We start from the raw sequence: 130603 nt of genomic DNA on the forward strand, positions 1-130603 counted from the left end.
GCCCTACAGCACCTAGGGATTTGACCATGCATTACTCATGGTATATTCATTGGGAATGCCCAACTTTATGGATACTTACAGATACACTTGTACAGTAATTCTGGGGATCACCCCACCAAAAACACTATAAATACCCCCTCAAAGCTTATTAAATGGGGTCGAGAATCTTGGGTTGCATAAGAGCAAGAAGAGTAAATACTCACTAAGAACATTCTCTGTATTTATAAGAGTGAGACACTCATCAAATACATTCTCTACATTAAATACATCCATAAATAAGATAGACTCGTGGACTAAGGCTCATTAACGCCCCAACCACGTAAAAATCCTTCTCTGATTTTCTTACAGCTCTTTAATCTTATAATATTTTATTGGTTGCCGAAAACCTCGGTCAACAGATAATAATCCAACTTTTATATGAAAATTAATTAGACACCAAAAATTATGTCAAAGCATTGAAAAAAAAAATACATAAAATAATAAAATAAAATAAGTTGTACATTACCTTAAAGATATTTATAAGAATTTATATGAGTAAAAATAAAAATAAAAATTAATTCGATCTAATATTATTTTATAAAATTAATACGATTTTTTTGTATTAGACAATATTTTAATATTGGGTTTAATTTGTAAATATTATTGAAAAAAAAAATAAACAAAAAAGTAAAAGCAAAGTATTTTTTTAAAAAAAAAATATAAGTGAGTATATTTACAAGTTATCTCTCTCATTTTTCTTTTAAATAAATAATATAATTTTTCTATAAAAATAAAATAATTTAATTAATATTATTTTATATTACTTTTACTTTTTCAACTTTTAATAAATAAAAGATAAACAAACAAAAAATTTAACAATACATTATATATATATATTTATATAAAAAAAAACTTTTGAAAATGTCAAATGGCACATCCTCCTCTCACCAGTACAAAGTGAGCTCCCCCATCCGTCAAGTCTCCATTTTCCAAAAAAAGTGATCACCTCGTAAAATTGTAAATAAGAAAAAAAAAAGAATAGAAATGAAAAAAAAAAGGCCCATCCCAATAAAAAAGTAAAAAAAGTAACTTTTTAATTAAATTTTGTAAATTTCCCTTTAAATTAATGCCTTTAATTTTTACTCTTTTTTTTTGATATAAAATGCTATTATATTAAATGAATTATAATACATTAGTCATTAGAGGAGGTGAAAATTCCTCCATCCATACACATTCTATGTCCACCGACCCTTTCTTTTAAAATTTATTATGTTTACTTTTTTTTTTTCAATCATTTTACCAATTATATCTTTATCATTTCACGATAGTTTTTATTTTCTTTAATTAAAATTTTGCTCCAACTTTTTCACAAACTTATACATCCATTTTTAAAAAACATATATCTATTATGTTTAAAATTATGTGTTAGTTATGGGAGGGTGTGAGAATACCAATTAAATTTTATTTGAAGGTATATTTGGCTAATGTATATATATATATATATATATATATATATAAAAAAGATATTCTTCAATTTTTCCCAAAAAAATTAGTGTGATTTTATAAAAAAGAAAATAAAAAAAATGAATCATCTATTGAGTATGTGTTTAACAATTAAGTAAAAGTGTAAGAACACTCCAACAACTTTTCTATTCTATCTTTTAAAATATATCACAAAAACTCTACTTTCTGTATTTTACAATATACTTTTATATTATTATTTTTTTTTTTGAAAAGAAAAGTGCAATATATAGATTAATAGCGTTAGACCTAGTGGTCATTACAAAATAAGTTCGAAAGTAAGTCTGCAACATTACAACAGCCATACAAATTATGGATAAACGCCCACTTAGGGCCACAAACTTACAAGACCGACTGATATTAGAGAAATTACAACCAAAAAAAGTAAAGGGGTGCATTTCATTAAAACTTTATTTTTTTTAAAAAATAAAAATATTATATTCTATTCATTTCAAATTTAATTTTATTCATTTTCATTCATATAAATGTAGAGTATGAATAATGTATTTTAAAGAAACTTAAAAATGAAGGAAAGTAATTTGCGGCATAAATACGTAAGTTTAACTTCTAGTTGTAAATAAATACCTAAGTTTAATTTTTGGCAGTTATAATACCTAAATTATAATTCTGGAACCTTTGTAGGTACCGTTAAGTGTTAAGATATGATGAAGCAATCGAGAGCCAAGGACTGAACAGTGGGAATGGGATACCATTCAAGTTCTCCACTGTGACCGGAGAAGAGAGATGGCATCCTCTGGGTTGATGACCCAAGTAACCACAGTTGTAACAGAAAATGCCGAGCTTTTTGAACTTGAACTGGAGCCATTTTTTCCACCTGAGAGTAAGTCGAAGTAACATCCTGAGAACAGAGGTTTGGTGATGTCAATCTCTACCCAAATCTTAAGAAAATTGCTCCAAGAGACTGGTTTATCTTCCTTATGTCTACCTTCAGCACTTTACCAGCCAATCCTCCCAAAAAATTACCGTTAGCCGTGGAGTAGTATTCATGGGGGAGGTTGTGTATTTGTACCCAAGTTTTCAAACTAGCAAAGTGAAGCTTCCTATTCTCCCTCGAGGACCAAGCTTGGAGAATCAGAGAATACCCTCTTATGCACCAAGGGTCGTTATCCAAAGCCCAATTTCTATCCTCAACAAGTTCAAAACCAAACTCAAAATAGTTAGAGTTAATGCCCTCCTCATAAATAGCAGCAACAACCACTGCTTTATGCCAAGATTTACTCACAAAGTCAATGACTGTGGCTTCATCAACAAACATTGGGGCCACCACTTTACCATAAAAACAAAAGGTAGATAAAGCCTTGAGAGAAGAGGCACAAGGAGTAAGAGTGACAGATGCCTCATTGCAAGAAAAACATTTACCCATATTTTTGGTCAGATATCTATTATATCTATATTTTTTTCAGCTTCCATCCACATCAATATATTTTGTCTTTAGTCTTAAAAATTGAAGTTTAGTTAGGTCCGAAACCAATCCATGGGGAGAGCATTCGAAGTTCACTTATTCATAAATAAACATTGTCAGTTCCTTCTACCAACCACTTTCCCCATTCTATTTGTAATTTACATACTAGGGTTCATTTAGAGTAAATACTATTTTGAATTTTGTGTTTTGTAAAAGTTATAATTGGACCATCCGTTTTGTTTAATAACAAAATAGACCTTGTAATTTCTAATATGATACAAATAGGACCATGAATTAATTTTTTGTCAAAATCAAACTTAATAATAATTCGATCTAAAGGTGTTATGACCAAACTAATTTTTTGCATCTGTTCGTGTTAAGAATTATTTTAAAGTTGATTATATTAAAAAAAATAGTCAAAAATTGAGCTCAAGATCATATTTGTACCATTTAAAAAAAAAAAACACAGGGTCTATTTTATCATTTAACAAAATAAAGAGTCAAATCTATAACTTTATCCTATTAATATTTATCCTATTAAATATAAATATTAACTAACATTATATTTAGACAGAACATTATATTGTATTAATTAGAATTTACCACTATAAAATTTTTTTTTGAAGGATACCACTATAAAATTTAATACAATGTGAATCGTATTATTTAATACATAATAAATACTAAATATAGTATTATTTTAAATAGGGATATGAGCGGCAAAACCACATATACTTATTGTTTAACAATTAACCACTTAAATTAATTTTTTGGTGGCGAAAATACCCAAACCTCTTTTTCTGTTAGTTATTTACCCTTTTCGTCCAAAAGTCGAATTAAATTGTCACGGTGAACTACCTACGTGTACATAAGAGTACATGTGGCAAAATTTTGATGGTCCACGTAATTTTAACTTTAAATATAATAAAAATTATAAAAAATAAAAATAAAAATAAAAAAAAAAAATCTTTTTCTTTTTCTTTTCTTTCTCTTTCTCTTTTTTCTCGAACGAGAACCCCCCCAACCCAACTTCTTCTTCTTCTTCTTCCATTACCACCACCACACCACGACCATCCCACCACAACAATTGTCATACCTCAACCACCATTATCACCATCAGTGTCCCACCATTACCACCACCCTTATCACCACCATCATTATTCCCACCATACCACCATATCCACCACCACATTTTCACTAAATCTAAAATATTTTCAACCACCATTATCACCATCACAAGCATTTTCTTTAAATAAAAGAAAATATACAGATCTGAAATACTTTGCTTCAATGCGTATCTCACCTCCTCTCCATCTGCTTTAAAATACTTTTCAAGCAATATTTGAAAACCAAAATACTAAACTAAACTACTACACATTTCTACATTCTCTCTCTTCCTAATCAGCACACAATTTCCCAATATGGCTTTCAACACCAAACCAAAAAAGCCCAATATCTCATCCCCTTCCAATTTTTACTTTTTTAACTTTCAAAAAGTATTATAATTACAAAAATACTACATTCGGTTTCTTTTTTTTAATAATGTGTCTTCCCTCTCTTCAAGTCTCCATAACTATTTTTTCTTTATTTTCTTCCCACGATTTTTCTGTTGAAGCTGAACTCTCAAGCTCTAAGCCTTACCTTTCCACCATTGTCGTTCAATTGATATTTGTAAGATCATGTTCATCATCTTCTTCTTCCTCCTCTTCTTATTTTCTTCTTCTTTTTCTCTTTTTGTTAAAATTACAAGAATAAAAGTTTGAATTTGATAGTTTTTATTAGAGTTTGTTGTTTATTTGCTTATTAATCAATGATTTTTCTATTTTACTCATAGATTTTATTAATTTTATTGTTATTCTGAATGTTGTGTTTTTGTATATATACATATAATAGTACACCTACTAGGTGTTTGGTGAAATGCTCAAGAGAATTAAGTCTTCTTGATTAGCTTAAAGAAATAAGGCATATTCAAATGTGATTTTATTTAAACTTTATGTTAAGTATTTTTGTGATATTATTTTGATATTACTTTTGTTGATCTAAGTTTTATCTTTTTATAAATTAGAGATTTTATGTAAATATTTTAAATGACTATGTTGATTTAACGTTCTTTATAACTTATTTTATAGTTGTTTCATCTTTTAATTTATTTTGTTGTTGTTGTTTCACCAGGTCATCCATTGAAAAGTTTTTAAAGACAAAAGACGAGATAATGATGTCGATGTTGTAACTTAAAAGATTAATGTATAGTTTTTGTTGTCTGTGTTTGGTTTCAAAGACTTGTTTTGTTATGTTTACATATTTTTTTTTATGTATTTAGTAAGAAGAGTTGTTCAACCGTAAATAGTTTAGGTCTCTCACTTTTTCTGTCTATAATTAGTTGTTTTTAGTTTTAATTTAGTTATTATACGATTCTTATTATAGGGCTCTTAAAAAAACTATATCATTGGGTTAGGTCTTACATTTATTAGTTATATTTGAGTTTTATAATTGAAGTTGTTTTAGTTTCATGATTATTAAGTTTTAAAATTACGTTATTTTTAAGTTGTTATATTGTTGTTTTTATGTTGTTCAATACATGATATACTTACAGTTTTGTTTAACTATTAATTGTATTTTTATCGGTTCATTATTTTATTAATTTTGTTATCTTAATATTTTTAGGTGCGCCATAAGACCTCTAATGGTGTTGATGTTGGAATTATTTTACCAGGATCTTAGATTTACTAACAAGTATGTTATTTAACATCCTAAATATGAACTTCTAAAATGATATGAAATAAACACATATAAAGTATAAGAAACCTTACAGTGGTTGCAGCGAAATATAATGTCTCCTTCCACTCAGATCTCTAACCCTTGTATCCTTTCCGTAGCAGAGTATCACCAAGATCTGAGTCCGAATCTTCTTCTCTTGAAACTGGATTCTTCACAACCTTACACACTATGATTGAGTACTACTTGATGTGTGTGGGCACTCACTCTTTCACTATAGGCTTGGTTTGGAAGAGAGGAAGAGAGAGGGGGGGTGGTTTCGGCTAGGGTAGGAAAGAGGCTCAAATTTTATCTGAAGGAATGAGATGCATCATCTATTCCCTAAAGCCATCACTACATATTTATAGGGAACCACCTAGGGTTAGGTTAGATTTAATTAGCATTAAAATATTAAAAAAATAAATGGTAAAATCCATACATAGTGGCCGGCCAAGGAATGGATAATGGGCCCCACTTTGTAATTTTGCTATTTTGTCATTTTTTCATCTTATTTTCTCAAAAATACCAATTTTCTAATTTAACCACTTAAATGCCAATTCTAATTATTTAATAACTAATTATTAAGTAATATTGTCGTTTAATATATTTATTAATTAGACTAATCAAAGTCTCTTAATTAACAAATAAACCCTAGAAACTCTTTCTTCACAATTAAGCCCTTGCTTAGTGAAAATTCATAAACTAGACATAGTCTAATTTTAGAATTATAATTGATTAATCAAAATCAATTAACTGAGTCTTACAAGTAATATTGTCTCAACTAGTATGGGGACCATGGGCCTATATATCTGAGCTTCCAATAAGCAGCTCTAGAATTTACTAAGTAAATTCACTGCCTTATTAATTCCTTGTTGCATCCACCATAGAACTTGGAATTGCACTTTTAGTTATATAGAACACTCTATATGTTCCACGATATAGATACGCTATCAGTTATCCATTGTTATAATCTCAATAATCAATGACCCTCTATAGATGATTTACATTGTATAGGGATTAAATTATCGTTACACCCTTCAATGCATTTTATCCTTAAAACACTTAGCCACCTATAAATGATATTTCAGTGAACTAAACATAATCACTGAAATGAGTACTCAACTGTTATAGTGAGATTTCTCTCACCTAGAAACTCGAGATCAGACTCCTCTTTAAAGGACACGTGTATTCAGATTTCCAATGAAGGCTGAATGTCCGTGAGAGATTTCTCGAAGTTTAGACCTCGTGCAGGATAAAAATAGCGAGATACTGTAGGTACGGCTTAAGTCACACCGCCTAACCATAATTCTCATCATGCAGAGTAGACCCAATTCGCATATGTCAGAACATGTGCGAGTGTCCCCCTCTATACCTCCGCGACAAGTATAGAGACCAATGCCCTATGATGCGGTTTTGGTCCCAGCGACCCAATAGCCCTAACAGACCAATATAAGTTCGCATGTCCAGATGTTACTAGCTTCAACGTGCGACGTCTACAAAGGGCGATTACCTAATGACGCAAACGTTCCAAACATATTGGCGACCTTACGAGCTCAACAGACGGAACATGAACGGTCAACTCGCAGATGCGAAAGACGCATACGTTGATGAATTTAGTAACTGTCATACATTTATTAATGTTAACGTTGTCTGAGTTTAGTCATTGCAATTCAATGTGTAAATAATGGATTAACAATAAATGTGATCCTCATGTAACCGATTGGACACCTACTTTGTATATAAAGGGGTGATCCACCATGAAAATGGACCGACGAATCCTTTGCTACAGTGGACTAAGCAGAACAAAATCTGACTGAACCACTATAATTCATCGTCTTATTTATTTTTTCCAGCCTTGTTGTTTATTCTGGCATTCCCGTCCGAGTACTCGCCATTTTAGGTTGAATACTCGCACTTGTCATCTCTCAAATAATTCCCTGTCTTATCGATTAAATCATACTTTTTGGTGTTGCGAAATTTGCTCGACAACATTTGGCGCCGTCTGTGGGAATCGACTGTAAGATTCTATTCACTTCAAAGAACACCACTCATCATGGCTGGAAATCACGCTAATGGAGCTAACAACGAATCCATCAATATTGGAATGATGAGCGTACCATTGCCTGGAACCGGAGTGCCACCTGTAGACGTCATCAACGGCGGGGTAGGGAGGAGCAACATCAGACCACTCAACCTATTTCCAGAAACAACTGGTCCTCAAGTCGGAGGCACGTCCACACCACCAGCAACCATGCACTTTCCCCCTGTCACCCCGGCGGTCGTGTCCGAAGGAGTGGTCCAGCTCACGACTGATCAATACGCTGCAATCCAGGATCAGCTGCGAGCACTACAAGCCGAGGTAGATGGACAGAGCCGAGCTCGATGCCCTCCTCGGGTCCCTGCCATTCGTAACGAAAACCCCCAGGTAACAGTTTCCCGACGTCAAACTAACCGTGCACGCAGGGAACGAAGAACTGATCCTGAAATCTTGGACTTGAATCACCCGACGTCAAGAGACCAATCCGCAAGGTTGCCTAACTAGAGCGCGCAAATCGACGAGGATCCTGAGCGCCGCAACCCTCGCAGTCGTCCACCTCGAGATAACGACGCAGAATCAGCCTCCTCATCCTCGCATGGCCGCACTCCGAGCAGGTATACGAGGTCTGGCTCTGTGCAGACACAGCAAGGAGGACACTATCGTGTACACCGAGGTGATCTGCGTGATCATCTCAACGCAGTCTTTAGGGCGCGCTCCCGCGGCCCGCATAACACGGAGACGCTCCATGATCCCCATACGGGCGATCAGGGTGTCAATACAGTTAACAACCCGCCTATCGCGCCGATCGCGACCACTGGGATTAATATCCCCTCGAACCTTGCCGCAGTGGCTGCGAGCCCCGCTGTTGTAGCAACTCCAACCCCTGCGACAGGAGGAATCGATCAAAGTATGCTTCTGCAAGCCTTGAAGATGCTCGAGCAGCAGCGTAAGCCCATATACAAGCTGCACGGCACCTCGCCTTTTACCGCAGAAGTGCGACAGGCTCAACTTCCAAAGGGGTTTCGTTTATCCGAATCCCTCAAATATAAAGGTACTTCTAACCCGTTAGATTACCTAGAAAAGTTTAACACTATAATGGAAGTGGACCAGGTACCGCAACTTGCGAAATGTCGCATTCTCGCGGCCACACTCGAGGAGAATGCCCATGATTGGTTCACCCAATTACCAGAGGCATCGATATCGACGTGGGAGAACTTCGTCGACTTATTCCTCACACATTTCCAGGCCACGATGACATATAGGCCACCCTATACGACTTTGGCCAATATCAAACAAGAGCCTGGTGAGTCTTTGCAAAATTATTTCAAGCGTTTTAACGCCGAAGTAACGAAGGTTGAGAAGGCCCCCGAGTCTTCGCTTGTTTGCATGCTAATAACAGGTATCTTGCCAAGAACCGACTTCTGGAAAGAGCTACAGGCCCGAAGGCCAGAATCCTTGGTAGAGTTCTTCGCCATGGCCGAACCTCATAAGAGAATCGAGAATTCCTTGGCGGAGTTGGAGAAGGGCAAGAACAAACGGCGATCGCCCATACCGCGGTCGCGGTCCCGCAGTCCGCGAGGAAAGAATTCCAGGGGCCGAAGCCCCAGAAGACGCAGTCCACGCAAACCGCGGAGCCCGAAGTTGGCTAAGTCACCCCCAAAAAAGGAGTCCTCGCCCAAAAGAAAAGGGGGACCTCGCTTCGTCAATTATACCGAACTTTCCGTACCTCGAGACCATATCTATGCGATTGAGGAAAGAAACGGCGTCTTCAAGAAGCCGCCCCCCATCAGGGGAAATCGCGACCGAAGAGATCCCAAAAAGTTCTGTAAGTACCACAAAGACATCGGTCACACTACCCTTGAGTGTTGGGTCTTGCAGGATGAGATTGAGGAATTGATCAGAAGGGGAAAGTTCGACAAATATAAGAGAAATGAGGAAAGACATCCCCAAGCGGATGGCAAAGAAGATGGTCAGAACGCGAGTGGCTCGAGAACGCCTCGCAACATTTTAACCATAATCGGAGGACCGCATATCGCAGGCGACTCTCGCAAGTCACAAGAAAGGTATGCTAGAGAAGCTAAGGAGAGGCCGTTAACCAATGTAAACAATCTTGGTGAACGGCCGGAGAAGCTCTTCAAGAAAGAATGCGAAGACATTGTCTTTATGGAGAGCGATGCGAGATGGGTCCACCACCCGCATTCTGACGCACTCGTGATAGTCGCCAATATAGGTGGAGACAACGTCCATCGCATATTGGTCGACAATGGAAGTTCGGTGAATTTACTGAACTTCCAAGCCTTCAAGCAAATGGGGTTACAAGAAAAGGATTTGCGGCCAATGACATCGAGCATCTATGGCTTCTCGGGAGATGTCATAACAATCAAAGGAATGATCAAACTCCCAATCACTTTAGGAACTGCCCCAATAACTGCCAAGTCGATGGCCGACTTCGCAGTAATCGACCAATACTCAGCGTATAACGCCGTGATTGGACGGCCAATTCTGAAGGAGATGAAGATCATAACTTCGATCTATCATCTAACAATGAAGTTCCCCACTCCCTCAGGAGTAGGATCAGTGAGGGGAGTCCAATCTGACTCTCGAGAATGTTACAATGCAGCTGTCAAGCTCGCAGAAAAAAGGACAGTTAATGTTATTCACCTTTTGAATGCCCCACCACCTCGCCAGGAGATCCTCAGGATCGAGGAGGTACCGCACGTGGACAACCCAGACTTGGACCCAAGAATCCTTGATCACACCGCCGCAGCCCAAGCCGCGGAAGACACAATCGAGGTACCTATAGATCCTATGGACAATAATAAGGTTTTAAAGATTGGTTCTAGATTAAATATACAGTTGCGAGAACGCTTGACGACTTTTCTAAAACAAAATCTTGACATTTTTGCCTGGAAACATTCAGATATGGTCGGGATATCTCCACAGGTCATGTGTCATCGCTTGAACATTGACCCAGAAGTGCGAGGTGTCCGACAAAAGCGCCGCAAAATGGACCCCGCGAGGTACCAAGCGCTGAAAGAGGAAGTTGACCGCCTCCTTGCCTGCGGCTTTATACGGGAGTCATTTTACCCCGACTGGTTAGCTAACCCAGTACTCGTGCCAAAGCCCAATGGCTCATGGCGTACATGCGTTGACTTTACAGATTTGAACAAAGCCTGTCCCAAAGACAGCTTTCCTCTTCCTAGCATTGACCAGCTTGTCGATGCCACTGCAGGTCACGCACTTTTAAGCTTCATGGATGCATACTCGGGATACAATCAAATCCCGATGTACGAACCAGACCAAGAACATACCTCGTTCATTACTGATCGAGGATTATAGTGTTACAAGGTAATGCCTTTTGGTTTAATAAACGCAGGTGCGACTTATCAAAGGCTAGTGAATATGATGTTCGCAGATCTTATTGGAAAGACAATGGAGGTATATGTTGACGATATGCTCGTAAAATCGCAACATGTGGAGGATCATATTACGCACTTACAAGCCATGTTCGACATATTGCGACGATATAAGATGCGTCTAAACCCCTTAAAATGCGTCTTTGGAGTGGGTTCCGGAAAATTCCTTGGTTTTATGGTAAATCAGCGAGGAATAGAAGCCAATCCTGCGAAGATTAGAGCGTTGGTAGAAATGCCGTCACCGACTAAGCCAAAGGAGGTTCAGAGCCTCACAGGCAAAGTCGCGGCTTTAAACCGCTTCATATCCAGATCCTCTGACAAGTGTAAAGAGTTTTTTCAGATTTTGAAAGGTAACAAGAGGTTTCAATGGGATGAGAAATGCGAGCAGGCTTTTCAAGCGTTAAAAACGCATCTGGGGCAACCTCCAATTCTATCAAAACCATTGCCCGGAGAGGTTTTGTCTATTTATTTAGCCGTCTCCGAGTACGCGATCAGTTCAGTACTAGTCCGCGAGGACCAAGGACGTGAACACCCGGTGTACTACGTCAGTAAGCGATTATTGGACGCCGAGACGCGTTATCCTCAAATGGAGAAACTGGCTTTCGCCTTGATAATATCCTCAAGAAAATTGCGACCTTATTTCCAGGCTCACAGCATTGAAGTTTTGACAAACTTCCCCTTAAGACAGGTTTTGGCAAAGCCAGAGGCATCGGGGAGATTGTTAAAGTGGGCGATGGAGTTGAGTCAGTTCGACATCAGGTATAAACCAAGAACTGCGATCAAGGGGCAAGCCCTGGCAGATTTTATACTTGAGTTCCCAAGCACAGAGGTGGCGGTTGTAGAGGGTGGAAATGACATCGCCATGATGGGCAAAGAGGTATGGACATTGTCTGTCGACGGAGCCTCAAATAATGAAGGTTCTGGCAGCGGGATCTTGTTAATCAGTCCCAATAATTTCAAGGTACACGCTGCTCTACGTTTTGAATTCTCTGCATCTAACAATGAAGCCGAGTATGAGGCTTTAATCGCGAGTACTGAAATTGGCTCTTGAGATGAAAGTCGAATATCTACAAGCATTTAGCGACTCTCAAATCGTGGTATGTCAAGTGAGTGGAGAATACCTAGCGAGAGGCGGAAGATTGGTTAAATACTTAGCCATCGTTCGTGAAATAATGCAAAAGTTCAAACATGTAGTTGTGTCTCGAGTACCGCGTACTCAAAATGCCCACGCAGACGCATTGGCCCGACTGGCCTCCACCAGAGAAGCCGAATTACTCGATGTAATTCCGGTAGATGTATTGTCTCATCCAACCATAGATCGAGAAACAATCATGGAGATCGATGACGTTCAGGAGATTACCTGGATGACTCCTATCCTCACATACCTTGACAAGGGGCTCCTACCTGACGATAAAATAGAAGCAAGGAAATTGCGACAACGAGCAGCCCGTTATGTGATATATGACCAGAGTTTGTATCGCCGAAGTTTTAGTCAACCACTTCTCAGATGTATCGGTGGAGAAGGTTGCGGTTACATACTGCGTGAAGTGCATGAGGGAATTTGTGGAAATCATACTGGAGGTAATTCCCTTGCCTTAAAAATTATGCGACAAGGATATTACTGGCCAACATTGCGACAAGATGCCCTCGCATTTGCAAAAAAGTGTGATAGATGCCAGCGAATAGCCACTTACACACACCAACCCCCGAGTAACCTCCATTCTATCACGAGTCCCTGGCCCTTTGCAATATGGGGAATTGATTTAATCGGTGAGTTACCCAAGGGAAAAGGCGGAGTCAAATATGCTGTAGTCGCGGTTGACTATTTCACGAAGTGGGCTGAAGCGAAAGCACTCACAACCATCACTGCGACAAAGTTACGCGAGTTCGTCTATACTTCCATCATTTGTCGTTTTGGCATTCCACACAAACTCATTTCAGATAATGGAAAACAGTTTGACTGTAAAGAGATGCGACAGCTATGCGATGATTTAGGGATTAAAAAAGCCTTTTCCGCAGTCGCTTACCCGCAGAGTAATGGACAGACTGAAGCAGTCAATAAAATAATTAAGCACACCATAAAGGGAAAGTTAGAAGATCACAAAGGGGCATGGCCAGATGAATTATCGCAAGTCCTATGGTCTTATAACACAACCCCTCGATCTACAACCGGCGAAACACCCTTCTCTCTTTCTTACGGGTGCGAGGCCATGTTGCCAGTAGAAGTGGGGGCAGGTTCCTTACGCAGAGATGCTTTCGATATCTCGCAGAACAACGAGAATCAGTTGTTTTGCCTTGATCTTTTGGAAGAAAAGCGTGATAAAGCGCAACTACAAAACGCGGCTTATCAACAACGAACAGCAAGGTACTTTAACTCGAAAGTAAAGATAAAAACTCTGCGAGTAGGAGACTTGGTCCTTAGAAGGGTAATGCCAAACACCAAAGTCCCATCTCATGGAGTCTTTGGGGACAATTGGGAAGGACCATACATAATCGCAGATCAAATTGGTGATGCCACTTATCGACTCGCAACACTCGATGGAACCGCGATTCCACGAGCATGGAATAGCGAGAGCTTGAAATTTTATTATTAGTAATATTCGCGTTATTCGGTTATGTTAATTCGAACACTTATACTTAGATATTTTTTGTTCAAAAATCCTAAGTATAGGGGCATGTGTACCCGCATGTATTACTGATTGCATGAATAAAATTACTTACTAAGCTTTTCGAGTGATTTAAATTTAAATTACCAACTTAGTAAATATTTCTACTTTATTACACCAAGCTGTAATTTAAGTCGCATATATATATAAAATTGCGATTACACCGAACTGTAATCAAAGTTAAAAGTATATATGATCGCAAATACCCGTGTACTGCGTAAATATTAAAGTATAAAGCTATCCCCGCGAGGATAGAAATTTGTCCAAAAGGTAAGATAAATTTCTTTAAGTACAGAAGTGCGAGTACCCGTGTACCGCATATATAAAAAAAGTGAGAGTGAAATTAAACAACAACATAAGATAGAAAATAATCAAGCGTCTGGAGCAACGGGAGTAGTCTCATCAGGAGCAGCCTCGTCCGCGATCTTGCTGACGACCTCATTCTCGACCTCTTCAGCCTGTACGCCCTCGATTTCGTCCGGAAGGTTGCCTCCCCCACCTTGAGTCTGGGTAGGAGACATGGCGCGAAAGGCTTCAGCCATCTCAGCAGCTTCAGCTCCAAGCAGCGAGAAGTCGAAGTCAGGGGCTTTGGAAAGAGTGGTATAAATGTAATCAGACACAGCCTGATCGTACTGTTTCTTCCCATTCTCTTTCTTAGCCTCCAAGTCGCGAGCCATCTCAACAATCGTTGTCTGCGACTTCTTGAGCTCGAGCTCCGCCTGTTCTTTTGCCCTGCTGAGTTCCTCGAGCTCCTTCTCCTTGGCCTTGTTAAGCTCCTCCATCCTCGCCACATCCTGCTTCAGCTTCTTTATATTTTCTTGAAAATGGGCGTTCTGCCTCTTCAGCGAATCAGCTTCCTTCGAAGGAGTAGCCGCGGCTTTCATGAACAAAGCCATGGATTGCACGGCCAGTTCAGTAGATCGAGTAACAAGATCCTCGTAAGGGATCTCAGTCAGGAATTTTTCCTGCATGGCCAGGAAGTCGCGAGCACGAACTGGAGTCGATGACGACTTTCTTCCCCTTATCCTGAGTAGTCCTGGCCAACTTCTTGGAAGAGTCTGCAACAAGCGAAGTCATCACATCGCTCTTCCTCTTCTGGGCAACGACCGGCGAAGTCGCCGGTGTTCCGCCCTTTTGCTTGATTTTCAGGACGGGGGCAGACTTCAAAAAAGTCATGTCTACAAGCAAAAAGGACAGATAAGTAAAAAATCACAATCCTACCCGTCAGTTTATAGCAAAAAGACGAGTTACCTGAAATTTGCCGAGGAGTTTGCTTAGAAAGACGTTTGTCAATCCGCTCTTGCTGCTTCTCAGATGGTTCTTTATATACTGGCTCCCGTTGAAGACTCGCGTTCTCAGGGATCAGCTGGTGTTCTCGCAATTTCGCAGTTGTGCACAGTAATCGCCAGTCGCGATCTTGTACCGGAAGACTCCCGAGAATTTCAGCTGTCTCCTTTCTAGTCGCGTCAAGAGTTGGTCGAGCTGGTCTATCTGCGATAACAACAAAAAGCGAGTTAGCAAAAGATCTCAGAGAACAAAGTAAAAATTATATCTAAGTCAACAAATACGCGACATGCGGGTACGCGATTAAAGTCAGTTCTAATCCCAGGAACCTTAAAAACGTAAAACCACTTCGACTTCCAGTCACCCATGTTCGATACCATCCCCTCGACACCGTTTATTTCAGAAGTCGCCCATTTACTAAAGCAATAGAAGCCGTTATGAAGACCCACGCTCTTTATGTCATAGAAGTAACTAAACTCCTCTACTGACGGTGCCCTATGGGCATACTCCATGTACATCGCATAGAAAGCTAGTACAGTGCGATAACTGTTGGGTGTTAGCTGAAAGGGCGATACGTCATAACGCCTGAGAATGGCTGCGACGAAAGGATGAAATGGGACCGATACACCACATCGAAGAATGGGTATTGAGATGACCACGTCCTCTGTAGGGATGATCGCAGGGTTGGTGAACGGAAGATGCGCTCTCTGAGATGGTTTGGGACGTTGAAACGCAAGTCGCAACAAATTCAACCTCACGAAGGTGGTGAAGTCAGATTTGGCGACCCTCGAGACTAAGTCTTCGCATGAGAAGGGTTCGTTCAATTGGGAGTCGTCGACCGAATCCGTCCCGCTCCCTTCCGCTTCCTCTTCTTCCCCACCTGACTCACGGACCGGAGTGGTCCATTCCTCCTCCACCTCCTCGACCTCGATGTCGGGAGCATGTCTCGTATGTATGAGGTAGTCGCGTGCTGACACTGTGGATTCGCTATCTCGGATATCGATTGTCCCAGGTTCAGCGAGCTCCTGTACCATCCTCTCGATGTCTACAGAAGACATCGGACCTAACTCTATCTCCGCAGCCTCCATTTCAGAGATGTCCGTAGGGAGAAAACTGTCTCTCTCATGGTCCGACTCCCCGTCAAAGGCGCGACCTCCTGAGCCGAGCTGCTGGCTATCCGATAGATCGCTCATCTGAAAGATAGAAGATCTTTTCAGCGTGATGGATGTGTGAAAAAATAAAGGTAAGTGATCTCACCCGCAGTAGATTATAAAAGTCGCATTCGACAGGAAGGTCAAGCTCTATGCGAAAACTGACCCTCCTATCAACATGCGAGAAAAAATATAACTATCTTTGGGCAAGTAATTCACGCATCCTCAGTTGTGCGGTATACCTCCAGAAACGGCTGGGCGTATCCCAGTGACTCAAGAGGTATGCATTTTCGAGCATAACCCTGAAGTTACTGGGAGACTCCCACCGTTTCGAGACTACCTATCAACCAAAGAGTACGGTCATTCGAGCATTAACGCACGTCAACAAATGGCTGGGTGTATCTCAGTATCTCAAGGGGCATATAATCGCATATATAGCCATTAGAATACTGTGACACACCCACCATTTGGAATGGCAATTAATACTCTCACCACTCAGCCCGCGACATGTAAAGATCCTAAAAGATCTAGCTAATAGTTAAGCGGAAATAAGTCTTGGAAACATGCGATTATTCAAATTGTTCATCCAAACACCCGCGAACATTCAAATTGTTCATCCGAATGTCCGCGAGCATTCGAGACGTGAATCAGTGCCTATGAATTGTATGCGGTTATGTCAATTTACAGGCCCTATACTATGAATATTGCCCAGTTTTATTGACCCAAAACACATAAATACCCACTAGCATACACTCCTAAAAAGTCTTCAAAAAAAAAAAAAATCCAAACCCAGAAAGTAAAGCGCAATTTCTCTAAAAACAAAAACGAAAAATACAGAAAACTAACCTTTAGTTTTGATTCCTGCAAACTGCTCTCGATCACGTCTGGAATTGGAAATGTTGTGAAAGCTGGCAGAAATCTGGGGATGAACTTTTCTGAAGTGTATGAACTAGAGGGGAGTTAAGAGAAAAGAGGGAAAATGGGGAAATTTGATTCGTATCAAAGCGTTTGAATACCCATATCCCTTATTAATTGGGATCATGACACGTGGCAGTCAGAATGCCTAAGGTCGCCCAATCTAACGGCCAATTATGGCCACGCCTACACGAAAACCGAAGGGTTTTGTGACGTGGCATCCTAGAGATAATAAAAATTAATTATTACAGCCGTCATTTTTCGAAACCCTCGATGGGACAACCAAAAGGTCACCTCCTCGTGACAACCTTTCACCTGTCTCTCGAGTAATAGTTTCCCTCAGTGACCGCTCTAGTCACGTCGCGAAACTAGGGGCATGTGTTATAGTGAGATTTCTCTCACCTAGAAACTCGAGATCAGACTCCTCTTTAAAGGACACGTGTATTCAGATTTCCAATGAAGGCTGAATGTCCGTGAGAGATTTCTCGAAGTTTAGACCTCGCGCAGGATAAAAATAGCGAGATATTGTAGGTACGGCTTAAGTCACACCGCCTAACCATAATTCTCATCATGCAGAGTAGACCCAATTCGCATATGTCAGAACATGTGCGAGTGTCCCCCTCTATACCTCCGCGACAAGTATAGAGACCAATGCCCTATGATGCGGTTTTGGTCCCATCGACCCAATAGCCCTAACAGACCAATATAAGTTCGCATGTCCAGATGTTACTAGCTTCAACGTGCGACGTCTACAAAGGGCGATTACCTAATGACGCAAACGTTCCAAACGTATTGGCGACCTTACGAGCTCAACAGACGGAACATGAACGGTCAACTCGCAGATGCGAAAGACGCATACGTTGATGAATTTAGTAACTGTCATACATTTATTAATGTTAACGTTGTCTGAGTTTAGTCATTGCAATTCAATGTGTAAATAATGGATTAACGAAAAATGTGATCCTCATGTAACCGATTGGACACCTACTTTGTATATAAAGGGGTGATCCACCATGAAAATGGACCGACGAATCCTTTGCTACAGTGGACTAAGCAGAACAAAATCTGACTGAACCACTATAATTCATCGTCTTATTTATTTTTTCCAGCCTTGTTGTTTATTCTGGCATTCCCGTCCGAGTACTCGCCATTTTAGGTTGAATACTCGCACTTGTCATCTCTCAAATAATTCCCTGTCTTATCGATTAAATCATACTTTTTGGTGTTGCGAAATTTGCTCGACAACATCAACCATTTATCTCTGTTTAGCCAAGCTCGAAGGAAATCATCATTTCACTTCTATATGCTGATAGAAGCTATAGATTACATATTTATGTTTAGCGCTCCCACTCAATTGCACTACCATGTTCCCAAAATGTACATATCACCCTAACAAAAAAGTAGGCTTAACTAACAAATCAAAGAACATGTATAATACTCTTGAGATCGAATCTAATCATATCAGGATTAAGATCATTTGATCTAGGATCAACTAGGTGATATTGAATTGAATAGATATTACGGTAAGATTATCATATCTGATTCAAGGTTCAATATCGGTCCCTTCCGATGCATACTCCATGCATCCAACCCAAACTTTACTTTAACCAATGCCCTGGAAAGGACATAGCACTTATCCAAGGTGTAAGTAAACTATGTTGTAGATTATCATATCAGTTAAACCCTGTGTACTGATAAATCTAGGAATATATATTTAATCACATAATCTTGATTACTTTCCACTGTGCTGACGACACAATAAACAAGAATATAAATGTGATAAGGATTTGGATGAATTTATAAATCAAATAAACAAATAAATGATAACATGAACCAAATGACACAATAAGTGATGAAAATACTTCTGTTTCTTTATTGATATTTAAATAATAGAGATTACATTGAAATGGAATTTTATTTAGGCCATAAAATCCAATAGTTGACAAGTTGAACCTTTCAAAGAAAAATATTACCAAGGTTTATAACTTGTTTTTTTATTTGTCTTGTTTGAAACGTTCTCCGCTTGTAGTTCATTCATTTGAAGAAAAAAATCATAGTAGAAAGTTATTTTGTAGTTTGTTTAATGTTGTTTTAACTGCTGCAAGACTTGATTTATAGTGATGATGAACTTCAAAGCTGATGAGAATAGGCTTGTTCATTTCTATTCCTTTGGTAGAATGAAGTGAGTTGCATACATTGAAAGTGTAAAAGAAAATATTCAAAAGTCTTCCAAGAAGGTTGAAGCTACTATGCATGGATTAATGATTTAGAAATATGTTTGGTTTTGGCCGTATGCGCTAAAGAGCAACATATTTTTAAGAAACGTTACTTTTATCTTTTTGTAATTGTTTTTCTAATTAATTTCACATGTATCTTGCATGAGATATTGAACATTATAATTTCTTTTTAATTTGTTTATATCTTCTTGTACAGTGAAAAGCAACTCTTATTATATTTTTAATTTCTACATCAAGTATTGATATATTTATATTTTTTTAGAAAAATGACAATAGTTGTTAATATGTTTTTTTAATTGTTAACAACTATTTAACAAAGATATAAAAATATAAAAACAATTGATGAACAAATAATTATAGATTCTTTAATATTCAGCTTCTTATTGTGTTTGCTTTTAGTTTTTTTCTTATTGTTTTGCGGTTGATTCTATTTTCAAAGTGTCAGTATCAACCAAAATAACATTTTTTGAAACTGATCCCTTCCTTGGAGCAGATAAAAGTTGTTTAGTTGCTGGTGTCAAGTTGCTACACAGTTGAGTGTCATGAGTTATGTTCACTTCAAGCCACTGTCATATTGTTGCACACCATTGCTTGGGTAACTATTATAAGGATGGTTATTTTGTTGTTACTATGTAGTTGAATGTGTTCACACACAATGGATATCGTTTGAAATCGGTTTTCTTTGTTAATAACTTTATATAAAATAACAAACTTTTGTCATCCTTGTTTTAGAGAACCTCATTTAGTTGGTATTTCAGTTGTATTTGAGTTGTTTCAGGGTTGTAGTCTAGTTCCTGCAACATTATCTACACTAATTTAGCATAAGTGCAATCTCTTGATATTTATTATCCACTTGATTCATAATCAATATTGTGTTTGTTGTCATCCCAATGACCATTGCTCTGTACTAATACTTGCAGAGGTTCCATATATATCTTGAAATTTTTATAGTTGTTATGAGTATTAGTATTTCTAAACAACTATTTTAATCCATAAAAACAACGTATAAATAACTTTTCCTGACATCAAATAACAAATGACCTTAAATGCAACAGTAGTTGTTCAAATGTAAATTGATTGCATCTATTTCTTCAAATCAACTAATTTACCCTATGAATTATGCTTGATCTGATTGACAAACACTAAATAACAACCTAATTATGAAGAAAAATACTAAAAATATTTGTACCTTGTATTTTTTTGTCTGATTCTTTCAAGTTATTTCTGGGTAAGTTTCAATTTCCCTCTGTTTGTGTTGTTATCAAATTATCTGCACAATATAATTTGAATTATTGCTTTTGGATTGTTTTTGTGTATTTTCGGATTAATGGAGGTAGAAATCTTTGTTTTCTTGTTCTTTTTTTTTTTTTTTTTTTTTAGTTTACCTTTTGATTTTGGAGTTTTCAGGATTAGATCGTTTTGTTGTTGAGATCTACAGTGCGGTCTTGGTATTACACAACTTGGACAATTTTTTTTGGAGCTAAAATTGTGCCTTAGTTTAGAAGGAAAATAGAGGAGATAAGATAAGCAGCCGGGAATGAAGAAAGAGGAAGAAGGTTCAGCCGGTATTTTTGATTTTTGATTTTTTTAGATTTTCTTTTTTGTTTAATTTTTCTTACCAAGTTAAAAATGTAAAATTTGGGCCTAAGGTACCTATTATAGAAAAAAGAGAAATGTAAGTAAATGATCCTATTTCTAACTCTATAGATAGTTAATGTCATTTTTTTTAAAATAATAAAGCAAATGTCATGTTTTACTTTTTAATACCTAAAATACCCTTCATTATATAAAAGGTATTATATGTTTTATTCTTTTAATAGAAATTATGAAAAACAATAAATCAAAACCTCTCTACTTTTGTCAACTATTTTTTCATTATATAAAAGGTATTATATATTTTATTCTTTTAGATTTTGCTGCTGTTGTTGTTGTCTAATATGTTATTTAACCATATAATTAATTTTTTATTAATATATCGTATGATATACAAACAATATACCTTAAACCAATATACATATATCACATGTTAGATAAATTAACAATTAACCCAAGATCTATTTGTATATAACATAGAACACAATAATAAGATATAATAATTAGGTATGTGTACCTGATTGATCCATAGCAATTATCTCTGATTGATCCACAGCAGTTACTCCAATTTGATAGTGCAATACTATCAACTAAGTCTTCCTCCCTAGATCTCTAAATCAGAAGCAGTTTATTTTTATCTGATTATCAAAAGGTATACAATTGTGATGAGACAATATGTATTTATAGAGTTAGGGAGGGGACTTAGCTACAAAACCCTAGTTGGGCTGGGCCTGCTCATCAAAGGCTTCAGTCAACTAGAAAAGCCCACACTTCTGCTTCACCTAGACTTTACTCACATATGCTAAGCCCATTAACAATTGATCACCAACAACATGGGCTAATACAGCAAAGAACTATCCAATCAACCCAAGTTTTAATAAAACCAATAAAATTTAATGTAAGCCCAAATAAAAGTCTAACATTCTCCCACTTGGGCTACATTGATTTTAATACATATATATTATATATCAAAATAATTTTGTTTGAAAACGACTCATGGGTTGAACAACAGGAAAACATTTGTGGCCACTTTAAAAAATGATAGTTCTCTGATAGAATCTCAACATACCGGTCCAATTTAACCTTTGATAATGAACTATGACAGTCATATTGTTTTTAGCTCAACAAAAGACATTCATAATCACAAATACCAAAGTATTAAATCGACATGGTCAATAAGTCTAGTAGTGTGGTAAGGAATTATGTTCAACATGTGATCAATTTAAAATAACATAATATCCTTATCAGTCCTCAATTTCACTGATACCGTGATGCTTAATAAATAAGCCAGTGAAATTAAACATACACCACTTAAAATAAGTAAGTGTCACTAAACTTGCTTAAAGAATTAAGCCAACAACATATCATTGTCAATAAGCAAATAAATTTAAAAGACAAGGATCACAACAATATGAACCACATGCTTTCAATTCAATCATTCTCGAGAATATAACAAAAACATAATTGAAAACATATCCATTCAATAATAAAAAATATTGAAACATAAAATGTAGTTCATAACTTTATTCAGAAAATTATAAATAATAATTTCTAAAAACAAACAGAAAACTAAACTCCCACTAACCCAAAAGATCAAAAGATTCTAAAATGCCCATATTAACAACATGTTTATTAAACAGCACGGCACTTAACCCTTTGGTTAGAGGATCAGCTAACATCGACTCGGTCTTGCAATTTTCAATAACAATGTCTCCTTTCTTGACCAAGTCTCTGACAGTGAGATACTTTATTTCCATATGTTTAGAAGCACTACTAATCTTGTTATTCTTTGAAAAGAAAACAGCAGCATTATTATCACAATAGATTAGCATAGGTGTGGAAATAGAATCAACCACTCGTATCTCCGAAATAAAATTCTTCAGCCACAAAGCTTGCAAAGATGCCCCATAACATGCAACAAATTTAACATACATAGTAGATGATACGATTAAAGTCTATTTAACACTTTTTCAAGAAATAGCAGCACCAACAAAAGTGAAAATATAGCCAGAAGTTGACTTTAAATCATCTACATAACCACCAAAATCTGAATCTGAATAACCAACAACTTAAAGATTGTTGACATGCTTATACACAAGCATAAAACTCTTCATTCTATGCAAATATCTCAAAACTTTATTAGCTGCAACCCAATGATCATGGCCAGGATCAGATAAATATCTCCTAAGAACATCGACCATGAAAACAATATCAGGTCTAGTGCAAACCTAAGCATACATCAAACTCCCTACTGCACTTGCATATGGGATATTCTTCATTGCTTCTCTTTTTAAGTCGTTCTTAGGACAATGTTGCTTAGTAAATTTGTCCCTTTCAAAATAGGAACGAAACCAGCTTTACACAAATCCATGTTGAACCTTTTGAGCACACGATTATTGTAAGCTTCTTGAGGTAAGCCAAGAAATTTTCAATTCTTATCATGATAAATCTCAATCTCCAAAACTAAAGATGCCTCTCCAAGATCTTTCATATCAAAATTGGTAGATAGAAAACTTTTGGTCTCATTTAGTAATGACAAATCACTGCTGGCAAGTAAAATATCATCTACATAAAGAACAAGAAAAAATATGATGACTCCCACTGATCTTCATATAAATACACTAGTCAAACTTGTTCTCGATGAAACCCAACAGTGACACAACCTTATCAAACTTCAAGTACCACTGGTGAGATGCCTGTTTGAGACCATAAATGGATCATTTCAATTTGCAAAACAAATTGTCATTTCCATTTTCCTCGAACCCTTCAGATTGAGACATAAAAAATTTGCTCACTCAATTCTCCATTCAGAACAATAGTTTTAACATCCATTTGATGCAACTCTAAATCAAAATGCGCAACTAAGGCCATAATAATTCTGAATGAATCTTTAGTAGAAACAAGTGAGAAAGTTTCAGTGTAATCAATACCTTCTCTTTGAGTAAAGCCTTTAGCCACTAAACGCGCTTTAAACCTTTCAATCTGTCCCTTTTTATCCCTTTTAGTTCTTAAAAAATCCATTTGCAACCTATTGGTTTGAAACCATCAGGTAATAAAACTAGCTCCCATACACCATTTTTCTTCATGGAGTCGATCTCATCATCCGTAGCTTCTATCTATTTTGAAGAATGTGGACTATTAAGTGCTTCACTAAAAGTAAGAGGTTCCACAAAATGACCAAGATCACATTCACCTTCTCCAAGGTAAATAAATTTATCATCACACCTTATTGACATCTTTTGTCTTTGAGATCTCCATATAGGAGGTACTTCTGGAATAACCTCTATTTATTGACCATCATTTTGAATGACATATTCCACAATTAGATTTCTCTGATAACAAGACCCTCATCAACAACAAAACCTTCTTCAATAATAGGTTCCTCATCAATAGTAGGACCCTCGTCATCTTGGATAGTAGGAGCAATATATTCATCAGCAATGGGAGTGTTATCAACTAGAGTAAGAATAAGACTGCTATTATTATCATCTCTTGAAAAAGAGATAGGAATAAAATTTCCTTTAGATGACTCCCCCATTTCAAGAGATGGTGAAGTAATATTTTCAGCAACATCAAATTCCAGAAATTTAGCAGTCTGAGATTCAACAATTCGCGTACCACGAGTAGGACAGTAAAAGCGATATCCTTTTGAGCGCATTGGATAACCAATGAAATAACAACGATTTGTTCTCGGATCTAACTTTTTCAAATTAGGATCATAAATCTTTACTTCAGCTGGACAACCCCATACACGAAGATGATTCAGACTAGGTTTCCGCCCAGTCCACAACTCAAAAGGGGTCTGGGAACAGATTTACTGGGAACATGATTTAAAATATAAGTTGCAGTCATAAGTGCGTCACCCCATAAAAATTCTGGAAGATTTGTTCTACTCATCATGTTTCTCACCATATCCATGAGAGTGCGATTTCTCCTTTCAGCAACGCCATTTTTCTCAGGTGAACCAGGCATAGTGTATTGAGCAACTATACCATTTTCTTGTAAGTACTCTGCAAAAAGCCCCATGTGTTGTCCAGATTCTGTATAACGACCATAATATTCTCCTCCACGATCAGAATGAACAACTTTGATGACTCTTCCTAATTGTTTCTCAACCTCATTTCGAAAAATTTTGAGTTTATCAAGGGCGTCAGATTTTTCTTTAATGAAATAGGTGAATCCATAACGAGAAAAATCATCGATAAAAGTGATAAAATACTTGTTTCTGCACAACGTGGTGGAATAAGGACCACTGATGTCTGTGTGGATAATTTCCAATAAAGATTGACTGCGGTTTGCAGTCTTCTTTCTTGTTTTAGTCAATTTTCCACGAGTACAATCAACACAAGTATCCCAATCAGAAGCATCAAGAGGAGGAAGTATTTCAGATTTAATTAAACGATCAACCCTTTCTCTGGAAATATGACCCAATCTTTTGTGCCATAACAATAAGGATGTTTCCTTAATATGAGGTCTTTTACCCACAGTATTCACAACATTAAAAGAGGAATCTAAAGGAGCCAATGACAACTTGTAAAGACCATCAGAATAAAAGCAATTTCCAATAATTCGAGAGTCAAGCATAATGTCAACATTATCATTTGCAAAATGAAAAGAATATCCTTGTTTAACCAAAAGCGGAAGCGAAACTAAATTCCTTTTAAAAGTAGGAACATAAAAAGTATTGTTCAGAATAATCTTATCACGAGACTGTAATTCAAGAATAAATGTTCCAACTTAGATAACGTCAACTCCAACATCATTGCCAACTTTAAGCTTGGACTCCCTCTCACTTGGCTTCCTGAGATCCCTTAGCCCCTGTAAGGAAGCAGAAACATGAACAGTAGCACCACTGTCTAACCACCAAGAATCAATAGGAACATCAACTAGATTAGATTCAAAACAAACACATGCCAATGGATTATCTGATTGTGCTTGCTTCTTTTCTAACCAAGTCTTAAATTTGTGACAGTCCGTTCTCCGATGCCCCAATTTTTCACAAAAGTAACACTTCACATTAGAGTATTTGGACTTTCCATTGTTATTCTTCTGTTTATTCTTATGCTCCTTACCATTACCATTCTGTTTAGTAGCACCATCATTTTTATTCTTGAATTTTGCTTTTCCTTTGTTGGGCTTGAGGTGAGAAACATAGTTAGCAGATTCATTCTTCTCCCTTTTAAGCTTGCTTTCTTCAGCTACACACTGAGAAATTAGGTCGCTGATAGTCCATGTTTGATTGTAAGTGTTGTAGGCTGTCTTGATTAGGCTGAAAGAGGCAGGAAGAGCATGAAGAGCTCGATGAATAATGAAAGAGTCAGGAAGAGGAATATTATGATCTTTCAACTTGGACTGAACATTCACCAATTTCAGAATAAAATCTCGCACTCCTTTTAATTCATCATACTTAATGGTTGTCATTTCATCCATAAGATGTCCAGCTTCAGCGTTTTCACCAGTGTCGTATAATTTTTCTACAACATTGAAAAACTCTTTGGCATTTGTAGTGTCTGGCAAACCACTCAATAGATGTTCAGGAATGGATCTTTCATAGTAAGAAGAGTAAGACGACTTGACTTTTCCCATTGTGCATGATGAGTTCTCTCGGCAGCTGTACTAGAGTCAGTAAGATCAGCAGGTTTTTCTTCTCGTAGGCACAAGTCCATATCCATTATGCCTAAAGTAAATTCCACATCTCGTTTCCATGTCTTGTAGTTGGAAGCATTCAAAATATGGATGGAAGCATTATTGTTGTTCACAGAAAAGGAGACTGAAAAATTCAAAAAAAAAAATTAAAACTTGAATAAGCAATATGAGCAATGTATTAGAAAATATTGTAGAATCAACTGGTCATTATAAACTCCCCTTTGGGGTGAGAATATAACACACACATGATTTACCTTCATGAAGTTAACAACAAAGAAAAAATACATATCATTTAAGAATTTTATTACCTTTGGGCAAATAAATTTCTTAAAAATATGTATTAATTCAAGCAAAAAATAATAATAAATTTATATATTTAAATTATTACCTTTGGGCAAATAATTAAAATATATACATTTAATATTAACTCACTTCATGGAATGTGAACTAATATATGTAAATACTACCTTTGGGCAAGTAATTACACATATAGTCAATCAAAAGTATAATATTTTCTTCAACATGTGAAATTTGGTGATAAAACAATCATTGAAAATTAATAATTTTCAACCAAATTTCCAAAAGAGATATATAATTGCTTTTATTATATTGATAAGCAAAAAATAAAGTGTCCACCATAACACATTATTTTTGTATCAAACAACCAAGTTTTATAATTTTAGAACAACAAATAATCATAAGATGTGAATATAAGAAAATTGGTGGAGACTACATAGTCAAAATAAATTAAATAAGAGAGTGACTATGTCTTATGGAACGAGAAGAAATTCAAAAAAATTTCTATGATTTACGGATTTTGAAAAATCATCAAAAATTATTTTTAATAATTTTTTAACTGCATAATTATCATTAAAATAATAATAATTATTAAATTGCGTCAAAAAATTAATTAAAAATCACCAAAAAATCAGAAATCAAATTCTAATAATGCTGGAAAAAAGAATCGTCGAAAACGGAGTCACGAAACTACCTCACTCTCTCTCACTCTCCGGCAGCCGCGAGTGGGCTTCGTCCCAGCGGGTTGTCTTCAACCTCCAGCAGCTTCCATGGCTGCAACATGGATCTTGTGCGACCCGGTTCAAACCCGGTCGGGTCGGGATGAAATTCCGGCCATAAAAGTGACGAAACGGAGGGGAAAAAGAGGGATTTTGATTGGTTTACAATTTCTAATAGATCTATGTCTCTAATTTCGGCTATTAATTGCTAAAAAAAATAGATCTAAAGAAAAGTTATCCAAAAAATAAAGAACATAAAAAAAAATTATTTGGATATCAATCTTGATCAAAATTCAAAATTAATCATTGAAGAACATTCATAAACAATTAAGAATGAGATATCTATAATCAATTTTAAATTAAAAACAATAAAATCAAAAAACACAAATTATAATTTCATATTATAATTATATAAACCCTAAAAAAAAGTTAAAATTCTCTTAATATACACAATGATTTCATGCATGTAATATATCAATAGAACGAGAATTTGATGATAAACAAAACCCCTAAAGTTTTAAGATTTAAGAACAAAAAATTCAACATAAAATAATAACGAAATTAATATGTAATTGAAGAAAATTAACATATACATATTAATGGTTATACAAATTATAGGTTCTAAATCATATACAATAGGCAATCTGATACCACATGTTAGATAAATTAACAATTAACCCAAGATCTATTTGTATATAACATAGAACACAATAATAAGATATAATAATTAGGTATGTGTACCTGATTGATCCATAGCAATTATCTCTGATTGATCCACAGCAGTTACTCCAATTTGATAGTGCAATACTATCAACTAAGTCTTCCTCCCTAGATCTCTAAATCAGAAGCAGTTTATTTTTATCTGATTATCAAAAGGTATACAATTGTGATGAGACAATATGTATTTATAGAGTTAGGGAGGGGACTTAGCTACAAAACCCTAGTTGGGCTGGGCCTGCTCATCAAAGGCTTCAGTCAACTAGAAAAGCCCACACTTCTGCTTCACCTAGACTTTACTCACAGATGCTAAGCCCATTAACAATTGATCACCAACAACATGGGCTAATACAGCAAAGAACTATCCAATCAACCCAAGTTTTAATAAAACCAATAAAATTTAATGTAAGCCCAAATAAAAGTCTAACATCACAAACTTAAACTAATATACTATTAAATGAATTGTTTTCCACAATATACAGTAGCATACAAAAACTATATATCACAATCATAAGCAGATATACCATAGTCAACCACCAGCATTGTGAAAAAAAAAAATTATACAAAAAACTTAATTTAATATTCCATAAGTTTTTTTTTTCTTATTCTTCCTTCATGAAATACCAATAAACATAAAATCAATATACCTCAGTCAAATATAACTATACCTCATACTTAAATTAATATTTAATAGTTTTTTTTCTTCTTTATATCCTTCACGATATACATATCATATACAAACGATGTACCTTAGACCAATATAAATATACCATAAACTTAAACTAATATACTATTAACTGATTTTCTTTCCACGATATATAATAGCATATAAAAACTACATTCTGCAATCATAAGCAGAAATACTATAGTGAAAAATTAATATATCACCAATATAGTGGAAAATATATATACACTAAAAACTTAATTTAATATTCCACATGTTTTTTTTTTCTTTTTCTTTCCTTCATGATATACTAATGAACATAAAGACAATATTTCCTAGTGAAATATAACTATACCTCAAATTTAAACTAATATTCCATATTTTTTAATTTTCGTCTTTCGTTCATTATATACCATAGCATATTAAAATAATATACTACAATCTTAAACTAATATACTACCTTTTAGTTATTTCAAAATATATATATACTACCTTTCAGTTTTTTTTAATATATTATTCTGCAAAATAACTATACCAAACACTTAATTATTCAAGGTTATAATTGTAATTTTATCATCAAATTTTTAACTAAAAGGACATTTAGTTAATTTTTTTAAAAAATGGACATTTATTAACTTAATTGTTAGATTTAGGGCCATTTTGCATCTTAGCCCTAGAAAAAAGCCTTAAAATTTATATACCAACAACTCACAACAAGCCATAAAAAAATAAAAAACTCGACATAACTTTAAAATAAAAAAGATTTTAATAATACTAATATAAATATACTATAATTTTTAAGTAATTTGCTTCTAATTTTTTAAAAAAATATATAAAAAAAAAAAGAATTATTAATTTTTTAATGTAGAAAAAAATAATATAAAAGAACTATTTCTCAATAAGTTTTATTTCAATAAGGATATTTACTTATATAAGTTGAAAAATGCCTCTTTTATTCATCAATTAATCAAATTTACCTCTAATTTTATATTTATTTGAAACTATATGTAAGAGTGTAATTTCCTCTTATATAAGTTGGGCTGTGATGGGCTAATGTTTAATGAAGGCCGCGCTGATGGACATGTTGTGAGTGGATGCAGAAAACGCCGTCGATATTATTTTCCTTGCCCTAGCAGTAGCCGGCCGAGATAGTTTCAGAGATTGGAGTTTCAAAAGTCTGTTTCAGAATTTAATTTGAGTCTTTTCCAAGCGAGGTTTCCGTCATTAACTATGGCTAAGCCAGAGTTTTCCAGCACTCTCAAAAGCCTGAAGGTAAAGGAGAAACACAGACCTTTTCATTTTTTGAACTTCAATTGGAAGTTCTCTTTTTTTTTTTCTTATTATAAGTTTTGTTAATGTTTCGAGAAGGAGAGACGAAAGGAACAGATTGAATTTTTTAATTGGGTTTTGCTTAAATTTATCTGGCCATTCTTTAATTTCGTTAATTTATTGGTCAATTTTTGCAATTTCTGGTTCTTAGCTTATTATGTTAATTAATGTTTGTGTCTTCTCCCACAGTTCATGCAAAGAGCAGCCCAGAAAGAAGAGGTGATAAAAAAAGAAGAGGTCAAACCTGCCGAGAATTTTACTTCCCCTGGTGGTGTTACTAGGAAGTGGTAGTTCTCTCTCTCTCTCTTTGTGATTTTCAAATAATTTTAAGCGTTCTGCTAATTTTTATTATCTATTTTTACGGCCAATGTGCCGTTGTGATTGCTTGTCGATGTGAATGTAATGGATTTGTGCGAGCTTAAAACAGAATCCGTCTTTGTGTATTGTAATTAATAATTCAATGTAGGATTTGCTTATTTTCTGTGTGTGATTTGGTTTCATCAGAAAATTTGGAAAGCCCTCTTTGTATTATGATACTGGAACTATTAAGTCCTATTAGCTCTCTAATACCTTAATTCATATTGAATCAGAAGTTTTCCATAGTAAGCTGTTGTCCAAGATTAGGGCATTAGCTTTGTGGACTAGAGTGGGGACTCAAGGTCCCGTAAATACTCTTGAATAGAGGCATTAATGTATTTCTTTGAGGTTGCCATTTTTTTTTTTGAACATGAAATATCAACTTCATTGAAATAAAGTATTCAAATTACAAACTGGCATTATAGTCTGCCAGGACATCAACATCATGAATGCTACGATCAGAATAGAAACAAGAATGTCTAGCCACAAAGTAGGCGACCTTATTTGCTGATCGTTTAACAAAACGAAGACTAACATTAGGTAGAGAGGATAAAAAAGATTTACAATCATGGGTAATCAGACCAAAAACAGAAGTCATCTGTTGTTGACTGAAAACTGCTTGGACAGTGAGTAAGCTATCAGTTTCAACCTCTACCACGCTCCAATCCTTGTCTTTGAGCCAGCTGAGTGCTTCCTTAACCCCCAAGGCCTCAACAACCTCTGCAGGAAAGGACCCATGAAAGTTAGACAATTTTAGTTATTGTAAGTTAGACAATTTTGAAATGTGTTTGACTTTGCAATTACTCCTAAACAGATCTGGGAGAAGCACAATATCCTTGGTAAAGTGAAATTTGATGTTTAAAGCTAAGTAGCCTAGTTTACATACATTTACCGCTTTTCCATAATTACTAATTAGTACTATGAATCCTAAGATGTTTGACAAATTCGGGTCTATGGAAATTGGAAACATGATCACTGTTATTCTCAGATTGATCTAGTTGCCTGCCTCCCCTCCCCAAAATTGTAAATGCTTTCTTTTTGCTTGTGTTAAATTACTATTCTCGATGTATTTCTCTTGTGCTGGTTTGTTTTGCTGATAGATGTTTAAATCTTGTGAGAGGTTAAGCTGAATATGAGTGATCTTTGAGGCACAATAGCCATTAGTAGCTATAAGTAATATAAGTTTGCCCTTCATTGCTTTTCTAAACAGCTTCACGAATGGCATAAAGGCAGTACCGCTGCATTCATTTATCATTTATGCTAAACACTTTGTTTGTTTTCATAATATTTTACGTTTTGTTGACTACTGTTCCATAGATTACTGAACTTTTTCTTTCCTGCCCATATCAAAACTGTTCGTTTTATTATTTATGTAGTGTGGTAATAATGGAAGGTGACCCCCATCCAGGAGCAACAAAGGGTCGGATGTCTTTTAGAAGTTTCAACCCGTCTATTGATGTGAGTATATGTCCATGTACTAGTCTGATCAACGAATATTCACCATCTGTGTTCCTTTAAGATTTATTTTTTAATCCGCCAAAACTTGTTTTCATGGTAGAAATTAAACGAGGAAGCAACACAAGTTAGTCAGCCAGTACCCCTTGCCACTTCTAAAGGAACTGAAAATGGAAATGAATCATCTAGGTCTGACATATCAAAATTTGTTCACATTTTCTGTTCGTAATTTGATCTGATGCAACTCTAGTAAATTTGATAGGATATCTCTCCTAGAGTATATTCTTATACCTGAAATGCGTTGTTTAGTCCTTTCTCTTCTGTGGTTATTATTTACTTAATCTTAGAATTAATATTTATTAATATTTCCCAGAGAAAACGAACCACCAATGGAGGAAGGAGAGTGCTCGGATCTTCATAAACCAAATTGCGAGGCTAATGGAAACTATAAAAGAAAACAGTATCCGAACATGTCTCCAAAAAGTGATGAAGTTGAACAACAGTCACCATCAAGTGACAGAAAAGGTGCTTTCAAGAAACCAAAGGGTGGAAGGCTTGATTGGAGCGTCCTTAGACGATCAAATAGTTAACAAGGATAGACAGTGACAATGATTTTGATTCAGTCGTTGCATCCATAGTTGATAATCACTTCCAATCATGTACCTGTAAACTAGTTATCATTATATTTATATATATATATCCTTAATTTTGCCAACCAGTTAGTCAAGTTTGTCTTCTAAATTGTTAAGGATGAGATTCATCACCAGGGAATTGGAAGAATTTATTCACTTGAAACCATAATTTTAGACATCTTTTTCTAGGCGTTTGAGCCGAGTCTTAAAATCTGTTTGTAGTAAAGTTTGCATGATACTTGCATAATTTACTCTAGTTTAACTATTATTACCATTTATTGAAGAAGCTATGTGGTGAGAATAAATCTCTTTTTGTCTTGAAACTCAACTCAATTCTACTAATCATTGACTTGGTGGATTGCACCGACTATAGGAAACTGATGCATGCAAATAAGTTCGATTATATCATGAATTAAGTATGTTACATAGTCACAACGTGTGATGTTCTTTTTTTATTTTTAACCAAAGAAGCATATGGTAAATAGTAGATACAAAAGAATCTACCTCCCATACTGAATCAAACCAGAGTGATTAACAGAGGCAGCTCATGCGGCCAAATGGTGAGCTGACCTGTTTTTCTAGCTCTAGGTTCCCAAACAACTGTAACTGAAATGAAAAGGCACTAAAGAAACAAGGAAGCTAAACGGCCAAGCAGGCTAGAAAGAGCTGAGAAGAGGGCTTTAGTTTCAGCCCCAAGCGGTGAAGATGCACTGGATTTGCATGGAGATTCTAAACGGGGAGATGCAGTGTATTGCTGCATCCACAAAGATTCTAAGGTCTCCTGCATCAAAAAACGGACCAGCTAAATGGGCAAAGTGGTTGTGATCCACAGAAGTGTTGCCAAAATTGTTCTGGGGTTGAGGATCCATTTCAAGATATCAGTGCCAGAGCTAAACATGAGTTGATTGATCACTTGTAATATTCCAGGTATTCTCAAACCAGTTGCCGAGCCAACGTGTAGTGTTGTGGCATGCACTCATTTCCAAAAGCTACGTAGTACGTACTACGTAGTACTGCTATGGAAGCTCGAAAGATTAAGCAGGTTGCCAAAAAGACATGGCCTGGAAAATACGACCTTTCCAACCCTGCAACATCCACATTCCATCCTCATCAACGACAAAGTCCCTATGGTAATGTTTCTTGACCATGTTCCTCACTAACTTAACAAGTTCACCATCCAAACCAACCTGCCTAAACCCAGCTCTCAAATTCCTCACTTGCCATTGTTTATAAGTCTCCGGCCTCTCCACTCTCTTTATACCCTCTCCAGCCACCACATTCATGACGTCTCGACCGAACACCTCCTGCTCAAACATCAGTCTGTGCTGGTCTTCTCTTGGTAAACTCGCTTCAAACATGTCGAACAGAGCGGAGAAATGGAACAGAGCTTCTCTGAAACGAGTCAAGAAGAAAGGCGCATTGTGATTCCCATTCAACACGCCATGGATGAACAAAGTCGGGTTTATTCTCCTTATCAGTCTCAACACTTCGTCTCTAGGACAATCCTCTATTACTGTTTCATCAGGCAAGTTCTTCATGCGGTCCAAGCAGTTAACTACAGTCAACTCATTCCTGTCCAGCTTCAAGTCTTCGATTTTAACAGTTTCCCATTTCTGTGCTATCATGTTACACTCAAAAGGGACTTTGAATCTCTCGCAGTAGTTGGCCAATCTCCGACCCGTCTGGATGACCCTTTCAGAAGGCCGAAAACCCGTCTGAGGAAACTCGATTCCTGTGAAGCGCAGCATAGGAGGGCCGCCTGGTCTTTCAGAGAGGCGTTGGATAAGGCAAGGCCATTGGAAGCCATAAAGAACACCAAAATCGATTATGTGAAGTCTATTTGCTTTCTCCGAGAGCTTTAGAATAGTTCTGTTGGCGTAAATTTGTGACATTCTTTTGAATGGGCATGCGGTGATGTAGACTTGATATGCTTTCAAGAGATCATAAGCTGAAGCTCCATTGCTGCCAAGATGATTATACGACGGAGTCCCTCCAGATAAGCGTACCTCGAGAGCATTAGCAAAGTAATAAGCTAATCTCTGGCTTTCGTCGCCGTGAGGAGAAGAGTGATCTTTTATCTGTTTAAGGAGTTGGGTTGCTGTTCTTTGGTCATAGCTAGCCACAGCTTGTGCACATTGCGTTAGAAGTGAGGTGAAGTCCACCAATCCATGGTTGCTGTTTCGTTTCTTCTGCTTCGTTCTCTTTGTCTGCTGCTGCTTTTTCCTCTGTTGCCTTGGCTTGTTGTCTTCCTTTTCATCCAAACCACAAGACTCTTTGTCATGTAGTGTTGGCTTAGGACAGAGGAGTACCTCATCAAAGATCTCTGTTGGCTCAGAGAAGTCGGGGTATACAGCTGTATGTTTGGTTCTTCTTCCTTCTTCTTCTTCTTCTTCTGGACTATCACTGCCAAACTCTCTATGACGATGATGACCTTTCTTTCCTTCTGATCCATTTACTGTGGTTGAATGGCTTTGGTTCTTTTCTTGGATGGCAAAAGCTGTCCCGTTCAATTTCGTTGGAAGAAAGAAACCAGATTTCCCTTGTGCAACAGCTTTTCCTCCCAGATGCCAAGATGAATCTGGGGTTAAAAGGGTATCTTCAGGTGACTCAATAATGGAGTTTTGGACAGTAAAGGGTCCAACTTCATCTTGATTCCAGGCCCAATTGGATTCGGCGACATCCAGGTTGCTTAGACTAGTAGCTGTGATAGATTCAATGCTGCTGTCGGTACTGAAGCTCTGAACATATTGATCGTTTGGAACATCAAAATTTCTATCCAAACAAGGGAGTGGAGAGGGGTACTCTTCACCGATGACATCATAGAAAGATTTCTCAGCAGTTTGGAGAGCCAAACAATCGTGCAACATGCAGGGCTTCTTTTCCAGGTCTTCTTGTTCATCCATAAGTACCTCGTTGATAAATCTGAGAATAATAGCATTGCTAAACTCACTGCTTTCTACAGAATCACCCTCCGAACTTGAGCCTGAGCCTGAAGATGGAGAAGGCTCACCCTGAAGATCTGAATTGGTGGGCGGTGAAACAGGGTCGATAAATTCACGATTACCTTTATAAAAACCATGATCAAGATTATGGTGGTCATGTTCAAATCTGAAATTATTGTTCATGGAACCATGTAAATCTTCGAAAAGGGTATCCATGAAAAACAACCTCGAGAAAACTAGTAGAACCTAGAAATAGAAAGAGAGAAAAATCAAGACCAACTGTTAAGAGCAAGAGAGATCAGTGAGTAAAGTTTCGAGAAAAAAAAAAGGATAAACCAAAGTTTGAGAAAAGTAGACAAATAAAAATCAACCCTTCTAATGAGAAAGAAGATAAATCAAGTTGAACCCTTTTAAGGAGAGAATTTTATAGTGAAGAACCTTCTCGGAAGGTACCCAACGAGCAAAACAAAGGTAGCAGCCGCCACCACCTAATCTAATATTGATTGAAGCCAAAGGCAGTCACTTTAGATTATATCATATCATAATCTCGGATAAATTATGTCGATCGTTGAGGCAGTCACTTTTTTTGGACCAAAAGCTTGGTGTGTTTTCTTTCCCTATCATATAAATTTTTTATTTTGTCATTTACCCAATGTAAAATTATATTTATGGTAGAGCCAGAAATGTCTTTATTTTGGGTCCAAGAGAATAATATTACAATACAAGGTGTGTGACTGTGTGGTGATAAATTAATCAAGTATCTTGAAGGACAAGGCTTTGACCACGGCTTAATGACAAATCTTTCTATGACACAATTAACAAAAATAATATATAGAAAATTATTAGATAGTCAAGGAGGTCTGAATTCAATGTTCCTTGTATATAATATACATATTTTAGGTGAGTGATCCATACCATAATCACACCAGACATTTTTAAACAAATTATACCTGAGTACCAACCTTTAATCATGTGGATTGGTCAGTCGGTTTATTTTTTCTTCGTAAAATTAGATTATATAATTTATATTTTAGATCAAGTACTTCCATTACCATATCTTTTCCGGATTCCTAAATAGATTTAAATATGAATATTGCTTAAATAAATTTATTGCTAATGGTTTATAATTGTAATGGGAATAATATCTAATAAAGTTCATTAATAATATCTAATTTTTAATGGAATTATGAAGGATATTTAAGGAAATTATTTTGTTTTTATAATAGGTGAAATTTTTAGAATTGAATATGGAATTTTTTTAAGGCTAATTAGGAGTTTTGTCTTTTGACATCTATTAAATTATGTCCCATAAATTTTTAAGGTCGTTAAAAATGTCCTATGACTGCCCTACTAGTCTCAGTGACTATTAGTAGCTCACTTAGCACCAAGGTGCTAGGGGTGGTAGAGAGTTAACACCAAGTTTGCCCCCTTAAGGAGCATTGTAAGCTTTTAGCCTTCTACTAGGAATATATATGAATTTGGCTCCATAGACATATGGTCATCAACATATACCAATTCTCACAGTTCATCAAATACAATTGTACCATTGTATTTTTAGACCCAAATAAATAGCGAATACCAAGTCCCGTCCTGATCTAGAAAATATTAAAGATATTTACAAAAATGCTACTGCCATACACAAAAGGCATCAACATGCCACCAACATGCACACCAACATGCACCACCACTTAGCCATCACTCCACCTCATGGACATCCACCTAGCTTGTATCGTGCCATCTTGGCTGGCACGTTACATTCTCCCCCACTTCAACATGTGGATGCCCTCATCGACGGACAACAGGTGAATTCTCCTAATCTCGACTCCTAAGCTTACTCCAAGATTCTTCTTAATCCTAAGTTTGTACTTGTCCCTATACTTCCGTAGAACCACATTCTCAGTGATGATCTTCCACGCCTACTCTTGGACTAGATCAAAGAACTTATGATACTGTCGTTATTTAAAATCACCCATATAGTAGTGCATGTGCACTCAAATACTTCCTTCAACTTGAACTCCTCCAAGTCCATCACAAAGTCAACCAAACAACCCATGCAACATTGACCCCAAAGCTAAACACATCCTCCAATAGTAGTTCACTCGATAATTGTCCAATGCTTACTCTGATCGATAAGGATTAAGTATGGTGCACCCCTCCGGGTGAGGTTCGCGAACCCATTGTACCCGACACCTACACAACATGCTTATGTCCCTCTAGACAAGTTCCTTCTGAAACTTCATATGTCAAATCCATGGCGCACCATCCTCTTGATGGAAACCGGCCCCAACACTCTTGTTGAAGGTCAAAATTTAAAGTGTCCCTCTTGGACAAGGCTTGCAAGCCAGCTGCACCCAATGTAGCACCATGTGCACTCTTTCACCTAAAACCTTCATGAAGTACTCAACACTGGCCCTCCGGCCCTATTACACACCAACGAATTCATGCAACAGGTCTGTCCGACCGAATGCAAAATTGGTCCTCTAAGCATTTTATAAATGGCGAATGATCTAGAAATCATTCGAAACCACGCATTCGTCCTCTGGATTCTACTCATGTCGACTCTTCGACATTGTGTCACAAGTCCAACCTCCAAATCAACCCTGGATCCTCTGACGATTTACTAAATTGTGACGAACTTGATAATATGGTGCCTTACTCTTAAGGCTTGAAGTCACCCCAATCTGCTTTCTCCCATCGACATATGCTCTCTGAACCATTCGACTTACAATGTCCAATAAAACACCAGTATTCTCATCAACACAAAGCATGCCCATAACATGTCGCAAAATAGCTTAATCTTGATCTCAGTCTACACCCATGCATATGGTCTATTTGCAGCTCGCAGTAATCATGCATGTCTTCGAAGTGAACAACGAATCTGTTTGTAGTGTTTACCTCTTGATTCACAAACCAAAACTAAAAAAGTAGCCTAATTCTTCGAATATATGAATTAGCGGCCTCCCCCACTTTAACTTGGGAATAACTTCTCTCTCAGAGGTATCGGTTAGAGCTAGAGGAAAAGCCAAACTCAAGTTTCAGACCAGAATTTTGGAATTAGACAATGTCTTATTCATTCCAAATTTTAGTAGAAACTTGATTTCTGTTTCATGCTTACAATTGCAACAATACAAATTAGATTTTTCGAGTTCTGGTTCTACCATTTCTCGAAATGACATTCAAATTTGTGTTGCATCTATGGAATATGGGCTTTATGTTCTAAGACCAGACGAACCATTTGTGCTTCATAATGAACTGTTTAAGGTAGCTAAACCTAGAAACCATAAAAAGTAAAAGATCGATAATGAAGACGAAACATATCTATGACACTTACGTCTTGGTCATATAGGCTATGATAGACTTCACAGATTAACCAAAGGTGGTCCATTGAAAAATGTCACCTTAGGTGAATTACCAGTTTGTGAATCTTGCCTAGAAGGCAAAATTACAAAACTTTGTTTCTCTACAAAGGGAGAGTGTGCCAAAGAACCACTTGGCATAGTACATTCAGATCTTTGTGGATCACTGAATGTCAAAGCTAGAGGTGGTTATGAGTACTTTGACACTTTCATTGACGATTACTCTAGATATGGTCATATTTACCTTATGCATAAGAAATCTGAAACGCTTGAAAAGTTTTAGGAATTTCTAGCGTTGGCTCAAAACCAATTGGGTAAAACCTTAAAGATCTTGCGAACTGATAGGGGTGGAGAATATATGGATATGCAGTTCAAAGATCATTTGATTGAACTTGGAATTGAATCCCAATTGACTGCCCCTAGCACTCCACAGCAAAATAGAGTGTAGAAAGAAGAAATCGCACGCTTTTGGAAATAGTTAGGTCCATGCTTAGCTACTCAACTCTACCTACGTCCTTCTCGGGATATGCAATTCAGATGGCGACCAACATTTTAAATGTTGTTCCATCTAAATCAGTCCCTAAGACACCTTTAGAATTACGGAATGGTCGTACACCTAGTTTACGCCATTATAAAATCTGGGGGTTCCCAGCTCATGTCTTAAGAAAGAAAGATGGCAAACTTGAAAAGCGAATTGAGATTTGCATGTTTGTTGGAAATTCTAAAGAGACTAGGGGTGGACTATTTTATAGTCACAAGGATGATAAAGTATTTGTTTCCACAAACGCCATTTTCCTTGAAGATGACTATATTAAGAATTTCAAACCACAAAGCAAAGTAGTGTTGGAGGAAATGCTTTCAGATATAACTCCTTCTAATGTTCCATCCTCTTCTACTCAAGTTGAGAATAATCCCACTCCCTCAGTTGAAACAACACCAGATGTTACAACTGAGAGAACTACCACTAAAGTTCCTGTTCAGGCGGTCACCGCTCCTCGTCGTAGTGGAAGGGTTTCTACTAAACCATCTCGTTATGGCTTGGGTGGTGAAATCAATATGGTCGTTGGTGACGGTATTGATGATGACCCATTGACCTATAAACAGGCAATGACAAGTCCCGAACAGAAATAATGGTCACCCGGCATGGATTCAGAATTGGATTCCATGAAAAAGAACAAAATCTAAGAATACGTAGACGCACCCGATGACTATAGTCCAATCGGATGTAAGTGGATCTACAAGAAGAAAAGAGGCGCTGGAGGCGAAGTCGAAACTTTTAAAGCTAGACTAGTCGCCAAGGGTTACACCCAAAGAGAAGGCATGGACTATGAGGAAACTTTTAGTCCGGTCGCCATGCTCAAATCCATCCGAATTCTTCTCTCCATAGCAGTAGCTTTCGATTATGAAATCTGGCAAATGGATGTCTAGACAGCCTTCCTTAACGGAATTCTCGAAGAAACCATCTATATGGAGCAACCAGAAGGCTATGTTCTTCCAGGGCAGGAAAAGAAAGTTTGCAAACTCAATAGGTCCATTTATGGACTTAAGCAAGCTTCTCGCTCCAAGAACAAAAGGTTTGATGAAATCATCAAGACCTACGGCTTTCTTTAGGATGAAGATGAGCCTTGTGTTTACCAACTCAAGGAAAACCAAGTGGTAGTCTTCCTGGTCCTTTATGTTGATGACATTTTGATTATTGGCAACAATATCAAGAAAATGACTGACATCAAGGAATGGCTAGACACTCAATTCGAAATGAAAGATTTGGGTGAAGCTGCCTATGTTCTCGGTATTCAGATTATCAGAAACTGGAAGAACAGATCCCTTGCTCTCTCTCAAACAACTTACATAGATAAAGTTTTAGAGAGATTCTGAATGACCAACACCAAAGGGGCAACAATGCCTTCTAGATTTGGTGTCCGTCTATCTAAGGAACAGTGTCCCACTGATCCTCAAGAGATAGAGGACATGAGAAGGGTTCCTTATGCTTCAGCAGTTGGGAGATAGACCTGACATCTGTTATGCAGTGGGAATTGTGAGCAGGTATCAGACGAATCCAGGACAGGAACATTGGAATGTTGTTAAGCATATCTTGAAGTACTTGAAAAGTACAAGGCAATTCGTGTTAGTTTACAAGGGTGGTGCTTTAAATCCTGTAGGCTATACCGATTCAGATTTCCAGGCATGTCTTGATGACAGGAAATCTACATCTGGGATGGTGTTTACTCTTGGGGGTGGAGCAGTGGTTTGGAGAAGTGCTAAACAAACTGCAATTTCTGACTCTACCATGGAGGCAGAATACATAGCTGCTGTAGAGGCTGCGAAAGAACTTGTCTGGCTTAGAAAGTTCTTTTCAGGACTCGACGTCGTTCCTGGAATGGAAAAGCCACTGGTTTTCCTTTGTGATAACACTGAAGCCATAACTTTTGACTCGAGTGTTCGTTTTTGACATTCTATATACTGTTTTGAAGCTTGCAACGAGCTCGACAATATGGTGTATGTTTTAGAGCCAAAATATAAGTTTTATTTTAGTGTATTTATACCGCGGGGTTTGGTAGAAAACCCTAGATTGTCTTATGTGAATATTAAGTAGTGTTTTTGGTTAAACACTTATTGGTTTACCGTTATTGTGACATAGGGCCGAGATCATCGGGGATAGTTCTCCACTTGGGTTGGCCAAAATGTATGAACCTGGATTGAAGGTAAGAAAATTATATTGTACTGCATAGTACGTTGTATGTAATACAATTAGTATTGTTATGAATCGATTAATATTGAGATATAGTTAATACGGTTATATAATGAAAAGACCGATTGGTTGAGTATTAATAATGTGATAATATTATGCATGCGATATATGGGCTCACCTGATTACGTGATGCAATTTTTCTGGCGACGTACTGGGCGTAAGTACGGGTGTCAATGATATATGATGAGTACCGAGTGTAGGTATGAGCTCACCTGATTAGTTGATGCAATTTTCCTGGCGATGTACTGGGCGTAAGTACAGGCGTCAGTGATATATGATGAGTGCCGAGCGTAGGTACGGGCTCACCTGATTATGTGATGTGATTTTCCTGGCGACGTACTGGGCATAAGTATGGGCGTCAGTGACATATGATAAGTACCGGGCGTTGTTGGGTTTTATGCCCTAAGTAAAACTCTATTTCTATGTAATCTCTATCATTTAAATATCAATAAAGAGACAGAAGTATTTTCATCACTTATTTAATGTGTCATTTGGTTCATGTTATCATTTATATGTTTATTTGATTTATAAATTCATCCAAACCCTTATCACATTAATATTCTTGTTTATTGTGTCATCAACACAGTGGAAAGTAATCAAGATTGTGAGATTAAATATATATTCCTAGATTTATCAGTACACAGGGTTTGACTGATATGATAATCTACAACATAGTTTACTTGCACCTTGGATAAGTTCTATGTTCTTTCTAGGGCATTGGTTAAAGTAAAGCTTGGGTTGGATGCATGGAGTATGCATTGGAAGGGACCGATATTGAACTTTGAATAGATATGATAAATTTATCGTAATATCTATTCAATTCAATATCACCTAGTTGATCCTAGATCAAATGATCTTAATCCTGACATGGTTAGGTTCGATCTCAAGAGTATTATACATGTTCTTTGATTTGTTAGTTAAGCCTACTTTTTGGTCAGGGTGATACGTACATTTTGGGAGCATGTAGTGCAATTGAGTGGGAGCGCCAAACATAGATATGGAATCTATAGCTTCTATCAGGGCATAGAAGTGAAATGATGATTTCCTTCGAGCTTGGCTAAACAGAGATAAATGGTTGAGTACTCATTTCAGTGATTATGTTTAATTCACTGAAATATCATTTATAGGAGGCTAAGTGTTTTAAGGATAAAATACATTGAAGGGTGTAACGGTAAATTAATCCCAATACAATGTAAATCATCTATAGATGATCATTGATTATTGGGATTATAAAAAATGATAACTAATAGCGTATCTATATCGTGGAACATATAGAGCGTTCTATATAATTGAGAGTGCAATTCTAAGTTCTATGGTGGATGCAACAAGGAATTAATAAGTCAGTGAATTTACTTGGTAAATTCTAGAGCTGCTTATTAGAAGCTCAGATATATAGGCCCATGGTCCTCATACTAGTTGAGACAATGTTACTTGTAAGACTCAGTTAATTGATTTTGATTAATCAATTATAATTCTAAAAGTAGACTATGTTCAGTTTATGAATTTTCACTAAGCAAGGGCTAAATTGTGAAGAAAGAGTTTTTAGGGTTTATTTGTTAATTAAGAGACTTTGATAAGTCTAATTAATAAATATATTAAATGATAATATTATTTAATAATTAATTTTTAGTTATTAAATAATTAGAATTGGCATTTAAGTGGTTAAATTAGAAAATTGGTATTTTTGAGAAAATAAGATGGGAAAATGACAAAATGGAAAAATTGCAAAGTGGGGCCCAATTCCAATCCATGGCCGACCACTTTGTATGGATTTTACCACTTTATTTTTCCATTATTTTAATGCTAATTAAATCTAACCTAACCCTAAGTGGTTTCCTATAAATAGGTAGTGATGACTTATGGGAAAAGATGATGCATCTCATTCCTTCAGTTAAAATTTGAGCCTCTCTTCCTATATCTAGCCGAAACCACTCTCTCTCTCTCTCTCTCTTCCTCTCTTCTAAACTGAACCCTATGATGAAAGAGTGAGTGCCCACACACATCAAGTGGTACTCAATCATAGTATGTAAGGCTGAGAAGAATTCAGTTTCAAAAGAAGGAGATTCAGACTCAGATCTTGGTGATACTCTGCTACAGATTGGATACAAGGGTTAAAGATCTGTGTGGAAGGAGACATTATATTCCGCTGCAACCACTGTAAGGTTTCTAATACTTTATATGTGTTTATTTCTTATCGTTTTAGAAGTTCATATTTAGGATGTTAATAACATACTTGTTAGTAAATCTAGATCCTGGTACAATAATTCTAACAAGCGTAGGTACGGGCTCGTCTAATTAGACGATGCGATATATTGGTGCCAGATTGTGGCATGGGCTCACCTGATTAGGTGATGCAATTATATGATACATGGGTGCAGGTTTTTGGCACAGGCTCACCTGGTTAGGTGATGCAATTATGCGACATATGGGTGCCAGGCTATGACACGGGCTTGCCTGAATAGGCGATGCAATGCAAGATTATTAGATTAAAACATCGACTTGCATGATTAGGTAACGTGATGTTATGAAGATGGTTGCTTTATGAGGTAATATATATTATTTATATGATTAAATGAATATGAATTTCTTTATTGGTATAATGGTTTTGTATTACCAAATATCTGTATACTAATGTTTATTCGTGGCAGATGCCAATAGTGATTTAGATTTCATCTTATGAACATTGTGTGATGGTTTGACTCTTATTGTGTATAAATGATAACATTCGAATAATAAACTATATGATTGTTATTATTACTTTTCTTGCTGAGTCCTTATGACTCACGAGTGCTATGTGGTACAGGTAAAGGTAAAGAAAAGTTAGATCAACCATGAGGTTATAGTCTTCTCCAGCAATGTACATATTGACCTCACCGGCCTGCGTGCGGAGTTGCCAGGAGTTGTTTTGGACTGGTTGTATCTGTTGTGAATTTTGATTTTGTGTTTAAATGGTTGTCGTATATATTTCTTTAATAAAATTTTTTATAACAGGGATCCCCGAAACACACTTTTTATGCCATTATAATGTCTATTTTTTAATATTTTAATTTAGTCAAGTTTTTAATATTATAACAGTTTTTAATAATTAATTATTCTATTAGTATTGAATTAGTTTATAAAATCACACATGTGGCGTCCCTATAGATTAGGGCGTTACACTTAGGATCTTGGACCCCTTGGGAGGTGGTGAGCCTTCCTTGGGGCCTTGGACCCCTTTGGAGGTGGTGACCATTCCTTGGGGCCTTGGACCCCTTGGGAGGTGGTGACCCTTCATTGGGGTCTTGGACCCCTTGGGAGGTGGTGACCCTTTTTTGGGGTCTTGGATCCCTTGGGAGGTGGTGACCCTTCTTTGGGGTCTTCGATCCCTTGAGAGGTGGTGACCAGGCCCGGCCCTGGGCATAGGCGGGCTAGGCCTGTGCCTAGGGCCCACCCAGCCCAGGGGCCCAAATTTTTTTTTTCTCTTTTAAAATTATACATTTTTTTTTATCAATTTTGAAAAATACCACATTTTTTCTAACATAAGGGCCCAAAATTTTTTTTTTCCCTATGGCCCACTTTGTTTCAGGGCCGGCCCTGGTGGTGACCCTTCCTTGGAGGCATGGACCTCTTGAGAGGTGGTGACCCCTCCTTTGGGCCTTAGACTATTGAATGGCTACTAGAGCCTTAAAGTCATGGCACGAGAGGGGTCCTCTTTGGGGATCGATTGGTGCGAGGAGGAGGGTCCTCCTTAGGAACCTAGAGCACCCCATGAAGGGAGGAACCCCCAATGGTGCGAAAACATGGAGAGGAGGTCACCCAGTGGCGTGGCACCATGGCCAAGGGGGAACCCCAACGACGCGACACGTGGTCCCCTCAGGGTGACCTTGTGATCTTTGGCCTTTGTCCCAAGATGATAGCCTTATTTGGACATCCTTCTTTTTTCGAATCTCTCTATTATCATTTTGACCACGAGACTCTTGTTTAGAGAATTTTGAGGTCAATAATAACATAAAAATATTTTGTTCTAATTGTTAATTACAAAACCATGCAATTTTGTAGTTTTTTTTTTCTTTTATTTAAATATATTAACTAAAAATAATAATTTGTTGTTTTTTTTCTTAATAGAAATAAAAAAAAAAATACATTATTGCACATTGTTGATCTTGCTTCTAACCAATGAGGCTAAATCTTTAAAGTGATGATATTGATTGATTGAATAATATTAATAAAATAAAGCAATAGAACACACACGATTTATAGAGGTTTGACTCTTGATAATAGTACTACCCTTTTAGTAGTATTACTTATAGAGAATTATCAAGATCACAAGATTCGACCAAATAAGTTTTTTGATAATCTCGAAAAAGCTTACAAGTATTTTTGCAGAGTGACTACTCTTTAGAATGCAAAAATGAAGTCCTTAAACAGTAATATGGCCTCACTATTTATAGGACAATTACATATACAATTATTACGAGTTAATATGAGAAAAATTAGGGAAACTGAAATCAAATCCCATAATTTTTTAATCGTATAAAGTCAATCCTATAAAGGTGGAAATTTTAAATGGGCTATAATTGTGGAGATATTTAAGAAAAATATATCTAAAGATCTTTACAGTTGTATGTTTCTTTCTGGAGAGTGACACTTGATTGGCATGATGATCTACTAAGAGTAGTGCTTGACTTGGGGCCTGCCCAGATGGATCATTCTGAAGTTCAGACTTAATTGATTTGGCTATGACTTGATCTGGACGGAACCAAAAGTGAGTATACTCCGTCTAAGTCCAAATTTGTACGACACGTGTCATCCTACTGAGTGCCACGTAAATTATTTCTTCTTTTTTCCAAATAAAATAAAATAAAATAAAATAATAAACAAAAAGACAAATAAAATTTATTCACAAATGAATTCATCTATTTCTATACAGAGTATCAATTTTTTAGATGGATGAAAAGTGATTGAGATTCCGTAGTAAAATGTGAAACCAAAATACGAGAAACCAAATAAATAAATTCTATTCCATTCTAAAGTGATTTTCTTCTATATACTGAAATTGTCTAAGCTATGGAAAAAGTACATAAAAATTTGCATCATGTGATTCTTTCTTATTTAGAAAAATTAAAATAAAAACATTATCAAATGTGACAGAATATATATTTATTTATATGGTTGGACTTATCACGAAGAGAGATAAATTCTGTTCAGTCTAATTTTTTTTTATTAATTTATAATTTGATCTGTTTGGTCAAATTTTTTTTATTAATTTATAATTTGATCAGATAATTATTAATTATTTTTTTAAGAAAAAATTACATAAGATAATTTATCTGAAAGAAAAAATCAAATGCCATAAATGATATATACGAAAACACATGTTTATAAATTGGATATATGTGGACACATCAACATTCAAACCAAGTACATTACTTTTCAATTAAGAAAATCAAGTAATGGAAAACTTATGTGTCACTTTGCTGATGTCTCAGCATAATAAATTAGTGAAACCAGGAATAAACAACCATTTTTTGAAGGCTATGGATTGGCTAATAATAATCCTATCAATTTTGTTTAGGTTAAATAATAAATAAATATATTGCAGTTGTTGGCTTCACTACATATAGTTTAGTCATTTACTTAAACTCCTAAAACTCAATAAAATTATTATTTTATATTCCATTATGAAGACTAAAATTAGTTACTTAATTTGATAAACTGAATATTTTTAATTTTACTTTAAAAATAAAATAAAAATATTAAAAAAATAGCTGCTACTATTAAGGAGGCTAATTGTGTCTGCATTATTATTTATATAAGTATGTCACCTTATTTTTTTCTGATTGACTGTTATTATGTTTTCCAAGTCATTTCTCAATTCAAAATACAGAAAGAAAAAGTCACCAATCAATTGACCAAACCAATCAACAATGAACTTTTTCTATTATATTGAAATGTACTTGGACAAGAAATAGGCTTATATTGCTTATCACTATAAAAAGCCAAAACATAAAACCACCAAGTTTGCCACTAGTTTAAGATTTTAGCTTAAACAAAACAGGTTGAATAGTTCAAACTTCAAAGCACACTAAAATACTAAATAATTATAAGCAGGTTGAACAAAAGAGCTGCCTCTGTTTGGAGCTTATTACTTAACCCCATAATTATTACACTATGCTTTACTAAAACTTTAGATATATGAAAAGAATCACATATTGTAATTGACAATGTAACCCTTCATTTTAGGTTCAATGTATACAGAAGAAAAGTTTAGGGTAGATTGTGGAAAGTCACAAAATGAACTAATTAATAAGAAAATTGATCCAGTATACCATTTTAGATTATTGACCCTACAAATATCTTGGGCTTGGACTTTTGCTGTTGGAGTCATTATAATCTTAGTTGTGGAGTTTCTGTTCATCACTACTGCCACCACTCCCCAGTTCCACATCCTTTTCAAACAGTACATTTTTCAAGGCTTCATATTAGTCTTTATTTGAATGCCTTTTCTTTTCTTCTTTTGGCATTTTGCTATTGATGTTCTACCCCATAACGATGATAAAGTCACAGATTATTACAAAGAAACTAAACTCTGATTTTTTTTAAAGCTTTATGTGTTTCTTTGCTCAAAATATTTGAGTATGTTAACTAATTTGTAATTAAAAGAACTGTAGAAAAAGATGATTGAGTGAGTAATGAGAAAAAGATTATTATTGAGAAGCAGAAACCGTGCTCATATTTTCATTTGTTTCTATGGTAATGCCAATATTGCTGTATTACTTGCTAGAAATGAACTCATTTATAAAAAAAGCAACTACACTCATCATCATTAGGTGGAGTTTAGTAACACTTTTATTTTTAAATTTGTAATCAAAAGAATAAAAGTAAAATTTTTGTTTTTGAAAAACAAAAATATGTTCTATATTTAATTTTAGAAACAAAAATAAAAATGTGTTCTGTAAATTTTATATTTATTTTTTAGTTGTTGATTTTATTTAAGTCGAGACCGGGGGCAAGTCCAAGTTCGAGGCCGGGTTCGGTTTCTATGGTCTAAGTTGGAGTCTGAGTTTAAAATATTAATTTAAAAAAATTGTTTTAAAAAAAATTAGATTCTTAATTAAAAAATTAAAAAATAAAAACAGTTTTATAGAACATAATTTTAAAAATATTTTTAATTTTCTAATTTTAAAAATAAAAAACTAATTAAAAAAAATGTTACCATACGTACCTTAAACTTGCTTAGAACACCTGCCTAACAAAATATGTAAATAACTGGTCAATAGACAAGTCCTATTTTTAGGTTGTTAATTTCTTTCTTATACAAGACTTCATATTAGGAGCATATTTATAAATTTTAATATTCTGTTATGATTTTCAGCTCTATTTAAAGAGAGCCTACTATATTTCTAAGTTTTCATAATATATCTCTTGCTTTCTCATTATTCTTTTCTCTGTTTATAATATTTTGTTGAGTGCAAAACAACAAAGAAACTGAACATGGGTTATAATATTTTTATAATTTAGTAGGGGTAGTTATACTCCACCCGAATAAAAGGCAACTGAAATAGTAAAGGGCCTAGTAAATGGATAACACTGTAGAATTCAGAAAAACTTAATTCATTCCATAGCTTTTATTATTTCGGTTCCACTCATTTTACCTTTATTTAGCTTCTTTTTAAGATAGGGATAGTACAAACCGTAGGTAAGAAACTCAACATATGAGAAGATCATCACCACTCAAGCTGGTTCACCTACCAGCACCGCTTTTTCAATGCCTCTCAAGGCCCAGATCATGGTTCAATAGCTTCCCATGATATCTACTTCTATTGCTAGTTGAATGCCATTTGTAAAGGAGCCAATTATCAGTGTCAACTGTCAAGCCTAGTTCAGAACAAGTGTCCCAAAGTAGTTCTCTCTTTTATTCTCACATTAGTGATTAGTTACTTGCTAGTTCAAAAAACTGGTAGACTCAATATACTTATTAAGTAAAAAGGAAATAAGTGAATGGGGCTTGTCCTCCTTAGTAGTCTCTATATCAGAATCTATTCACTTGTGGAAACATGGAATCTTATGTCAATCTAGCCTTGCAATACAAAGACTAGAAATAAATAAATTGAATAAGCGTACAGGAAAGAACAAATCTGCATTAAGATCATTACTACTTTGATCTAGAGCCTAGGCAGTAAGGAACATGTGTACAGAATCTCAACTGTCTACAAATACACCATAAAACATGAAGACACTTCAAACTCCTATAGCTTAGCTAGACAGGTTTCCAGCAGGAAAGGGCATATATTCGACGTCCTTTCCATCCTTGCATCAACCACTCGCCAAGTTGCTCGACAAGAAAGTCCTTGTGGTAACTCAATTGTACTTTCTTCTTCACTGCTTCAAAGGTTTCCTGGTCAAGTGGAGTCTGCTTGAAGCCAGCCCTGGCATTCCGAACTTGCCACTGCTTGTAGGACTCCGGCCTCTCGACTCTTTCCATGCCCTCACATGCTATGATGTTGTTTATATCTCTTCCATATATTGCTTTCTCAAACTCCATCCTGTACCTTTCTTCACGGGGTACTGTTGAATCAAACATATCAAACAGCGAAGAGTAGTGCAGGAGTGCCTCTCTGAACCGTGTCAAGAAGAAAGGCGCATTATATGTTCCATTATAAACACCATGGATGAAAAGCGCAGGGTTTATCTTCCTTAACAGCTTTAGGACAGTGTCTCTAGGATTGTTTATCACCACAGTTTCATCTAGTATGTGCTTTAACCGGTACATACAGTTGACAACAACAAGCTCATCTTTGTTGATTTTGAGATCCTCATAGTGGATTGTTTCCCATTTCTTAGCAATCATGTTGTACTCCGAAGGGACATTGAATCTCCTGCAGTAATTCTCTAACCGACGCTTTGTCTCTTCAACCCTCTCAGTAGGTCGAAAACCAGGTTGTGGAAGCTCAACTCCAGTCATTCTAAGCTTAGGAGGTCCCCCGGGTGTCTGTGAGAGGCGTTGGATAAGACCAGGCCATTGGAAACCATACTGAATACCAAAATCAATGATGTGAATGGTTTTCGCATTCTTTGCTAGTTTCATAATTGTTCTGTTAGCAAAGCAATATGACATCCTTAAGAAGGGACAAGCAGTAATGTAAAGCTGGTGACCTCTCAAGATATCAACCACAGACATCTCATTGCTTACAAGGGGTGAATACAAGATTTTGCTAGTACCGACCAACCGCGCCTCGAGGCCATTGGCAAAATAATGAGCTAATCTCTGTGTTGCAGCTCCATCAGGAGAAGAATGTTGCCTTATCTGCTTGAACAAGTCAGTTGCAGTTCTTTGGTCATAGCTTGCTACAGCTTGGGCACATTGAGTAAGCAAAGTCCATAAATCCACCATATCAGTCTTGTCTTTGTCTTGTTTCTTGGAACGCCTCATTTTACCTGATCTTTTTCCCTGCTGCTTAACCTCATGCTGCTGCTGCTGTTGTTGCTGCTGCAACTTCTTTGTAAATTCATTTTCACCATGGTTGAGTAACACCTTATCTAACATCTCAGTTGGCTCAAAATCATCACCCTTCACGGCGGCCTGCTTGGCACTCCTAACTTCTTCTTCATTGTTACCATCACCAAATTCACCCTGATGATTCTTCTTCCCCCTCTGTAAACAGACGCCATCTTTATCCAAATCAATCATTTGGGTATTTCCCTTTTGAAAGAATGCACTTGTTGTTGGTTCACCGAAAATTGGACCTTGAACCAAATGGGTATGATCAAAAGAAGTTTTGACAGAAGAGGAAAAGGGCTTAGAAGATACAGCATAATCACCTTTATCAGAAGAAGATGGGGGATAATTCTGGCCAAGCACATCATAAAATGACTTCTCTGCCGCTTGGAGAGCCAAAGGGTCCTCCAACATCAATGACTTTCGCTCCAGGTCTTCTTCCTCCATGAGCATCTCACTTATGAATTTGAGCGTAGCATTGAAGGAATCACTGTAGCCTGGAGAATCTACTACCTCAGAACAAGAGCTCGAATTATTCTGACTTGACTCACAAGCATGGTGTTGGTGATGAAGTTCATTTGAATAATCACAAGGTTGTGAAATTCCACCATGGTCGTTGTTTATAGCATCTCTTACATAACTTTGGTTAGAATAGAATGGAATTGAATTGGGGCTGTTGTAACTAAAACCATTCATTGAAACAACAAATTCATCCAAAAGGGTATCCATAAAAAAAAGACCATCTATATATAAATATATATAAATATATCTTTAGGAAACAAAACAATTTTGGCAGAAAACTCGTGAAGACAGAACCAAAATACAACAGCTGAAAAATCAAAGGACAACAAAAACTACAAAACTAATGTGTACACAGTCAATCAAGGATAAGAGTCCCAAAGCTAGAAGAAACCCCAACAAACTAGTATGGACTAAAAACCTAAAAGGGCTTCTTTTTTATCTATATATATATTATATGTGGAATTTTACACTTGCAGACCAAAAAAAGAAAAGAAAAACATAGCGATCATGATTAAAGTGTAATTTTTTTCCCAAAGCATGGATGGAAAACTAAAGAGAGAGAGAGAGAGAGAGGCAAGAGTACCATCATGGTAAAATGAATGTTCCCGGAAGTGCTAGAAAAGTGAAACCAGAGCAGTTAACCAGGTAAGCCGCCAACCATGTAATTATTTACAAGATATATTATTACAATTTACCATGAACCAATCACTTTCTGAGAGAACTAAACTGTTTGGTGGTTGAGAGGCTTGGCTTTCAAGTCGTTCAACTCAATAAAGGAGCAAAACAAACAAAGACGAAGTCGGTTGTTCTTTTTCTCACAAAGGCGATTTAATTTTTCTTCTTAAAAGAAAAAAAACGCGAGTTATCTTCGACGCTATCTCATTTCTGTTGTTGTGTAAAAAAATAAAATAAATAATCTCACGGATGGAAAATGTTTTGACGCGTGACATGTAGCTTCTTTTGCCTTTTCTATTCTTTTTCCTAATTTTGTTTCTAGAAACCTCGTTTGCGGTAGCGAAGTAAAAATAGAATGTTGTGGTGAGGGCATGAGAATAAGGATGGTTTTTAAACAAAATTAATGGAGTTATTTATTTTTATTTTTTAATTTTTTTTTTATTATTATAAAAATTCACATAATAATTGAAGCAGTAATTTAAATTGTAATTTAAATTTACATAGTAATTTATATATTTTTTTATTTTAGAAAACCTGAAACTTTATTAATTAGAAATAAAGTACTAAAAAAAGTAAAGAACTATTCCATATATACTCATTATCAAAATTTAAACCTGCCCGAGCACAGGCATGAGTAATTTTATTAAACTCATGAGGAACATAATAATCTATATTTAAACTATGAGCAATTACTAAATCAACTCAAATCATAATAATAAAAAAATTAAAAAAATAATATAAAAAATAATTTTCCAAATTAAAAATACTCCTAGTACAAAACAGTAAGTCTTCACTTAGAATAACAAACATTCAGGAAAATTAAAAGAAAGAAAAAAAAACAGTAAAAAGACGAGGATTATAGTAGTTTGGCAAAATTTATTTGCTCATGTTCACTTTTTATCTTTTAAGAAAATTACATTAAGTAAATTTTCAAATTATTTAAAACAATTACCATCGGCATTTTAATATCATCAATACAAAATGGGTGTCATTATATGTTTGGTATGAGTAGAAATTTTCAGATTTTCTTGGTAGGTCAAAATCCTCTATTTTTTCTCTTTAATTTATTTGTTTTTTTTTTCTTTTTTTTTAAGATTTTTTTCCACCTATATCTGGGGGTTTTCATCAAACCGGTCAAACCGGCCGTATCGCAAAAAAAAAATGTGGTTTAAAATTTTTTACGGTGCAGTCGTAGTTTGAATTTTTCTCAAACCGCGAATTGCGGTACAATTTGTGGTTTTAAATTATTAATATGTAGTTCAAACCGCGTCGCACCGTATATTATAAAAATATTAATTTTTATATTTATTTAGGTCCAATATGTGAATGTTCCACTCAAAGCACACTACTTATTATATTGTTGAAACTTCATTTGTTTTTCCATATTTATTTTCAAGTAGTGGTATTTTTGACAAGTATTGTCCAAATTTTATTGTATTTGTAATAGTTTAATTATTTGGTGATGATCCAAACCACAAAAACCGCACCGCACCGCACCACATTATTTTTTGTGGTACGATTTCTGTAGTTTTTTAGTTTCGCGATGCAGGTGCAGTTTGAAAAATTAGAAAAACTGCATGTGCAGGTTGGTTTGAAAAATAGTCAAAAACTGTACCACCCGCACTGCGAACACCCCACTCATATCAATAATCGTGGACTTAAAAATTACACTAACATGACATATTCTATAAGAAGATCATTTTAATATATAAAAAGTATATTTTTTTTCACTGTTGCCAGAGAAAATTATCGAAATCAAAAGTAACATTTTAGTTTCTTTTATATTCATGTTTAAAGATAAAATAATTAAATTTTAACATAAATAAAATTTAATATACTAACTAATTTCATAAGTTATTAAAGTATTTATTAATTTATATTCAAACGTAACTAGCTTATATTCTATATAAGCTTTTTTATAGAGTAATTTTGGTAAAAGTTTAAAAAGAAAACATACTCATTTATCTCTCTTTCTTTTATTTAATTTTATTTTTCTTTTTTTAATAAAAAAATTTACATTGTGTTAGCACCATGATGCTAGTGACCTATCTTATTCAAGATTATTAAAGATTTGAACAAAATCTAAGAGCACAAATTAGAATCTAAAACAAAACAATCACACACAATGATTTATAAGCTTCACTTGTCTTAGAAACACATTCTAGGCGGCTACTATTTGGATTCCACAAACCAAGATAATAACTCTCACTATTTCAAAAGGTGTCTCTCAGAATTACCAATTTAAGATACAAATTATAAACAATACAAGCTTTTACAAAATACAACGAAGATTTACCTTAATCAATCAAATCCCTTAGTTATATACACAAGATCCCTTTGTGTCAATGTTAAACTCCCTTCAACACATTTCTTAATCTGAAATCTCTTCCAATCTTCAAGCCTAAGACTCAAACTAAAATCCCTTCAATGCTTCCATCTCATCTTTGATCTTGTACAAAACCTTGAACCATCACCCATGAAGTTCCTACAAGAAATCGGTATAACGAAGAAAGATAAAGAAGAATAAAAATGATCCAAGACCCTCGAGGTAAAATGATATATCTCTTCAATGAAACTGCTTCAAGAAAGCACTATATCGTTGGGCTTTGTGCCCTAAATAAAACCCTATTTTAATGTAATTTTTTCTATTCAATTATTAATAAAGAAACATAATTAATTTCATTACTTATTTAGTATGTCATTTGGTACATGTGATCATTTATATATTTATTTGATTTATAAATTCATCCAAACCTTATCACATTGATATTCTTGTTTATTGTGTCGTCAACATAGTGGAAAGTAATCAAGATTATGTAATTAAAAGTATTCCTAGATTTATCAGTACACAGGGTTTAACTAATATGATAATCTACAACATAGTTTACTTGCACCTTGGATAAGTGCTATGTCCTTTCCAGGGCATTAGTTAAAGTAAAGCTTGAGTTGGATGCATGGAGTATGCATCGGAAGGGACCAATATTGAACTTGGATTAGATATCATACATTTACCGTAACATATATTCAATTCAATATCACCTAGTTGATCCTAGATCAAGTGATCTTAAACTTGACATGGTTAGGTTCGATCTCAAGAGTGTTATTTATGTTCTTTGATTTGTTAGTTAAGCCTACCTTTTTGGTCTGGGTGATACGTACATTTTGGGAACATGGTAGTACAATTGAGTCGGAGCGCTAATCATAGATATGGAATCTATAGCTTCTATTTGGACATAGAAGTGAAACGATAATTTCCTTTGAGCTTGGCTAAACAAAGATAAATGGTTGAGTACTCATTTCAGTGATTATATTAGTTCACTAGAATATCATTTATAGGTGACTAAGTGTTTTAAGAATAAAATACATTGAAGGGTGTAATGGTAAATTAATCCCTATGCAATGTAGTTCATCTATAGAGGATCATTGATTATTAGGATTATAACAATGGATAATTAATAGCATATTTATATCATGGAACATATAGAGTGTTCTATGTAACTGAGAGTGTAATTCCAAATCCTATGGTGGATTCAGTGAGGGATTAATAAGTTAGCGGATTTACTTGGTAAATTCTAGATCTGCTTATTGGAAGCTCGGTTATATAGGCCCATGGTCCCCATACTAGTTGAGACAAACTGCTTGTAAGATTCAGTTAATTGATTTTAGTTAATCAATTACAATTCTAAAATTAGACTATGTCTAGTTTATGAATTTTTCACTAAGATATGACTTGATTGTGAAGAAATAGTATTTTAGGGTTTATTTGTTAATTAAGAGACTTTATGGAGTCTAATTAATAGATATTATAAATGACAATTTTATTTGATAATTATTTTAATTATTAAATAAATATTCTTGGCATGTATAGGGTTGAAAGTGCAAAAAGTGGTATTTGAGAAAAATAAATAAAATAGTTGAGAAAATAGCAAAAACCAAACTAGTGTAGGGCCCACTATGTGGCCGACCACTAGGTGCCAATTTTACTCTATTTTTATCAATTTTTTATTCTAAATAATTCAACCCTAACCCTAGTAGAAATTAGTATAAAAGGAAGGCTATGGTCTCATTATCCAACTAATGCCTCTTAAGCCAAAAACCTAGTTTTCTCTCTAGGTTCATGAGACCTCTTCCTTCTTCTTCTTCTTCTTCTTCTTCTTCTCATATTTTTGAAATACTATAGCCTCTCTTCACAAACAATTTCAAGCCTTAGTAATTGAGTGCATGCCCACACATATGAAGTAAGTCCTCAATCATAGTGTGTAAGACTGTGAAGAATCCAAACACAAAGAAGGAGTTTCGGGTTCAGATCTTGGTGATACTTTGCAATAGAAATGATACAAAGGTTAGAGATCTGAGCAGAAGGAGTCATTTAATTCCGTTGCAACCAATGTAAGGTTTCTCATACCTTTTATGTATTTATTTTATATCGTTTTAGAAGTTCATGTTTAGGATGCTAAAAACATACTTGTTAGTAAATCTAGATCTTGTAAAATATATTCCAACATATATATTCAACTTGTAAAATCTTTTATTAGTATATCAGATAAAATAGACAAAAATAATACTTGTGGTATTTTCAAAATTGTGTCTAATAGTTTATTCATTAAATTTGAAAATATAGTTTCATTTTCTTGTGTGAAAAGGCTTTTCAAAATCAAATCCTATTCCTATTTGACTTATTGTGAATTAAATATGAGTTTTTCTTTTATAGAATATTTTATTTTATCCTTTGCTTTTTAAGGAATTTCTTATTCATATTTTATTTCTTTTGATCTGATTTCTTGACCAAGAAACCGTGTACAACTATGGGTATTAATGTTGCCAAAGTTGCCTTATTTGTTTATGAAAACTTTGTTGAAAAACTGTCCAGGTTTAATGTACCTGTTTAAACGGATTGACTGTCTATTTAAGCAGATTTTGACTTTTCTTTTCGTGAAGATTTTCATTTACTGACCTGATCGTTTCTTGGTTGCTTGACCACGATATAGAGGGTTTCTAACATGTATAAATACACCATTAAGTCGTTGGTATTGGTTGGCTCTCTTGGCGTATCAATTCTAAATTACTTTTAAAAGTTAGAGAGTGTTTTCTTTTTTGTGTGAAGAATTTGAGTCCAACAAGTTCTTACTATTCTATTATTGTGTTACTCTATATTGTTTCTTGTTAAAATTGTGCACATTGAACACTTTGGATATTGTTAATCAAGCTTCGGGAGAAGTCTTATTCGTGAGTCACCTTTCGGGAGGAAAAGTCCATGTGAGTCACTCTTCGGGAGGAAGATTGCAAGTTAGTCACTCTTCGGGAGGAAGATTGCAAGTAAGTCACTCTTTGGGAGGAAGATTTCAAGTTAGACACTCTTCGGGAAGAAAATTGCATGTGAGACACTCTTCGGGATGAAGTGTGAAAGTACTACGAATTGAAGGGAGTTCAAGGTCTCGACACTTCGGGAAGAAAATTGCATGTGAGACACTCTTCGGGATGAAGTTTGAAAATTAAATATCTAAGTTGATTTTCATCATGATACTTAAATATTTTTTTTTCATGACACTTAATTAAATAGAAAATTATTTTTAGTTGAAATTTAATTTTTCAACTAAATTTAAATAATTTTCAAAATATTTTTTTTATTTTATTAATTAAATTTCGAAATTGCATTTCTTAAATGCTGGAATTTCGAATTTTATTTGAAAAATAGATTAAAGTTATAAATTATTTATTTTAATTTTGGACCAACTTAAATCAATCATTTTTTCATTTAATGATTAATTAAAATAAATGAAGTAAAATATATTTTTCTTTATTTTTATTAATCAAGTTTCGAAATTGCATTTCATAATGCAAGATGATTTTGAATCTATCTTGAAAAATAGATTAAGTTGTAAATTAATTATTTATTTTAATTAATTCTTGGATCAACTTAAATCAATGATTTTTTCATTTATTGATTAATTTAAAATAAATTGAATTAAAGTATATTATTAGAAATTGAATTAATTAGTCAAAGGAAAATCTAGATAGATGATATTTTTGTTTGAAGTAATTTTTTAGTGTATTTAATTAAATAGAAAATTAATATTTTAAGTTGATTTTCATCATCATACTTAAATATTTGAAATTTTTCTTACATGTTTAATTAAATAGGAAAATTATATTTTTTGTTGTAAATTAATTTTATTTATTAATTTTGGGCCAACAGTAAATTAGAATAACTTTTCCAGGATTAATTTTTTATTTTAATATGCAATTTCGAAAATCGTATTCTTAAATACTTTAATTTTTTGAAATGCAATATATATTTATAGAAAATTAAATTTGAGTTGTAAATTAATTTAAATTAATTTTGTAACAACTTAAATTGAATATTTTTCTAAATATTTATTGGAAATTATTACTAAGATGGAAATAATTCATATTATTTTCATATCCATCTAAGTAAAATTTATAAATATTAAATTAAAATTTATATTTAGAATTTTTCATTCTAAATTGGAAATTTTAATTAAATAAATATATATTTAAAATAAATAGATTAAATAAAGAGAATCAAAGAAAATTTATTATTATTATGATATTCGATCTCCATTGTTGGTCTTACAATAGTTAAATGTTTTCAATATAACCTCGAGACGTTAGACTTCGTCCTCCTATGGATGGTTATTCGTTGAACGCATTTAACACCGTAAGATCTCCTTTGATAAGTGTTTTGTAGTTTTCGTCTGTATTAGACTCTCCCCTACGGTGACTACTTAGAGATAAACTTATAAAACATGAAACAATGGTGGAAGCTCATAAAATGAGAATAACCTTGACTCTCGCCTACCGGGACAACGTTGGATTCTTATTTTGATCGAATAAACGATTGCTAGAATGGTTTCTATTTTAGATGAGCTGACAACTTTATTCAATGAATGATACTTTGACTCTTGCCTACCGGGACACTGTATCAGTTTGTTGGAAACCTTGGAAATTATTTAGGATTGTATGTTTTAGTATTTTCACTTGTCATTCCTACTTGCTATATGTTTAATAATTTCTGAATTGTGTATGAATTTATATTGATCCATGTTATTTTCTGTTATTAAATTGTAGTTTAATTTCGAATCTTCATTGTTGGTCTAACATGTTTGTTTTTCTAATGAGATAAATCCCTAATGGATTTTCACCATTAGAAATACATAACAGTGTAAGATCTCGAAAGATAAATATTGTATATGCAACATCTAGCTGTTCATCAATTGATGACACCTTAGACTAGTATTTTTATAATATCAAACAAGAAGATTACATATATAAGATTATTTTGTCTTTCGCTAATCGAAGCATCGCTGGATTCTTATTTAAACAACGAAATTATCCTAATTCCTCTTAGCTTATTCATTTCGAATTAGCTCAATAACATATCATTGGATGAATGGTCTATATATCATATCATGTCATTCTATATTTTCTCTTAAGAAATTAAATGACGCATATGATTATAATCCCGAAATTCTATTCCCAATTGATATAAATCCTCAATCTTAGAAATCTCCTACTTTGTGGGCAAATTTGACTTAGAGTTAAATTAGTAGTGGTGGTCCAAGAAAGAATTACTCATTATATTTGGTTGAATTTAAGTCTTTGACTTTAATTTTAGAATCCAAACAGAAATTTTCTTATATTTCTATTTCCAGGAAGCAATACAGTTTCACTTTCCAAGTGTTTTATATCCATCTTCTATTAATGGATTCAAACTGTATGGAATATGAGTTTAGTATTCTGTGACTAGGATCCACTTGCACTATTCTAAGAACTCTTTGATGTAACTAAACCTAAGTCATCAAAAGACACTACCACATTTTTTTAATCTATGGCATTTGTATCTTGTTCATAGTGGATTTGACAAGATCAATCTCTGCAAAGAGTTAATATGCCTATATCCACTGAAAGTAGTTCATCTCATTCGCAGATGGATGTACATTCAGGGGTGGATATGAGTTTTTCGTTGTATTCTTAAAACGATAACTCTAGATTATACCTTTTAGCAAGAAATTTGAAATGTTTGAAAAATTTCATTAATTTCTAGCAATGGTTAAAACCATTAAGGTAAGTGGTTAAAGATCTTGCGAACTGATAGGGGTGGAGAAATAGTTAGTAGATATGCAGTTCAAAGATCATTAAATTGATTTTTGAATTATATCTAAACTTACCTCCCCAGAAATTTCGAGTTGCATATTGATGATTAGTTACTAGTCGTTGCCTAAATCCTTCTATGGTAATACAATTTCAGAATGATGTAATGGTTGTATAATTAATGTAAATCATTACTAGATTCATGGATGACCTAATCAAAATCTTAAGAAAAGCTAGAGCTGTTAACCATAATTTGTTAGCTATTCTAAGTGATTAGGGGTGGACCATCCCATAGTCAATAGATAAGAAAGTTGTTGCGATATTTAGCACACGCAAGTGTACGTATCGTTTTAAGTAGTAAACTCACTAGGAGTGAGGTCGATCCCACAGGGAGTGTAGTTAAGTACGTTAAAATTAAACTTTTACTTCTATTTGGTTAAATAAAAAATAAAGAAAGAATTAAGAATAAAAAACTAGTAAGAAACAATTATACAAGAAAATTGAAAGTTAATAAAAACTAGGGCTTCGATTTCAATTGTTTCTATTGAATATGGCCTAATATGATTATTTTCCTAATATTAATTTCTATGCAATAGCAGGTTTACTAAGGTAATTTATAGTCTTCTTAGATATATAAACCTCAATTACATGTAAACTTTCTACTCTCGTGATAAATTTAACATGCAACATGCATTAAACACAGAAACCCTATAAGCTATCTAAACCATATAGGTACTCTCGTCCTATATCGAAATTCAGTTCTATTCTACTATAGAATATTTGACACTCACTTCTCAGATCTCGCATCAAAATCATAAACAGTTAATTGGTGGCCAGACAATTAAAAGTAATTAAGCACAAATAAAATAGAATACATAGAAATTAGAGGGGAAATAAATCATATTAAAACCATAAACAATGTCAAACAATATCCATCTAACCCTAATAAAGTGTTTAGTTACTCATGTTTATTGAAGCACAATTACACATATTAACTTTAAGAAAAGAGATGAAAATAGAGAAGAGAAGAAGAGAAGAATGCTGAAAATCCTGAGAAGTATGCCTCCTCCGTTGCAGTTGATCTCTCCACTCTGTATCTGAATTCTCTCTTTTTTTCTCTCTGAAATTGCTTGCTTAAATCAACTCCCTTCTTCCCTTTATATAGGCATTGAAGGCCTAAAAAGATGGAAAAAAACGCACATGTTTAAATTCCAATTCGAATTTAAATTTTTGGGAAACCTCAAACGAGATATTTTTTCTACTGCGTCGACTGATAGTATTTTGGTCATAACTCTCTCGATATTGCTCGGAATCGGACGATTCAAGATGTTCTGGAAAGATAAAAGAGAGATCTAGAACTTTCATGTTTTGACTTTTTCCAAAATCTGGACAGAACATCGTCGAATTAAGGCTTGAAGTTTCGGCTTGCACAATTTTCTCTAATTTAAATATCATGATATTTTTATCTTTTTCCCATATTTTTCTCTGATATTTTCTAATCTTCTTCTATTTTAAATCTGTAAAAATAAAAGATAACAAGCGTAAAAATGCTCCAAACACGATTAAAACTCAATTAAAAATATACTAAACTTAATTTAAAATTAATACTAAAATAACCTAACAAATTCCCCCAAACTAAGCTTTTACTCGTCCTCGAATAAAACACTAAATAAACATTAAACAAGTCAATCTCCAAAACACGAGTAATTTTCAAGTAGGTTCAATAATATGATTATGAAAAAAATTCACTTATGCATATAATCCAGAATTTTAGTTCAATTACACCCTTGACAGATTTCAATTTATTTTCATTTAGCTCATGAAACCATAGAATGCAATTAACTAACAATTAAACCACTTTATGCATGCCAATTAAAATCAACAATCCACTAACCCAAAATTCCATATGCTTGTAATACTTACTATTCTCCACTAATATAGATTAATGCACAACCAAGAATCAGAAGGTCTTTCTAGGCTTGTATTGTTAGGCTTAGGTAAGGTAGTTGAAATGGTCATTTAGGCTTTCCTATACCATAAGCTTCTCAAATTATGTCACCCACAATATTTTTCACACAATCCCAATACCCTTTTTTCTAATTACATGAGAGATATATTCTTCAACAAGGGTGCAACAACTTTATATATATCTTTTTTTTTTTTCTAGATTTGACACTAGTTGTCAGATTTTTCTTTCTTTTCTCCTTTTTTTCAAGTTGTTGTCAATCAATTTTTTTTTTTTTTTTTTTTTTTTTTTATATTCTCTCAATTTTTCACACTTTTTCCACACACATACAACAAACTTCCCATCCAAATTCCCCCAAACTAAAGATCTACTTATGGTATAATTAGGATTAAATCTTAGGATATTCATGGGTTTATCTTTTTTCTTAGGCTCAATATGTGTAGAAAAAAAATAAGTTAAGGCTCAAAAAGGGTAACTAGGATAAAATTATAGGGATGGCTTGACAAGCACAATCGATTTAAAAAAAATTGCCTAAATCACTTTCCTAGTCATGCATAACTTATTATTTCGCCTCAAATAGCAAGCAAGCAAGTTCTAGAATTTCCAAACAACTTTCCACATTCCACAATCAACATACATAAAACAATTCAATTACTAGAAAATTACCTAATATGATTCCATGCTCAAAATTGAAATTAGTCAAGAACGTAATATCACCAAGCACACAGATTTTTCGAAAATAAGTGAACTTTTCAAATCATGCTATCTACCTACTTTCAAATTGATTTACATTAAGAAAATTGACTCACAACAATAAAAATTAAAAATTAAAAGACATAAAACTTAAAAACTCAAAATAAAAATTAAGTCACTCCTCCCCCAAACTAAAGTGACACATTGTCCCAAATGTGACATTAAAGAACAAGGAAAGGAAACTTACTTGGGTGCCACATCAATAAGCGGTTGACGCCCATAATAAGCGTCATGCAAGACAACTTGAAAATTGTTGTTGTACTTGCCTTCAAGCTTGGCAAGCGATGAGTTTGAATCAAAGTCAATACCAACAACATAAGACTTTGGATGATGAGCTTGGGGAGAAGCCTTTCGTAGCTCGCAGAGGATGTAATATGGTGTTGATGAAATATATGGATTCATTGGTGGTTTATTAGTCTATATCATTGATGAAGTCGAATCAATGATGTTATGTGCTTTCTCATCTTCCAATGTCACAGTATCTACTCTTTGATCTAACAAACCTTCTTCTTGTTGCTCACTCTCCACGTGGCTATTCATACCCTCACTTGTGATTTCATATTCAATGAGTTCCTCTTCACAAGGATCTTGATCTTCAATTGTAGGCTCATTATCTTCCTTGTACTCAACTAATGACCCTTCTTCATTGTAGCAACAACTCTCATAACTTTCAGTATTGGAGTTATTACATTCTGAATCATGAGCCACTAAATTATCACATAAGGACCTCACCATGTCTGTTAAGCGATTAATCTCTCCTGGAAGTGATTGTAAAAGTGCTAGTAGTTGCTCCTCTTTTTCAGTTTGTTGGGATGAATTTGGGCAATAAGGTGGGTATTGGTGACTCCAACCCTGAAGTGATGGATCCCAATGCCAGTCGTAATCAAAATCTGCCATATTATTCAACAGATTTATTACATCATAGCCTCTCATTAATAGAGGTGCTCCGGTTGTCTCTGCTCCATAATCAACCCAGCTTCTTGTTTCATTATTAAGTCCATTATAAAAGAGCCACGTAAAACATCCACTTGAGAAAGTGGGATAACATCTCTCTCCATACTCTTTAAATCTCCTCCAAGCAGAATAGAATGGCTCATTGTGTTGTTGGGCAAAATCCTCAAGATATAGCATCTGGATTTGTCTTGTAGGTCAAACTCATAAGTAAAACATTAGTAAAATTAAAAAAAATAAAACTAAATTAGTACTAAAAAGATAAAAATTTGAAACAACAAAATTAATACTAAAACTAAAAAGAAAAACCAAATTAGAACAAAATTTAATTTTTAATAATATTAACTATCACTCTCCGGCAACAGCGCCAAAAACTTGTTGCGATATTTAGCACACCCAAGTGTACGTATCGTTTTAAGTAGTAAACTCACTAGGAGTGAGGTCGATCCCACAGGGAGTGTAGTTAAGTACGTTAAAATTAAACTTTTACTTCTATTTGGTTAAATAAAAAATAAAGAAAGAATTAAGAATAAGAAACTAGTAAGAAACAATTATACAAGAAAATTAAAAGTTAATAAAAACTAGGGCTTTGATTTCAATTGTTTCTATTGAATATGGCCTAATATGATTATTTTCCTAATATTAATTTCTATGCAATAGCAGGTTTAGTAAGGTAATTTATAGTCTTCTCAGATATATAAACCTCAATTACATGTAAACTTTCTACTCTCGTGATAAATTTAACATGCAACAGGCATTAAACACAGAAACCCTATAAGCTATCTAAACCATACAGGTACTCTCGTCTTATATCGAAATTCAGTTCTATTCTACTATAGCATATTTGACACTCACTTCTCAGATCTCGCATCAAAATCATAAACAGTTAATTGGTGGCCAGACAATTAAAAGTAATTAAGCACAAATAAAATAGAATACATAGAAATTAGGGGGGAAATAAATCATATTAAAACCATAAACAATGTCAAACAATATCCATCTAACCCTAATAAAGTGTTTAGTTACTCATGTTTATTGAAGCACAATTACACATATTAACTTTAAGAGAAGAGATGAAAATAGAGAAGAGAAGAAGAGAAGAATGCTGAAAATCATGAGAAGTATGCCTCCTCCGTTGCAGTTGATCTCTCCACTCTGTATCTGAATTCTCTCTTTTTTTCTCTTTGAAATTGCTTGCTTAAATCAACTCCCTTCTTCCCTTTATATAGGCATTGAAGGCCTAAAAAGATGGAAAAAAAAAACGCACATGTTTAAATTCCAATTCGAATTTAAATTTTTGGGAAACCTCAAACGAGATATTTTTTATGCTGCGTCGACGGATAGTATTTTGGTCATAACTCTCTCGATATTGCTTGGAATTTGACGATTCAAGATGTTCTGGAAAGATAAAAGAGAGATCTAGAACGTTCATGTTTTGAATTTTTCCAAAATCTGAACAAAACATCGTCGAATTAAGGCTTGAAGTTTCGGCTTGCACAATTTTCTCTAAATTAAATATCATGATATTTTTATCTTTTTCCCATCTTTTTCTCTGATATTTTCTAATCTTCTTCTATTTTAAATCTGTAAAAATAAAAGATAACAAGCGTAAAAATGCTCCAAACACGATTAAAACTCAGTTAAAAATATACTAAACTTAATTTAAAATTAATACTAAAAATAACCTAATAAAAGTGTTTGTTCAAACAAATACTACTTTTCTAAGAAAATGACTAAGTCTGAAAATAAAGTAGCAAATAAAGGAGATATTTATTTCTTGATTCCAAAAGTGTTCTATCATCTTATTTGATATATGATGATCACACTGCCTTTGTTGTCTGGTCACAACCAAAGAGGTTAATACCATTTAGTTTTCTTAGACATAATTCACGGTACCTTGTCATAGTGGGAGAGTTTCTAGGAACTCACTTTCTTATGACTTGGGAGACACTAGTGATTAAAATCCATTGTGAGTTTAAACAAGTAATGGATTGTCAAGATAAGAAACTAAGAAGAAAAGCCAATAGAACTATGGTTTAATCCATTCACATGGAATAACCTAAAGTTTTCTATTACAAGGACATAAAAGGAAATTTTAGTTAATAAGTCTATTCTATGGACTTAACAAACTTCCTGTTTCTAGTATTATAGGTTTGAGTTTATCTAAACCTATGACTTGTGGTATACCTGGTAATTACTTACTCTAATGCAAGCAACTTACTTTAGTAAGATGCTGAAGCATTTTCTTTCTAATGGCAATCTATAGAAGCTTCACAACTTCTTAGGCATAGATTTTATTTATCTAAGGAAAAGTCTCAACTATTCCAGAAAAGATAAAGCCATGAAAGAATTTCTTATATCAACAGTGAGAGGTCTCAGATATGCTTTAGTATGTCTTAGACCAGACACCTGCTGTTGAGTGGGAGTAATGAGTAGGTATCAGATTAATCCAGGAGAAGAACATTGGAAGACAATCAAGTAAATCCTAAGATTAAGAAGAGGAACTATATGTTCGAAATTTGCCTTTGTGCTAGAAAATCTTTCTGATAAGATGGTGATTACTCTGGGGGTGGAATAGTGATTTTGGAGAAGTGTAAAAACCTATCTGAAGTCTCTAGGTCTACCAGAAAGGGACTGAATGTTAAAGTTGCAGGAAAGGTACTTATTCAGTCTAAGGAAAGTTCTATACATTTTTGGCACCATTCCAAATTGCCTTAAACTACTAGTGTTATTTCTTGATTAACCAAAAGTAGTTGCCAAAGGTATAGAATCCAGTATCCAAAGAGAGTAGACATATAGAGAGGAATTTCACATTATCAATGATTTTGTGATTAAGGAAGAGTAATGGTGGAGAAAAGGTTGTGTTTAATTCAACCTTTCACATCCTATTACGAGGAGTTTACTACTACTACACTTGATTTGTATATCAAGGTGTTGAGATTATTTGAAATGCCCATTTTGTTTTATATTAGTGCAAGTGGGAGTTTGTTGGGTTTTATGCCCTAAATAAAACTCATTTCAATATAATCAGATTTACTTATTAATATAAATCAGAAATAACATTTAATGTTGCATGGTTCACATGATTTATTTCATGATTATATGTACATAATGTATGAATTCGTCTGAAACCCTTTTCACATACCTGATCCTATTTATTATGCTGTCAACACGTTGGAAAGTAAACATGACTATGTGAATAAAGTTTCCTAGATTTATCAGACACAGGGTTTTACTGATATGATAATCTACAACAAGAGTTTACTTGTATTTGGAGAAATGCTATGTTCTTTCCAAAGCATTGGTTAAAGTAAAGCTCAGGTTGGATGCATGGAGTATGCATCGGAAGGGACCGATATTGAACTTTGACTTAGATTTATTAAACTTACCGTAATATCTATTCAAGTCAATATCGCCTAGTTGATCCTAGATCAAATGATCTTAATCCTGTTATGATTAGGCTCAATCTCAGGAGGCTATTCGTGTTCTTTGATTTGTTAGTTAAGCCTACTTTTAGGTCAGGGTGATACGTACATTTTGGGAACACGGTAGTGCAATTGAGTGGGAGCGCTAACATAAACATGGAATCTATAGCTTCTATCTGGCGAATAGTAAGTAAAGGATGATCTCCTTCGAGCTTGACCAAACGAAAATAAATGGTGGAGATCTCATTTCACATAAGCTGAAATATCATTTATACGGGGTTAAGTGTTTTAAGGATTAAATACATTGTAGGGTGTAACAGTAATCTAATCCCTTTACAGTGTAGATCATTCATATGGAGGATCATTGATCATATTAGGATTATAACAATGGATAACTAATGATGTGTCTATATGGTGGAACATATAGAGCATTCTATATACGGAGAGTGCAATTCTAAGTTCTATGCGTGGATTCAACGAAGAATTAATAAGTCAGTGAATTTAGGTTATAAATTCTTGATCTGCTTATTGGAAGCTCGGTTATATAGACCCATGGTCCCCGCACTAGTTGAGATAATATTGCTTGTAAGACTCATATAATTGGTTTTGATTAATCAATTATAATTCTCAAATTAGACTATGTCTATTTGTGAATTTTTCACTAAGTAAGGGCGAAATTGTAAAGAAAGAGTTTTAGGGGCATATTTGTTAATTATGATACTTTGTATGGTTCAATTAATAAATATGATAAATGACAATATTATTTAATAATTATTTATATTTATTAAATAGTTAGAATTGGCATTTAAATGGTTGAATTAGAAAATTGGCATTTTTGAGAAAATCAGATGCAGAATTGAGAAAACTGCAAAATCCAAGTAAGGCCCATTACTCTACATGGCCGGCGACTTGGTTTGAATTTTAAACTGATATTTTCATTATGTTAATGCCAAATAATTCAAACCTAACCCTAGTGGAATGCTATAAATAGATAGTGAAGGCTTCAGGAAAATTACACTTAAATTTTTTATTTTTCCTTCAGAGAAAAACCTGAGCCTTCTCTCTCCCTATCTTTGGCCGAACCCACTCTCTTTCTCTTCCTCATTGAGATTTCGAAATTCTTAGTGTAAGAGTAGTGCCCACACACAACAAGTGATACCTCAATCATAGTGAGGAAGATCGTGAAGAAAGACTTTCAGCAAGAAGGAGTTTCAGCACTAAAGAATCAGAGAAAGAGATCCAGGTTCAGATATTGATAATGCTTTGCTACAGAAAGGAATCAAGGGCTAGATATCTGAACGGAAGGAGTCATTATATTCTGCTGCACCTAATGTAAGGTTTACTAAACTTTATATGTGTTTATTTCATCGTTTTAGAAAGTTCATATTTAGGGTGTTAATCAACATACTTGTGAGTAGATCTAAGATCCTGGTAAAATAATTTCCAACATAAACAAGGGTGGAAAATAATAAATAACCCCCATTCAATGCTTGCAAGGGTGATAAAAGCTTGCTACTACACCAACTCAAGTTTTTTGGAGGCTAAAATAGGAGGCTACAGATCATTTATGTGGAGAAGCATCTTATGGGGCAGGAAAATCATAGAGAAAGGGGTTCGGTGGATGGTTATTTCAGGTAGAGACATCCGCATCAATGAAGATAAATGGATTCCCCGTCCCTCAACATTCTCTTTGCGCACCAAGGCAAATGTGCCTCAAGGGACCACTCTAGACTACTTAAAGAATGATGATGGTTCCTGGAAAACAAAAATAGTGGAAGATTGCTTTCACTCGGATGACAGTCCAATGATCCTTGGAGTAGCCCCTTGCTCAACAAGCAAAAATGATGATCTTGTATGGCATTACACTCTGAACGGAAACTATACTGCGAGGAGCGATTACAAAGAGACTACAAAAGATGAAATGAAAGCAGGTCCCTCGGAGACTGAGATAACAAAGAATTGGTGGAAAGGAATATGGAAGATTGAGGCCCCCCCAAAGATCAGGAACTTCATCTGGAGAATGTGCAATAATTGGCTACCTGTTAATGTGATTTTAAGGCATCGGGGCATGAAGATCAATCCGTTATGCTCCTGGTGTGGTGTGAAAGAAGAGACAATCGATCATAGTCTCTGGTTTTATACCTCAGCAGAAAACATTTGGAGGCGATTTTCAATTTGGCCAATTCTCAAAAAAAGCGGAAACAACACATTGGACATGCTCATCCACATTCAGCACCACGTATCAAAAGAAGACTTCCTTTTTTTTATAATTATGTCTTGGCTAATCTGGAACAGAAGAAACACGAAACGTCTCAACATTTACCTTCCTCCTGCTGAGATGTGGATCCAATGGGCTCAACTGGAAATCGATTTCATAATGAATAACATATCCCCGAAAGATCATAGCAGCCAACTTCATGCAAACCCTCCTCTCGGCTGGGAAGGACCACCTGCTAATAGCTACTGCATCAACTGTGATGCAAGCTTAAAATGCACAGATTCATCGATTGGGCTGGGAGCTCTAATAAGGAACCACTCGGGCGATGTCATAGCAGCAGAAATTCAGCAGCAACAGGGCTATTTCTCGGTGGAGCTTGCTGAAGTCTTGGCCTTGCGGATGGGAATTAATTTGGCTATCCAAACAACGACTGTCCCTTTTATCATCCAAACAGATTGCCTTCGGGTGGCTAACTTCTTGAAGGGCTACAGTCAGGTTAACACAGATTGGAGTGCGCTGCTAGAAGAGATTAAAGACTCCCTAGCATATACAAACTGCCTAGCCGTGAATCACGTAGGGCGCCAAAGCAACAAGGCTGCTCATTCTCTTGCCAAATTGGCTATTTCTTCAAAGTGTAATAAGTTGTGGTTGGGTTATTATCCCCATTGTGCGTCTGTCTTTGTAAAGGCGGACTTGCCTAAACTTGTGTAGTTGCTCTTTTTGAATATACATCTTTCAAAAGAAAAAAATGTATAATAAACTATAAATAAATTGAGGAGTGCTAGTGTCAACCTCCTATTACAACCTCCACGCCTGAAATTACATGTCGGAATATTTATTTTCAATTTTTTTTTCACGGGGTGTTTGTTATGCTTACAACATCATCCTTATAAATTTTTGAAAAATTTCGAATAGTTTACAGTGCTGAAAATATGTTTGAAGGTTTTTGAACGCGCGTGGTAATCTGATATATTAGGAATTCTGTTTTCGGTACTGTAAACTATTCGGAATTTTTCAAAAATTTACAAGGATGATACTGTAACTATAATGAATATCGCTGTGAATTTTTTTTTTTTTTTTAAAAAAATATTTTGGCATGTGATTTTAAACGTGAAGATTGACTAAGATGATGTAATTGGAGATTGTAATCAACATTCCTCAAATAAATTTTTATGCACATAATAATAATGTAATTTTTTTTTTTGAATAAATAATAATAATGTAATTTAAATACTATAAAATATATAAAATTGTAAATTTCCTTTAAATAAATCAACATACATTAAAGACTCGTGAAAATATTCCTAGTAATCGTTTCCATAGCATCGAAGCTAATAATGATTCATATACATATGAGCATCTAAAAAAAAATCTACTGACAAAAGCATAGCAACTAAGTCTAAAACCTTTTTTTTTTGTTATGAGACTAAAACGATCTTAATTCAACACCAAACTCATAATAAAATTGCCAAGGTCAGGTGAGGTCAGGACATAGCGACATGAGTCAAAATCAACAATGTCCATGTTAGATATGGTATATGTGGGAGGAGACTACTAAGTGTACTGTTTATGTTTTACAAAGGAAAAAGCACTACACAGCCCAAGACAAGAGTATAAGCTTTAAAGCTAGCTAGTCATGTCTTTAACTTACCTCTCAAGTAGGTTTCCAAAAAGAGAGACAATATATACGTCGTCCTTTCCAACCTTGTAACAACCACTCACCATGTTGTTCAACAACAAAATTGTTGTCGTAACTTGAGTCCACAGTGTTCTTCACAGCTTCAAAGATTTCTTGGTCAAGTGGGATCTGCTTGAACCCTACTCTTGTGTTCCTTACCTGCCACTGCCTGTAACTCTCTGGCCTCTCAACTCTCTCCAACCCCTCACACGCCATCACATTCTCTATATCCCTTCCATACACTGCTTTCTCAAACTTTAATCTGTACTCTTCCTGGCGAGGTACGGTAGTGTCAAACATGTCAAACAATGGTGAGTAGTGAAAGAGTGTCTCTTTGAACCTTGTCATGAAGAAAGGTGCACTGTATGCACCATTAACAACACCATGTATGAAAAGGTCAGGATTTATTCTCCTTATCAGCTTTAACACAGTGTCTCTTGGGTTGTTCATCACCACTGTTTCATCTGGTATGTGCTTTAACCGATACAAACAATTAACCACAACAAGCTCATCTCTGTCTGGATCGATATTGAGATCCTCATAACGGATTGTTTCCCACTTCTGAGCAATTACATTGTACTCAGATGGAACATTGAATCTCTCACAAAAGTTTTCTAAACGACGCTTAGTCTCTTCCACCTTCTCCGAGGGTCGAAAACCTGGTTGGGGTATCTCAATTCCTGTGATTCGAAGCTTTGGAGGGCCTCCTGGTGTTTTTGAGAGACGTTGGATAAGCTCGGGCCATTGGAAACCGTAGAGAATACCAAAGTCAATGATGTGAACACTTCTTACGTTCTTTGCTAGTTTCTTAATTGTTTGGTTAGCAAATGAATAGGACATCCTCATGAAAGGGCAGGCAGTAATGTATACTTGGTAAGCTTTCAAGATATCAGCAAAGGACATCTCACTACTTACAAGAGCTGAATATGAAGCTGTCTTTTTCCCAGTCAAGCGTGCTTCAAAGCCATTAGCAAAGTAGTGAGCTAATCTTTGAGTTGCATCTCCACAAGGAGAAGAATGCTGCCTTATCCGTCTCAATTGTTCAGTTGCAGTTCTTTGGTCATAGTCAGCCACTGCTTCAGCACAATGAGTCAAAAGGGTCCATAAATCCACCATTTCTTTCTTGTCATTACCTTCTTTCTTTGGAAACCGCACCTTTCTACCAGACCCTTTTGCTTGGTGGTTCTGTGAAGACTTCTGACGAACAGTTGACACAGTAGATTGAGTGGTATCACCTTCATAGAGTAATACTCTGTCAAACATGATCTCTGTTGCCTCAGAATCATCACTATAAATTGCTGATTGCTTGCTTTTCCTACTTTCTTCTTCACTCTCACCGTATTCTCTTTCAAGGCTCCTCTTTCCCTTCTGTTCATCAAGTAAATTACATTCCAAACTCTCCAAATCCAAGATCTGGGTTTTGCCCATATGACAAAATGAACTTGCTTCCCCTGTACTTCTCCTAAAATGGTCAACAGATTGTACATGATCAGAAGATGAATTTTCACCTTTATTAGAAGAAAGGGGATAATTCTGGCCAAGGAGATCATAGAATGGCTTTTCAGCAGCTTGGAGTGCCAAAGGGTCCTCTAAAATCAGGAACTTTCTCTCCAAGTCTTCCTCTTCCATGAGTATCTCACTTAGGTACTTAAGTGTAGCATTAAAGGAATCGGCAGAGGAAGAGCCAGGAGAATCTCCCACCGAAACCAAATTTGAATCACTCAATTGAGGATGATTTGTTTCATGTGAAGAAGCTTCCACAATATTTTGATTTGTACCTTGGTTGAAGTTAAAATCATTCATGGAAGAAACAAGTAATTCTTCAAAAAGGGTATCCATAAAAAACAATCAAAGTTTTCTTTTATTATTAATATAATTATTACACAAACAGAGAAAAATCAAAAACTATAACATCAGACTTTCACAAGTCAGAATTTGAGGCTATGTAGAACATGAAAATTACAATTTTACTTTTACACACAAACAAAAAAAAGTCAACGAACAATAATAAGAGATTTAGACTGACAAATCAGAGTCGCCATCTTCATGTTAAGGCATAATAAATACTTCTTATTGAAAGAAATAGAAAAGGAAAGAAAAGAAAAGTAATTGGAAAGAAACCTTCACCTCAAAATGGTCGATCGCAGGTTAAAAAGCATGGAGTCACTTTCAAAACGGCATAGGGAAAGGGTATGAGTATGGGATCATGATATGGTGTGTACAGTGAACTAGTAAAGTAAACATTTTGAAAAGTTTAATGTTCCAAGAAAGAAACAAAAGAGAAACATCATTAGAAAAAACAAAACAGGCATTTCATTTGTTGTTTTCGTTAGGTTTCTTTGTTTGCAAGCTGGGACGTTCTACAGGGAGCTGAAGCCCCTATTAATTTTTACAATTAATAATTATTTTACATGATATTAAAAAACAATCGAGCATTGCAAAACTGCAGGAGAAAACTTGATATAAAAAAAAAATTAAATTTTTTTTATAAAAATACAATTTTATGAAATTTTAAATAGTCTTTTTATATTATACTTTTATTACTTTATTGTTGATTTTTTGTTATTTGTATGTTATTTTTTATTATTGTTTTCATGTTATTTAGATGTTATTTTCATGTTACTTTTATGTAATTTTCTTATTATTTTTGTGTTATTTTTATGGAAAACCGTAAAAATATAAAAATAAAAATTTAAACGTCCACAGATCCATGGAAGATCAAATAAATCCTTAAGTCTACATAACAATCTCCATGATTCAGACCGGCAACTCGCCTTTGGGTTACCATAGAACCCAGTGAATCGCCATGAATCCCTACCAGGGCACTTAACCAGAGCATCAATATGACCAGAAGTGAACGACTTAACACTCACCTCCCAATCATAATTCCATAATAATAACAGGCCACCACTCTTCCCAACACAATCAACATGAAAACTATTTGACAAATTAACTTGTCGCCTAATACCTTCCGCCCAACCACCATAAAGTTTAGTTTCCGACAAAAAAACTAAACTTGGGGAGAACTTACGAACCACTGCTCGGAAGGCTGTCAACGCACCAGGGTTCCCCAAGCCCCGGGCGTTCCAACATAACAAACTCATGTCTCCTGGCGAGCTTGCTCTACAGACTTCGCCAATACTGAATTCATAACCTCGGGATTCAATTCCGAAATTCCATCTTTTCTTCCCTTCTTGACACATTCATTATTATACTCAATATCCATCTTCCTTTTACCTCCTCCACCCGAACGCGGACTAAGCTTATTTAGATCTTCCTTTGGAGAATGTATCATAGGGCTCTTCCTACTAATTCTCAGCTTATTAGGCGCAAGGTTCTTGTCCAACCGATGTGTAGTAGGTGTGGAGGAAGTGGAATCTTCGGAGCATGCTTTAGTGTTTTGCTCATCTTTACTTCCTCGTTGGACTAATATGCAGGTTTGGCATCATTTATACCGGGGTCGGATGGGTTCTTTGGCGGAGTTGCTGGTTTATTTGTTTGATGTGCTTAGTAAGGAGGAGTTTGAGTTGATTTCCATGGTGTGGTGGTGGGTGTGGTATGATAGGAATTCTGTCTTGTTCGGGCATAAACAATCACGGTTGTGTGGAATTGTCGAGCTTGCGCATGCGACATTAGTTGAATTTCATGGGGCGGGTGTGGGGGTTGAGGGGGCGGCTTTGAGGAGTGGGGTTGTTGGGGGTTCGGCCGTCTCTCGTAGATGGTGTCCTCCAATGCGGGGTGAGTTTGTGTTGTCTGTTGATGCGGCGGTTACTCCGGGTAGGGGGTTTGCTGGGTTTGGGGGGGTTGTTCGGGGGGGGGGGGGGGATGGTGAAGTGTGGGCGGCCTGGGCGGTGGGTGGGGTTGGGGAGCTTCAGGTTGCGGTTGCTGAGCTTTTGGCTGTGCGTGTTGGGTTGCGGTGGGCATCTATGCTGGGCTACAGGTTGGTAAGAGTGGAGACGGATTCTTCTGTTGTTAATTCTTGGATTACTTTTCCGAATTCTAATTTTATGTATAAACCGATTGTTGAGGAGATTATTTCTCTCTTAGCTGTTGTTGTTGGTGGTTCTTGTTGTGCTATTTCACGTGTTGCGAATGGTGTGGCCCACGCACTAGCAAAGTCTGTTACTAGTTCCTTAGGGGTTGATTTGTGGACAGATGCTTAGTGCTCCTATAACAGCTGATTGGATTTAATGTGATACATCCTTTCTTCAAAAAAGAAAAAAAAAAGAATATGCTTTATGTAGTTATTTTTTTTAATAGACAAAAGATTCAAATTTCGAACTACCTTAATTTAATTAAGAGTAGTGATAAATATTAATGTATATTTTTGTGTAATCAATAAAAATATTATGTCCCTTTAGAAAATAAAGTAATTTACAGCTAAACCCTCTCAATTCTTAATTCACTTATAATTAACTCTCTAAAATTAAATTTTAGTGGTTTAATCCTCCAAAAGACTAAATTGTTATCAAATCTAAGGTGACATCCATTTGCCACAATTAAGTACCAACATGAATTACTTATGTATACACTATTATACACATGACACATTTATATTAGTACACATAATATTATCATTTAAAAATTATCAAAAAAATATTGCTAAATTTATTTTAAAATTAAAAAAATAATTTAAAACTATAAAATAAATAAATAAATAAATTATTTTTCTTTTCTTTTATTTTATTCTTTATTTGCTAATGATTCTCTCTCTTTCCACGCTCTCTTCCTCCACCATCACCATCACCACCACCTCCATCACCATTGCCACCACTCCACCACCATTACCACTACCATCCACAACTAACGCAACCATAATATTTGCAATAATAATCACTTCAAATCAACACTAAAATATGACACAAATCCAAACTTTGATTTGAAAAAAAAAAAGGGTCGAACAATATTTGAAAAATAATAATTGAACTTAGATCTAAGAGAACCCAATATATATCATCTTGTTTAATCTCTTGCAAATTAGTATACTTAATCTTATTGAAAACTTAAAATTTAATTTTCTCTATTGTACACTTAGGGCTCGTTTGGAACGCCATATTAGGTCGTATTGTATTATATTGAATTTTATTTTATGCAATATTTTTATGTAAAACTATATGTGGTATTAACTTTTATAGAAACCTAAATATATAATATTTTAGTATAAATTAAAATTTAACATAGTATTATATAAAAATATGATATATAATCCAATTCAATATAATACAATACAATACAATACAACCTAATATGGCGTTCCAAATGAACCCTTATTGTACACTGTATAGATCAAGCCCTATTTTCCTAATAAGCAACATTTCGACCCTCTAAATGCAGTAAATCACTGCAGAAACAGTGCACAATAGACCTTTCTTCTAAACTTCCCAAGTGAGAGAGGCACGAAACTAGAATGAGAATAGGACCACAACGATACCGAGAGTTGGGCTCCGGTGATGCTCATCATGCGTGTGCCTTGTCTGTCGGCATCAGGAGAAAATAGAGAGAGAGAGTGCAGATCACAGGATCATGCTCGTAGCTTTGTTTGTCGATGAGATGTGAGTCCCCGATCCGCCATTAATCATCGGTGCCAGAAGAGATGGAAGCTCAGATCTAAGATTAGTTTTGAGAAAGGAAGAGAAAGAGTTAAGTATAGGGAGAGGAAAAGTCATCAGGAAGAAATAATAAAAGAAAAGAAAAGAAAAATAATTTATTTATTTATTTTATAATTTTAAAATAATTTTTGTAATTTTTAATATTATGTGTACCAATATAAACGTACGTACCACGTGTATAAGAGTGTACACATAAACAGTCTATCTTGTCACTTAACTGTGATTAATAGATGTCACCTTAAATTTACTTACAGTTCAATAGTTTGGAGGGTTTTACCACAAAAATTTGAGTTTAAAGGGTTAATTGCAAGTGAATTGAAAGTTCGGAGAGTTTAGCCGCAAATTACTCAAAAAAAATATCATGAGTTCGTTATTACGTAAGCTTCATGTATATGAGTGTACAATTTTATTGTCTCATTCTTGAAAATTATTTGATTGATTTAATTAAGGATTAATATTATTTTGGTTTTTATGCTTTATAAAAGTAATTAATTAGCTTTTTTATTTTGTTAAATTATAAAATGGGCCTTGTATTTTGTAAAATAGTATTAAAGATGACCTTGCATTATTTTTTCTTGTACAATAAAACTTAAAAATAACTCGATATAGAGGTATTATAACATAACTGGTTACATTTTATATATCTATTCGTGCTAGAAATTATCTTCAAGTTGGTTATATTTTAATAAAAAAATTATCGAAAATTGAGGTCAAGTACAGGATCCATTTTGTCATTTAATAAAACATAATAACTTTTGCAAAATAAAAAGTCTAAAATGGTATTAACTCTTCAATTAACAACTTTTATTTCACTTGGTTTATCTTTTGACCATAATGGCTTTATACTTAGATAAATATACGAAGATATGATTAATACCAAAACTAAAATATCTTTATAATTATTTAAGAAGTAAGAAAGGCCTCGGTCTTATCTTTTAATAGAGAAATAATAAAAGGCACTAGTAGTGTCTAGCACCCTCCTACGCATCAATATTGCTATTAGTGTAATTAAGTATCAAGTCTTGTAATAACTTTTAAGGAGTATCTCTTGTTAGAATTCTTTTTCACTCATAAAATATGCAATAAGAAAATTTAAATCATAGATAAATATATTACATATTATTATAAGCGTATAAAATTAGATTTGAAGAATACATTTATTGATTCAAAGAGAATAACTCAAATAGCAAAACCGTACCTTAATCCATAGATAGTGATGATCTTAAATACAAACTCCCACTAAGCTAGCATGATCTTAAATAATACCGCATCCATGTATGAGCAACAAGCTCCTAAAAATCCTTAAGTGGTATATCCTTAATGATTTAGATAACACAAATTATGGAGTTTGTCCTTATTATATATTACATATTATTATAAGCGTATAAAATTAGATTTGAAGAATACATTTATTGATTCAAAGAGAATAACTCAAATAGCAAAACCGTACCTTAATCTATAGATAGTGATGATCTTAAATACAAACTCCCACTAAGCTAGCATGATCTTAAATAATACCGCATCCATGTATGAGCAACAAGCTCCTAAAAATCCTTAAGTGGTATATCCTTAATGATTTAGATAACACAAATTATGGAGTTTGTCCTTATTATATTTTTTAGACACCTTATTACTCTTAAATTTATTTTACTAACAATTAGCTCAAAGTCAATGTGCATTTGACCTTGTAGAGCTCATGTTGTTGCTAAAATACAGCCTGGTTAATTTATTGCCACGACATATATCTTTAATAGTTTTCAATACCATTCTTAATTTCGTAATCATATGTGACAAAACTCTCACAGCAAAAATCTTTATAAGATTTTATTGTATACCATAATTATATCTAGGGATGCCCCGATTGTGTCCTTAAAGAAAGCTAAAACTGCTAACTGAGATTTGCATGTTTGTTGGCTAATCTCAAGTAATTAGAGGTGGACTACACTATAACCAAAGTAGCAAAGAAGTGGAGATTTTACTCTAAAAGTGTTACGTCAACTTCTACAATTGTAAAGATGATCCCCCGCCTCTGTTGAACCAATGCAAGTTGTGACAACTGAAGAGGATAATACCACTTATGTTTCTTAATAGAAAGTCACATTACCTTATCGTAGTGGGAGGGCTTTAAGGAACTCTCCTAAGTATGGCTTGTAAGACACTAGTACTTGTGATATGTTTGAAAATTTACATAGATGGTATCTTAGTCATTGGAAACAATGTTTGAGAAATTGTCAAGACATGTAAAACAAATGATTTGCTCTAATGCAAGTAGCTTACACTAGTAAGGTGCTACAACGTTTTTTAAGGGCTAACTCTAATAGAGGTCACATGACTTCCATATATGGAGTTTATTTATCTTATGAGGAGTTTCTAACTACTCTAGAAAAGATAAAGGCAAAGAAAAGAATTTCCTAAGCATCAATAGTAAGAGGTCTTATGAATACTCTTGTATGAAATTAGACCAGATATTTACTGTTGAATGGGAGCTTTGAGTAGTATTAAGTCCTTTCAGAAAGGAACATTTGAAATACAAGAAGAGAAACCATATGTTAGTTTGTAAGGGTGGTACAATAAAACCCTAAGGCTACACTAACTCATATTTCTAGACTTGCGTCAATGCTAGAAGTCATATATATGAGATGGTGATTACTCTGGGGTGGAGCAGTACTTCTGGAGAAGTGTAAAAGCCTATGTGGAATCACTATTTTTACCAGTAAGGTTGAATAATAAGGATGCCCTAAAAGCAATTACGAAATTATTCATACTCGAGAATGTTTGATACAGACTTTGGCACAATTCCAAGCATGGAATAATTGCTTAGTGTGACTTCGTTATGACACAGATGCAATTTCCAACCAGTAAAGAATCCTGCACCCTAAGAAGAGTAAAACATATAGATGAGGAATACATAAATTCATGCACTACGGGACTAAAGAAAATATGATGGTCAAAGCGATTGATACTGAATAAAACCTATCAGATCCTATTACATAGTTTATGCCAAATACTACATTTGATCAAGGCATCAAGTATACGAGATTAAACTAAAATTCACTTTTAGTTTTATATTAGTGCAAGTGAGAGTTTGTTGGGGTTTTATGCCCTAAATAAAACTCAATTTCATTGTAATCTTATTTACTTTCAATAAAGATCATAAATCATACCATGACCTAATCATATGCTTTATTCACATGTTTGTTAGATGATTATATTTTTAATATATAAGTTTTATTAAATTGTGAACATATAGTTACTCACAATTATAGTGATATCATCACAGTTGAAAGTAATTGTGATTAGATGCTTCAAATTATTAATCCTCACGATTTATCAGTGCACTAGATTTATACTAACGTGATAATCCACGATAAGGTTTACTTACACTTGGGTGAGTAAAATGTCTTCTCTAAGGAATTAGTAAAGTAAACCAGAATCAGATGTATCAACTATATATCAGATTGGACCGATATTAACAATGAAAAAAATATCATAAACTTACCATTATATCTTTTCTAAGTCAATATCACTTAATTGATGATATATTATTTGAACTTAATATTGAGATAGTTAAACTTTAGCTTAAATGTATTGCACAAGTTTTTTGACTTGTTCGTTACCAGCTTACCTGTAATATCCCAAAAAATAAATGATATTTAAATAGACATATTTTATTAAAGATGTAATTATTTTGATAATGAAGTAAGATTATGATCTTACTTAAGGTAATTAATAAGGGTTCATTGAATGATCATAAAGCGTAATTTATTAATTACGGAGATTATATTGAGATATGTGGGTATCGACAAACAACAGTTATCACAGTTCTTGAAAAGGAAACCCCAAGTACATCGTCATAGTAGGAGGATTGTGAGATAACTTGTCTGCTATAAACATGAAGCACATGTTCTTGTCTCTGACACAGACAAGGATGATCCATTGACATACAAAGAAGCAATGGAAGACCCTGATTCAGATAAGTGGAACAATGCCATGGATTCAAAAATAGATTCCATGCGCACCAAAAAAGTGTGGGAGTGTGAAACTCCACCTAAGGATATTACACCTATAAGGTGTAAGTGGATTTTCAAGAAGAAGAAAAATACTGAAGGAAAGGTAGAGACCTTTAAAGCTAGGCTTGTGGCCAAAGGCTACACACAGTGAGAAGGCATAAACTATGAGAAAATTTCTCTCTTATGGCAATTCTTAAATACATTCACATTCTTCTTCCATAGCTGTCACATATGATTATGAGATATGGCAAATGGACGTCAATACTGCTTTACTAAATGGAAATATGAAGTCATTTATATGTAACAACCAAAAGGATATGTGTTACCAGGGAAAGATCAAAAGGTGTGCAAGTTTCTTAAATCTATTTATGTATTGAAGCAAGCCTCTAGATCTTGGAATATCACCTTTAAAGTATGGCTTTAAGAAAAATGAAGACAAAGCCTGTGTATACAAATACTTTCAAGGTAATGTAGTGGTATTCCTAGTTCTTTGTATTGATGACATTCTACTTATTGGAAACAATGTAGAAAGGTTATCAGATGTAAAGAAGTGGCTAGCCGATAAATTCCAAATCAAGAATTTGAGAGAAGCAAGCTATGTTCTCAAGATCAAAATATATAGAGATAGGAAGTGGAGAACATTAGCACTTTCTCAAGCAACTTATATTAATAAGGTGCTAGAAAGATTCTCAATGGATAATTCTAAGAAAGGACAATTACCATCCAGATATGGAGTTATTCAATGTAAGGATCAATGTCCAAAGTTTCCTTAAGTCGAAGAGAACATGAGAAAGTACCATTATGCATCAGCATTTGGGAGCTTAATGTATGTAATGTTGTGTACAAGGCCTGACATATGCTACACTGTAGGGATTCTTAGCCATTATCAATCTAAACCAGATTTGTAACACTGGATTGCTGTAAAGCATATTCTCAAGAATCCTCGGAGAACGAGAGATCTCATGCTTATATATTCTTGTGGAGAGTTAAATCCTATTAGATATACTGATTCTAATTTTGAATCAGATAAAGATAGTCAAAAGTCGACATCTGGGTCAGTATTTACTCTTGGTGGAGTTGTAGCCTGGATAAGCATCAAGCAAACTAGTATTACAGATTCAACCATGGAAGCCAAATATGTAGCAGCTTGTGAAGCAATTCTACACTGCTCTGGAAGCAGTTTAGCTGAAGAAATTCTACTCTACTCTGGAAGTAGTTCTAGAAGTAATAGTGGAGCAGTGACCAACTCCATGGAACTAAGGAGCCACAAGATAGGCAAGCATATTGAGAGGAAGTACCTGTTGGGTTTTATGCCCTAAATAAAACTCATTTCAATATAATCAGATTTACTTATTAATATAGATTAGAAATAACATTTAATATTGCATGGTTCACATTATTTATTTCATGATTATATGTACATAATGTATAGATTCATCTGAAACCCTGTTCACATACTTGATCCTGTTTATTGTGTCGTCAACACATTGGAAAGTAAACATGACTATGTGAATAAAGTTTCCTAGATTTATCAGACATAGGGTTTTACTGATATGATAATCTACAACAGAGTTTACTTGCATTTGGAGAAGTGCTATGTTCTTTCCAGAGCATTGGTTAAAGTAAAGCTCAGGTTGGATGCATGGAGTATGCATCGGAAGGGACCGATATTGAACTTTGACTTAGATTTATTAAACTTACCGTAATATCTATTCAAGTCAATATCGCCTAGTTGATCCTAGATCAAATGATCTTAATCCTGTTATGATTAGGCTCAATCTTGAAAGGCTATTCGTGTTCCTTGAATTGTTAGTTAAGCCTACCTTTTGGTCAGGGTGATACGTACTTTTTGGGAACACGGTAGTGCAATTGAGTGGGAGCGCTATCATAAACATGGAATCTATAGCTTCTATCTGGCGAATAGTAAGCAAAGGATGATCTCCTTCGAGCTTGACCAAACGAACATAAATGGTGGAGTACTCATTTCACATAAGCTGAAATATCATTTATACGGGGTCAAGTGTTTTAAGGAATAAATACATTGTAGGGTGTAACGGTAATTTAATCCCTTTACAGTGTAGATCATTCATATAGAGGATCATTGATCACATTAGGATTATAAAAATGGAAAACTAATGATGTGTCTATATGGTGGAACATATAGAGCATTCTATATACTGAGAGTGCAATTCTAAGTTCTATGCGTGGATTCAACGAAGAATTAATAAGTTAGTGAATTTTAGTGCTAAATTCTTGATCTACTTATTGGAAGCTCGGTTATATAGACCCATGGTCCCCCCACTAGTTGAGATAATATTGCTTGTAAGACTCATGTAATTGGTTTTGATTAATCAATTATAATTCACGAATTAGACTATGTCTATTTGTGAAATTTTCACTAAGTAAGGGCGAAATTGTAAAGAAAGAGTTTATAGGGGCATATTTGTTAATTATGATACTTTGTATGGTTCAATTAATAAATATGATAAATGACAATATTATTTAATAATTATTTATAGTTATTAAATAGTTAGAATTGGCATTTAAATGATTGAATTAGGAAATTGACATTTTTGAGAAAATCAGATACAAAAGGTGTTAAAATTGCAAAATTGCAAAAAAGTAAGGCCCAATCCATTAGTGTATGGCCGGCCACCTTTGTAGCTATTTTAAGTCGATTTTTTCATTATTTTAATGCCATATAATTCAAATCTAACCCTAGTGGAATGCTATAAATAGATAGTGAAGGCTTCAGGAAAATTAGACTTTTTCTGACACTTTCTGATTCAGAAAAACTGAGCCTTCTCTCTCCCTATCTTTAGCTACCACTTCTTCTTTCTTCTTCCTTTGAATTTCGAAATCCCTAGTGATTAGAGTAGTGCCCACACACATCAAGCAATACCTCAATCATAGTGAGGAAGATCGTGAAGAAAGATCATCAGCAAAGGAGATTCAGCATCAAGGATTCAGAGAAAGAGATCCAGGTTTAGATATTGATAATGCTCTGCTACAGAAAGGAATCAAGGGCTAGATATCTGAACGGAAGGAGTCATTATATTCTGCTGCAGCCAATGTAAGGTTTCTTAAACTTTATGTGTGTTTAATTTATCGTTTTAGAAAGTTCATATTTAGGGTGTTAATAAACATACTTGTGAGTAGATCTAAGATCCTGGTAAAATAATTTCCAACAACTGGCCTCAGAGCCATGGTAATTGATTTACTTGCAAGAAATTTGGACTTTAAAACGATTGTTTGTATGTTCTTTGGATGGTATCATGTTGTATTGAGTGTTATTTGATGATTGATTGATGTTTGTGAAATTTTCGTGAAAAATAATTGCGATTTTATCTCTGGAATTATTTTTATTGGATATTATGGAAAAAATTAAGCAAGTTAGCCTTTTAGAGAACTTAATTTGGATTTTATTTGAATTAGTTATGATTTTTTGAAGATTTGAAAAAATTTTCAAAAAATCGGGGCTGTGCTGATTTTTTCCTGCGATCGCAAATCTATCCGTACAGTTTCGAATTTTTTTGTTTTTCTTCGATTTTTCATGCTTTTTCATGGAATTAACTTCCAATTTTTTGTATAGTTTTGTATTTATACTATTACTATTCCTAATTCAATTCTAATTATCATTTTGAATTAATTTAATATTTTTAAATTTAATTCAAGATATTAGTGTAATTTGAATTTGAATAGAATTAGTATCTATCTTCTTGCTTAAAAATCTATCTTATTTTTTAAATTTGATTATATCTTATTTTTTTTAAAATTTAAGGTCAGATTTTATAAGATATTTATAAAATCTTTTAAGATATTTTTTAAAATATCTTATCTTTTAAGATATTTTTAATTATATCTTATCTTTTAAGATTTTTTTTTAAATCTTTTTAGGTATTTTGACCTTATTTAAATTTAAAATAAGATATTTATAATCATGTAATTTTAAATAGATGTAAGATATTTTGCTAACTTTTAAATTTTGTTATTTTATTTATTTAATTAAATTTAAAATCTGAAAAGATATTTCATTTATCTTTTCTAATTTTTATTTTTAAAATAACATTTAATTTTTAAAAGTAGTTAGCAAATTTTTGAAATGATATTTAGGTTGGTTGAAACCTAATTTTTCAAAATTGTAGGTTTAATTTTAAATTTAATTTTTTTTTAATTTTCGAATTTTTTTTCAAATTCTTTTAAAATTTTCGATTTTTTTTTATTTAATTAATTATTTTCGAAATTAAATATTTAATTTAAAATTAAATAAATCCTACATCCAACTATCCAGCTAACCTTGTTGCAGGAGTATGTGTTTTAGCTTATGTGTAAGTTTTCAAAACCTATTATTACTTGATTGCAAATAGCCATGGTTACTTTTTACCAGATCTAATGATCTGATGGCTCCCTTGGTCAAGATAATAATTTGTAACAGGTATATTTACAATCTTCTTTCATCTGTGTATGACCTAGCAACATGATAGGACCCATCCAAAGTGTGCCTGTGTGAGCCTATGTGTTTAATTTTATTATAGATGCATATAGGTTAATGTTGCTAAAATAAATTATCATAGTTATTGATAGAATTTATTTAGGCCCATTTAGTTTTTGGGCCTATTCAATTAATAACAGTTGTTCTTATTAAGGTTAAATTCCTCTCTTTTGGGCCTTGTGTGAGAGTTGGGAGCTATAGAAGTGGGTACGACATACTGAACCCAGCACCCCCTCACATGAACCACCCCAATTGTGAAGGCTCATTTGCCTGATTTGAACAACTGTACTAGGTTAATTACACTAGTTTAACCTAATAAAATTGATTAGCAACATAATTAATTTCATTTATTTTGAAATTAATTTAAGAAAATTATAGTTTAAAGAATTTTTTATTCTAAGCTAAACTATATGTATTTTCTTGTATTTAATTAAATATAGAATTATAACCATCTAGATTCTTTCTGGAACTTAATTTAAATTTTTCATTAAATATTCTTATTTAAGTTGATATTTAGTTATCTACAACTAACCAACTTAAATCTGAATATCTTTTGAATTTCAAATTTCAAAATTAAGTTGAGGAATTTTAGGCATTGGTTATTAAGATTCTTTAGATATTTTTTAAGTTAATATCTTTTCGAATATTAACTTAAAATGGAATATTTTCAAATTAAGTGGTTACAACTTAATTTTTGATATTTAATTAAATTTAAATTTGAAAAATATTTAAGTTCTAAATTTTTTCTAATACAACTTAAATTAGATATTTATTTTCAAATTTTGTGAAAAAGATACTTAGTCAAATAAGATATTTTCTAGATAGTTATTTCTAGACTACTTATTATTTCTAATATTAAATAGGAAAATATTATAAATTGTGAAATTAATTATTTAATTAATTTTGGTACAATTTATTTTAAGTATATTTTTCCTAGTGTTAAACTAGAAATTAATAATTAAGCCTTCTCTACACTTAATTATTTATTTCTTGAATTTAATACATTTAATTAATTTGAAAATTAAATATCTAAGTTGATTTTCATCATCATACTTAAATATTTCTTTTTCATGACATTTAATTAAATAGAAAATTATTTTTAGTTGAAATTTATTTTTTCAACTAAATTTAAATAATTTTCAAAATATATTTCTTCTTTATTTTATTAATCAATTTTCGAAATTGCATTTCTTAAATGCTGGAATTTCGAATTTTATTTGAAAAATAGATTAAAGTTGTAAATTATTTATTTTAATTTTGGACCAACTTAAATCAATGATTTTTTCATTAATTGATTAATTTAAAATAAATTGAATTAAAGTATATTATTAGAAATTGAATTAATTAGTCAAAGGAAAATCTAGATAGGTGATATTTTTGCTTGAAGTATTTTTCTAGTGTATTTAATTAAATAGAAAATTAATATTTAAGTTGATTTTCATTATCATACTTAAATATTTGAAATTTTTCTTATATATTTAATTAAATAGGAAAATTATATTTTTTGTTGTAAATTAATTTTATTAATTAATTTTGGGCCAACATTAAATTAGAATAATTTTTCCATGATTTATTTTTTATTTTAATATGCATTTTTCGAAAATTGTATTCTTATATACTTTAATTTTTCGAAATGCAATATATATTTATAGAAAATTAAATTTGAGTTGTAAATTAATTTTGTAACAACTTAAATTGAATATTTTTCTAAATATTTATTGGAAATTATTACTAAGATGGAAATAATTCATGTTATTTTCATATCCATCTAAGTAAAATTTATAAATATTAAATTAAAATTTATATTTAGAATTTTTCATTCTAAATTGGAAATTTTAATTAAATAAATATATATTTAAAATAAATAGAATAAATAAAGAGAATCAAAGAAAATACAACTCTCTTTAAATAATGAGCTTTATTATCAAGAGACATTCGATCTCCATTGTGGGTTTTACACCGTGTTTGTTTTAGTGAGTAATCCTCCCTAATGGAGGAACGTTCATTAGCAATTTCGCACCGTTTAACCTCGCATGATAAGTAGTTTGTAAGTGTTTTGTATGGTATGGATCACCCTAATGGTGGCGACCATACTTGACTTGCAAATTATGAAACAATGGTGGAAGCTCATAAGATAGAATTGCCTTGACTCTCGCCTAAACGGGACAACGCTGAATTCCAATCTTGATCGAATAAAAGGTTGCTAGAATGTTTAACATTTTAGACGAGCTGACAACTCTATTCAATGAATGGTAGCTTTGACTCTCGCCTAAATGGGACACTGATATCAGTTTGTTGAAAACCTTGGAAATTATTTAGGATTGTATGTTTTAGTATTTTCACTAGTCATTCCTACTTGCTATATGCTTATAATTTCTGAATTGTGTATGAATTTGTATTGAACCATGTTATTTTCTGTTATTAAGTTGTAGTTTAATTTCGAATCTTCATTGTTGGTCTAACATGTTTGTTTTTCTAATGAGATAAATCCCTAATGGATTTTCACCATTAGACATACATAATAATGTTAGATCTCGAAAGATAAATATTGTATATACGACATCTAGCTATTCATCAATTGATGACACCTTAGACTAGTATTTTTACAATATGAAACAAGAAGATTACATAAATAAGATTACTTTGTCTTTCGCTAATCGAAGCATCGTTGGATTCTTATTTATAAACGAAATTATCCTAATTCCTCTTAGCTTATTCATTTCGAATTAGCTTCAAAACATATCATTGGATGGATGGTCTATAAATCATTTCATGTCATTCTATATTTTCTCTTAAGAAATTAAATGACGCATATGATTATAATCCCGAAATTCTATTCCCAATTGATATAAAACCTCAATCTTAGAAATCTCCTACTTGTATGGGCAAATCTGACTTAGAGTTTGTATTAATAGTGCTGGTCCAAGATAGAATTACTCATTATTTTTGGTATAAATTTAAGTCTTTGACTTTAATTTTAGAATCCAAACAGAAATTTTCTTATATTTCTAATTCCAGAATACAATACAGTTACACTTTCTAAAGTGTTTAATATCCATCTTCTATTAATGGATTAAAACTGTATGGAATATGAGTTAGGTATTCTGTGACCAGGATCCACTTGCAGTATTCTAAGAACTCTTTGATGTAACTAAACCTATGTCATCAATAGACACTACCATTTTTTTTAATCTATGGCATTTGTATCTTGTTCATAGTGGATTTGACAAGATCAATCTCTGCAAAGAGTTAATATGCCTATATCTACTGAAAGTAGTTCATCTCATTCGCAGATGAATGTACATTCAGGGGTGGATATGAGTTTTTCGTTGTATTCTTCAAACGATAACTCTAGATTATACCTTTTAGCAAGAAATTCGAAATGTTTGAAAAATTTCATTAATTTCTAGCAATGGTTAAAACCATTAAGGTAAGTGGTTAAAGATCTTGCGAACTAATAGGGGTGGAGAAATAGTTAGTAGATATGCAGTTCAAAGATCATTAAATTGATTTTTGAATTATATCCAAACTTACCTCCCCAGAAATTTCGAGTTGCATGTTGATGATTAGTTACTAGTCGTTGCCTAAATCCTTCTATGGTAATACAATTTCAGAATGATGTAATGGTTCTATACTTAATGTAAATCGTTACTAGATTCATGGATGACCTAATCAAAATCTTAAGAAAAGCTAGAACTGTTAACCATGGTTTGTTAGCTATTCTAAGTGATTAGGGGTGGACCATCCCATTGTCAATATATAAGAAAGTGTTTATTCAAACAAATACTACTTTTCTAAGAAAATGACTAAGTCTGAAAAACAAGTAGCAAATAAAGGAGATATTTAATTCTTGATTCCAAAAGTGTTCTATCATCTTATTTAACATATGATGATCCCACTGCCTCTGTTGTCTTGTCACAACCGAAGAGGTCAATACCATTTAGTTTTCTTCGACATAATTCACGGTACCTTGTCGTAGTGGGAGAGTTTCTAGGAACTCGCCTTCTTATGACTTGGGAGATACTAGTGATTAAAATCCATTGTGAGTTTAAACAAGTAATGGATTGTCAAGATAAGAAACTAAGAAGAAAGCCAATAGAACTATGGTTTAATCCATTCACATGGAGTAACCTAAAGTTTTCTATTACAAGGACATAAAAGGAAATTTTCGTTTATAAGTCCATTCAATGGACTTAACGAAACTTCCTGTTCCTAGTATTATAGGTTTGAGTTTATCTAAACCTATGGCTTGTGGTATACCTGGTAATTACTTACTCTAATGCAAGCAACTTACTTTAGTAAGATGCTGAAGCATTTTCTTTCTAATGGCAATCTATAGAAGCTTCACAACTTCTTAGGTATAGATTTTATTTATCTAAGGAAAAGTCTTAACTATTCCAGAAAAGATAAAGCCATGAAAGAATTTCTTATATCAACAGTGAGAGGTCTTAGATATGCTTTTGTATGCCTTGCCGTACACTGCCGTTGAGTGGGAGTAATGAGTAGGTATCAGATTAATCCAGGAGAAGAACATTGGAAGACAATCAAGTAAATCCTAAGATAAAGAAGAGGAACTATATGTTAGTCTATAAGGATGTGTTTAAAACTCTTAGACTACACCATATCAGATTTCGAAATTTGCCTATGTGCTAGTAAAAATTTCTGATAAGATGGTGATTACTCTGGGGGTGGAATAATGATTTTGGAGAAGTGTAAAAACCTATCTGAAATCTCTAGGTCTACCAGAGAGGGACTGAATGCTAAGGTTCAGGAAAGGTACTTATTCAGTCTAAGGAAAGTTCTATACATCTTTGGGACCATTCCAAATTGCCTTAAACTACTAGTGTTAATTTCCTGATTAACCAAATGTAGTTGCCAAAGATATAGAATCCAGTATCCCAAGAGAGTAGACATATAGAGAGGAATTTCACATTATCAATGATTTTGTGATTAAGGAAGAGTAATGGTGGAGAAAAGGTTGTGGTTAATTCAACCTTTCAGATCCTATTACGAGGAGTTTACTACTACTACACTTGATTTGTATATCAAGGTGTTGAGATTATTTGAAACACACTTTTTGTTTTATATTAGTGCAAGTGGGAGTTTGTTGGGTTTTATGCCCTAAATAAAACTCATTTCAATATAATCAGATTTACTTTTTAATATAGATCAGAAATAACATTTAATGTTGCATGGTTCACATGATTTATTTCATGATTATATGTACATAATGTATAGATTCATCTGAAACCCTTTTCACATACTTGATCCTGTTTATTGTGCCGTCAACACATTGGAAAGTAAACATGACTATGTGAATAAAGTTTCCTAGATTTATCAGACATAGGGTTTTACTGATATGATAATCTACAACAGAGTTTACTTGCATTTGGAGAAGTGCTATGTTCTTTCCAGAGCATTGGTTAAAGTAAAGCTCAGGTTGGATGCATGGAGTATGCATCGGAAGGGACCGATATTGAACTTTGACTTAGATTCATTAAACTTACTGTAATATCTATTCAAGTCAATATCGCCTAGTTGATCCTAGATCAAATGATCTTAATCCTGTTATGATTAGGCTCAATCTTGAAAGGCTATTCGTGTTCCTTGAATTGTTAGTTAAGCCTACCTTTTGGTCAGGGTGATACGTACTTTTTGGGAACACGGTAGTGCAATTGAGTGGGAGCGCTATCATAAACATGGAATCTATAGCTTCTATCTGGCGAATAGTAAGCAAAGGATGATCTCCTTCGAGCTTGACCAAACGAACATAAATGGTGGAGTACTCATTTCACATAAGCTGAAATAACGTTTATACGGGGTCAAGTGTTTTAAGGAATAAATACATTGTAGGGTGTAACGGTAATTTAATCCCTTTACAGTGTAGATCATAAGTCCCCGTTTCAAGCCTCCATTGGGTCCTTACACCCACGGAATGAATGACTCTTATACACGAGTACGCCACTCTGGCTGCTTCCTGGATTGATGACTGGCCCTACAGACCAACACGAGTGTTTCCAGCGTGCTTTGTCCTCACTCGCACGCTTCCTGGGAAAACTTCCCAGGAGGTCACCCATCCTTGAAATTGCTCCAGGCCAAGCACGCTTAACTGTGGAGTTCTTTCGAGATGGGCTACCGAAAAACAAGATGCACCTTGTTGATATAGGTAGTACCAATCAATCCATTTAAGCTCTATTCAACTGTGCAGTCCCATACCTACACAGTCTCAGAATCATCCCACTTGACCTTCCCCAGGCGATGTGGGATTGCACAGCTTACCCGGTATTTCCCCTTACGGATCACGGGACTACTGACTGTCACAATCATTCATATAGAGGATCATTGATCACATTAGGATTATAACAATGGATAACTAATGATGTGTCTATATGGTGGAACATATAGAGCATTCTATATACTGAGAGTGCAATTCTAAGTTCTATGCGTGGATTCAATGAAGAATTAATAAGTTAGTGAATTTTAGTGCTAAATTCTTGATCTACTTATTGGAAGCTCGGTTATATAGACCCATGGTCCCCCCACTAGTTGAGATAATATTGCTTGTAAGACTCATGTAATTGGTTTTGATTAATCAATTATAATTCACGAATTAGACTATGTCTATTTGTGAAATTTTCACTAAGTAAGGGCGAAATTGTAAAGAAAGAGTTTATAGGGGCATATTTGTTAATTATGATACTTTGTATGGTTCAATTAATATATATGATAAATGACAATATTATTTAATAATTATTTATAGTTATTAAATAGTTAGAATTGACATTTAAATGATTGAATTAGGAAATTGGCATTTTTGAGAAAATCAGATACAAAAGGTGTTAAAATTGCAAAATTGCAAAAAAGCAAGGCCTAATCCATTAGTGTATGGCTGGCCACCTTTGTAGTTATTTTAAGTTGATTTTTTCATTATTTTAATGCCATATAATTCAAATCTAACCCTAGTGGAATGCTATAAATAGATAGTGAAGGCTTCAGGAAAATTATACTTTTTCTGACACTTTCTGATTCAGAAAAACTGAGCCTTCTCTCTCCCTATCTTTAGCTACCACTTCTTCTTTCTTCTTCCTTTGAATTTCGAAATCCCTAGTGATTAGAGTAGTGCCCACACACATCAAGCAATACCTCAATCATAGTGAGGAAGATCGTGAAGAAAGATCATCAGCAAAGGAGATTCAGCATCAAGGATTCAGAGAAAGAGATCCAGGTTCAGATATTGATAATGCTCTGCTACAGAAAGGAATCAAGGGCTAGATATCTGAACGGAAGGAGTCATTATATTCTGCTGCAGCCAATGTAAGGTTTCTTAAACTTTATGTGTGTTTAATTTATCGTTTTAGAAAGTTCATATTTAGGGTGTTAATAAACATACTTGTGAGTAGATCTAAGATCCTGGTAAAATAATTTCCAACAGTACCATCGACTAAGGAATATAGTAGAGAGAGGTGATGTGATGGTCTTAAAGATAGCATCGAAACATAGCCTAGCGGATCCATTCATAAAGACGCTACCAGCAAAATTTTTTATGGGTCATATTATTAATATGGGACTAAGGGAGATGCCATGTTTACTTTTAGGGAAAGTGGGAGATTGTTAGGGTTTATGCCCTTAAAAGTCTGTAAAGATATTTTTTGATTATTAAATAATGAATTAAATATTTGATATATGTTTAATAGTTAAGTTATTAATATTATTATTGAATAATTTATATTAAGTATCTGAAAATTTCTTATTCATATATGAGACCGCGGCTTGTAGCTGTACAAAGAACTAAGACCACTTACCTATGAATAAAATAGTTAGTAAAATATTAAAGTTATGGAATCTTTAATGAACGGTTGCTAGTATGGTTCACTAATGCTTGTTCTTCGATGCAAGTAATGTTGGTTCGAATTATGGATGTAGTATGACATCAAAGTGAAGGTGCTATATATAATAGATTATATATGACAATGACCAATATAAATAAAGTTGTCTTCGTTAACATGCCATTTATCATAAAGATCTAATTCATATCATAATGATGATCAATAGTAGATCAGCTTGAATCTTGAGTTATCATAAACTCCTGTTCATGTTATTAGTTTTTTTGATTCACTCATTAAAGTTTCTCAGAGAATATGGTCCTTACAACTTTTATTTTAGGAATCTAATAATGTAGATGGCTAGAAACATATTTACAATTATGGAATCCTAACATCCCTAATAGATCGATTGGTGTTCCCTTTAAGTGTTAATTCTAGAATTAAAATGTTGTGCACAAATTTAGATGGGATCTAAATTATACTTCCACTAGTGAATTAATGGTACTAAATGATAAATAAGTAACTAGATGGGGAAAATGGTAATTTGACCAAAACTACTTACGAACTAATACATGGAGGGCTAATCACTAGAATTGATTATATCAATGACACTACAATGAAACTCAGTAAATATAATTCTATAATTACTAAGAGTTCAATTCCATATTTATAGTGGAGTAATCATAGAATTAATAACTAATGATTATTTAGTTGATGAGATTCAATAAATAATCTAGCTTATTGGAGCTTAGAATTATAGGTCCATGATTCCCAAATCACCACCTTGAAACACTATCAAGGGTAGTGCTATACCCGAAATTTGGCTATCGGTTCAAAGGAGGACACGTGTTGAACTGGGCAGAATATGAATTAACAAATGTAATGATAATTATATTTGAAAATTGAATAACTCATTAATGCGGAATTGACAGAGTATATTTACAATTTACTGACTATAAGGTCTTATGCGAGATAAAGATACACCAACTATTGCCTCATTCATTAACGAGAAACCATATGACTTCGGATGTACAAGGTGAGGTATCAACCTCGCTACGCGTTAGGAGACGAGACATGGTGACTGGTAAAACACTTAATGTATAATACACCTTATACAGGCCAAGTATAATAGTCGGGTAAATCCAAACAGCTAATAGCGAGGCACCCATCTCGTTATAGGAAGGCGCGCTCATGATATCTTCACTAATCAGCTCCAGATACCTTTCAGTGGGGTTCATGGCCTCGTCGAGTCAACTTTTTTAGACAAAAGCTGACATACAAATGATGTTGACTACTGAGGTCCACCCGGTCAACTAGAACTGTGATTTTCAGATGAAGCATTATGTCTTCAAGCGCAGGAACGACGAGACTTACATCATCCACCTCGGAAAGATATGGGAAAAGCTCCAGCTCGCTACCAAGGTTATTATTACTGTGTTCCCAGCGAGACATCCCAGAATATTACGATTTATAACGTATTTAATACACGTTTATATTGACCCGGTAATAGCGGACCCATCACAACTGTGCGATTTTCAAATATTAACCACATTTATTTTACGTGGTATGTAATCGAACTCCACGATTTCAGGGAATAATTGTTGTAGGATATCAGTCAACTATGTAATTAACTACCCTATTATGTAATTATAAATAGGAGCAAGTTACATTGAAAAGGGGACAAAAAAAATATTAGAGAAAAATGGCCTGAGAGCTGTATCAGAAATCTAATAAGACTGACTCGTGAACTACGCAAAATTTTAACTGCAAAATCACATAAAAACCTTCGTGTTCATATCTTTCTTTTGCTGCTTTTGTTTTCTGTGCAAATCTATCACTACTTGGGCTCAAATATAGTTAACGAAAATCTACATTAATAGCTAGGAATAAAGAGTAGTATAATGATGTTCGAAAAAATCTATTTTGAATTGGAAAAATAGTAATTATTTATTTTTCTAACAAATAAATAAATTTTCAAATTAATTAAATAGAGAAAAGACAAAAATTTTTAAGATAAGATTTGTTGAGACAAAAATTGTCAGGACAAAAGACGCCATCCTTGTCCTAAATAGACAAGGGTAGGCACCTACCATGTAGCATATCCTTATGAAGTTTGTCTTTTTAGGTTAATTAATTATTTAATTAATTCAATTAGGTAAATATCAATTTGAAAAGTGGTTAGAGATTTTTGAAAGTTGTTGAGATATTCTTTCAAGTAGTTGAGAGATCCCCTCATAAATATCAGTAACTGAATTCGGTTATAGATATATATTTATTCAAACAATTAAATATGATTTAATTAAAGAATTATTAATTACTATATATAGAAGTCTAATTTGAGAAATCAGAACTCTCTTTTTGAACTATAATTTTCAAAATTAGAGAAAGAAAAAAGAAATTATTTTTTTTCTCTCATCTATTCTTGCTCATGTGTTCAGAACTCAACAAGAACAAGCCTATACACTTTATCCTTATAGGCCACATTATTCCTTATGAATGGTGGGATGATTTGGAAGACATTGGTGTGAGTCCAATTACAATTTTTATTGGGATTTTATGCCCTAAATAAAACTTATTTTAATATAATCAGATTTACTAATTAATAAAATATCGAAAAATTATTTCAATATAATCAGATTTACTAATTAATAAAATATCGAAAATCATTTCAATATAATCAGATTTACTAATTAATAAAATATCGAAAATCATTTTAAGTTGCATGGTTCACATGATTATTTTTATGATTACATGTTTAATGTATAAATTCTATTAAATCAAGAACATTTAGTTATTCATGATTATAGTGGTGTCGACATAGCAGAATATAATCATGATTATATGTTTCAAAGTTTTTATCCCGTGATTTGTCAGTACACTGGATTTATACTGACATGATAATCAGCGATAAAGTTTACTTACACCTTGAATAAGTGTTATGTCCTTTCTAGGGCATTGGTAAAGTATGCTAGTATTGAATGTATAGAGTATACATCATATTGGACCGATATTGAACTTGGTAAAGATATCATAAACTTACCGTTGTATCTTTTTAAGTCAATATCACTTGGTTGATCTTAGATCAAAAGATCTTAATCCTGATATGGTTAGGTTCGATCTCAAGTGTGTTATTTATGTTCTTAGATTTGTTTGTTAAAACTGACCAATTTGATCGATCCAATACTTACATCTTGGGAACATGGTAGTACAATTGAGTGGGAGCGCTAATCATAGATACGAAATCTATAGCTTTTATCTAGACATAGCAGTAAAATGATGATTTCCTTCGAGCTTGGTATCATTGAGATAAATGGAAGAACTCTTATTTTAGTAGTTATATTAGTTTACTGAAATATTATTTATAAGAAGCTAAGTGTTTTAAGGATAAAATATATCGAGGGGTAGAACGGTAAATGTGTCCCTACTCGATGTGAATCATCTTGTTGTAAAAGTGGCCTAGAAACTTAGCCTTAGCTGAATGTTCTTAGGACTTTCTAACTACCTTACCGGTTTTATAGTTAAGTTAGTTATGTTGTTTTGTCTATAAATAGACTCAACTAACTCTTAGCTAAGTGTGATTCATTTTTCATTTTACAGAAACAAGAGAGAGAGAGTGACAGAGAGAGAGAGCAGTGTACTGGTGTCAAGAAACCAGTTTTCTGGTGTGCTCAGTTGGAGTTTAATTTCTCTTCCTCTTACTCTAGTTCGAATCACCAATTGATGTACAATGCATTCTTTGTATACTTGATTAATGGAAAGTACCTAAATGGCTGAATATTGATTTCATTTTGTCTTGTTAAATTTAGTTTGTTTTACTGTTTTTATTGACATTCTTTGTATTGAGTTTTTGTTAATCTGTCATAGACTTAGATCAATTAAGTTCTTCTTGATATTTGGACATTGTGATCGGTTTGATCACATCAAATGGTATCAGAGCTGAGGTTCAATCGAGGAGATCAAGAAGTGTTTGATTAAAGTCTTACTGCAGGAAGATTGAAATCAAGAAATGGCATCAACTAAGTATGAGGTTGACAAGTTCACAGGAGCTAATGACTTCAGCCTTTGGAGAATCAAGATGAGAGCCTTGTTGGTACATCAAGGCATTGCAGAAGCCATTAATGTGGATGCATTGAAAGCAATTGAAGATGTGAGGAAGAAACAAGAAATCGAGACCAAGGCACATTCTGTAATTCTTCTCAGTCTAGGAGATGAAGTGCTGAGAGAAGTTGCAGATGAGGAGAAAGCTCTTGGACTGTGGGAAAAGCTTGCTACGATCTACATGAAGAAGTCCCTTGCAAACAAGCTGTACTTGAAGAAGAAACTGTACACCTTGAGGATGGAAGATGGCAAGGAGCTTAGAAGACACCTAGATGACTTTAACAAGATTGTTCTTGACTTGAACAATATTGGTGTGAAGCTAGATGAAGAGGACCAAGCTATAATCCTACTGAGTTCTTTGCCAAAATTGTATGAACACTTTGTTGATACAATTCTTTATGGCAAAGATACTCTTACAATGTCTGAGGTGAAAGCAGCCTTGAATTCTAAGGAAATTCAAAGCAAATCAGATGACAAAACAGAGCACAATGGAGAAGGTCTATTTGTCAAAGGAAGACATGACAAGAAAGGGCACAAGAACTACAAACATGGTGGTGATCGAGGGAACCAGAAAGCAAAGACAGGTTCAAGAAACACAACTGACAAGAAGTGTTTCTATTGCAAGAAAGAAGGACATTTCAGAGATGAATGTCTTGCCTTGAAGAACAAATTGAAGAAAGAAAAGAACAAAGAAAAGGGACAAGCTGATGTTGCTGATGGTTATGACTCAGCTGGTGTTCTGGTGGTGTCAAACACAGATTCTGGACAAGAATGGATACTCGATTCTGGTTGTTCTTTTCACATGTGTCCTTGTGAAGAAATGTTCTGCAATCTTGAGAAGAAAACAGGGGGTACTGTTTTATTGGGTGACAAAAAGGCATGCACAATTCAAGGGACTGGATCTATTGTGATGCAGATGAATGATGGTGCTCAAAGAACCATCACTGATGTCAGGTATGTTCCTGAACTCAAGAGAAATCTCTTGTCAATTGGTGTTTTAGCCTCAAAAGGATGTAAAATCAAAATTGATGAAAACTCACTTAATGTAATTAAAGGTTCCACTACTGTAATGAAAGGAATATATAGAAATGGCTTGTATTTTCTTAATGGAAAATCAGTTACTGGCCTAGCTTCAAATGTTACAGGTACAGGTGATGATGACTTGACAAGGATGTGGCATTTGAGACTGGGACATGTGAGTGAAAGAGGCTTGATGGAATTGAAGAAGCAAGGAATTCTCAAAGGAAAGGTGTCATGCAAGATGGATTTCTGTGAGGAGTGCATATATGGCAAAAGCTGCAGACAAAAATTCACACCAGCAAAGCACACAACCAAAGAACAGTTGGCATATGTGCACTCAGATCTTTGGGGCCCTTCAAGAATTCCTACACTTGGTGGTGCTTACTATTTCATGAGTATCATTGATGATTACTCAAGAAAGGTGTGGGTTTATCTCTTGAAAACCAAAGATGAGGCTTTCAACACATTTTTCAATTGGAGAAAACTCCTTGAGAACCAAACTAGTAAGAAACTCAAGAAGATTAGAACAGATAATGGATGGGAATTTTGCTCAAACCAGTTCAAGGAGTTCTGCAGCAAAGAAGGGATAGCCAGGCACTTGACAGTTAGAGACACTCCTCAACAAAATGGCCTGGCAGAGAGGATGAATAGGACACTGCTTGAAAGAGTTAGATGCATGCTTAAAGGAGCTGGTTTAGAAAGAAAATTCTGGGGTGAAGCTCTGAACACAACATGCTATCTAATAAACAGATGTCCCTTCACTGGTATCAATTTCATGACACCACAAGAAAAGTGGACTGGAGAAGCTCAAACCTATGACCATCTAAAGGTTTTTGGGTGCACTGCCTATGCTCATGTGAGGCAAGACAAACTGAAGCCTAGGGCAGTGAAATGTATGTTCTTGGGATATCCTGAAGGTGTTAAGGGATACAAACTTTGGTGTCTTGAATCAGGATTCAAAAAGTGTATCATCAGCAGAGATGTCACTTTCAGAGAAGAAGAAATGGCCATGAAACCATTACCAAATCCAACACTGCAGACAGAAGAGCCATATAGCAGAGTCAATCTTGAGGTGGATCAGTCACATTGCACAGACAAAGACTCAGAAGCAGATGAGAATCAAGCTCAAGAGCTTGAAGAACAATCTCATGAAACACAAGGAGATCTTGATGACTATCTCTTGGCCAGAGACAGGGAAAGAAGAGACATCAGACCTCCTTCAAGACTTGGTTATGCAGATTTCTCTGCATTTGCACTAGCTGCTGCCAGTGAACTCGAAAATTCTGAACCCACTACATACAAGGAGGCACTGAAATGCAAAAACAGGGAACACTGGTTGAGGGCAATCAATGAAGAAAAGGTATCATTGATCAGAAACAAAACATGGTCTGTTGTGAACAGACCACCAGGGCAAAGATTGATCGATAGCAAGTGGCTGTTTAGACAGAAAGAGGGAGTCAATGAAAATTCAGTAAGATTCAAGGCAAGGCTTGTGGCAAAGGGATTCACTCAGAGAGAAGGTGTCGATTTCAATGATATATTTGCACCTGTGGTGAAACAAGCTTCTATTAGAGCCATTATGGCAAAAGCTGCTGCTCAAGATCTAGAAATAGATCAAATGGATGTGAGGACAGCTTTCTTACATGGCACTTTGGATGAGAGAATTTACATGAAGCAACCTGAGGGATTTGACAATGGTAATCCTAACCAGGTATGCTTGCTACACAAATCCCTCTATGGCCTAAAGCAAGCACCTAGACAATGGAATATCAGATTTGGCAAGTTCATGACAAGGATAAAATTCACCAAGAGCAAATATGATCCATGTGTTTATTTTGACAAGGAAACCTACCTCCTATTGTATGTTGATGACATGCTAATAGTAGGCAAGGATAAACACAAAATCAGTGAGTTAAAGTGTCAACTCAAAGGTGAATTTGAGATGAAGGATATGGGAGAAGCCAAGAAAATTCTTGGAATCGAAATCAGGAGAAAGAGACCTGGTTTCATCATGCTAACACAACAGGGATACTTGAAGAAAGTCCTATTGAAGTTCAACATGAATGAAGCCAAACCTGTGATGACACCATTGGCTCAACACTTTAAGCTCACTAAGGAGCAGGCTCCCCAAACTGAAGAAGAAAGAAGAAACATGGATGGCATACCATATGCTAACTGTGTAGGCTGCTTGATGTATGCCATGGTATGCACAAGGCCTGACTTGGCCTATGCCATGAGCATAGTAAGTCGATTTGTTGCTGATCCTGGAAACCTGCACTGGGATGCAATAAAATGGGTTATGAGGTATGTTAAAGGATCTCTGAACATGGGTTTGATCTACAAAACTACAGAGAAAAGTGAATGTGAGGTTGAAGGATTTGTCGATTCTGATTATGCTGGATGCATTGACACAAGGAGATCATTGACAGGTTATATCTTCACAGCTTTAGGTGGATGTATCAGCTGGAAGTCAAACCTGCAGAAAGTTGTAGCTCTGTCATCCACAGAGGCAGAGTACATGGCTGCAACTGAGGCAATAAAAGAGGCACTGTGGCTAAAAGGTCTCTCAAAAGAACTCGGGTTCAACTCTGAGGACATGACTGTCCATTGTGACAACCAAAGTGCTTTGCACTTAATGAAAAATCCTATGTTCCATGATAGATCAAAGCATATCGACATCAAACTTCACTTTATCAGAGAGATCATTGCCAATGGAGAGGTTCAAGTGAAGAAAATCTGCACTGACCACAACCCTGCAGACATTTTTACAAAATGTGTCACTCAAACCAAGTTTAGACACTGTCTGAACTTGGTCAACATCAAGGAAATTGGATGAGTTTCCATTTCCTTTAATGTTCAGCCTTTCTTGCTCATGTTCTCTAAGTCTAAGTATCTATGCCAAGGTGGAATTATTGTAAAAGTGGCCTAGAAACTTAGCCTTAGCTGAATGTTCTTAGGACTTTCTAACTACCTTACCGGTTTTATAGTTAAGTTAGTTATGTTGTTTTGTCTATAAATAGACTCAACTAACTCTTAGCTAAGTGTGATTCATTTTTCATTTTACAGAAACAAGAGAGAGAGAGTGACAGAGAGAGAGAGCAGTGTACTGGTGTCAAGAAACCAGTTTTCTGGTGTGCTCAGTTGGAGTTTAATTTCTCTTCCTCTTACTCTAGTTCGAATCACCAATTGATGTACAATTCATTCTTTGTATACTTGATTAATGGAAAGTACCTAAATGGCTGAATATTGATTTCATTTTGTCTTGTTAAATTCAGTTTGTTTTACTGTTTTTATTGACATTCTTTGTATTGAGTTTTTGTTAATCTGTCATAGACTTAGATCAATTAAGTTGTTCTTGATATTTGGACATTGTGATCGGTTTGATCACATCACATCTATAGAGGATCTTTAATTATTTGGATTATAATAATGGATAATTAATAGCGTATTTATATCTTGGAACATATACAACGTTCTATATAATTCAGAGTTTAATTCCAAATCAATAGTGGAGTCAGGAGAAATTAATAAGTTAAAAATTTTACTTAGTAAATTTTTGATCTACTTATTGGAAGCTTGATTATATAGGCTCATGGTCCCCACATTAGTTGAGATAACACTGCTTGTAGATTCAGTTAATTAATTTTAATTAATCTATTATAATTCTAAGTTAGACTATGTCTTATTTATGAATTTTCATTAAGGAAGGGCTTACTTGTGAAGAAAAGAGATTTTAGGGTTTATTTGTTAATTAAGAGACTTTGTAAGGTCTTATTAATAAATAAGATAAATGATAATTTTATTCGATAATTAATTTTAATTATTAAATAAATAGATTTGACATTTAATTGGTTTAAAGTTAAAATATGATATTTATGAATGAAAAGATAAGTTATTGAAATAAAATGGTAAAATTATGACTAGTCGGATCCACAATAATGGCTGGCCACTTAATTATTTTTTTTAGCCATTTATTTATCTTTTTCTTAATCCATATATTTAAACCTAGCCCTAGAAGAAAGCCTATAAATAGAACATGACAGTCTCATAACTTGATAACTTAATATTAGTCTATTTTGTCAAAAAAATTGAAAAGAGAGGCTCCTCTCTCATGGATGCCCCAAAGTGTGATCATGCGGGAGCTATCTTTGATTATATCCTGGGGTAGCGGAGAATTGTATTCCGCTCATTTGAGGAGTGGTAAGAGATGGGGCTCCCAGAAGCTGTGCTCCAAGTACATATCCCGATTCTCCGGTCGAGTAGTATCCTCCGTAAGCCACTATTTGGGCTTCTTCCAAGTTAATATATTTTTGGACCCTTTTCTGAAAGTCCTAGAGGTTAGCTACTCCCTCTTGCGGATTCCAGCTTGAAGAAGGGCCAGCTGTTGTCCGTCATCCACCTTCTTGGTCTTTGAGGCCTCCTCTTTGAATCTTTTTATGAAGTTCTTTAAGGTTTTCGTGGGCAGTTATTTTATGTTAGTCAAGGCGCTGACCTCGAGGTTTATCTTCCTTGCCGCAACAAACTGTCTCCGGAAACTGAATTGTAATTTGTTCTAACAAATTAATCGATCCTAGCTCAAACTTTTTAAACCATTCCTCAGCTGAACCGTCCAACGTTAGTGGAAGGCATAAACACTTTACGTCATTGCTGACCCTCATGACGGTTATCACCTTGTTAAACCAGGATAGATGGTCACTCGGGTCCGAATCTCCCGTGTAAGTTACTATTTCGGGCATCTTAAAATTTTTGGGGAGTTCTGCATGTAGTATGTGTCGGGTGCATGGTTCCCGATCCTCACAATCAGTCTGAATCATCTGTTTTTTTCTCTGGGAGACTCTACCAATGTCTTTGCGTAGTATTCCCAATTCAGCCAAGATTCCTTCGTTTAAGGTGCCTCTGGGGACTGGCAATGCGCGTTTTTTCTTTTCAAGATGGTTTCTTAAGTCACCATGCTTCTCATTGATTTTTTGTCTTAGATGAGCCGGGGGATACCTCTGACTTTTCCTCCCCCTTTCCCTGGGTTCTTGTGCACGAATACGCTATTTCGGTCCTCTCGATCCTGAGGGCCAAGACTCGCTCGAGGGAGCTTGCCCCTCTACGGACCTTTCCGTTTTGGGAAATTAGGGTGGACTTTTTGCGGATTCTGTGCCTTCCTATTTCTCCTAGGGATCGAAGTAGGGTTTTTTTCAGGGTTCTCCTCGAAAGGGTACCGTATAGGGCTTGGTTCCCTGGTCTTGGGCCTCTGAGTGCTTGGCGAGGATTCTTCTTGTATTTCCTCTGGTCCCACGGGGATGACATTGGGATGTACATGTATTCCAGCCATTTTTATAGCTTTTTGCATGGCGACCATTATCTCTTGCATCCTCTTATTCTGTTCTTTTTGGGCAGCTAGTTCGGCTTCATGATCAGTCGCCTTTTGCCTTAGGACCAGCAGTTCAGTATAGCTACCTCTGTCGTAAGTGTCGTACCCTTCAAAGTTTTCTTCATATTCCTCATCGTTTGTCTCATCTCGTTCCTCAGAGCCCACATTTACTCATGAGGCTACTTCTTCGCCTTCCGAGTTCTGAGTATCCTGGGGAGGATGAGGTTGGTGTGTGTTGTTTGAGTTTCCACCATTGTTGTTCTGATTCTTTGACTGTTGTCTTCTCAACAACGCTTCCGACATCTCTCAATGAAAGCACCAAAATGTTGACCGAGGTTTTCAGCAACCGATTAAATGAGATAATGATGAGAGCTCTGGAATAACCAAAATGTTGACCGAGGTTTTCGGTAACCGATTAAATGAGATAATGATGAGAGCTCTGGAATAATTAATGCAGGTGATTTTTACATGATTCGGGCATTAATCAGTCGTAGTCCACGAGTCTTTTGTATTAATGAGAGTTCTTATACAGAGAATGTACTTGTGAGTTTCTCTGTCTCTCTCTCTCTCTCTCTCTCTCTCTCTCTCTCTCTCTCTCTCTCTCTCTCTCTCTCTCTCTCTCTCTCTCTCTCTCTCTCTCTCTCTCTCTCTCTCTCTCTCTCTCTCTCTCTCTCTCTCTCTCTCTCTCTCTCTCTCTCTCTCTCTCTGATCCATCTTCCCATTTTGTTTAGGGGTATTTATAGAGTTTGGTAAGCATAGCTAAAAAAGGGATCACTTATCTTTGAGTGTCAGTAATGTATGTGCACAAGTTCCCAAGAGATACAAAATAGGGCATACATGACCTATGTCGTAGGTATCATAGGGATTAGGTGAGATTAATCTTTATCCTTCTTTGATTGATGTGATTCTTCATAATGGAGCCGTCACTAACCCCTTTGATTATCGTGTAATCACCGTAAATGAGGCTTACGTTGTCTGACATGTTCTCTTATGGGTGTTCCAAGATGTTTTTCCCATATTGCATTAAATGTGAGGTGACTGATCGAATAGGTTCTCCTTCTCCCGGAGATGCTTTGTTATATTTCTATCTCTCGGAGAAAAAGGACATGCTTTATGTGCCTCTCTGGGGGCTCACTCCTTGAAGTACACTTGCCCGTCTATATATGACACAGCTAATTCTTGGGTAAGGTGTCCTTTTAATCCACGTGTCATACACAGCCGCGGCCACGTATTTTGGAAAAAATTCAAGGCAACAATTTATTTTTTTACAAATAGGTCATAATTAAATGATGTACATAATAATCCACTTTATTATAATTCTAATTAGTTAGCATAATTATCTTAAAAAAATTTAGTTAGCGTAATTTCTATATTTAATTATGCAGTTATTACAATTAAATGCTTGATATATTATTTATTTTTTATCCTGCGTTGTTAAATGAGACTATATTATTATATTTATCTAGTGCAACAGGTGACACTATCAGATTTATATGCAGAAAAAGTTTCTAAGTCTTATCCCTTTTCAAATAAACTTATGTAATCTAAGTGTGTGATCGTGTACAAGACTAAATCACCAACTGCAGTCAATTTTCATTTTCAAATAAGATGTCAAATTAGTAGAGATTTCTAAGCTAATTAATCTATTTTCCTCTGTTGAATCTTGTGCTCTCTTTCAAATCTGTTTCATAATATATGATATTCCTATGTATTTACTAGCAATACCTAGAACTACTAAACCAACTGCAGATTTTTATCAAATTTTCTGACAAGACTATAGTTGCAATTTAATGTTAGAAAAACTAGGACATTTTTAGTAAATCCACATGTTATATTCATTTTGCTTTTAACTAAGAAATGTCAGTTAATTATATGCGGTTTCCTATTTCAAATGTTTGAAAAGTTTTGTGATTACTTGCATATATAATATGTATACATAAATGTGTGTGTGTGTGTGTTCACATCATAGACCAAGCTATATATATTTTTTTAAAAAATAAATGGACTGAGTATATATAATAATATAGAAAATTCCTTCTGGTTCAAATAAGCATAGACATCCGCAGCAAAATTAAAGTAGATACAAAACTTAACGAAAAGAATAATGTATTTGCTTGAAAAGGTAAACAAAATAAAATAAAATAAATGATAAGAGTGGGTGAAGAAGCCCAATTAAAATGACTAGTTCAATAACGTTGTCATTAATAAATCTCCTTTTGGAAGAAACACTTTATTTAACACATATAATTACCAAGTCACTACTAAACCAAATTTACCAAGTCTTTTATGGAGAAAACAAGCAAGTCTAGGTAGCTATGATATGCTCCCTGGATTAAGAGAGACTTGTTCAGAAACTTCCATCTATAAATATGAGAAGTAGGAATCCATCCATAATTATCAAATCTCACTCAAGCAAAAGAAAGCAAAACTTGATATATAGATTTATAACATAGCATTTATAGTTGCAAATTGATCAACAAGTACTCCAACATGAAAGGTATTCATTTTCTTCTTTCACTTACTGTGTTGGCTTTGGCAGCCTTCATAGCCTCTGCCTCTGACCCAAGCCCTCTCCAAGATTTTTGCGTGGCTGTAGATGAACCCCACAAAGCTTGTATGTATACATTTCTTTCATTACTAACTTATCATAACATTTTTCTCTATCGTTATTCTATTCTATAACTAGCTACTGATAGTGATAAGATATACTAACAAAATATTCTTTCTTTCCAAGTAGTATTTGTGAATGGAAAATTCTGCAAGGATCCCAAGCTTGCTAAGGCTGAGGATTTTTTCTTTTCTGGGCTCAATGTTCCAAGAGACACACACAACCTGGCTTGGATCTAATGTGACCCAATTGAATGTGGACAAAATTCCAGACTCAACACACTCGGAATATCATTGGCTCGTATTGATTATGCACCATACGGCCAAAATCCACCTCACACACATCCTCGTGGCTCTGAAATCCTAGTTGTTGCTAAGGGAACCCTCTACGTGGGCTTCGTATCGTCGAACCAAGACGGAAACCGGTTGTTTACCAAGGTTTTGAAAGAGGGAGATGTGTTTGTATTCCCAATTGGTTTAATTCACTTTCAATTCAATCCAACACATGCTCCAGCTGTTGCCTTTGCTGGTCTCAGTAGCCAAAATGCAGGAACTATCACCATTGCAAATTCAGTATTTGGATCAAATCCTGCTATTAACCCTCATGTCCTTGCTAAGGCTTTTCAAGTTGACAAGAATGTCATTGACCAACTCCAGAAGCAGTTCTGGTATGGCAATGACAATTAAACATGGTTCAGAAGAAGAAAGTCTATGAATTGAATAATCTTTTTTTATATACAATATATGTTCGTTTTCTATTATCCAATAAGTACCAAATAGTTTGGTCATGATTGAATTTGTACCTCATTGATATTTTTAAATAAAATCCATTTAATATAATAATTTTTAATTCTTGATAATAAACTATATTACTTATATATACACAGACATAAATTGATTAACGAAGTGAATCAATCATTTTGCGTCATTTAAATCAATGTAGGTTATGAGCAAAAGTTACTAGTTCATAGAGATATAAAACAATATATAAATTATCATGCTTACATATCTATTATTCATCATTTGAGTCTTTAACAATTTTTTCAATAATTATATATTCAATTTAATCAATATATTAATTACATCAGTACTTAAGCTAATATGTTCTTTAAAATGCTTACTTTGAAAAATAAAATATTTACACTGTTCCTCAACTATATATAGATTTTAGTAAGTTAGTCATTAATTTTTTTTTTTTTTTTATCAAATTGATTTTTAAATATATAAATTTTGATCAATTAATCCAGGAATTTTATCTTCTTTTTTTTGTAAATTGATCTTTAAACTTTTTTTTTACATTAAGTCCTCATTGCTATATAATAGTTATTTTGTTGATTTACATTTATTTATTTTATTTTTGTTAGTTTATTTTTTATGTGAATTTCAAATATTTTATGATTTTATGTGAACATAATTTGAAAAATTAATGCATGATTTTTATTTAGTTATCTACTTTAATCATTATTGTCAAATATTTAAAATATTTTATTTATAAATATATATTTAGAATATACAAAAAAAAAAAATTTGAAAGAGATTGCACAAATGCTTTTGAAAAAGTACATAAATAAATATTTTTTCATTCACAAACTAATTAAATAAATGATATATTTTTAAGATTATTTTTTTATTTATGCTCACTAGAAAACAACCAGCAGATGTTATCAAATTATAATCTAATTTTTTATATAATTTTGTATAAAAAATTAGGTGTGTATAAACAGACCGATCCAACTCGTATTAACCGAATCCCGTTATTATAATAGAAGTCAGACACAACTTGTATAACATGATGTGATGCTTGACCCCTCGAATTGTTATAAAAATTGATAAATTTATAGAAAACTATCATATGATTTCAAAACCGTTCTCATTACCGTATCTCACTTGTACTCAACATTACATTCAAGGGTACGTGTTGCAATTATCATATCTCAAGTGTATAACATGATGTTAGGCTTAACCCTAATATGTTTGTTGTATATATAAAACAAATCAATCAATGAGTCAACTACTCACTTTTATAATTAAGTGACACTACAAAAATTTTTACTTTTAGTCACAACAAAACTTGTAACTAAAAGTAAAAAAGTTGTGATTACTTTTATATGCTGTGACTAAAAGGTCCGTGGCTAAATTGTTAGTCACAAAAATACAATTTGTTGTGACTAAATACATTTTTAATCACAATATTTGTTGTAACTAAAACTAAATTAGTCATAACTTGTATTTCAATATTATTTTTAGTTACAAGTAACATTTTATTGTGACTAAAAGTCACATTCAGTCACAAAAAAATTATATTGTGACCAAAAAATTATCACTAAATATAGCAGTTTTTTGTAGCGTGAATGTGCACAATTTTTTTTTTTATAAAAGAATTATGTCAATTAAAATTTATTAATTAACAATGAAAAAATAGATAGAATTGTATCTAATTCTCATACAAAATAAAAATCTATATAAAAAAAGGTAATTGATAAATCTAAAAAACATATGACTCAAAACCGCTAATAATAATAATAATAATAATAAAATAAAATGTGATAGTATATTTAGTGTGTTTTTTTTTAAAGAAAATTATTGAAATAATATAAAATTATTAATTTGTAGGTTTATGTTATAATAAAATATTAAATATAAGAGAATTAAGCAGAGAAGAGAAAAATAAATTACTAAAATAATAGTAAAATATCAATGTGTAAATTTATGCTCTAATAAAATATTAAAAATGAAAGGATTAAGGTGAGAAGAGAAAAATAATTTAAAAAAAAATTTAGGTGCTATATCACTGCTTCATATTTTATAATATAATAGTATATTTACATTTTTATAATATACAAAAGTACTTGTAAAACAAAATAAATTATACAACATTAGAAACATTTTTTTATAATTTAAAAGAAAATTAAATTAATATATATTCTTTTTATAAAATAATTAAAAAATTAAACATGACACTAAAGATAATTAACTAATGAATGAAAAATAAATATATAAAAAAAATTATTTAATAGTGGAAACTTAATATTGTCAACCACAACGAATTAAGAACTTAGAAATCAATTTAGTAAAAAAGAAATCTTGGCCAAAAATTTGTCAAAACTTATATGATTAGAGACCAATGGTCAAATTAAAAAAAAATTACCAACAATACAATTAAAAAAATAGAACTCTTAAATCTTCGCCAACACATGAAACTAGTGGAGTTGCTTGTCAGATCCTATCGCTAATATTTAAATATGATTAAGGAAAAAAAAACCTAACCAGCAATATTGCCAAGCAATGACAACAAATTTTGCCTTCTTTGGCAAAAAAGCTAGGTGAGAATTTATGTAGGAGTAGGCTTATCTATTTTAATAGACAATGTTGTGAATTCTTCTATTAGTGATACTCTTATATACCAAGGTTTTAGAAGAAGCTCTTTATTGTTGTCAATTGTTTTTCAAGTTTTTTCATTATATCTATCATAAAAGTTAATTTGTTCATTTTTTTGGTTGTTTCAAACAAAATTCATCAATATATATTTATATATATATAAGACTTAATATGTTTGGGTATACTCTTAATGGGTATTACCTATCAATGGGTATTCTATTATTAGCCATTGGATCAAATCTAATGGTTGATATTTATAACTATTAATTAAATTTTTAAATTTAATATTTCTTATTTTAACCTATTACCTGATGACATGGAAGTTATTTTTCATCAATTCTTTCTATTTTCTCCTCATTCCATATATATATATATATATAAATATATATAAAAAATTATATTTACACACCATAAAATAATAATGGGTGCTTACATTTACACCCTAATAAATTATAAGTACACCCCTAATCTAAATACACCCCATTGTATTTATTTAAATATTATTTTTGATAAGCACACCCCTTTTTATTTACTAAATTAGGTTTCTCTTAAAAAAGAAATACACTTTATACAATAATATTCAAGCTACTTCCAAATGGAATTTTTTTTTTTAGTTCTGAATTTTATTATCTCTTGTTCAACATTTTTATTCTTTTAAATAATCATTACTTTTCAGATATCAAATATACATACTTACATATACATTTTTCTTTTTACAATTATAATTAACAATCAATCATTTTTTTAATATACATAACAATAAATAAAAATTCTATGATAAAAAAAAAATGAAGTAAAATTTCATATATGAATATATTAGTATATTATATATAAGTGAGATTCATACAAAAATAAATACAAAAAATCTAGAGATTATAAATTTAATGAAATAATTAAATATTTTTTATATTTACATTAACTTTTCTTTATTAATAAAACCTCAATAATTTTCCTCTATTAATGATTCTTTTTTTGAAGACTTGAAGGAGATACTTTAAGTTGTATAAGTAAATGAGGTGTAATTATTCAAATAAAAGTTAAAATAGACTCTTTATTTAAAATTGTATATATCGGTAATTTTGTACAAAGATAAAAATTTAATTATGATTTTTATTTAAATTGGGGTGTATTTATAATTTATTGGGGAGCAAATATAACTTCCCAATAATAATAGTTACACTCCAATAATATATTTACATATTTAACCTTTAGTAAAATAACCAAAATAATTATTTTTACTCCACTACTAAAAAAATTGATTTGATTGTTACAAATTTTTTTTAAGAAAAAAAAAATTATTAGTTAAAAATTTTAAAACTATAAAATCGTTCATCAATAGATAATTTTAAAATTTCATAGTAATTATCAAATATAAAAATAATACCTTTGAAAAATTGTTTTATCGATTTTTATTATTTATGTTTATGTTCACATTATGCTTAAATTTGCAGAAATTTAATGATTCATAATATATAATATGTTGGATATTGTTACTAGATCTTTATCCATTTGTCATTTTTTTTCTTTTTAATTTTTTTTGATAACACAATATATGTAATGCATCATTTTTCATAAAATAACTAAATGCAGAGAATTAAATTGGAAATTCTTCTTATTTGGGAGCTTTTTTTTCTTAAAAAAAAACTTTAAAGTAGATTTTGAGGTGTACTAAATAATACCCTTTTGTAAATAAAGTGGGGTGTGGTTATAAAAGTTAATATTTAATGGGGTAAATTTAGTAATGGAGTGTAGTTATAATTTTAGAGGGTGTAAATATAATCTCCCTATATAATATTAAAGAGAGTTCTATTTGCACCCCATAAAATGATAAATATACCCTGTTATTACAAATATAAACTTAGATAATTTTAGAAATTACTTTTAATATTTTTTTTAAAAAAAATTTCCTCACACTATTTTATGTTAATTTCAATATTTATTTTGATTTCATTTCAATAATTTTTTCTAACTCATGTATATATATATATATTTATTTTTTTTCTAAGAAAATTTTATATAATTTTTTACTTTAATTTTTTTGTCATAATATTTAAAATATAATTTATTTTTATTTGATAGGTATATTTTTAAGAATATGAATTGAAAAAAAAAATTAAAAAAACTTAATACAATTAAAAATATAAATTTTATATAAAATAAAAATTATTAAAATGAGGTGTCTTTAGAAATTTTTGGGGTGTAAATTTTTGGGGTAATTTAAATATTAATATTAAAAATTTCTATTGTTGGTGTAAGGATAAAGTAGTAATTTAAATAAAATAAGTAAGTTTCTAAAAATAATTTTTAATTCTTTAATACTATTGGTTAGAATTATTATTTCCTATTATTAAATTAAAAAAAAATATTTTTTTAAAAAATACTTATTGGTAACCTACTATAGGAAGTCAACATATTATCACATCATCATTTTTTTTAATACTCATCAATGGGTATTACCCATTGAGAAGTGTTCCTAATATGTTTATAATGAGTATATGTATAATAATAGTTTATGTTTAGGTGCATTAGATTATTTTTTATTATTTAATAATATTTTTGAAATACATACACCTTTACAAATCAATTAAATATTAATATTCTCACTCCTCTCTCCTCTTTATCTATCTATACCTTTTTTTCATCTTCTCCATTTATTTTTTATTCAGGTTTCTTCTTCTTTCTCCTCTTTATCTTTCTTTTCATCTCCTCTCATGATTTTTTTTTTCAAATGAAATGTAAATCCAACACAACTTTAGTTAAAAATTTAATTTCTACTCTCAAAAGAATTTGCCACCCAATTTAATTAATCACAAATTGATAATTAAAATGAAAAAATTAATGCCTAAAAAAAGCTAAAATAATTGAATTTATATTGAAGAAATAATGAAATTGTAGAGACACCACTACATCAAAACATTTTAAAGGAGTAGTGTTCAGATTCTCTTCATGAGTGTCATCTCCACCTTTAAAGCTATAGACAAAACTGTCAAAGACTGCCATAAAAGGCATAAAATTTGTGAATTTCAGTCCAACAAAGATAAAATGATTGTGAATAATAGTATAAAACATATCTTTGTTCTAGTCTAAATGATTTTGATTGTCATTGGCCACTACTAATATGCTATGTAAATTCTAACAATTACGCACTAATTTTATGCAAATTTGTTAGATTTTTTTTTTTTCTCTCTAAACTTTTAAAAATGTTCTTCAATATTCTGGCTTTTTTTTTTCAACTGTGGTGACATCTGCAAATGATAATTTTTATTTGTTCTTCAACTTTTGTTTAATTCACTTCAACAAGCTCTTTTTCTTTTTCTAGAGAAAGATTCTCAAAAAAGTAAAAGAGAGAGGCTTCTATTGAGATTAAAGAATTTTTTTCTCTTTATAGAAGCTATTTTCACTAGAACCCAAAAGAAACAAGAGGATAGGTTTATTTTTTACAATAACCAATAAGAAGTTTCATTTTTTGATGTCAGAAAGTTTACCTTTTTAGAAAAAATAATTGAAAAAGAAAATATAATTTGCTGCATAAAACTGCATATTATATAATGTGGACTTTCAAAAATTATATAAATGAATTAATGGTTAAGAAAATGTCTCTATAGTATAGAGACAAAACCAATGTCACTATTATAGAATTATTCTATAAAATATATCCTCATATTAGTACTATTAGTGTCATCAAGGAAGAGAGATTCTATGCATGTTCGGGTCAACAAGTTAATTAACTCAAAACTTCAATCGTTTTTAGTAAGAATACTTCCAATGAAATGAAAAGAGATATCAACGAAGCTTTGGGGATCGGCACACCTGAGGAGAACGTCAAGTATTTGGGTCTTCCCCTATTTAGATCAAGATATAAGGACGCATACTTCAATTTTATCCTGGATAACCTCACTTCGAAGTTACAAAGGCGGAAAGCAAAAACCTGTCAAAGGCGGGTCGTGCTACTCTCATAAAATTTTTGGTCTTGTCTCTGCCTTTATATGCTACGCACACTACCAAGCTCTCCAATTTCCTTGCTACCAAAGTTGATGGTTTGGTGCGTGATATTTGGTGGGGATTCAAAAAAGGTAACCATGGGTTGCATCTAAAGCTTGGGATAAGCTCTGCCTTCCCAAATCTCTTGGGGGCCTAGGGTTCCGGAAAACCAGAGAAATGAACTTGGCCTTTCGGCTAAGTAGGGGTGGAACATTCTGAATGGTTGTCACTCTCTGTGCTGCCAGATTTAGGAATCATAATACCTTAAAGGGAAGGAGTTCCTTGACTGTAACTACAAAGATTCTGACTCCTAGTTCTAGAAAAATGTTGTTAAAACCAATTCAATCTTAAGAAAAGATGCCTATAAAATGGTGAGTGATGGCAGGGATACTAAAATTTGGAAGGACCGTTGGATCCCTCATATCAAAGATTTTATCCCGAAATCTAATGGTGGTCCTACCAATGATCAATGCAAAGTTGCCGATCTCTTGGCTTCCAATGATGGTTAGGATGTCAAAAAGTTGAACAACCTCTTTGATCAAGAGACTGTGCCTGCAATCTTAAAAAAGGGTACTCCCTCTGGTCAGGGCAATGATAAGTGGGTTTAGAATCTTGAGAGTGATGGCTAGTTCTCGAGTAAATCTGCCTACCTTGCTCAAGCGCTGGAAAGGGCTCCTCACTGTGAGATAGCGACGTCACTTTGGAACAAGCTCTGGAACAGTAGAATTCTAGAGCGCCATAAAGTACTTTGGTGGAGTATCATGTCCAGTGCGCTCCCTGTTCGGTCTGTGATCAGGAATAGATTTTACATTGAAGATACAAGCTGTTCTCTCTGTGGGATGGGGGAGAAATCTTTAGAACACTTATTTCTTGCTTGCGATGTGGCTTTTCACTTTTGGCAGGCGTCTCCGTGGGGTATTTATCCTGTTTGTGATATCGTTATTCGCATGTGGGAATGGGTCAAATTCATTTGGGACCTCAAACATAGGGGAATTCCTGAGGGGAATATCTTCCTTTATGCTTCGATTGTTGTTGACACCATCTGGAGGATCCGTAATGATAAGGTACACAATAATAGTCCAATTTGATGTGAAGAAGTGTATTGACTCTATTTGTACTTCTTTTGTAGATTTACATACTTCGTTTTCCTTTCCCTTGCTCTGTGCTTAAAGGAGGCTTGGAATCCATCTCCACATGATTGGATTAAGTTGAATTGCAATGTTAGTGTAACACCCTAACTTATTAGGCATGTTAGCGTGATTTTAAACGTACTGTGCAACTCGTGTCTAATCAACGAGATTAATGAAAAACGTGATTAATTAAAATTTTTCTTATTTAATTAGGAACATAAAGTAATACATTTGTAAAATCTCGGGATCTCATATACAAAAATTTATTATTCATATACAAAAGTTTGTCGCCTGGCAACTATACAATAAAAGCCCTGATGTCCCAAAGATCGTACGCTCCAGGCCTAACCGCCCGGACATGTGCACAGTACGTGACACTTCAACGCGCATCACTAATGAGGCTGACTGGAAAAGTAATTTTTAGTGACGTTCCAAACGTGTCACTGAATGCTTTTGCACTCATTGTCTGCGCGTCACTATAGGGGTACAGTGTTAGGTTTTGTCAGACTAGAAAAACAACAGCCACTTACATGGAGTGTCACTATATCCTATTTTATTTTTTATTTTCCTTTTTTTATTAATATTTTTAGAGATATAGTGACACACCAAAAGTGCCTCTACATTATATATTTTTTTTAAAAAAATATAATAATTAATTATTTTAATTCAAATTTTATATATTATAAATAATAATTTATATTAATTATATACAAATACAATTAACTATAACAATAATAATTTTAATTGACCAAATGTAAAATTTATATAAATTAGACCATTATAATAATTCACGTCAACACAACTAATAAATATTACATATTAATTCATTATACCAATAAATCCATAACTATAAAATTATAAAATAACTATTGGTCTATTAAAACAAAAAACAACTAAATAACCGATAACATATCACTTGCCCATTGGTCTATTAAAACAAAAAACAACTAACGTCAGTAAGTTTGAATAACCGATAACATCTCACTTGCCCAATGCTCTTTCACTTCATCAATTTATTCTTCTGTATAATTTGCATCACTTAACTACAAAATTTAAAAATAAATAATATATTAATTAAAGTTATCATCATATATTCATTCTTAATAATAATAATAATAATAATAATAATAATAATAATAATAATAATAATAATAATGTATGACATATTTATATAGTTTGTATGTTAATATACCTCGGCCAAAAAGTGTTTCCGGTTCGAAGCTTGAATTAAATCTTTCATCATCTTCATTACATAATATCCACATTCGGTGTCTTCCAGTTGATGTGGACACTAAAGATTTTTCTTTAAATTAACAAAGATCTTAACAAAATATAATTTAATTTTTTTCTTAGAAAAAGAATACGTACAGTTGGGCGTCGAACTTTTAGCTTCGGTGGAATTTCTTTCCTTATAGCCCTGTAGTAAGTTTGAAATGCCAATGTGACCGTCTCTCTAATATTAGGTCGATTACTCAAGTGTGAGTTTTTGGGATCCATGAAACATAACCAATAAGAGTCCGGCACCAATAATATCAACATCCAATTCTCACTACATAATCCATCTATTATAGCAAACAAATAATTCAAATAATTCAACCAACATGCAATAAGTTTTCATCCTTATACCACCGCAACACAATCAAATTTTCGCAGAACCTACTTCACTAAGGGACACAAGTTAGAAACCTTCCGTTATCACCGCAACACACAATTAATATTAAAACCTACTTCAGTATGGATGAATATTTAGGATATTCAAACTCCTCTAACATTGGTATAATATTAATTAACATAAAAAAATTAATATGCACACGTACCTCTTCTAATTTAAAATGATCACGTTAACTTTGTAACAATCCTTGCTAGTAACCAAAACACTAATAATAACATTGAAAAAAAAACTATTAAAATAGGTAATAGAAATGACAATCATCATGATCAAGCTAATAATAATAATAATAATAATAATAAAGTATAGTTTGCTTTGCTTATTATTCTCTTTCTTATGTTTGAGATTTGAAAATACCACTAGAAAATTATTATTTTCCAATAAAGTAATGATTTAAGAGAGGAGACAACATAGTATTAAAAAAAAATTTCATGTAAACTTTGACTATCAAAAAAGGTCAAAACTTGATTAGCTTTTTTATTATTTTATTAAAACTAAAATTATAATTTATAATATTTGTTTACTAAAAGATTTTTATCATGCTAAAAAATATTTTAATTTTCATATTTAGATTAAAGCTCTAGATACAAAATAGAGTATACCACAATTTTAATTAATTTTTTACTCTTTCAATTTTTTTGAGCTTGTACTCAACAAATTCTATTTTAAAATAATCTAAAATAACAAAAAAAAAAAAACATAAATAAAAAACAACATAAATAATCTGAAATTAAAAAATAAAATTATATTTAGATTCAATTTTTAAATGCAAAATTAGGGTATACCTAAATTTTCTATTTTAAAATAATCTAAAAAACAAAAAAAAATATAAATAAAAAAATAACATAAATAATCTCAAATTAAAAAAAAGAATTATATTTAGATTCACGTTTTAAATACAAAATTAGGGTATACCTAAATTTTAACTAATTTTTTATCTTGCAATTTTTTTGAGGTTATACACAACCCACATTATTTTAACATAATCTGAAATGAAAAAAAAAAAAATAAACAAAAAATGAAAATTAAAAAAAAAAAAAAATTGTTACCTGAGATGGAGGAGCACGCAGCGCCTAAGATGATGGAGCACCGGTCTCCGCCTGAGAGGGAGGAGCTCTGCGCTGGCCTGACATGAAGAAGAAAAAAAACTAAATATTTATAAAAAGAAACTAAACAAAATATAAAACAATTACACTTACCTCCTTTGACCTTTGGAAGATAGTCTTTGATCTTGGAGGGTATCGCCTAGAGCAGAACAATTTTTTTTTTGGGTCTGAGTGGCTGGTATCGTGTGGGAGCAGTGGCCTGGTATGGTGGTGCTGTGTTTTTAGGGGAGAAGCAAGCATATTGGGACGATATAATAAGGATGAAATAAAATGGGATTAGGGCTGATATGTATTTTCCTTTTTTTTTTTTTTAATAAAATGGTATACGGTGACGCGCAAAGGGTGTGAGCAAACATGTTTCCCCACGTTTTTTGCGCGTCACTAAAGCCACGTGGCTTTAGTGACGCGCAGAAAACATGGGAAAACACGTTTGCTGACACGCGTGGCACGTCTCCATAGGCCATGGTTTTTTTTTAATTTAATTTTTAAAAAATTATATATTTTGGGTTTTAGTATTTAGTGACACTCCATATTTTTAGTGACACACATTTCGTGTAATAAACACTGAACATTTAGAGTCTAATGTTGTGTGTCACTAAAAGCCACTCTTAATTTTTTAGTGACCCACACTTTTATGAGTGTCACTATATGGTCACTAAAAGCCTAATTTCTAGTAGTGGTACAATCTTCATCTGCTCGCCCTCACGGTTGCTCAGCCTTAGTCTTGCCCTTAGCTACATATGGAAATAACACTGTGAGTCGACAGACTCAGTAAGAAAAGCATAACATAAAACATAATAATATCCTAGGTTATAATCAGGCGCCCATACACCTAACCATAACCCTATCCCTGTGTCCCACACGGTACTGAGTCTAGAACGTTCGTACGACCATACTATCGATCATAATGTCAGCCTATACTCAATATGCCGGTCATACTCCAGCCATATTGATGTGACAACATCGATCAGTATTTCAGCCAACATACATTTATCTGTAATTAATACAACTCTACTTATATTATTATTGCTATCAATATATTCTATCAGGCATGAACAACATGTATGCGAAGCATGTAATAACATATGCATGACATTATACTAATCATATTTTGATTCCGAATTCAGGTGTGCCGGCCAACCTGAGTGGAATAACTGTTTGGTGAATTACAGGCCCCTAAATCACATTGATTATTATAACATAGATAAGTAACACGCTAAATCACTTTTCAGGGACTTAAACTTGAAACTAAGAGTTTCCCTATCGATAAATAACATGTCGATAACCTAAAATCACAAAAATGGTAAAAACTAGGGTTCCCAAAATTGCCCAACTGGTAGACCGGTTCCCGAACCGGAATTCCAGTTCTGTGGGGTTTCCTAGGGACCAAGCGAAATTCCGGTTCCTACAGGTTCCACTGAACCAAAATTCCGGTTCAGTGCAGAAAAACTTCAAAATTTCATAACTCCCTCAAATCAACCCCAAATAAAACCAAACCTTCCAAACCTGTTTTATACATCCCAAAGAACATACTCAAGGCAATAAAACACTACTACATGCACAGAAAAAAAAAACTTGCCATTAAAGACCAAAGTGTATACTACTAGATATGCACAATAAACCCAAGCTTATTATTCACTGATGTTCAGATTTAGTCTTTCCTTACTTGCACTTATAAAGAGACTGTGAGTCAACAAACTCATCAACAAGAAAAGCATGCATAATATAACAAATATCTAATTTATAACGAAGTGCCCATACACTCAGTTACTATAAATCAACTAACTGTGATCCAAATATTCCTACCTATAATATGATTAACCATTATACTAATATAATTCTAGTACTCTAGTCGTATTTATGTTGGTATCCTTAATTCATACTATCTAATACCCTCCAGCATCACTAGATATTAGTATCTAAATGTAAATCTATGTATATGTATATTGCTATCTCTAGTATACTAGGTAAACGATATCATAAACATGTATAACTAAACATGTGCATATGTGCATCTAAATACTTTTCTCACCTAGAATCCAATTCAAGTGTGCCAACCAACCTAAATGGAATTCCGTTCAAAGATTGGAGGCCTTTAGTCACATTAGCGGTAAATTAGTAAGTGTCTATCTCAAACACTTTCGAATAACTAGATACAAAATCTAGGGTTTCCCTATCAATCTATTAAGTGAAAATACCCTAAATACACCTAAAATGCAAGAATCAGGTCACCCCTTGGGATTGGCAATTCAGTTAACCGAATCTACATTCTAGTTAACTGTTTGGAAACTTGTTCACCAATACCAATAACCGGATAACTAGTTATCAGGCAAAAACCCTAACTAATTTTTTTTTAAATTCTAGCCTTCAAGACCTAATTAAATCATCACCAATCTTCCCCAAACTTTCCACAATAGTTTAGTGTACTAAACAAGACTAATACAAAGCCTTAAAAAAGATTTAACCCGTAAATATAAAATCTACCATTACAGCTCAAGTTTTAAACTATAAAGCTCTAAATTCCCATTTTCAAAGTCTATTTCAATAAGCTCAAATAACTCTAACAAAAAATTACTCAAATAACTCTACTCTAACCTTAATATATAAAACTATAATTTATTTAAACACAAAATGCCTAATCATATAATAGAAAACTAAATAAAATGTTTTCTTTCACCACCAAGCTTCCAAACACCTCAAGAACAATACCTTTTCCAAGAGTTGACTCCAAGTGTTCGACAAAATAAGGAAATGAGGGTGACATTGATTTCTGTCTAAAAATTTCTATCAAAATTCTTAAAGGAATAATAAAAGAATTCTATTTTCATTAATTACTCAAAAAGTACCAAAATGCCGCTCATAACAAAACTTTAATAAAGCCAAACCTAAGGATAAAATTGTAATTTTCCTGTTCCACTAACACCAAAAATTGGTTATTTCTAATGACCCGCAATTTATTTTTTGTCCTGTGTTTTTAAATGAGACTTTATTATTATATTTATCCAGTGCAACAGTTTCATACACCATTATCGAGAGTGACAGTGTCAGATTTATATGCAGAAAAAGTTTCTAAGTCTTATCCCTTTTCAAATAAACTTATGTAATCTAAGTGTGTGATCGTGTACAAGACTAAATCACCAACTGCAGTCAATTTTCATTTTCAAATAAGATGTCAAATTAGTAGAGATTTCTAAGCTAATTAATCTATTTTCCTCTGTTGAATCTTGTGCTCTCTTTCAAATCTGTTTCATAATATATGATATTCCTATGTATTTACTAGCAATACCTAGAACTACTAAACCAACTGCAGATTTTTATCAAATTTTCTGACAAGACTATAGTTGCAATTTAATGTTAGAAAAACTAGGACATTTTTAGTAAATCCACATGTTATATTCATTTTGCTTTTAACTAAGAAATGTCAGTTAATTATATGCGGTTTCCTATTTCAAATGTTTGAAAAGTTTTGTGATTACTTGCATATATAATATGTATACATAAATGTGTGTGTGTGTGTTCACATCATAGACCAAGCTATATATATTTTTTTAAAAAATAAATGGACTGAGTATATATAATAATATAGAAAATTCCTTCTGGTTCAAATAAGCATAGACATCCGCAGCAAAATTAAAGTAGATACAAAACTTAACGAAAAGAATAATGTATTTGCTTGAAAAGGTAAACAAAATAAAATAAAATAAATGATAAGAGTGGGTGAAGAAGCCCAATTAAAATGACTAGTTCAATAACGTTGTCATTAATAAATCTCCTTTTGGAAGAAACACTTTATTTAACACATATAATTACCAAGTCACTACTAAACCAAATTTACCAAGTCTTTTATGGAGAAAACAAGCAAGTCTAGGTAGCTATGATATGCTCCCTGGATTAAGAGAGACTTGTTCAGAAACTTCCATCTATAAATATGAGAAGTAGGAATCCATCCATAATTATCAAATCTCACTCAAGCAAAAGAAAGCAAAACTTGATATATAGATTTATAACATAGCATTTATAGTTGCAAATTGATCAACAAGTACTCCAACATGAAAGGTATTCATTTTCTTCTTTCACTTACTGTGTTGGCTTTGGCAGCCTTCATAGCCTCTCGCCCGACCCAAGCCCTCTCCAAGATTTTTGCGTGGCTGTAGATGAACCCCACAAAGCTTGTATGTATACATTTCTTTCATTACTAACTTATCATAACATTTTTCTCTATCGTTATTCTATTCTATAACTAGCTACTGATAGTGATAAGATATACTAACAAAATATTCTTTCTTTCCAAGTAGTATTTGTGAATGGAAAATTCTGCAAGGATCCCAAGCTTGCTAAGGCTGAGGATTTTTTCTTTTCTGGGCTCAATGTTCCAAGAGACACACACAACCCAGTTGGATCTAATGTGACCCAATTGAATGTGGACAAAATTCCAGGACTCAACACACTCGGAATATCATTGGCTCGTATTGATTATGCACCATACGGCCAAAATCCACCTCACACACATCCTCGTGGCTCTGAAATCCTAGTTGTTGCTAAGGGAACCCTCTACGTGGGCTTCGTATCGTCGAACCAAGACGGAAACCGGTTGTTTACCAAGGTTTTGAAAGAGGGAGATGTGTTTGTATTCCCAATTGGTTTAATTCACTTTCAATTCAATCCAACACATGCTCCAGCTGTTGCCTTTGCTGGTCTCAGTAGCCAAAATGCAGGAACTATCACCATTGCAAATTCAGTATTTGGATCAAATCCTGCTATTAACCCTCATGTCCTTGCTAAGGCTTTTCAAGTTGACAAGAATGTCATTGACCAACTCCAGAAGCAGTTCTGGTATGGCAATGACAATTAAACATGGTTCAGAAGAAGAAAGTCTATGAATTGAATAATCTTTTTTTATATACAATATATGTTCGTTTTCTATTATCCAATAAGTACCAAATAGTTTGGTCATGATTGAATTTGTACCTCATTGATATTTTTAAATAAAATCCATTTAATATAATAATTTTTAATTCTTGATAATAAACTATATTACTTATATATACACAGACATAAATTGATGAATCAATCATTTTGCGTCATTTAAATCAATGAGCAAAAGTTATTAGATTCATAATAATATAAAACAATATATAAATTATCATGCTTACATATTTATTATTTATCATTTAAGTCTCTTACAATTATTTCAATAATTATATATTCAATTTAATAAATATATTAATTACATCAGTACTTAAGCTAATATGTTCTTTAAAATGTTTACTTTGAAAAATAAAATATTTACACTGTTCCTCAACTATATATAGATTTTAGTAAGTTAGTCATTAAGCTTTTTTGTTTTTTATCAAATTGATTTTTAAATATATAAATTTTGTTCAGTTAATCCAGGAATTTTATCTTTCTTTTTTGTAAATTGATCTTTAAACTTTTTTTTTACATTAAGTCCTCATTGCTATATAATAGTTATTTTGTTGATTTACATTTATTTATTTTATTTTTGTTAGTTTATTTTTTATGTGAATTTCAAATATTTTATGATTTTATGTGAACATAATTTGAAAAATTAATGCATGATTTTTATTTAGTTATCTACTTTAATCATTATTGTCAAATATTTAAAATATTTTATTTATAAATATATATTTAGAATATACAAAAAAAAAAAATTGAATGAGATTGCACAAATGCTTTTGAAAAAGTACATAAATAAATATTTTTTTTGATTCACAAACTAATTAAATAAATGATATATTTTTAAGATTATTTTTTTATTTATGCTCACTAGAAAACAACCAGCAGATGTTTTCAAATTATAATCTAATTTTTTATATAATTTTGTATAAAAAATTAGGTGTGTATAAACAGACCGATCCAACTCGTATTAACCGAATCCCGTTATTATAATAGAAGTCAGACACAACTTGTATAACATGATGTGATGCTTGACCCCTCGAATTGTTATAAAAATTGATAAATTTATAGAAAACTATCATATGATTTCAAAACCGTTCTCATTACCGTATCTCACTTGTACTCAACATTACATTCAAGGGTACGTGTTGCAATTATCATATCTCAAGTGTATAACATGATGTTAGGCTTAACCCTAATATGTTTGTTGTATATATAAAACAAATCAATCAATGAGTCAACTACTCACTTTTATAATTAAGTGACACTACAAAAATTTTTACTTTTAGTCACAACAAAACTTGTAACTAAAAGTAAAAAAGTTGTGATTACTTTTATATGCTGTGACTAAAAGGTCCGTGGCTAAATTGTTAGTCACAAAAATACAATTTGTTGTGACTAAATACATTTTTAATCACAATATTTGTTGTAACTAAAACTAAATTAGTCATAACTTGTATTTCAATATTATTTTTAGTTACAAGTAACATTTTATTGTGACTAAAAGTCACATTCAGTCACAAAAAAATGATATTGTGACCAAAAAATTATCACTAAATATAGCAGTTTTTTGTAGCGTGAATGTGCACAATTTTTTTTTTTTTTTATAAAAGAATTATGTCAATTAAAATTTATTAATTAACAATAAAAAAATAGATAGAATTGTATCTAATTCTCATACAAAATAAAAATCTATATAAAAAAAGGTAATTGATAAATCTAAAAAACATATGACTCAAAACCGCTAATAATAATAATAATAATAATAATAATAATAATAATAATAAAATAAAATGTGATAGTATATTTAGTGTGTTTTTTTTAAAGAAAATTATTGAAATAATATAAAATTATTAATTTGTAGGTTTATGTTATAATAAAATATTAAATATAAGAGAATTAAGCAGAGAAGAGAAAAATAAATTACTAAAATAATAGTAAAATATCAATGTGTAAATTTATGTTCTAATAAAATATTAAAAATGAAAGGATTAAGCTGAGAAGAGAAAAATAATTTTAAAAAAAATTTAGGTGCTATATCACTGCTTCATATTTTATAATATAATAGTATATTTACATTTTTATAATATACAAAAGTACTTGTAAAACAAAATAAATTATACAACATTAGAAACATTTTTTTATAATTTAAAAGAAAATTAAATCAATATATATTCTTTTTATAAAATAATTAAAAAATTAAACATGACACTAAAGATAATTAACTAATGAATGAAAAATAAATATATAAAAAAAATTATTTAACCGTGGAAACTTAATATTGTCAACCACAACGAATTAAGAACTTAGAAATCAATTTAGTAAAAAAGAAATCTTGGCCAAAAATTTGTCAAAACTTATATGATTAGAGACCAATGGTCAAATTAAAAAAAAAATTACCAACAATACAATTAAAAAAATAGAACTCTTAAATCTTCGCCAACACATGAAACTAATGGAGTTGCTTGTCAGATCCTATCGCTAATATTTAAATATGATTAAGGAAAAAAAAAAACCTAACCAGCAATATTGCCAAGCAATGACAACAAATTTTGCCTTCTTTGGCAAAAAAGCTAGGTGAGAATTTATGTAGGAGTAGGCTTATCTATTTTAATAGACAATGTTGTGAATTCTTCTATTAGTGATACTCTTATATACCAAGGTTTTAGAAGAAGCTCTTTATTGTTGTCAATTGTTTTTCAAGTTTTTTCATTATATCTATCATAAAAGTTAATTTGTTCATTTTTTTGGTTGTTTCAAACAAAATTCATCAATATATATTTATATATATAAGACTTAATATGTTTGGGTATACTCTTAATGGGTATTACCTATCAATGGGTATTCTATTATTAGTCATTGGATCAAATCTAATGGTTGATATTTATAACTATTAATTAAATTTTTAAATTTAATATCTCTTATTTTAACCTATTACCTGATGACATGGAGGTTATTTTTCATCAATTCTTTCTATTTTCTCCGCATTTCATATATATATATATATATATATATATATATAGAAAATTATATTTACACACCATAAAATAATAATGGGTGCTTACATTTACACCCTAATAAATTATAAGTACACCCCTTTTTATTTAGATATTATTTTTGATAAGCACACCCCTTTTTATTTACTAAATTAGGCTTCTCTTAAAAAAAAAAAGAAAAGAAAAGAAATTCACTCCATACAATAAATATTCAAGCTACTTCCATTTGGATTTTTTTTCTCAGTTCTGAATTTTATTATCTCTTCTTCATGATTTTCATTCTTTTAAATAATCATTACTTTTTAGATATCAAATATACATACTTACATTATACATTTTTCTTTTTGTAATTATAATTAACAATCAATCATTTTTTTTATATACATAACAATAAATAAAAATTCTATGATAAAAAAAAATGAAGTAAAATTTCATATATGAATATATTAGTATATTATATATAAGTGAGATTCATACAAAAATAAATACAAAAAATCTAGAGATTATAAATTTAATAAAATAATTAAATATTTTTTATGTTTACATTAAATTTTCTTTATTGATAAAACCTTAATTATTTTCCTCTATTAATGATTCTTTTTTGAAGACTTGAAGGAGATAATTTTAGTTGTATAAGCAAATGAGGTGTAATTATTAAAATAAAAGTTAAAATAGACTCATCATTTAAAATTGTATATTTTGGTAATTTTGTACAAAGATAAAAATTTAATTAAGATTTTTATTTAAATTGGGGTGTATTTATAATTTATTGGGGTGCAAATATAATTTCCCAATAATAATAATTACACCCCAATAATATATTTACATATTTAACCTTTAGTAAAATAACCAAAATAATTATTTTTACTCAACTACTAAAAAAATTGATTTGATTGTTACAAATTTTTTTTAAGAAAAAAAATTATTAGTTAGAAACTTTAAAACTATAAAATCGTTCATCAATAGATAATTTTAAAATTTCATAGTAATTATCAAATATAAAAAAATACCTTTGAAAAATTGTTTTATCGATTTTTATTATTTATGTTTATGTTCACATTATGCTTAAATTTGCATAAATTTAATGATTCATAATATATAATATGTTGGATATTGTTACTAGATCTTTATCCATTTGTCATTTTTTTTCTTTTTAATTTTTTTTTATAACACAATATATGTAATGCATCATTTTTTATAAAATAACTAAATGCAGAGAAGTAAATCGTGGAAATTCTTCTTACTCTTTGAGAGCTTTTTTTTCTTAAAAAAAAACTTTAAAGTAGATTTTGAGGTGTACTAAATAATACCCTTTTGTAAATAAAGTGGGGTGTGGTTATAAAAGTTAATATTTAATGGGGTAAATTTAGTAATGGAGTGTAGTTATAATTTTAGAGGGTGTAAATATAATCTCCCAATATAATATTAAAGAGAGTTCTATTTGCACCCCATAAAATGATAAATATACCCCGTTATTACAAATATAAACTTAGATAATTTTAGAAATTACTTTAAATAATTTTTTTAAAAAAAATTTCCTCACACTATTTTATGTTAATTTCAATATTTATTTTGATTTCATTTCAATAATTTTTTCTAACTCATGTTTATATATATATATATATATTTATTTATTTTCTAAGAAAATTTTATATAATTTTTTACTTTAATTATTTTGTCATAATATTTAAAATATAATTCATTTTTATTTGATAGGTATATTTTTAAGAATATGAATTGAAAAAAAAAAATTAAAAAAACTTAATACAATTAAAAATATAAATTTTATATAAAATAAAAATTATTAAAATGAGGTGTCTTTAGAAATTTTTGGGGTGTAAATTTTTGGGGTAATTTAAATATTAATATTAAAAATTTCTATTGTTGGTGTAAGGATAAAGTATTAATTTAAATAAAATAATTAAGTTTCTAAAAATAATTTTTAATTCTTTAATACTATTGGTTAGAATTATTATTTCCTATTATTAAATTAAAAAAAATATTTTTTTAAAAAATACTTATTGGTAACCTACTATAGGAAGTCAACATATTATCACATCATCATTTTTTTTAATACCCATCAATGGGTGTTACCCATTGAGAAGTGTTCCTAATATGTTTATAATGAGTATATGTATAATAATAGTTTATGTTTAGGTGCATTAGATTATTTTTTATTATTTAATAATATTTTTGAAATACATACACCTTTACAAATCAATTAAATATTAATATTCTCACTCCTCTCTCCTCTTTATCTATCTATACCTTTTTTTTTTCATCTTCTCCATTTATTTTTTATTCAGGTTTCTTCTTCTTTCTCCTCTTTATCTTTCTTTTCATCTCCTCTCATGATTTTTTTTTTCAAATGAAATGTAAATCCAACACAACTTTAGTTAAAAATTTAATTTCTACTCTCAAAAGAATTTGCCACCCAATTTAATTAATCACAAATTGATAATTAAAATGAAAAAATTAATGCCTAAAAAAAGCTAAAATAATTGAATTTATATTGAAGAAATAATGAAATTGTAGAGACACCACTACATCAAAACATTTTGAAGGAGTAGTGTTCAGATTCTCTTCATGAGTGTCATCTCCACCTTTAAAGCTATAGACAAAACTGTCAAAGACTACCATAAAAGGCATAAAATTTGTGAATTTGAGTCCAACAAAGATAAAATGATTGTGAATAATAGTATAAAACATATCTTTGTTCTAGTCTAAATGATTTTGATTGTCATTGGCCACTACTAATATGCTATGTAAATTCTAACAATTACGCACTAATCTTATGCAAATTTGTTAGATTTTTTTTTTCTCTCTAAACTTTTAAAAATGTTCTTCAATATTCTGGCTTTTTTTTTCAACTGTGGTGACATCTGCAAATGATAATTTTTATTTGTTCTTCAACTTTTGTTTAATTCACTTCAACAAGCTCTTTTTCTTTTTCTAGAGAAAGATTCTCAAAAAAGTAAAAGAGAGAGGCTTCTATTGAGATTAAAGAATTTTTTTCTCTTTATAGAAGCTATTTTCACTAGAACCCAAAAGAAACAAGAGGATAGGTTTATTTTTTACAATAACCAATAAGAAGTTTCATTTTTTGATGTCAGTAAGTTTACCTTTTTAGAAAAAATAATTGAAAAAGAAAATATAATTTGCTGCATAAAACTGCATATTATATAATGTGGACTTTCAAAAATTATATAAATGAATTAATGGTTAAGAAAATGTCTCTATAGTATAGAGACAAAACCAATGTCACTATTATAGAATTATTCTATAAAATATATCCTCATATTAGTACTATTAGTGTCATCAAGGAAGAGAGATTCTATGCATGTTCGGGTCAACAAGTTAATAAACTCAAAACTTCAATCGTTTTTAGTAAGAATACTTCCAATGAAATGAAAAGAGATATCAACGAAGCTTTGGGGATCGGCACACCTGAGGAGAACGTCAAGTATTTGGGTCTTCCCCTATTTAGATCAAGATATAAGGACGCATACTTCAATTTTATCCTGGATAACCTCACTTCGAAGTTACAAAGGCGGAAAGCAAAAACCTGTCAAAGGCGGGTCGTGCTACTCTCATAAAATTTTTGGTCTTGTCTCTGCCTTTATATGCTATGTAAACTACCAAGCTCTCCAATTTCCTTGCTACCAAAGTTGATGGTTTGGTGCGTGATATTTGGTGGGGATTCAAAAAAGGTAACCATGGGTTGCATCTAAAGCTTGGGATAAGCTCTGCCTTCCCAAATCTCTTGGGGGCCTAGGGTTCCGGAAAACCAGAGAAATGAACTTGGCCTTTCGGCTAAGTAGGGGTGGAACATTCTGAATGGTTGTCACTCTCTGTGCTGCCAGATTTAGGAATCATAATACCTTAAAGGGAAGGAGTTCCTTGACTGTAACTACAAAGATTCAGACTCCTAGTTCTAGAAAAATGTTGTTAAAACCAATTCAATATTAAGGAAAGATGCCTATAAAATGGTGAGTGATGGCAGGGATACTAAAATTTGGAAGGCCCGTTGGATCCCTCATATCAAAGATTTTATCCCGAAATCTAATGGTGGTCCTACCAATGATCAATGCAAAGTTGCCGATCTCTTGGCTTCCAATGATGGTTAGGATGTCAAAAAGTTGAACAACCTCTTTGATCAAGAGACTGTGCCTGCAATCTTAAAAGGGGGTACTCCCTCTGGTCAGGGCAATGATAAGTGGGTTTAGAATCTTGAGAGTGATGGCTAGTTCTCGAGTAAATCTGCCTACCTTGCTCAAGCGCTGGAAAGGGCTCCTCACTGTGAGATAGCGACGTCACTTTGGAACAAGCTCTGGAACAGTAGAATTCTAGAGCGCCATAAAGTACTTTGGTGGAGTATCATGTCCATTGCGCTCCCTGTTCGGTCTGTGATCAGGAATAGATTTTACATTGAAGATACAAGCTGTTCTCTCTGTGGGATGGGGGAGAAATCTTTAGAACACTTATTTCTTGCTTGCGATGTGGCTTTTCACTTTTGGCAGGCGTCTCCGTGGGGTATTTATCCTGTTTGTGATATCGTTATTCGCATGTGGGAATGGGTCAAATTCATTTGGGACCTCAAACATAGGGGAATTCCTGAGGGGAATATCTTCCTTTATGCTTCGATTGTTGTTGACACCATCTGGAGGATCCGTAATGATAAGGTACACAATAATAGTCCAATTTGATGTGAAGAAGTGTATTGACTCTATTTGTACTTCTTTTGTAGATTTACATACTTCGTTTTCCTTTCCCTTGCTCTGTGCTTA

General features: G+C 33.1%; 4 protein-coding genes, 1 long non-coding RNA gene and 2 pseudogenes across 6 annotated transcripts; 3 read left to right on the plus strand and 4 right to left on the minus strand.

Moving 5' to 3' along the window:
• The first annotated feature begins 30050 nt into the window (after positions 1–30050).
• Positions 30051–33098, plus strand: LOC115718868 (uncharacterized). The gene is made up of 5 exons (XM_030647679.2): positions 30051–30292; positions 30539–30636; positions 32083–32164; positions 32265–32350; positions 32535–33098. Exons 1-5 carry the CDS (start codon positions 30251–30253, stop codon positions 32749–32751), a joined length of 525 nt encoding a protein of 174 aa, XP_030503539.2. The 5' UTR covers positions 30051–30250; the 3' UTR covers positions 32752–33098.
• A 73-nt stretch (positions 33099–33171) lies between these two features.
• LOC115718865 (scarecrow-like protein 30) lies at positions 33172–36324 on the minus strand. Its single transcript, XM_061110735.1, has one exon. It carries the CDS (start codon positions 35949–35951, stop codon positions 33828–33830), a length of 2124 nt encoding a protein of 707 aa, XP_060966718.1. The 5' UTR covers positions 35952–36324; the 3' UTR covers positions 33172–33827.
• A 13560-nt stretch (positions 36325–49884) lies between these two features.
• LOC133035062 (scarecrow-like protein 30) lies at positions 49885–52739 on the minus strand. The gene is made up of 2 exons (XM_061110736.1): positions 51642–52739; positions 49885–51566 (listed from the first exon to the last, which is right to left on the minus strand). The coding sequence occupies exons 1-2, from the start codon at positions 52045–52047 to the stop codon at positions 50080–50082; spliced, it is 1893 nt and encodes a 630-aa protein (XP_060966719.1). The 5' UTR covers positions 52048–52739; the 3' UTR covers positions 49885–50079.
• Positions 52740–71181: 18442 nt separating this feature from the next.
• On the minus strand, positions 71182–74027 carry LOC115718867 (scarecrow-like protein 14). Of its 2 annotated transcripts, XM_030647677.2 has the most exons (2): positions 73746–74022; positions 71182–73396 (listed from the first exon to the last, which is right to left on the minus strand). In XM_030647677.2, the coding sequence occupies exon 2, from the start codon at positions 73245–73247 to the stop codon at positions 71595–71597; it is 1653 nt and encodes a 550-aa protein (XP_030503537.2). In that variant the 5' UTR covers positions 73248–73396; positions 73746–74022; the 3' UTR covers positions 71182–71594. The 2 variants fall into 2 exon arrangements, with proteins under 2 accessions (XP_030503537.2, XP_030503536.2); XM_030647676.2 differs by having other exon boundaries at positions 71182–74027.
• Positions 74028–106444: 32417 nt separating this feature from the next.
• On the plus strand, positions 106445–107490 carry LOC133035063 (germin-like protein subfamily 1 member 17; annotated as a pseudogene).
• A 7998-nt stretch (positions 107491–115488) lies between these two features.
• LOC133034014 (uncharacterized) lies at positions 115489–117049 on the minus strand. Its single transcript, XR_009685989.1, has 3 exons — positions 116497–117049; positions 116321–116419; positions 115489–116171 (listed from the first exon to the last, which is right to left on the minus strand). It is a non-coding gene; the product is annotated as an uncharacterized LOC133034014 (long non-coding RNA).
• Positions 117050–121879: 4830 nt separating this feature from the next.
• On the plus strand, positions 121880–122910 carry LOC133035064 (germin-like protein subfamily 1 member 17; annotated as a pseudogene).
• Positions 122911–130603: the final 7693 nt, after the last annotated feature.

The sequence above is a fragment of the Cannabis sativa genome, chromosome 2 (assembly GCF_029168945.1).
Source record: "Cannabis sativa cultivar Pink pepper isolate KNU-18-1 chromosome 2, ASM2916894v1, whole genome shotgun sequence".
NCBI lineage: Eukaryota > Viridiplantae > Streptophyta > Magnoliopsida > Rosales > Cannabaceae > Cannabis > Cannabis sativa.

Excerpts from the sequence above, each read along its gene's own strand:
- LOC133035062 (XM_061110736.1), bottom strand. The coding sequence starts at position 52,047 with ATGGATACCCTTTTGGATGAATTTGTTGTTTCAATGAATGGTTTTAGT. Across the intron at positions 51,567-51,641 it reads CCCATCTTCTTCTGATAAAG|GTCCAATTTTCGGTGAACCA; the intron begins GTGATTATGCTG and ends ATTTGGTTCAAG.
- LOC115718867 (XM_030647676.2), bottom strand. The coding sequence starts at position 73,457 with ATGGATACCCTTTTTGAAGAATTACTTGTTTCTTCCATGAATGATTTT.
- LOC115718868 (XM_030647679.2), top strand. The coding sequence starts at position 30,251 with ATGGCTAAGCCAGAGTTTTCCAGCACTCTCAAAAGCCTGAAG. Across the intron at positions 30,293-30,538 it reads GCACTCTCAAAAGCCTGAAG|TTCATGCAAAGAGCAGCCCA; the intron begins GTAAAGGAGAAA and ends CTTCTCCCACAG. Across the intron at positions 32,351-32,534 it reads AATGGAAATGAATCATCTAG|AGAAAACGAACCACCAATGG; the intron begins GTCTGACATATC and ends AATATTTCCCAG.
- LOC115718865 (XM_061110735.1), bottom strand. The coding sequence starts at position 35,951 with ATGGATACCCTTTTCGAAGATTTACATGGTTCCATGAACAATAATTTC.